The sequence below is a fragment of the Lepisma saccharinum genome, chromosome 12, assembly GCF_977018435.1.
Source record: "Lepisma saccharinum chromosome 12, izLepSacc3.1, whole genome shotgun sequence".
NCBI classification, from domain to species: Eukaryota; Metazoa; Arthropoda; class Insecta; order Zygentoma; family Lepismatidae; genus Lepisma; species Lepisma saccharinum.
The window spans coordinates 62,144,905-62,289,083 of record NC_139240.1 but is presented as its reverse complement, the minus strand read 5'-3'; the positions used below and the strand labels follow the sequence as shown (position 1 = coordinate 62,289,083).

The following is a 144,179-nucleotide window of genomic DNA, read 5'->3' as shown; positions in this document are numbered from 1 at the left end:
GAAATTACTGTATTTGAACAACTCAACATTTCAAATTACTGCGCTTGAACAAACGTTAAAGGGAAACACAGAAGATAATAGCTGAGTCTTGGAATTTTCAGATAATCTGTACTCAAGGTCGTCAATGACCACTTTCTCCCACCCCGAGAGGGAAACATAGGTTACTTACACAATGTAAATATTTCAAGCAGAATCCGAACTAATAAATACGAAAACAAACTGATTCCATGTAGGGTTCAAGTAAATAAACACAGGTGAACAGCAGAGGTGTCTCCTGAACGCATGCGGTGCATGATGCACATGCGTCAATTGTGGGGAAAGGACAGCTTGCTCTCTAATTTATTCATATAGGAGAAGTATTTATTTTACACGAGAGCGCTCAACTAAGATTATATTACATTTCTTGGATCTTAAGTGACGCATGCGTCAATTGTTGGAAAATAATTATTACTTTATTTCACTTCAGATCCAAGTAATGTAATATAATCTTAGTTGAGTGCTCTCGTGTAAAATAAATACTTCTACTATATGAAGAAATTAGAATGTAGAAATGCTCATTAATGTCGTCGCAGAGCAAGCTGTCCTTATCCCCACAATTGACGCATGCGCAGCATGAACCGCATGCGTTCAGGAGACGCCTCTGGGTGAACTAGAGTTGGCCTTTTCGTTGCCTTTTTATGCAATGTTACCGACATTTTACACAGTACCAACAACAATCGTGCGCTTGGTGCAGGTGTAACGAACGCTACGTAGTGGATATTTCCTTGCAAACGACAAACAAAATTGGCTGCAAACATGGCGGTTGTGCGCATACTGACGTCACATGAAACCCACCTATAGAACAGAAAAACAAGACACAATCAATAGGATCATAATAGCTTTCTGTATACAACAATACTTTTAAAATTATCTTTCTAGGCTCTGTCCATAAGGTGCAAAGTACATACTTGAAGTGTGGTTTTGACGGAAGTGACGTCACCTAGTACAGTTCGAAAGCGCCAAGAACAGAAGCACGCAAGTACGGAGCTCTCAGCACAGATGCTTGGTGACTAGGTCACGTGATATCCACACGCGTTGCTCATTTGTTTTGAATCGCGGAGATAGAAAGCTAGCAACACGGATAAAATATGCGTTATGGGTCAGCAAGTTGTTGGTTAAAGTTCTTCTAATGTGTGGAAATGTATGTGTACGAACATTTGATAATGCTATGTGATTTCTATGGTGAAAAACAAGTGTTTTAAACGCGGGGAAAAAAATGAGTACTCAGTTTTATCTACTGATCGTATTTGGCGCTGCAGTCAAAGTACAATTCGAAAGACTTTCACTTCCAGTCCACGGCACTCCAAGACCATACTCGGAGGATGCTCGCTTCAAATACGGTCTTGCACCTTTCGGACACGGCCTAAGTAGTAGAAATGGTCACCTCTTACGTACATCAAGCATATTCAAGAAACAGTCAAGAGAACAACGTAAAAGCAATATGAAAGCTTTGAAAGAACTTTCATGTTCAGAATAATAGATACCAATCAACAAGTATTTACGGCAATATGAATGAAGAATATTAATATGATGTGGTTTATATGAAATAAGACAAAAAAACATTTACGCGGCGATTGGGTGCCAAAACTACGGGGCAAGGAGTTTACTTTTCTTAGTGCGGGGCAACTGACCCCTTAATCGCCGCCACTGGACAAAACTAGGCACATATAGTTTACTCTTTTCGTTTTGGAAAATGCCTTTATAATAAAAATAATTTTAAAGGAAAATTGTCATGGAAAAATCACCATATAGACAAAACTGTGACAATTCGCGATTAAAATTAACCGATATGCCATCTGGTGGGATTTTCAGGAAGTACTCTAAGTAGAATACGTTGTGTTGAAGTCGTTTAAAGTGTGGGGAATATATGAGAGAGTAAGGTCTACTGTTCAGGTTTTTTTTGCTCTAAATCGTTTTATGGGTCAGAACAAATTAAAAGTTTTCATGTGTTTCCACCCCGTGGAATCAACAAAATGAAATTTGTTAATAAATCAGGGAAAACGTAATTGACAGAAGATTGGTATGGGGGATATAACACTGTAATTCGGCAAGGAAATTACGAAGAATGCACGAGTCTGCTTACTTTAGTTTTCGAGAGATAAATATATATTACCATAAAAGTAAAGTTTTAAATTGTACTTTATAAATAAAGCTTTTATTTTTCGAAAAATCATGAAGCGTCTTACCCAATGCGTCCATGTATTACCGGTATTACGTATGTGTGAAATTTGGAACAGGTGCAAGTCGATTAAGAGGGAAGATGAAAATAGTTTGAGAGTGAATTAATGTCAAATGTACCAAGAAAAAAGTGGACTTGCTAATGTTACTGTTTCATTCGGTACGATGTCCTTTTTAAGTGACTATAGCCTGGTCATGAAATCGTGAATATTATTATTATTAAACCAGCCTTTCTCTTTCGAGAAAGAACTGCAACGATATGTTCGCAATTTTCGCCTGTCCCAGCTTTTCAAGTACAGGTCAATTTTAATTCCTTTATTTTCAAATAATTTCCGAGAACCCCAGTTACAACATGACGTGCAGATGATACAGCACTGCTTTGGACAACCAGTGCGTATACATAGTTTCGTCTGCATTTTCCGTGTTATTTTTGCCTATCATAATTAAATGCTTCGTTCTCAGTACAGCTTCACGTTTGTTAGAGTACCTGGAATTCACATCGCATTCGCAATATTTAAAAATAATGCGTAATTTAAACGTTTTCTACCGTACCAGTTATGACAACACGCTGCTATTTTGTACTACTGCTGAATGTAAACAAAGATTTATCCTACTTAGAGCGGCCATATTGGAAGCGACACTAGCGCTCAGGTGGTAATTTTAATCGCGAATAGTTATTTTTGAGAGCATTTTAGCCAGAACTTCAAAATTTCGATATATAACACATTGTACAAACGTTTAATGTTCGGAATGTGTCCTAAAACCTGAAAATTTGGCGTTCCTCTTTATTTGTTCGAATGAATAGCAGGCCTAATGTTTGTGCTCCAAATACGAACAGAAAGTAAATTTTCGTTCTGTACCTCGATTCAATAACATGTGTTGAATACATGGGATATCATATTGAGCTTGAGACTTGAGGTTATTTCTTATAGGGTTCAGCAGGGTAGTTTTCAGGGACTTCAATAAGGAGGGCCGGGTGGACACTGGACACTGCCCCTCGAAATTTTCCCTTTCCCATCAAAAATTTTCTTTGGTTTGGAGGAGATTTTACTTAAACATTTTAAACAAACCTACAAATCATATTTTTTAATTCTTATTTTTGGGATATGGACTAAATTAAATAATAATAATAATAATTTAATGCATACATTTATTTTTAAAAAAAACTACTGTTATATATTAATGAGCACTTATACGCCACAGAAATTGTATGTGTGACGTTACATTGCTACTTAACGTAAGTCTGAATAATATAATACCCCTTCCCGCAGAACTTAAATTATGCGATGGCCCCGGAGACAAAAAAACTGAAGTAAATCTACGATGAACCATTGTTAATCGTTAACGAAATAATCGATATCTGACACTGAACGGTGCAAAATAATTAATATTCATTAAATTAACAAATGAATCAACACATGGATCCAATCCACTACAGACTAAATCCAACAACAACGTGATTGTGTATTAATCTTAAAAACGGAATGAAGAAGAAGATTCGATTGTCAGGGATTTGATTGATCATTATCACGCTCTTTTCAGACAACTCGTACATTGCACGTACAGAACAACATTATTTACATACCAGAAGGAAAATACCGTGCATGGTACAATCTTCCGTCACTTCGACGTGTGGTTACTGGTTAGTGATCACTCCTTAATTATAACCTTACGCGTATTGCATGGTATTGTTGTTAGTCTTAAATTGTTACCAGTCTTCGACATGATACCTTTCAGCCGCACCGCGGGGTGGGGGGATGAACCAAGGGGGGGCAGTTGCTCCCCTTAATCATGGACGTCCGCAGATTTTTTTCAACGGAGGGTCAAGCAAGATATTTTCCATGGGGTATAGCACCCCGATAATAGTGTTCCCCCTTCAAAAAACAACACTTGAATTTTAAATTATCGCATTAATGTAAATTACTATAACTGAAATCAAATTATACTCGTGAAATATATACTTTTACCTTGACATTCGATTTCTAAGGGGGAGTGTGGCCATCGTTGCTCCCCCTTCCACACGCCCATGTCCCTATATTAATGTACTTTCATCTAGAAATTTAGCGTAGAGGAATGTTATCGCTCTTACTAAACAATATCATACGTTATGCTCTTAAGAAAAATAAAGTATTTTCAAGATGATTAAACTTCAAAGCAACTACAGGGGAAGCAGGTGCAGCGACGCAACGACAGGGGATGGGGGGCAATGCCCAACCTTGGACGGAAATCAATTCTAGGGGGGAAAAGGGGGGCAAACATTGAGGTAAAAGAAAGCAAGACTAGTAGAATATAAGAATAGCAGGACAAAAGGATACTCAACTTGGAATTAGTTTTCACGTCTTTCTTGCATTATTTCTTCCAGACGGCCAAGAGCACCTCCAGGGTGGCACAAAAGGAAATTGCCCCCCTCGATATCAAATTTTATACAAATAAAAATACATTTCTTAAAATTTTCTTGCTCGCTTCGCTCGCAGTCCTTGCTTTCTTACAGTCTTGTCAAGTTCAGAGCTGTAGCTAGAAGACGGCGGGAGTTGGCCCTGGGCGCCGAACAATCTAACTGAAGAAAATTGTAATAAGAGAATGCCATGGCGCCCCATGATTTTTTTTTGTGCCATATTAAATCAATATTGTTTTCACTTTGCAAAACTTTGGATCTAAAAATGTTCTTGCTCGCTTCGCTCGTAAATTTTTGGGTTCTATAATGCATTGTAAATTACCAGAGAGAGAAGTTAGAACCATTAAGTACTTCAGACTATTGCTGCTAAACAGTTTGTCTTATATGCACGAACACAATTCGCGATTAAAATTAACCGATATGCCATCTGCCGGGATTTTCAGGAAGTACTCTAAGTAAGATACGTTGTGTTGAAGTCGTTTAAAGCATGGTGAATATGCGAGACAGTAAGGTCTACTGTTCAGGTTTTTTTGTTTTTTTTTTTGCTCTAAATCGTTTTATGGGTCAGAACAAATTAAAAGTTTTCATGTGTTTCCACCCCGTGGAATCAACAAAATGAAATTTGTTAATAAATCAGGGAAAACGTAATTGACAGAAGATTGGTATGGGGGATATAACACTGTAATTCGGCAAGGAAATTACGAAGAATGCACGAGTCTGCTTACTTTATTTATCGAGAGATAAATATATATTTCCATGAGAGTAAAGTTTTAAATTGTACTTTATAAATAAAGCTTTTTTTTTTCGAAAAATCATGAAGCGTCTTAACCAATGCGTCCATGTATTACCTGTGCTACTAATGTGTGAAATTTGGAACAGGTGCAAGTCGATTAAGAGGGAAGATGAAAGTAGTTTGAGAATGAATTAATGTCAAATGTAACCAGAAAAAAAGTGGATATGCTAATGTTACTGTTTCATTCAGTACGATGTCCTTTTTCAGTGAGTATAGCCTGGTCATGAAATCGTGAATATTATTATTAAACCAGCCTTTCTCTTTCGAGAAAGAACTGCAACGATATAATCGCAATTTTCTCCTGTCCCAGCTTTTCAAGTACAGGCTAATTTCAATTTCTTTATTTTCCAATAATTTCCGAGAACCCCAGATACAACATGACGTGCAGATGATACAGCACTGTTTTGGACAATCAGTGCGTATAATAATAATATAATAATAATAACATATCTTTATTGAGCGGGCGAGGTTCAGCGTACGTTGTTCTCCCACCTACATACTTCGTCTGCATTTTCCGTGTTATTTTTGCCTATCATAATTAAATGCTTCGTTCTCAGTACAGCTTCACGTTTGTTAGAGTACCTGGAATTCACATCGCATTCGCAATATTTAAAAATAATGCGTAATTTAAACGTTTTCTACCATACCAGTCATGACAACACGCTGCTCTTTTGTACTACTGCTGAATGTAAACAAAGATCTATCCTACTTAGAGCGGCCATATTGGAAGCGACACTAGCGCTCAGGTGGTAATTTTAATCGCGAATTGTTTGCAGGCAAAGAAGCGCGGCATATTTCATATATGGTGCCACTATGTTGCTGCATTATATTAGTACACGCACACGCGCATACACATCAATGCAATGAAACTAAAACAGTGAGATAAAATGAGGTTTTTCTTTCCCAACTGAACTTTCATCAAGGCTTTTTGGCCCCCATATTTAGAGAGTCTATAGCTGGGTTTCATGTGACGTCAGGATTTGCAGCGCCGCCATGGTTGCCGCAAAGCTGTTTGTCGTCTGCAAGGAAATATTTATTTATTAGTGGTTCAGATTCTGCTTGAAATATTTACATCCAGTTTCCCGCTCGGGGTAGGAGAAAGTGGGCATCGACGACCTTGAATGAGTGAAAATTCCAAGACTCAGCCATTATCTTTTGACGTTTGTTCAAGCGCAGTAACTTCAAATGTTGAGTTGTTCAAAAACAGTAATTTCACTCCTTGCTTTAACAAATTTTGATATGGAGGCCTCAGTGACGGAGTGCTTAGCACAACGCACTACGATGCTAGAGGTCCTGGATTCGAATCTTGGCCTGGGCATGACTGGTCTTAACAACTAGCCAAATGTAGCAGAAAAATGAAGTAAAATATACCAAATAAGTCAATCAATGGACATTTCCACTTTGACATGAAAAACGTTTTAAATCCATTCATTTTACGGATAATGACACAAACATGAGATGTGCAAAATATCTCGGCAATATTTGTTTCGGTTCTCGAGAAACACGCCTTCAAACACCGCTGAAATTCACCTCCTACGTCACGGATTTGAAAACGTCCTCTCCACAGACAGGAGGTCCTCTGACGTCATCACTTAGAAATGCAAGCAGGCGGGGCCTCTGCTCGTCCCGTCAACTTAGCATGAGCCGCGGAAGCGACAGAAAATTCACTTGTTACTGTGTAAAACAAGTATCTTACAACTTCTGGAACTTAAATAGTGGCAACTATTTATTCACAACCGATACACAAGAGTTACATGTTTGTACCTGTTACTGTCCTTCAAAGTAGTCACCAGCGTTGTGTAGAACCCGTTGCCAGCGATGTGGAAGGCGTAGTATACCGTTAGCAGAGCCTGTTCTGTTGATGGTGCGAATGGAGCGGTCTACTGCCTGTTGAATCTCTGGAACAGTTCTGAAGCGAATGCCACGAAGTGGTTCCTTCATCTTCGGAATCAAATCAAAGTCACAAGGACTTAAGTCCGGGGAGTATGGTGGATGGAACAGTACTTCTCAGTCCCATCGACCGAACAGAGCAGCTACAGCTTGCGCTGTATGCGCCCGTGCATTGTCGTGCAAAATGATGGGTGGGTTGCGCAGAAAGTGTCGCCGCGTCTTTCGCAAAGCTGGTCGCAGTTGATGCTCCAAAAATGAACAGTAATACTGGGCATTGACAGTCTGCCGTGGAGGAACGTAATGCGTTAGGATAACACCATCACAGTCGTACACCAGAATCACCATAACTTTCACCACACCGGGTCTCTGACGCACTTTCGACTTTCGCGGCGACCCATAATGACGCCATTCGTTGGATTGACGTTTCAGTGTTGGCTCGTAAGATCTGGCCCATGTCTCATCCAGTGTTACGATACGGCGTAAGAAAGCCTCACCTTCGCGCTCATAGCGCTCCAAGTGCGTCTGAGCAGCGTCGTAACGCATCCATTTCGGAATTTCCGTCAACTCATGCGGAACCCATCGTGATGCAATTTTGCGCATGCCCAGGCGTTCCTTCAGGATGCGAAGCACAGTCGTATCCGCTAATCCGGTTTTGTGGGCGAGCTCACGAATCGTCATGCTTCGATCACTGTCCACTAACGTGGCAACAGCTTGCACTTCTTCTTCAGAGACGCTAGGACGACCTGCCCGATGCATGTCTGCCACAGTTTGCCGACCTTCGTTGAAGGCTTTTACCCACCATGCCACTGTTCTGTCCGATTCCCCGTACGCCTCTTGAAGCCCTTGATGACACTGTCGTGCTGTACGACCTCTGGCACATTCAATCTTGATCCAACTCCGTTGTTCCTGTTTGGAAAACATAGTGACCTTCACGTTAGACCGCTCGCTCACAAGTGACTGTGTTTCCCTTAGTGTTGCCAACAGTACGAGAGAAAAACGGGCTACATCGCACCCAAAATGGAGCTAAAATTCACATCCAAGGGGCTAGATTTACAAAGGTGCGGCTGCGTACTGAAAAAAAATCTGGTTCTTAATTCTTGGGTGTTTTTTGGTGCAAAATTTCTGAAACCGAAGCACGCACGAACTAGTCTCTGGTCGAGCCTCACTGTTACGAACGATTCGTCGATTCCGCACCGCATTTCTGTGAACTTTCAACGACCAGATGCAATGCAACTGAACAAAGATTGGCATTTCCTGGAATCGATGCTATCCGTAATTCGCCTCGGGCTGCACAGCATGCCAAAACAAGGGGATGTGAGAATGTGCACTTGCTACCTGCTCCCCAGGAGGGGTCGCAGGACGAGCTTGCAGGTGCAGAGGAGGGTCGGTTATGTGAATTCTTCCTTGCGTGTTGCAATGGTTCTTATTAAGCTGAAAATATGAGTTTACTTTACTGAAAATACCAAAAAACATTTCATTACTGAAAGGGCTAGATTTGTAGCAAGATTTCTCTCTGTAGGGCTAAAAAGCCCCTTGGGGCTTTTGCTGAATTTTGGGTCTGAGTACGTACTCAAAAGGGCCAGTTCTGGCCCCAAAAGAGCCAAGTTGGCAACACTGGTTTCCCTCTCTTGTGCGCCTGCCTGTGACGTGGGACGGGCGAGTCCATTTGCTCGGAGGTAAGGTAGCTATGTGAACAACGTGTGCTACCAGCGCCACTACTACATTCCATTGCATAGTGTCTCCACAGCAGTGTTGCCACTATTTAAGTTCCTACCCTTGTATGTGCTCCATTTCTTGGAGATGAATTATGCCCTAGCAGCATAGTAGTATTTACTATAATTCAGCCACTCGGTAGAGGATTTTCCCATTAGGGTGACAAAGCAAACCTTGTAACAGTCAATGGCTGAACACGTGAACAGCCTTGCTCATTGCGAATACATAGGTTAGTTCTGACTGGCAAGAACTTAATATTATAGGAATGCCTTTTCTGGAATTACAGTTATTTTCGTCATAATATTTTCTTCACAAATTTCAAGATAATACTTTTAGAACACACTGGTTTACACGCCAATTTCTGCAATATAAGAGGTGATACGGTATAAAAAGGTACGGTGAGTTTTTCAATTTCCTGCAGTAAATGACAGTTTTCTTCAGTTAATATATATATTCCAAATTTTGGTATTTAGCCTACTTTTACGTCGCTTTTCCGTTCACTTTGTTTAACCGCAACGATGAGAACGCATGGTTAATTTATTATAATTTATTTATTAATTATCATCTCTAACATCACATTTCTTCTCAGTTTTGGCTAATCGCTACAATGAAGATGAATAACTATAACTACAAGCTGTATTCGAAGTCGGGGTGCAGGAGTACAACCCCCCCCCACACACACACTACCACCAACTGCACAATCTAAGTATCACCCAACCTGCCATGATAAGAGACGAACTTTTTCTTCTGTCCCATCTCATTTCGAAAACATTCACTTGTCCCATCTCCTTTTATGAGACGAGACGGAACATGCCTCGTCTCGTGAGCAACACTAACATTAACAATAGAAGCATCCCCCTAGCTGTCCCCAAAGTCTCGAGCAAACATCCTCCCATGTAACAATTTCCAGTTCAATGAAATGTCACTCACAAGGACAGTCATGCCCAGGTCGAGGGTCAAACCTGGAACATGCGACTTCCTCAGATAAATCATGAATTTTGTGTATAATAATTACAACGCCAGTTCATTCCTGGTAATTCTGAATCTGCAGTTTGGTTTGCATATATAAGCAGGATAATATTTAGTTTTCGAGGGCTGTACCGTCGAAACGAGGAGTCAAAATAATAATAATAATAATAATAAAAAAATATTAAGAAAGGTTTTCTTTGTATTTATAATGATAAGCCTCTGCATACGTTGTTAATTCTTTATTTTTCTAAACTTGAGACGAGAACGAGAATTGCCCTCCCAAACCGAGACGGATGTTTATAAATTGAGACGAGACTGTCAATGAGACATTTACAAATAAACACGAGACAGACATTTACAACTCTCAACGAGAACGAGACCAAGGCTACCATGTCTCGTCTCGATAGGATCCTTAGTGGTGAAGTTGTGAACCAACCAATTAATGCGTTCGGGGTAACGAGATGAGGCGGCTTTTTTCGCAGTACAAAATTAAAAATAATTATATCGTACCATTTCATTATGGGATATTGTTATACACATGGGCGTATATATAGTTCACGGGGGGGGGGGGATGGATCAACTTTTGGTATGATTAGGGTTGCTTTATTTCGTAAGTGAAAATCCAGGACACTGCTGGCCGGAAGCTTGTTGGGGAGCATGGGGGGAGGGGATGTTGGACCCGACAAAGTTGTGTGTTTGTAGTCACGAAGTATTGATACTTTTCTGTTCATCTTGTGTCACTACGTTTTTAAGAACCAAATTTCTTTAATATGATTCGAGGGGGGAAAAATAACTGATTTGATAGTCTCAATGCAGTTTCTTATCGCAGAAATTCCGAAACTATCAGGAAATTGCAGATATTGGTCTGCAGTCCCATCTGGTGAGTGGAATTACGAAATTTCCTTCCCATCCGTATCCCGTCCTATACGTCTCTAATTTAAGAGAATGAAATAAGTCCGAAGGAATTTTTTATGAACAAGCGGATAGAACAAGGAAACTGGTAATTTTAGTGAACCAAAAAAAGAGAGGGGTTGGAACCGTTGAATCCCCCTTAAATACGCCCATGGTTATACACATTATTTCCTTGTAATAATTATACACAAACTAAGTATAGATATGTACTGTGCAAATAATGTAATCTTCTCAGTGTATTTTCTCTTATCTGCACAAAAATGTTTGATCATAATTTGCGCAACAGAATGGGAACACAAACTGAAATTGCTTTATGGAAAAGAAAGTTAAATAGGCTTTATAAATAAAGTGAAGAATGTGAAAATTCCTATTTTGCACTACATAGGTTACGGTAAATATCGATAAATATAAGTTTAAAAAATATTTTTGAGTGTCTGGTCAGCAACCAATTTTATAAGCAATATTTTTCGCATGGCCTGAGAACACACGCAGCTGAACCCTTTCATTTACCTTGCACGTGAGCAGCACGGATATTTCATAGAAGAATGATCATTACAAAGCATAGCTTTCCTTTCTCCTATCGCTCCTTCTTCCATTATTTAAATCGGTACAGATTTGTAAAACTGCTGCACGTGTTCCTCACCGTGGGCTACCCATCCGGAACTGGACGCCCGAAGCAGACGACAAACGAGCTCTCCCTAAGGAGTGACGTAGTAACATGGCGGCAGCGTGTTTTCAGCTCAACGCTAGCCTCCCAACTTTGGAAGTCTCGTTTCTGCCTTAAACTGGACGCAGAGAAACGCGAGAACTTGCAGGGGTCATTTTTCCAGGGTGTAGTTTTTAAAATTGTTGTAAAAAATTGAGTGGAAATGTCCATTTGAGATACTTTGATATATATCATTAAAATGTTTTAACCAAGCAGTGTTTTTTTCTGACAGTACGCAAAACGTACTACCGGCACCTTTTCTCATGAATAGGATAACAATTAATAACATTTGTGTTAATGAATTAAATATAAATAATCAAGTACAAGAGTGCAATTATCAAGATGAATTTAACTTTGAACGTTATCATTTTTATCGTTAAACTTATCAACACCTTTCCACCAAATAAAACAATAACAAGGAAATGCTACTTGCAAGTTTGATAAAAAACACCAGTTCAATCTATTTGTAATAAAAGTTACAGAGAAATGCGATATATGAACTTACCTGAAAATAAATGTTCACCCCACCGCTCTGTACTGTTTATTTTGTTCATTAATGTTGGCACGATTTATTCTCGCCATGACGGCGTATTCTAATCAACAGAGTTAGGATTTTTAGGGGAAAATTTCATTGGGAAAAAGGAAGGGAAAAGGAGCTAAAATAAGACCCAAAAAGGGGCAAAAAAGGGGCTGATTGGGGCAAAAAAAAGGTGCTCATAATTATACTACTTATTAAAACTTTCCCTCATATTTTATTAGTCTAAGCTATTCACTCGAAGCTGTGTACACATCACACACATAGGTTGTGTTACAGTTATTCACCAGTCAGGGAAAAACACAAAGCTGTTTTACCTTACAACATTAAGCATTTCCAAATTTTTAAAAGTGAGTTTGTTTCTTTTCGGAGATAAAATATCTTTATATAAGCTGAAGCTTCTCTCTACATCCACAGAAACAAGTGGGGCAAACTTAGTATTCACTCGGAATGTCAACTCGGTGCAAGTGGCAAATTCAACAACATTTGGATTCTTGTCAAGACTAGCCTCAAGTTTGTCTCTGGCAAAACCATCTAACTGCCCCCTCACAGTAGTAAAGATATCCAATTGGTTTTCCTTTTGGACGCCTTGTTCTTCTAAGCTTTGATGGCTGTCGACAGGTACAAGTAGGAATGTACACAAAATAATTATTGTTGCAAATCATCTATCTTGTCTGTGCCTTGGAAATTGCACCTGCGTCGGTTGAATCCAGGGAAAGCACAAACTCCTTATTTTTTTCAAAATTTTCACACAGAAATGCAGCACACTCAATCCATGATCCCCAGCAAGTAATGATGGGGAAATGTGGCAGGGGCAGGCAGGTAGTTTCTCTGTAGGCAAGAATGTGACTCGGGTCCTTAAGGAGTATTTTCTTCAGATCAGATATGAACTCATTTACAATGTTGTATTCGTTCCTAATAGATTCAGAAATCCTGTGAAGGGCATGAGCCAAACAGGTTACATGCTTTAACTTAGGGAACAACGGCTTCAATTGGTTAAATGCCGAAAGCATGTAGGGAGCCTGGTCAGTAACTACAACAACAACTTTTTCGAACTGAATTCCACCAGGCCACAGTTTTTGACAGAAATCCATAAATGACTGCATCACTGTACTGGCATTGGTTTTCTGCATCTCTTACATGTTTTTCTGCATCTCTTACATGTTTAGTAACATGGGCTTAACATCCTCACCTGTCAGAGGAAAACCAAAATGTTCAAAACATTGATTGAGTCTGTCGTCTCATCCAGAATGACACCTAGGCTATATCGCAATCTGACACTTTCACCTTAATTTTACGAACAGTTTCTTCATACACAGGTTAAATATAGTTCTTCCTTAACGTACTCTCATCGGGCACTGACAACCGTGTGTACTTTTCAAGGAACCCTTTCAAAGCCGGATGGTTCACCTTGTTGAGTGGAATCCCTGCCTGTGTAAAAGATGCACGCAAGTCAACATTAAATTCCTTTAAATTTTGGTTCTTGGAAGAACACTGCTCAAATGCATTGCGTAAGAGAGGCTGCCGAGATTTACTTCCTTGCAGATTCTTGTTCTTTTGATGCTTAGAGCTGGAAATATGTTCCTGGATGCGATCTCTCTGGTGTTTTTCATCTAATGTGATTCCCGTATCACAAACCGTGCATCGAATAACAGTTCCATCACTTTCCTTCTATCTTAAAAAAATAACAGCGATCTGGTGCATATCAGTAGCGGTCTTTCCATTGTTGATTTCAAATAGGCAACAATCAAGCACAGTTTAAATACATTCAATTTTAGTTAACAATGTGAAAACATCTTAAAGAGAAGAGTGTCGCGAAAAAAGAAAATAAAAATTCAATGATATGCTGAGGAAATATATTTAACACCAGTAAAAGGACACAAAAAGGGGAGGAAAAGCGATTAAGAACACGAAAAAGGGGAAAAATAGATAATGTCCAAGAAAAGGGAGGGAAGGGGAAAGGTTATCAAAAAAGGGGAAAAAAGGTGCTGGAAAATTAGCTCCATTCTCACCTTGAGGCAACATTTCACACACTGAGACCATCCAGAGAGGTCTCACTTTCACTACGAAAAAAAGGTGCGCACCTAAAAATCCTAACTCTGCTAATCAACAATCGGAAAATTCTGTGCCGTGAATTGCACCTTCTGTTCTTTCTCGGAAAAAATGAATGCCTATTAAATCTAAACAACCTAATTACAGCGCCTTGAATAACGTAATGTGGAAAACGATACAGTTCTGCGCGCTCTGGCTGGTTCCACTCGAAAATGATCCGCTAGAGGCGCTGGTGTTGAACCCGGTGCTTGGTATTCGTCTGCTTATAATGGAAGTAAATGGAGTTTTCGCCGCAACGTCTGATTCTTTTACATGAAGCATTTCTATGAATGTGATAATTGCTATGATATTTGGTACAGTGGTCGCGAAGATATTAACGAACATTCTAGACAGTCGACCACGTCCTGTTATCGTCATACTTTCGTTAATAATACTGGAGAAAAAATACGCGTGGAATGCTCTTGGCAACTAAATTTTTGTGTATGAATTAGGTTCATTATTATTATCATCATCATCATCATTTCTTTTAAAGATATGCACACTGAAGCATTTGTATTTTTGATATTTACTGCCTCTTTTCTTCCGCTTTAAACTAATCGCGGCGATGATGATAATGATGATTGCATGAAACGACAAGGGGAACCCCACAAAACTTTCTTAGTGGCATCGACATGAGTGAAAGGAACTTTCAAACCAATGGGACAAGCGACACGGGATGTTCACACTGTCACACTAGTGACACACACTTCCAGTATGTAAAATAGCATACATTGCACATGAGGGTCCAAACAGCAAACGACACGTTCATATGGCGTATTCGCGTGCTACTTGTTGCTTCAGTCGGAAAGCTCCTTAAAGGAAGGGTGCTGAGACCGAAGCGACGCGCTACAGGGGGAGTTCCCAACTAAGTGACAAGCGACATGAGTAGTAGTTGAATTAGATAAGAACGGTCGCTGCATGGGTGGTCTTTAATTTGCACGTACTTATAACTAATTTGCACGTACTTAGAACGCATTCGCATGTACTTAGAACTAATTAGCGTATTATTAGATTACTTTACATTTATGTACTTGCATGTTTATAACTTTTATGAATATATAATTATTTATTTTATGAAAAATATGTATATAGAAAGTAATTAGAGGTACTAAACGGTATGCATATGGTTTTATATTCATTACTGCAAAGTATGTAATGTATAAAATGTTAATATTAATGTTTATAATATTGAAAATAAGTTTTCTATGGTTTATGAACCGCTATGAACGGTGGTAATGGGTGTAGGTACAGGTCCAATTACGATTTAGGACGGTCCCGGTACTCGAACCCGCGATATGTAATGTTATTAATTAGTACTATGTAATAATTTCATTACATTATGTTATGAAAGACGATGGTACGAGATGCCAGACAGGAGACTGTGAACTCCGCGCAGGTAGAGGAGAAAGGAATTTGGGGGAGTGTGCGTTCAAGGTCAAATGACGTCAGAACGTCAGAACAAAGAAGGAACCTGATTCACCAATCAGAGAACGCGTCGGTAGATTTTCAGAACCGGTTTTTCCAAGGTTAACTAGTACGCAATAACAGGGGAAAGCTATGCAATACTGTAGGGCAGGGGAGGGATTGAGCCAGACAACAAAGGATGTCTGGAATGCGCTGCAAGGGTCAAATCTCTGAAGCTATGCGTCGCTTGTAGAACCGGTTTCCGCCGCCAATTAATATTCCGCTCAGGGTTGCCCCAAGGCACAGGACGCTTTAGCGCAGGTTTTTTTTATCTGTACTATGAAGAAGGGAGAGCTATCAGGGACGGGGAGTAGTGTAAAAGTATATACAACCAGGACCGGAAAGTATGAGCCCTTCTCAAGCAGATTTGGCTACACTTAAAACTTGCTCACTTGTAAAAAATGCTCTCGGGAATTTTCCGGAAAGTATGACCCCCCTCAGATTGATTTGCCTACACTTACAAAAGGCACTTCTGTGAGATTGTTGTCCATAAATTTGTTAAAAATATGCCCCTCTTGATATTTTTTTTGCCCACACCTAAAACTAAGCCAAGATACACCCACACCCACACCCACCCATACAAACACCCACCCACATACACCCATACCCACCCACATACACCCACACCCACCCACACCCACACATATTTACTTCCGGTCCACTTCCGGTCCACTTCCGGTCCACTTCCGGTTCACTTCCGGTCCACTTCCGGTCCACTTCCGGTTTGCCTACTTCCGGTTCACTTGTGGCCTATTTCTGGTTTATTTATATTGCATCATGTTTTGCAACAAATTATTAGACATGTGTTGTTTTCTGATTGGTTGCTTATGACATAATGTAATGATGTGTTATATTCTGATTGGCTTATTGTTTCAGATGTTTTCAATGCGGTCTGTGCTTAGGCTATATAAAGAGATTTTGCATTGCATATCAGCCAGTATTGTGAGAGTTGTTGAAGAGTAAGGGTGTGTTGTTGCAGTGCTGCTCATATTTTTTTAAACACAAAAATATTGCAGATTTATATAAATTGAATTACAAATCTATTTGATTTAATAGACAGAATTTTTGACAACCTGTCATAGGTTTATTAAGTATAGAGTTTTGATTTGAACCCCAAGAAATTTTATATAAATACCAAAGCCAAAAATATTAACACACATACACACACACACTAGGTATACAAAACACACTGCTGAACCCAACTGATATTTTTTATTAAGCATAGAATTTTGATTTGGACCCCAGGAAATTGTATATAATAAACAACAACAAAAATGCCAAATCAAAAACATTTTAATCAATGCAATAAGAATATATCCAGCCCCAATTGGGCTAAGCATCAAAAGATTTATAATCCAGACAAATACAGAACTCCCACAAAAATATGCCCAAAATGCCATAGAGAATATAGCATGCAATACTTCACATATACACATAAAGGTACTTGTTCTGCACAGTCATCAATATTGCCCCCACAACCATCTACATCTGGTCTGAAAAGGAAGCATGAAACACCTGTTAATGCTTCACCGGCAAAGCAGCCACGCTATGAACCCATCCATAGCAGTTTTAATGGCCAATTAAGGGATTACCGGTTTGTATCAGAGCAAAAATGTGGTATTAAGAATTTTTTGAACAGTATAAATCCAGATGTGCAGGCAATTCTAAATGCACAAAATGGCTCTTATAAGCTGTCCCTCAAATTGTTTACACAATATAAGAAGCCAAATGGCACAAAATTTACACAGCCCCACATAACAGAAACTGTACCTGTATACTCAAATGCAAATTCAGACAAAATAATAAGCAGTTTGATAGATCAATTGAATATTAAACACTCTGAATTTGCAGCAAAAGAGTCAGGATGGAGCCTATGCGGATCTCCACACAAGTTATATGTTAATATTTCTGAATTCAGCCCATTACAAGGATCTACATATTTGCCATTACCTGCCAATATCAAAAACAAAACAGCCGTGGTTAATATAAAAAATAATGACCAGAAATGCTTTTTGTGGTGTATTTTAGCTGCTTTGTATCCAGTTTCAAGGCATCCTGAGCGAATAAGTTATTATAAACAACATGAAAATGATTTTGATGAGGCAATGGAGGGTTTAGAATATCCAATGTCTGTTCAGAATATTGATAAATTTGAAAAAAAAAGGCCCGGGATATCAATGGCAAACAATTATCTATTAATGTATTTACTTGTTCCACTGGCCGTGTCAATTGCTTGATAGATCCTCTCAGAATCAGTACATTTGATGATGAATCTGCTATTCCGATTGATCTGCTCTTAATTGAAGGGGATGGCACATATCATTACACTCTGATACATAATCTTGAAGCTTTAGTCAGAAAACAATTAGACAAATCTAAGACAATATTCAAGTTGTGCAGAAGATGTTTAAGTGTTTTTGATGGTAGAAAAATAATAAATGGGGTTCGGGAAAAAAATGCAGAAATTGCTAAAAACAAGTTACTTGAGCATCTGAAATACTGTGGGAACCATAAACCTGTTCATATGGTGATGCCAATGCCAAGTGAAAATGCAAAATTCAAAAAGTTTGAGGCCTTGTTGGAACACCCAGCATATATAGTGTGTGATTTTGAATCAAACCTCAAACCCCTTGCATTCTGCAGCCCAGACCCTAAGGAATCTTCAATTACACCATACCAGTTACATGAACCTTCCAGCTTTTATTATGTGGTTGTACAGGATGGGGTTGTTAGTAAAGAAGATTTATACATGGGAGCAGATGCCATCAAAGAATTTGCACATAGAATAGAAAATGAGTGCCATGACATAGCATCTAATATTTTATTAAAATCAAAACCTATGTTGCCTTTAACAGAGAAACAGATTGAAGATTTCAACAATGCAGAAAAATGCCCGGTATGTGATTCTGAATTTTCAGATAAAAATATCAAGGTGAAACACCATTCTCATACAGATGGTAAATTCTTAATGGCCCTGTGTAAAAGCTGTAATATTAAGATCCAGAGACCAAAATTTGTCCCCATATTTTGCCATGGAGCATCCAATTATGATTTTCATCATTTGATCAGGTACGAGGGGTTTGACAAGCAGAATTTAAATATTTTAGCTGAAAATGATGAGAAATATATTGCCATTAGCAAAATAATTAAAGTTAATGGTGTTCCTATTCACTTAAGATTTCTTGATTCATACAGAATTTTATCAGCTAGCCTGGCTACACTGGCCACTCAATTATCTGATGATCAATTCAAAATCACATGTGCTTTGTTTCCAAATCAGGACCTGAAATTAATTAGGCGGAAGGGTGTATATCCATATGACTATGTTACAGATTTTTCTAAATTTGATGAGTGTTCTCTGCCACCAAAACAACAGTTTTACAGCAAAATCAGAGGATGTGGAATCACTGATGATGATTTTCACCATGCCCAATTGGTGTGGAACAATTTAAAATGCCAGACATTTGGTGATTATCACAATGCATATTTAAAACTTGATGTCACTCTCTTAGCTGATATATTGCAGGCATTCAGAAAATCTTCCATGCAAAATTATAAGCTGGATCCAATGTATTTTTACAGTGCTCCGGGCCTAGCATGGTCTGCAATGTTTTTAAACACTAAAATGCAATTGGATCTGATCCAGGATCAAGATATGTATCTGTTTATGGAACAATGTATAAGAGGAGGCATGGTGCAATGTTCTCAGAGATATGCCAGAGCAAATAACAAATATATTCCTGATTATGATCCAGCACTGCCATCAAATTATATACTGTATGTAGATGCCAACAGCCTCTATGGTTATGCTATGATGAAAAAACTGCCATATGCAGGGCTTGAGTGGGTTGAAGATTTTAATATTGAAGATCTTCAGGATTTTGATGACAGTAACTATGGCCTCTTCTTAGAGGTTGATCTGACAATTCCAGATAATTTACACAATAACTTTTCTGATCTGCCCCCAATTCCTGAGGTTGAGTGCTCACCTGGCTCTAAACAGAAGAAATTGATGATGACTCTAGAGCCAAAACAGAATTATGTTATATATTACAAAAACCTTCAGTTCCTGATGCATCATGGTGTTCAAGTGACCATAGTTGGAAAAGTTTTGAGGTTCAGGCACTCAAGATGGTTGAAGCCATATATTGATACAAACACAAAGCTTCGAACATCTGCAATGAGCCAATTTGATAAATCTTTGTTTAAATTGATGGTCAATTCAGTGTATGGCAAAACAATTGAAAATGTCAGAAAACATATTGATGTTAAAATAATTACTGACCCCAGCCGGAGCAAAAAATTGATTGCAAAGCCTAATTTCAATTACAGAAGAATTTATGATGAAAATATGGCACTTTTCAACATGAAAAAAACAAAGATTAAGTTTGATAAACCTATTTATGTAGGGGCTGTGATATTGGAATTGGCCAAATTACACATGTTAAAATTGTATCATGATGTGTTGAAACCTTTTTATGGTGATTGTGTAAAATTGATGTACATGGACACTGATAGTTTTGTTCTTGATATTCAAACAGAAGATGTTTATCAAGATATGTCCCAGCCTGAATTGCTTGAATATTTTGATACCAGTGAACATACAAGGATTCAACCCCACAACAAAAAGGTGCCTGGCAAGTTAAAAGATGAGACACTTGGTGATGTTATTGTGGCATTTGCTGGGTTAAGAGCCAAGATGTACAGTTTTGAAACATGTAGTGGCGCTGTTGCCAAAAAAGCCAAGGGCATTGGCAGAGTGACTGTGGACAAAGAGCTTGAATTTGAGGATTACAAAAATTGTCTCAAATCATGAAGCACAATCAGAACATCAGAAAATAGAATTCAGAGTGTGGATCACTTGTTGACTACAAATATTGTAAGAAAAGTGGCTCTGGACCCACATGATGATAAGAGATGTATTTTATCATGTGGCATACATACTCTACCATGGGGGCATTGTGATTTGAAAAGTGGCAATCAATGCCCAATTACAGAGCATGATTTGAAATAAATAAACATGCCTATGAACTTATTTGGGTTCAAAAAACAGGCTATTATGGAGCTGCCAACAGCACAACCCTCTTCTGATATAATATCTAAACTAAGTGCTTTGTTAATTATTCATCTGAACAGCATACTTACAGATGTTGATGATAAAACAGGTAAAACATTGTACATATTTAACAATTATATTTAAATCATTACCAATTACCTGTAGGTGGTCAATTGCAATTTATTAAAACCCCTGAGGGTAATGTCAAGATTTCAGTAGGGAGAAATATTTATAGAATTAAGCACTCAAACATGATTTCTGGCACTGTTTATACTGTTTCTGCTGGTGACTGCTTATATATTGAGGTCCCTGGATCCTATGACAAGCTTATACCCTTTTTTATAGAATTAAGAATCAGATACTCTATAATAAATAACCACTAAAACAAAAATGCCTAATGATATATTTGGTCATACAAGACATGAAGATCACAGTGATGAGATTCTGATGCTTGATGTTAGAGTCAAGAAATTAAGAAGTGATTTACAAGCTTTACAAACCACACTCAATGCCAGTCTTCAATTAGAAATTACAAATTTACAATCACAATGCATGGACCCTCTTCTTAAAATTGATTCTGAACTCAAAGTGCTGCTTCAGAAATATACTGATTTGGCCACATTAGATAATTTTCAAAATTCAGAAGAAGCAGTAGCAGCTCTTCAAGCCAAATTTAAGAGCCAGGCTAACAACTCTGAGCATTTGAAACAACAATTGGAGGAACAGATTAATAATGTCCAGGCACAGCTCCAAACAATTGTCAAAAGCATAAAATCACAAGAAGATTTTGATCTAGTGATTTCCACTCTAAAAGAACAGATTCAATCACTCCAAATACCTAATCTGGACCCCTTGAACAATGGCATAGCCGAGGTTAAAGAAAAAATTGAGACACTTGAAAATTTTATGAACAACTTGCCATCTTCTGATGCTTTGAGTGCAATAACTCGGAGTGTTGCCAATATTAAGCTGCAACTTGAAACACATGAAGATTTTGGAAAAATTCAAAGTACCATAACCCATCTTGAGGGTACAATAGCAGCAGTGCAAAATGATTTGACAAATGTACAAGAATCTCTAGAATCCCACCTGCCCGGTATTGTAGATACCCTTGTTAGTGTCCAGCAACAGATCACAAAGCTTGAAAACCTCAACACTGAATCTGAGCTATCTCATTTTCATCACTTGATCGATGATATCCAAACAAAACTTGAAATTTTACAACAATCAACACCCACTCAGGCAGATATAGCCCTGCTCCAAAATGCTATGCAAAATGTGGCTGATGCTTCTGAATTAAACAATGTGAAATTGGCACTTGAATCTTTGCAGAATACTGTATCAAATCTGCCTACATCACAGGAACTTAAAAATATTAAGAGAGCTGTGAATAGGATATTGAAATCAGAAGATATCAAGAATATCCAGACAGAGATCAAACAACTTACTCAGACAGTGGCCACTCTACCAACCAATCAACATATTAATGAACTGCATGCCCTGTTTGAGGATATCAGAAGACAGGTACATGATCTTACTGCTCAAAATTCAAAATTGGCAGTTATTGAAAATTTGCAACAAATTGTAGCTAATATCAAGCAACAGCTAGGGACCATGGAATCCAATCAAGCAAATGCTCTGTCTGTTTTTGCCACCCAGCTACAAGAAATTATGCAACAATACAAGAAACTTGTTGTGGACATAAAAATCAAGCCAGGCCATGATGATGTTGTTAGGACCATCAATGAGCATCTTGAATCTGTAACAAGCAGATTGCTTACAGCAGAAAAAGAAATAACAGGCATAATCGAGAATCCAAAACATACAGTAATTCTTGAATTGTACAGCATCCCCAACAAAGAATATGATTCACCATTTACACCAGGAGGCAAAATATATATGATGTCCCCTGCACAATTTTATTACCAGTTTTTTGTTGGGGGCACATTGAGACCAATCAAGATCAAATATTGGCTTCAACCACAGGCACACCACTACCCCACCTTATCAATAACAAATGCTGACAACAAACCAAAAATCACCAGTGTAGAGTTAGAGGATTTTACAGATCCCAATACATTAGAAACAGCCTATGCTGAAGATGATGGCTCTCTGGAATTTAAAATACAAATAGGGGACAAATTATATTTAGAAAATCCTGTAGTATCAGCTGCTGAACACCCTATAGTTGCAATATTCTTGTTTTCATATTATGTCTAGACAAATTATTGTTGATGAATTACACAGACAAGCCAGACATAATTATAAGAGACTGCCAGTAGTCACAAAAGGCATAGATGATTTATGGCAGAGTGACTTGATTGAGATGGCAAGTGGACAGCTGAAAAACTTAGACAAAATCAACAAGGGCTACAAGTATCTACTCACTGTCATAGACACATTTTCAAAATTTGCCTGGGCTGTGCCACTCAAATCCAAGACTGGAAAATGTGTTACAGAAGCCTTCAGGACAATCATCAATCAGAGTGGAAGATCACCGCGGTTTTTGCAAACAGATAATGGCAAAGAATTTTATAATTCTGTGTTCCAACAATTTATTAAAAGCCAGTCAATACAACATTATTCCAGTTACAGTGATCTCAAAGCCTCAATTGTAGAGAGATTCAACAAAACTCTAAAAAATCTTATGTATAAACAATTCACTCTGCAAGGTAATTATAAATGGCTTAATATTCTTCCAGAACTTCTACATAAATATAACAACTCGGTCCATTCCACAATCAACATGAAACCCTCTGAAGTAACTTCATCTGATGAGCAAAAATTGATCAGGACTGTTTATTATCCTAGATACCAGCCAACAACAAGAAAGGCCAAATACAAGGTGGGTGATCAAGTAAGAATCAGCAAATATAAGCACTTATTCAAAAGAGGCTTTACAAGAAACTGGAGCACTGAATTATTTACAGTGGTTCAAATTAAACCTGGGACCCTTAACACATATATAATAAAAGACCACCGAGGAGAAATTCTCAAAGGCCGGTTCTATGAAGAAGAACTCAACAAAACTAAACAGCCTGACACATATCTCATAGAAAAAATCATCCGCAGAAAAGGCAAAAAATTACTTGTCAAATGGCTAGGACTTCCAGAACACAGCTGGATCGATGCAGACAAAGTGATACTATGAACACCTGGGATGTTATAAAAAGACTGCCAGAACCTGAACAGCAGATTAAGAGAAATGGCAAGTTGCTGCCTGATAATATTAGATGTCTTATTGTTGGGCCATCGGCTTGTGGTAAAACTACACTAATGATTGATAATTTTTTATTGGCACCCAACTGGTTAGACTGGAAAAACAGGCACTTGTATGTCTTCTCTAAGAGCTTGGAACAATTAAAATATCAGCAGCTGATGAAGCTATATGATGGATTGGATATAGCCACTTTTGAACCAGATGTTAAGCCACTCCATGAATGTTTCGATAATTCTGTTGTTGTGTTTGATGACATTATACTGGATAATCAAAACAAGGTTAGAAATTTCTTTACACAGGGCCGACACAAAAACATAGATTGTTTCTACCTGGCACAGACTTTTTCAAAAATACCGAAGCAGCTGATCCGAGACAACAGCAATTTTATATGTGTGTTTCATCAAGATCATACCAACCTCAAACACATACATGATGAATATGTAGGTGGGGACTTGAGCTACAATAAATTTTCCAAATTTTGCAGTGGGTGCTGGAACCAGGACAGTTATGGGTTTGTCACAATTGATATGACAAGAAAACCCAATAGTGGCAAATACAGAAATAAAATCAACAATTTTCTAGACATTGAAACATAAATAAATAACCATGAAAAGGCCAATCATTGATGATCTTAAATTAAGAGATTATCTTGTAAAAAGATTTAAGGGATGGAAATCACAGAACCGAGGAATTTATGAACAACAGAAACAAACAGAACAGCCTATTATTGATGCTATTAGTGAATTAGGTAAAAATATCAAAACTGTTACAGAGCAAAATCAAAATTTGATCACAGAGCTTGTACCTGTAGCTGCTAGGAACATATTAGATTATCCAATCACCCCACTTTCCAGTATTCATACACCTAGTCCTATTGCTCCTCGAAGAATTGAAGCTACTCTGGATCCTATTGAATTGGGTCTTCTTGCTCAAAAATGTTTAAGCACACCTAAAGACAACAAAGATGAGGTCTTTGGCTTATATGCTGACACAGAGCGTGATGGTAGCATCATACATAAAATTGGCAATTTCAGAGTAACATTTATGGGAGATGATCTCATTGTATATTCAGAATCTCATCTTGGACAAAGAGGTGGTTTTGTTAAATATCCCGGCACACCTGGATTGTGGGAACTGATGACTAGGAAAAGGCCTGGCAACTATACAGATCAAGATTATGAGCACTACAAAGAAATATTAATAAAATCAGATGCTCTATACCAGAACAATGATCCCACACAAAAAAGAGTCAAGTCTAGCAGTGGAGCAAAATACAACAATTTAATCAAGCCCATATGGTCACAGATCAAGACTGGCAGTGGAATCAAACAATACAACACCCTGCCTAAAGAATTTGTGTGGGTTGATGATGTCAGGAAACTTGTAGATAGGTTATTGGTGATAGCTGGGGAGGAAAATGCTGGCAACCACAATTTTTACAATGAAAAGGTTGGAATTATGGACATGATAAGCACAAAATTGTCTAATTTTATAGTGAATGACACTAAGGGGATTGGATATCTTATAAAAATTATTAATACTCTACCACCTAAATTTTGGAATATTTCTGAGGGCCGGGGGTTAGTTAATGACATTATAAACAAGCTGCCATTTGAACTACACATTCCAGGCTATCAGTATTGTGGTCCCGGTACAAAATTGGACCATAGATTAAACAAAGGGGATCCTGGTGTTAATCCCCTAGATGCTGCTTGTAGAGACCATGACATAGCATACAACACACATTCTGATCTTGACAAGAGACATGTTGCAGACAAAAAATTAGAAGAGGCTGCATTTGGTAGATTTGTAAGCAAAGATGCTTCTTTGAGTGAAAGAATAGCAGCATTGGGAACCACCATAGCTATGAACACCAAACAAAAACTGGGGTGGGGGCTGAGAATATGTATATAATAAACCTAGAATGAAGGCCAAGGGTATTATGTATCAAATACCTTATGCAGGTCTTAAATCTCTTAAAACTATTGATAGTCTTTTAACCAAAAAGCAGCGCAAGAAAAAAAGCTCTTGTATTGCCAAGGGCCATGGTATGAAATTGTTGCTTAGTACCCCCCAATTAAAAAAATTACAACAATCCAGGAAAAAATCACATGTGGGGGGTTTCATATTTACTATCCCGGCCATCTTAGCTGCTCTCGGGGCTGTTGGGAGCTTGGCTGGGGGATCAGCTGCCATAGCAAAAACAGTAATAGATGCCAAGAAAAATAGGGCAGAATTAGATGAATTGAAGCGCCATAACCTGGCCATGGAGAAACAAGGCAAAGGTGTTAAGAGAGCCATTAATAAGTTTAAAAAAAACAAGAGCCGCTTACAAACCAAGATATTGAAGCTTTAATCAAGCCACTGGGCATCAAACATTTTAGAGGTGTGTACATGTCTGATTCTTTACCAGAACAACCACTCAACAAAGAGTGTGGCATTGTTAATTTGGATAAGTACAAAAATCAGGGCACTCACTGGATCTGTTATCTTAAATATTTAAACAATGAGGCATTTGTGTTTGATTCATTTGGAGGTGTTCCACCTGAAAATTTAATAAAATATCTAAAATCAACTAATCTTTATTACAATAATGCCCGTGTTCAAAACTTCAAAGATGTTAATTGTGGACATTTGTGTTTATCTGTTCTTAGATATATGTCTCAAATAAATAAACCATCAATTGAAAATTTTCAAAAAGCCGTGTGGTATCTGAAACATCATGGGGGTATTCCATCTCACCAGCCAAAATTCAATATTGAAACTCAAATTACATGATGACATAGTGTATCCCAAAACAATAGCTCTCAGAGCATTTTATGGCATGTACTTGATCCCTAATATTACTCACCACAACAACACAATTGCAGTAGGGGATCAAAAAATTGTCATCACTCCAGGGCAGTATAATCTGTCCACTCTAAATGCTCAATTACCCAGAGGTGTAGTATTAACTCAAAATTCTGTCACTCACAGAGTAGAGATTGTATCTGCTACAGAAACAGTGGATCTGGGTACTATAGGAGAGCTGTTAGGCTTTGAGAACAACACAAAACTTGAACCAGCCATCAAACACACTGCTATTAATATACCTAAATTCTTAGCCATAGAGACTCTAAATATTCACTGTAATGTGGCTGAGGGTATGATCACCAAATCAAATGGCATAGGCACTCACAAACAAACTGGCATCATTGCAACATTTAAACCTAATTCTGAATTTATGGAGCCAATCATCTACACTCCATCCCCAACATTATATTTTCCTGTGTGCCATAATAGAATAGATAATATTGAATTGATGGTCACTAATGAAAAAGAAGAATTAGTTGATTTTGCTGGAGCCACAACAACTGCTATCATAGAGATTAATATTTAAATAAAAATACATACAAAAAAATGGAAAATATTGAGAGTTATGAGCTACAATCATTCCCCCCAAACAGGAGGACATTTGCAAATTTAAATCAACCCAACACTGAGATTGAGGTTGATCTTGATGTAGGGGATGGCTTTATACACCCCCACAGAGCAGATCTATACATCAAATTTGTTGTTGTAAAGCTCGATGGTGCAGATTATCCGGCAAATTCAAATATAAGATTGGTGGACAATTTTGTGCCGCATCTGTTCTCTGAAATTGAGATCAGAAAGCATGGTGTTGTTATAAACAGAGTGGATTATCCCGGCATTACCTCCACAGCTTTGGTAAAAAGGTAAAGTGTTCCCCTGTGCATAGCACCACGCCATGAAGGCGTATAGGGGGTGTGGGGGTAACGCCCCACACTTTCTTGATCCGGTCGTGAGTGGGGGTGATGTGATCAGCATCACGCCCCTGACCGCCTTTACCCCCCAGGGTTTCCCCCAGGTACCCATGTTATTCGACGCTGGGTGGGCGCCGGGGCCGCTTCCACCGTTAGAAAAGTTCCCGGATTTGAACCGGCCGGGGATCGAACCCGGGACCTTTAGCATGGTAGTCAGACGCGTTACCGACTGAGCCACTGCGGCCACACACACTAAAATTATCCAAAACCGAGGCTTCTTACTACAAAATAGGTGGATTTGAGGCTGGTGATAAAATTATATCTAAGAGCCACACAGTGCTGTTCCCAATGCGCCTGTTGCCAGGATTTTTCTCAGATTACAAAGATATTATGTGGAAGGGTGGTTTAAGAATCACATTTAGAAGAGCTGCCAATGATAATAATGCTTTGATGAGGTACAGCACATTAAACTCTACAGGGGAAGCTCTGCCCAATACCCTACCTGATGAAGGCAAATGCATTATTCAAACTATGGAGCTAAGAATCCCAGTTGTTGAATATGAGGCCAGTTATGCTCTTAAATACAAAGCAGATATAATAAAAAATCCACAGGTTCCTTTACAATTTTATACATATCAATGTGTACAGAAGCCCGCATCTGGTACTTATTATGAGTTTGATGCTACAAATTCATTCTCCAGTATACAATATGACATGCCGGATTTTGTGGTGGTATTGTTTCAGACTGGAAGACACAATAATCAGGAAAAAAATTCAAGTAGATTTGATAGCTGCAACATCAAGAACATATATCTTAAAAATGGCAGAAATGAGGTATTTCCTAGAGAAAATTATAATTTAGACATGTCCAAGGATGATTTCCTTAAATTATATGAAGCATTTACAGCATACAAAATGGTCACTACTGGCAATACTGACATGTATTACACACCAGATGAATTCAAAGCACAGAGACCCATGTTTGTCATCAACACTTCAAAAAGGAAACAAGTTGTGGTTAATGACAGGACAAACATTAAAATTATCTGTGAATTCCACGATACACTCCCTGATGACACCATATGTAGTGTTATTCTCATAGGGGAAAAAATCATATATTTATGATGTAAGAAATGAGAGAGTCACAGAACAATTCTAGAAAGTCTCTGCATATTACATTGTTTTAGTACTAGATATGCAAGTTGAACCTGGTATCCAATTGAACTTAAACCGGAAGTAAATATGTGTGGGTGTGGGTGGGTGTGGGTGAGGGGGGCTTAGTTTTAGGTGTGGGCAAAAAAAATATCAAGAGGGGCATATTTTTAACAAATTTATGGACAACAATCTCACAGAAGTGCCTTTTGTAAGTGTAGGCAAATCAATCTGAGGGGGGTCATACTTTCCGGAAAATTCCCGAGAGCATTTTTTACAAATATCTTGGATTAGGCAGGGTTCCACACTTGAGCAAATAGCTCATATGGGCATGTTGAGCAAGTTTTAAGTGTAGCCAAATCTGCTTGAGGGGGGCTCATACTTTCCGGTCCTGGTTGGATATACTTTTACACTACTACGGGGCCTACAGTTTTCACCATTTGCTTTTATCACGGGGTAACGAACCTAGGACCCTTTGATTATTGATTTAGGTAGTAAATGTATGTTACTGTGTGCTATTTAACTTAATTTTGAGTTTATTTTTTACCAAACTTTGACTTTATGTCAAATCTTTTACAAGTTTTTATGTATTTTTACAAAAATAACACTATTTATACTATTCAGGCAACATTTTTTATTAAATTTTGGACTCACAAAGACATTTCTTCAATTTTTAACTTAACTTTTACAACTTGATATTAATTTTTTACAAAAATAACACTATTTGTACTATTCAGGAAAGACTTTTAGTTACATTTTCGACACACTAAGTGTGTGTTCTCAACTTCTATCTGTTTATTAGGCTTATTATTACTCAAATAACACTATTTATACTATTCAGGCAACAATTTTTATTAAATCTTGGACTCGCAAAGACATTTTTTCAACTTTTAATTTATTATTTTACAATTTTATGTTAATTTTTTACCAAAATAACACTATTTATACTATTCAGGCAACATTTTTTATTAAATTTTGGACTCTCAAAGATATTTTTACAACTTTTTAACTTATTATTTTACAATTTTATACCTATTTTTAACCTAAATAACACTATTTATACTATTAAGGAAAGATTTTTAGTTATATTTTCGACACACAAAGTGTGTGTTCTCAACTTTTATCTGTTTATTTCACAAGTTTAGGCTTATTTTTACCAAAATAACACTATTTATACTATTCAGGCAATATTTTTTATTAAATTTTCGACTCACAAAGATATTTTTTTCAACTTTTAACTTATTATTTTACAACTTTATGTTAATTTTTACCAAAATAACACTATTTATACTATTCAGGCAACATTTTTTATTAAATTTTGGACTCAAAGATATTTTAACAACTTTTTAACTTATTATTTTAAAATTTTATACCTATTTTTACCTAAATAACACTATTTATACTATTCAGGAAAGAGTTTTAGGTATATTTTCGACACACAAAGTGTGTGTTCTCAACTTTTATCTGTTTATTTCACAAGTTTATTATAATATTTACTCAAATAACACGATTTGAACGTGTTTTTTATTACATTTTGGACACACACACACACACACATACACACACACATACACACACACACACACACTTACACATACACACACACATACACATACACACACACACACACACACACACACACACACACACAGTTTTGTCAAGTTTTACCCTCTTATTTTCAGGTTTAGGCTTAATATTACTCAAATAACACAATTTAATCCAGTCAGGAAGGATTTGTTATTATATTTTGGATGCACAAAGAGATGTTTTCAACTTTTTTACTGATTTTTTGCAGGGTATGTATTAATTTTTATTTATTTTGTTTTGTATCATATATACATTTACAAATTTTTAACTTAGAGTTTAGTATTTATTTAAATCTTTTCAAAAACACTAAAGAAAAAGTACTTTTAGCTAAAATGTAACCTACAGAATAGATTATTATTATTATTATTATTATTATTATGGTTTAGTGATTTCCACTATGCCTTCTTTGTTTTGTATTTCTATATTAATTTAGGGCAGGTTACGCCTGCTACGTAGGAAAGTTTGTTTATTTTAGAGTTTACTGAGTATTTTGTTACTTTTATACTAAGTAAAGTTTTCTAAATATATCAGGTAGGGCTCCATCCATATACTTTTGTTTTTGCTGTTTGGAGATGATGCGATCAGCATCACTCTCCATCTGCTTTTTATTTTATGTACCCAATATTATTTTGAGGCTTAGTGAATTCTAGAGCCTATTTATGCAGGAGAGAGGGCTTGAAAATTTTGATCTCAGATAACCCACAACTATTTGTCAGAGTATTTTAAAGGATATTTTATATTTATTATGTGCCACTAGAATATTAAAGCTTGCTTAATTTTTATGTCTGTAACGCTGTTATTGTATTTCTAGCTAAGGCTTACTGGATAAAGTACACGAAATGTTTATCATTTCGACTATTTACCTTTATACGAGGCCAAATTTTTAGTGTAACGAAAATTATTGTGTGTCTATAAAGACTGAAATTTCTTTACCGATGGGTCCATAACTGGACGCTTACCAACATTGTTCCTTTTTTTAAAAAAAAAATAAAATATAACCATTTATCAATATATTGACAATACACAGGACAAGACGAAGTTCACAGACAACTGACTATATAGACCATAGATCCACTTGCTAAACTTTTCTCTATGCTAGAAGAATAATTTAGCCTTATAGCGTTTTTCAAGGTATTTTTTAAGTATTACTGGATTTTTTGGGAGCATCAACACTTGGGTTATTTCCACTTGGTTTATTATACGAGGCTACAATCACTATTTGAACACTGAAATTCTCTGATTGAAACTAAAAGCTTAGGCTGTAACTAGGGACTTAGTATGTATATCGACAATTTATAGGACAACACGAACCTTACAAAGGATTATAGGTGACGTAGGATCACACGCCAGAGCTTTGTTAATCTGCAAGAAGCATTTACAGCTAATATTACGAGGAAATGAGGTTGATTTTTACTGTTTCACAAGAATGCTATCTTTTATACACCCAATATTTGCTTTTTCAAGTAACTACTTGTACCAGAAGCACTTACAGGCCAACTCTAACTAGACTTCTACTTATTCTATATCAGGTGCTAAATTTATAAAGAACTATGATTGTGTATATTTCTGAGGAAGTACGCAAAAGCAGATTACCCGATTAAAGTATCTGAAAAACAGATTTTTCTATGCAAGTATATTTTTATTGACTGGATTATTTAACAGACCAAACAGGAAGACTGCAAAATTCATTAAATGTAGTTCTATTGTATAGGTGGTTTCAGAGATATAAAAAGAACAAATATAAGATTTCGCTTTTTTTGCTTCTGAGGCTAATCGCGACGCTAAGGGTAAATGGCGAGGAAATGTAACGGATGAGAAACAGTCCCAAAAGTTATGGACTGCATGTAAGTTAATACCACAGAGATATTACAGTAGATGTAGGTTCTACCACCAGAACTTTTCTATTATAATAATACTGGTTATGCTGTACTGTTAGCTAAAGATACTGATATTTGAGAAACTTAAAAGCTTATTTGCAAAATTTTAGATAAATAATAATCTGTTAGACTGTAAACATATTTTATATCCATTCTGCAAAAGATCCGATGACAAAATTTAAAAATGGTAACCGCCCAGACAGGGACTCGAACCCTGGACAGATAGGTTAAAAGCCTAACGCTATACCAACTAAAGTAGATCACAAATGTGCTTCCCACAACAACCCTGATTTTTCGACCTCTAAGAAAATCGCACCAAAACCTCAAAAACTCACTTTCTCTCCACGTTCCGCGCCTCATTTATTGCGCTGACGATGTTTCACAGCGCAGAAAAGCAGTGATGAGTAAATGCACTTTCTCATGCACGTGTACTAACGACTCTAGTGTTATTTGATGTTGTATTTTTGATATAGAGTTTATTGTGAGATAGATAAAAAAATTATGTTTATTATAATATTTTCTTGATGAAGATGGAGAATGTGTGTGTGTGTTACAAATAAAGTTGCATGCTTTTTTCTAGTGTGTATGTATATGTGTTTTGATGTTCGACAGCATCTGAAACGATAAAAAAAAGAATTTTATTGTTAATTTTCTCATGTAAAAACAACAAAAATTTTGTGCAAATTCTGATTGTCTCGTGCTATAGTGCAAAAACTGATGAAAAAAAAAGATATTGTAACTGATAACTGATGAAATTGACATTGTAACCGATCTGAACTAGTGAAATTCGTATTGTGCCATTGTAACTGATTGTGCTAGTACAAAAATTTCTTATTGTAACTGATTGTGCAAGAAAAGATGTTAAACCTGTTAAAACTGCTCTGTGACTCTCTCATTCTTCACGTCGTGGACGAAGGACTTCTCTGCGACCAGGATGACGCTGCATAGAGTATCCTCGGGCAACGGACTGTTGAACTCGCAGACGACCTTGATGTTGGTGCGATCGTTGACCACCACCTGCTTCCTCTTCGTGGTGTTGTTGACGGACATGGGTCTGTGGGTTTTGAATTCGCTGGGCGTGTAGTACATGTCCACGCTTCCCTCGGTCACGCGTTTGTAAGAGGTGTAAGCTTCGTAAAGTTTGAGGTAATCGTCTTTGGTCATGTCGAGGTTGTAATTTTCGCGCGGGAAGACTTCGTTCCTACCGTTCTTCAGATAAACGTTCTTGATCTTGCAGTCGTCGAATTTGCTGGAATCTTTTTCCTGATTCTTATCGCGCCCGGTCTGAAAGAGCACAACGACGAAATCTGGCATGTCGAACTGTATGTTGTTGAACTGAGTCGTCACGTCGAATTCCATGTGACTTCCCGACGCCAACTTCTGCACGCACTGGTAACCGTGAAAGTGAATCGGCACCTGCGGACTCTTCAATATCTCCGCTTTGTACTTGAGGGCGTAGTTCGTCTCGTATTCCACCACCGGCATTCTCAACTCCATGCTCCGGATGACGCATTTGGCTGCTTCGGGTAAAGTGTTGGCTATCGGCGTGCCGTCTGCGTTCAAGTTGGTGTATCGCATCAGTGCGTCGTTGTCGTTGGCCGCTCTTCGAAATGTGATCCTCAGTCCTCCCTTCCACATGATCTCCTTGTAGTCCGAGAAGAATCCCGGAAGCAGACGCATGGGAAAGAGCACCGTGTGACTTGTCGTCGATATTTTCGTTCCCGCTTCGAATCCTCCCGCTTGATAGTATGCCGCGTCCGTTTTGGATAATTTCAATGTTCCCACTGCCGTCGACGTGATGCCTGGATAATCGATTCTGTCGATGACGGTACCGTGTTTCCTCACCTCCACCTGTGAGAACAGGTGAGGCACGAAGTTGTCCACGAGTATCAAATTTGCTGCTGCGGGAAACTCGTCTCCGCTTTCTTTCTTCACCACGTCGAATTGAAGGTAAAGGTCCGCTCTGAGAGGATGAACGAACCCGTCCCCTACGTCCACGTCGTATTCCATCTCCCGGTTCGCTTCGTTCAAATTTGCGAACGTGCGACGGTTGGGAGGGAAAGATTGCAATTCGTAACTTTCGATTTGCTCCATTTTTTTTCACTATGTGTGTTATTTATTATACGTTGATCTCCACGACTGCCGTCGTCGATGCACCTGCAAAATCCACCACGTCTCCTTTCTCGTTCGTCACCACCAACTCTATGTCGTCTATGCGGTTGCGACATACTGGAAAATAGATCGGCGAAGAGGGTGTGTAGATTATCGGTTCCATGAATTCGGAACTGGGTTGAACGTGGCTATGATTCCCGTCTGCTTGTGACTTCCCAGCAACCCCCCTTCGGATTTCGTGATCATGCCTTCCGCCACGTTGCAGTGAACATTCAAAGTCTCGATGGCTAGAAATTTAGGAATGTTTGTTGCCGTGTGCTTGATGCCAGCTTCGAGTTTTGTGTCGTTCTCGAAACCTAAAAGTTCTCCCATGGTGCCCAGGTCCACGGTCTCCGTCGCCGACACGATTTCCACTCTGTGCGTGACCGAATTTTGAGAAAGGTACGTGCCTTTGGGTAATTGAGCTTGCAAAGTAGAAAGATTGTATTGACCTGGCGTGACGACGATATGTTCGCTTCCGACGCTAATTTTGTTGTTGTGCTGCGTGACGTTAGGTATGAGGTACATGCTGTAGAATGCACGCAGAGCCACGGATTTAGGATAGACGATGTCGTCGTGCAGCGTGAGTTTCAAGATCGAAGATTCGCTCGTGAGATGGAACACGCCCATCGTGGTGCTGTTTGAGGTTCCACAATGCTTTCTGGAAATCTTTGATCGTAGGCTTATTTATTTTAGAGAGAAACGTGAGCATGGAGAGGCAGAGATGACCGCAGTTCACGTCTCCGAAATTTTGAATGCGTTCGTCGTTGTAGTATATAGGATTGTTCGTTTTCAGATAATGAACTAAATTTGTAGGTGGAACACCTCCGAAAGAATCGAAAACGAATGCTTTGTCATTTTTGTGGTAACATATCCAATGCGTGCCTGGATTTTCTTGACCGTCCAAGTTGACTACTCCGCATTCTCATTTTTTAACGGTTGAAGGTAACGAGTCGGACATGAAAACTCCTCTGAAGTTTTTGATTTTTAATGGTTCGATCAGAGATTCAATGTCTCGGTTGGTGAGTGCTGTTTCTTTTTTTTAAACTTTTTCATTACGCCCACCCCCTTCCCCCCTTTCTTCTCCATGGCCAGGTTGTGACGTTTCTGTTCTTCCAATTCCGCCTTGTTCTTTTTCGAGTCGATGACGGTTTTCGCGATGGCGGCGCTTCCGCCGGCCAAACTTCCAACGGCCCCCAATGTTGCCAGGATGGCCGGGATGCTGAATATGAAACCTCCGATCTTTTGCTGTTTCCGCGAACGCTGCAACCTTTTCAATTGAGGTGTGCTGGGAAGTAATTTCATTCCGTGTCCATTCGTCAAGCAAGAACGTTTCTTCTCGCGTTGTTTCTTGGTGAGTAACCCATCCAGGGCACCTAGATTTTTAAGATTCGAATATGGTATCTGGTACACGACACCCTTGGGCTTCATGTTGATGCTCTATATGTTATTTTTTTCACGGTATGTTATTTATATATATAAATGTTCTGAGATTTTTTTTTTCTCTCTCGTGTAATTTTTTTTTTCAAGGTATGTTATTTATATATATATATATGTTCAGAGATTTTTTTTGTTTCGTGTAATTTTTTTTTCAAGGGATGTTATTTTATATATACTCCGCGCAGCCCCGTTACACAAATTCTATTACGTGCTTCGTTTTCTTACCAAGAAGTTCCTTTGTTCCCTTGTACACGATTCGAGTTTTGTTCTCGATTATAATAGATAGCTTCTCGTCGGATAACATGTTAGCGTATCGATCTGGTAAAAATAGACTATTGTCCGTTGAGCAACAGACGCACCTTGGGACCATACTGGGTAGAAACGATTGAACCGGAAGTTATCGTGTAAGGTTTGTCCACTTCCAATTCCTGAATTTTTACATATTCGACTGACAAATTTAGCATTTGTTTTAATGCTTGGAGGTCACTCATTTTTTCAGTCATATCGAAGGAGAAATTTCAGAGGGTTAGAGAAATTTAATTTTTTTCACAATGTGTGTTATTTATATATCAAGTTTTGACACGTATATATATTATTATTTTTTTTTAACAGAGGAAGAAAGTTCGTGCTTCGGAAAACGCGATGATGTGCGTGATGATTTCTTCGGTCTCCTGTTTAGACTTGCGCCAATCATCCGTGTATCGTCTTCTCCCCTGCCTCGCCTCGTGCAATTCATCCAACCTATCGTTTAATTTTTCCCCTGCAGCCGAAAGAAGAGTGTCGAGATCACCGCACATCATTCCACTGATCTCCCGAAGATAATCCTTGACAGCCATTTCACAAGGGATGCGAAATTCCGGCGTTGATCTCGCTATGATTAAAAGTTTATTAACATCTCCGTTTACTGCGTGTTTGAATATTTTACATAGCAGTTCGTGCGGTAAGTCGGTTATACAAGACATGTTTTTTTTTTTTTACTGTATGTTATTTATATACCCCACCCAAATTTTTGTTTCGTGTTCATGGCGATGGTGGTGCCCAGTGCTGCAACTCTTTCACCCAAAGAAGCGTCTCTGCTGACGAATCTTTCGAAAGCTGCGTGCTCCAATTTCTTGTCTGCTTCGTGACGTGCATCCAGATCGGTGCGAGTGGTGTTGTAGGCGATGTCGTGATCTTTGCATGCAGCGTCCAACGGATTCACACCCTTGTCTCCTCTCTCCAATCTTTTCTCGAGTTTGGTACCCGGTCCGCAGTACTGGTAGCCAGGTAAATGCATCTCGAAAGGTAACTTGTTGATGATGTCGTTTACGAGTCCCTTTCCTTCGGCCACGTTCCAGAATCTCGGAGGCAGCGTGTTGATAATTTTCATGAGGTAACCTATGCCCTTGTCGTCGTTCACGATGAAGTTGGAAAGTTTCATGCTGATCATGTCCACGATGCCAACCTTCTCGTTGTAGAAATTACGATTGCCTGCATTCTCTTCGCCGGCTATCACCAACAATCGGTCCACGAGCTTCCTCACGTCGTCCACCCAAACGAATTCTTTGGGTAACGTGTTGTAGCGTTTGACGGCGCTTCCACTCTTCACCTCGTTCCAAATAGGTTTGATGAGATTCCTGTACTTCTCACCGCTGCTCGATTTCACCCTATTCTGCGAGGCATCGTTGTTCTGGTACATGGCATCCGTCATGATTAGAATTTCCCTGTAACTCTGGTAGTCTTCGTCGGTGTAATCTTTCGGCTGTTTTTTGGCAACGAGTTCCCACAGTCCCACCGTACCCGGATACCTGGTCCAACTATTCTTCTCGCCTAAATTAACTTTAATGTCGTTGCCTTCGAAGGTGACTTTCGATTTTCCAATCTTCCACACCACACCGCCTTCGTTGGTTTCCATGCTCGGATACAATCCGAACACTTCATCCTTGTCGAACTTCCCCGTGCTCAGGTAGTCTCGTGCCAAAGGTCCCATCTCGATCTTATCCGAAGAAGACGACGTGCTACCTATGGCTCGACGTCGTGGTACGTCCTTCAGTTCGAACGGCGTCGAAGGAATGCTCGAAATGGGCGTGGGTACGGTGTAACTTTTAGCTGCGAGCGGTACGAGTTCGTTGATCAAATTTTTATTTTGTTCCGTGACACTTTTAATTTCTTTACCTAGACCGCTGATGGCGTCGATCACAGGTTGATCTTGACGTTTCTTCTCTTCGTAGGATCCGCGATTCTCGGATTTCCAACCTTTGAATCGCTTCACGAGGTATTCCCGCAACTTGAGATTGTCCTCTTCTTGAAATTGACGTTTTGACATTTTTCTATATACGTTGAAACGTTTCTGAAACGTCGAATTCTCAGCCTATACGTTCGGTTCTCGTAGTTTTCTTGCTGTCACCCGCTTGAGACTATCCACTTTTTCTAACATTCACTTTTTGTTGTAATGGTTATTTTATATATGCTTGTCAGACGTTTGAAAAAAAAGAACGTTTTTTCAAATTTTATTTTTTAGATTCTCGACTTTTGATTTTTTTTGGATTTCTTTCTTCTTGTTACAAATCTGAAATTGTCCTCTTGTTAGCCTTTGAGACGTCTAGATAAACGTTTATTTTATTCCTATATTTTCCATGGTTTGCTTTTCGAGTCATGTCAATGGTCATGAATCCGAAATCACCACTGTTCCAACAGTGGGAGCAGAATATAGAAAATAGATTGTAATTTATGTCAGCCCCTACGTAATCATCGTGTGCGTGTTTTAAATTGGTGTGGTCTTGTCGAAACAAACATATGAAATTAGCGTTGTCGCGTAGCAGTTGTTTCGGAACCTTGGAAAAAGTTTGTGCCAGGTAGAAACAATCTAATCCTTTGTGACGAACTCGAGTGAAAAAATTACGAATCTCGTTTTGATTTTCCAAGATCATGTCGTCGAACACCACAACGGAATTCTCGAGACAATCGTCCAGTGGAATGATTTCAGTCGCGAAAGATGCAATGCCCAGTCCCTCGTACAGTTTCATAAGTTGCAAGTATTTCGCTTGTTCGAGACTTTTCGAAAATACGTAGAGGTGTCTGTTTTCCCATTCTAACCAATTGGGTGCGAGGATAAAATTATCAATGAGCAGTGTCGTCTTTCCGCACCCTCAAGGTCCTACGATCAGACATCGTATGCTATCGGGGAGCAATTCGCCGTTCCTTTTCTTCGTTCGATTTTCCGAATCAGGTAAACGTTTCACAACATTCCACGTACTCATAGAATCACTTCGTTTGAATCGATCCAACTCGTTCCCGGAAGTCCCAGCCATTTCACCAAAAGTTTGTCGCCTCTCTTACGCAAAACTTTTTCGATAAGGTACGTGTCGGGGTATTTAGTTTTAGAGAGTTCCTCCTCGTAGAAGCGCCCCAATAAAATTTCACCGCCACTGTCCTTTATTATATACGTGTGACGGTTCCCGGGTAAAACTCGAACCACGGTAAAAAGTTCCGTGCTCCAGTTTCGTGTGAAACTCCTGTCGAACGTTCGCTTCAATTTACTGATCCTCACCTGGTCTCCAATTTTGTATTTAGGTTTTTTGTCGTGGGTGTGTACTTTGGACAGTAAACGCTAGAAATTAATCGTTGCTCGTCGGACTTGGTAACGTCAGCTGGATTCATGCCTATCGTTCTGTGCACCGTGTGATTATAGTCGTTAACGAGTTCCGGAAGAATGGTGACCCACTTGTAGCTTCCCTGAAGCGTGAAGCGTTACCCGATGCGCGATTTCAGAGTGCGATTAAATCTTTCCACGATGCTGGCCTTGACGTCACTGAAGGTCGAGTAATGTTGAACGTTGTGTTTCCGAATAAACTTTTGGAATACGGCATTGTAAAATTCCTTCCCCTTGTCCGTGTGCAGAAACCGAGGTCGTCTGCCGCCGCTTTCGCGAAAAATGAATTTGAATGCTTCCGTGACGCATGTTCCTGTTTTCGCCTTCAAAGGTAGAGCCCATGCGAATTTGGAAAATGTGTCTATGACGGTGAGGAGGTACTTGTTGCCCTTACACAATTTATGTACATTTTTTAACTTGCCGCTACTCATCTCCACGAGGTCGCTTTCCCAGAGGTCGTCGATTCCCTTGGTTACCACAGCTAAACGTTCGTAGTTGCGGCGTGCAGGTTTATGCAATTCTTCGACGATGGCTTGCCTAGACATTTTCTTTTAGAGATTACGTTTGAAGAGAAGCACCAGCGTGATGGGATTCAAAGAGGGTGGCACCTCGCTCGTGTTTTGAATGATCAGCTTATCGCCGGCACTCACGTCGAAAACGGTAAGATCTTCGTCTTCGTGTATTTCATATATGTTGCGCGTTTCGTTCCAACGTGCCAGAGGAATGTTTCCTGCTTTCTGGACACCACGATTCGATATCAAGGTTATATTGGGAACGCTAGCTTTTCTGCCGTGAGACCAGTACGAAAATTCGTTTATCTGAATCGTGCCATCGAGGAGAAACTTGTAGTACGGATAATAAGGATGTAACATGTACAGTTTGTTACCTTCGACGAACGTGGAGATTCTCTGTTGATTGGGAACGCTGTTGATTTCGATGGCTTGCAAGGTGAACAATTTGGCGAATTTAGTGTCGACGCCGAGCAGATTACTGTGAACGTGTCCAAGTTTATTTTCGATGGGTAACAAATGCTCGACTATGGTATCCGTTATGGCAGAAAATGACGGTTTGATTTTCACTTCCACGTTCAACTGCTTGTAGTTTTCGTTGAGTTCTTGCAACTTGGCACCGAAAGAGGCCAGCGTCGATTCCTGCGTGGATTCCAGCACTCGAACTTGATCTCTGATGTTGACGACAATGTTCTGAAGGTTCTCGACTTGATTCAATTTCGAGCTTTTCTCGGTAACATCGTTCACGATGCTTCACACTCAGTTTACCGAGATGCGAAGCATCGTGAACGATCTTTACGATTTATATATATAAATAACATACCGTGAAAAAAATAACATATAGAGCATCAACATGAAGCCCAAGGGTGTCGTGTACCAGATACCATATTCGAATCTTAAAAATCTAGGTGCCCTGGATGGGTTACTCACCAAGAAACAACGCGAGAAGAAACGTTCTTGCTTGACGAATGGACACGGAATGAAATTACTTCCCAGCACACCTCAATTGAAAAGGTTGCAGCGTTCGCGGAAACAGCAAAAGATCGGAGGTTTCATATTCAGCATCCCGGCCATCCTGGCAGCATTGGGGGCCGTTGGAAGTTTGGCCGGCGGAAGCGCCGCCATCGCGAAAACCGTCATCGACTCGAAAAAGAACAAGGCGGAATTGGAAGAACAGAAACGTCACAACCTGGCCATGGAGAAGAAAGGGGGGAAGGGGGTAGGCGTAATGAAAAAGTTTAAAAAAAAGAAACAGCACTCACCAACCGAGACATTGAATCTCTGATCGAACCATTAAAAATCAAAAACTTCAGAGGAGTTTTCATGTCCGACTCGTTACCTTCAACCGTTAAAAAAAGAGAATGCGGAGTAGTCAACTTGGACGGTCAAGAAAATCCAGGCACGCATTGGATATGTTACCACAAAAATGACAAAGCATTCGTTTTCGATTCTTTCGGAGGTGTTCCACCTACAAATTTAGTTCATTATCTGAAAACGAACAATCCTATATACTACAACGACGAACGCATTCAAAATTTCGGAGACGTGAACTGCGGTCATCTCTGCCTCTCCATGCTCACGTTTCTCTCTAAAATAAATAAGCCTACGATCAAAGATTTCCAGAAAGCATTGTGGAACCTCAAACAGCACCACGATGGGCGTGTTCCATCTCACGAGCGAATCTTCGATCTTGAAACTCACGCTGCACGACGACATCGTCTATCCTAAATCCGTGGCTCTGCGTGCATTCTACAGCATGTACCTCATACCTAACGTCACGCAGCACAACAACAAAATTAGCGTCGGAAGCGAACATATCGTCGTCACGCCAGGTCAATACAATCTTTCTACTTTGCAAGCTCAATTACCCAAAGGCACGTACCTTTCTCAAAATTCGGTCACGCACAGAGTGGAAATCGTGTCGGCGACGGAGACCGTGGACCTGGGCACCATGGGAGAACTTTTAGGTTTCGAGAACGACACAAAACTCGAAGCTGGCATCAAGCACACGGCAACAAACATTCCTAAATTTCTAGCCATCGAGACTTTGAATGTTCACTGCAACGTGGCGGAAGGCATGATCACGAAATCCGAAGGGGGGTTGCTGGGAAGTCACAAGCAGACGGGAATCATAGCCACGTGGTGACGAACGAGAAAGGAGACGTGGTGGATTTCGCAGGTGCAACGACGACGGCAGTCGTGGAGATCAACGTATAATAAATAACACACATAGTGAAAAAAAATGGAGCAAATCGAAAGTTACGAATTGCAATCTTTCCCTCCCAACCGTCGCACGTTCGCAAATTTGAACGAAGCGAACCGGGAGATCGAATACGACGTGGACGTAGGGGACGGGTTCGTTCATCCTCACAGAGCGGACCTTTACCTTCAATTCGACGTGGTGAAGAAAGAAAGCGGAGACGAGTTTCCCGCAGCAGCAAATTTGATACTCGTGGACAACTTCGTGCCTCACCTGTTCTCACAGGTGGAGGTGAGGAAACACGGTACCGTCATCGACAGAATCGATTATCCAGGCATCACGTCGACGGCAGTGGGAACATTGAAATTATCCAAAACGGACGCGGCATACTATCAAGCGGGAGGATTCGAAGCGGGAACGAAAATATCGACGACAAGTCACACGGTGCTCTTTCCCATGCGTCTGCTTCCGGGATTCTTCTCGGACTACAAGGAGATCATGTGGAAGGGAGGACTGAGGATCACATTTCGAAGAGCGGCCAACGACAACGACGCACTGATGCGATACACCAACTTGAACGCAGACGGCACGCCGATAGCCAACACTTTACCCGAAGCAGCCAAATGCGTCATCCGGAGCATGGAGTTGAGAATGCCGGTGGTGGAATACGAGACGAACTACGCCCTCAAGTACAAAGCGGAGATATTGAAGAGTCCGCAGGTGCCGATTCACTTTCACGGTTACCAGTGCGTGCAGAAGTTGGCGTCGGGAAGTCACATGGAATTCGACGTGACGACTCAGTTCAACAACATACAGTTCGACATGCCAGATTTCGTCGTTGTGCTCTTTCAGACCGGGCGCGATAAGAATCAGGAAAAAGATTCCAGCAAATTCGACGACTGCAAGATCAAGAACGTTTATCTGAAGAACGGTAGGAACGAAGTCTTCCCGCGCGAAAATTACAACCTCGACATGACCAAAGACGATTACCTCAAACTTTACGAAGCTTACACCTCTTACAAACGCGTGACCGAGGGAAGCGTGGACATGTACTACACGCCCAGCGAATTCAAAACCCACAGACCCATGTCCGTCAACAACACCACGAAGAGGAAGCAGGTGGTGGTCAACGATCGCACCAACATCAAGGTCGTCTGCGAGTTCAACAGTCCGTTGCCCGAGGATACTCTATGCAGCGTCATCCTGGTCGCAGAGAAGTCCTTCGTCCACGACGTGAAGAATGAGAGAGTCACAGAGCAGTTTTAACAGGTTTAACATCTTTTCTTGCACAATCAGTTACAATAAGAAATTTTTGTACTAGCACAATCAGTTACAATGGCACAATACGAATTTCACTAGTTCAGATCGGTTACAATGTCAATTTCATCAGTTATCAGTTACAATATCTTTTTTTCATCAGTTTTTGCACTATAGCACGAGACAATCAGAATTTGCACAAAATTTTTGTTGTTTTTACATGAGAAAATTAACAATAATATTCTTTTTTTTATCGTTTCAGATGCTGTCGAATATCAAAACACATATACATACACACTAGAAAAAAGCATGCAACTTATTTGTAACACGCACACACATTCTCCATCTTCATCAAGAAAATATTATAATAAACATAATTTTTTTTATCTATCTCACAATAAACTCTATATCAAAAATACAACATCAAATAACACTAGAGTCGTTAGTACACGTTGCATGCATTACGGAGGTCCTCTGTAGAGTTTCATGGAAGTTTGAGAAAAAAAAACACGTGAAACTCTACAGAGGTGTGGTTATCTACAACCGCAGCCGTTAGAACCTTTTACTTTTTTGGTTGGGCACCACGCACCCTGGCGAGGTTATAGGGGCCAGGAATCCTAAAAAAAAACAATTATTATTTTGTTTGCTTGCGTCACAATACGGAAATAATGAGAGGCACGCACGCGCATATGTGTGTGTGGCACATCGTTCGCGAGAGGTTTACAAAGCTCGCGATATATAAACATTGGTCCTGGACTTAGAAAAAAATTACGATAAGGTGCATTCATCCTTCAAGGATGAGAAAGTGCATTTACTCATCACTGCTTTTCTGCGCTGTGAAACATCGTCAGCGCAATAAATGAGGCGCGGAACGTGGAGAGAAAGTGAGTTTTTGAGGTTTTGGTGCGATTTTCTTAGAGGTCGAAAAATCAGGGTTGTTGTGGGAAGCACATTTGTGATCTACTAACTAAGCTATCTGGGCACAAGGTATTCTTTTCTTGAAAAGTTAGTTATGTTAAGAAATATATTGAAACACCTGAGAACACTCTTGGTCTGGTTCGACAGAGAAGGAGACAACATTTCCAAATTTTTACAGACTGGGTATATTTTTCCACTATAGAGGCCTTAACTATATGTAATTCGAAACGCTAAAGTTCAGCTAGCTTCCAAAATTGAGGTAAAGATTGTGTTTGGCGAGATTAACAAGTTACAATTATATCCAGTTACGGACAAATAAAGCTAAAACTCTCAGATTTACTGTACTAGCCAAGTTTTAGTAACATTTTCTTCACTTTAGTACAAATACCAAAGAAATAGGTACATTTTATTTATAATTTGACAAAATGTACTAGTATTTAATTCACAAAGTTAGGTAAAAAACAGTATTTTTAAAAATATTGTTACTGCCTTCAAATTTTATGTTATTTAGCCACTAACAACTGGTTTACACTGTTTAGCATCCTTTAAATAGGAAAAGAAGGAATTATTTGTTTAGTATTTTTACTACTTTATATTTATTTAAGAAAACAATTCTACAGTTTAACTTAATTTTAACAAATTGTTACTAATTTATATATCAAAGTTATGTTATTTAGAGTGTATGAAGGCGTATAAAGTTAATATTTGTACTTATCAGTTCAACTAACAATTATATTTTACACACAAAAGATAATGTTTACAGTTAAATTACTTGAATCAGAGAATAATATTTTACAGTAATTGATTCATTCAGCACTAGTCAGTACTTTTATGCATCAGAAAGTTTTTTTAATTTTCTATTACGCACGCTATTTTGGGCTATTCTTAAAATGTATTTCTAGGGCAAACTGGTTTAATTTTCTCCTTACAATGCAAAGTTGACAGTTTTCGCAAAATGCATTGTACATTTATTATATTCTCTACTTACAATCCAAATATTATGCTTATTTAATGTATAACTAACTCTCTAGCCTTCTTAAACCCGAATGTTCATGGCTGAAGCAACACATGCCTTTCATCTGTCCTTGTCCTGAGCAAGATCTATATACTCCTTTCCTTCCCTACCAATTTCCTTTAGGTCCATCTCTACATTATCCCTCCATCTTTGTTTTGCTCTTCCTATTGGTCTTTTACCATCAGGTTTCCCAACAAGAATCCTGTATACTCTTCTTTCCTCTCCCATTCGTACCACATGATCTACACACCTAAGTCTTTTTGATTTAATCATTCTAATAATATCTGGACATGAATTCAAATTATGTACTTCTAAATTATGTAACCTTCTCCACTCATCTGTCTCCTCATCTGTTTTAGGCCCAAATATTTTCCTAAGGATTTTATTTTCAAATACTCTCAATTTATGTTCCTTTTCCAATGTAAGGGACCAGGTTTACTTACTGTATTTAACTTTTATTTTTTGTAATTAACAAAACTTAAAAGCTTATACTGTAGTTATTACATCTTTTTCTATCAGCTTATTTTGAAATTAATATTATTAGGTATAGTCTTTGATTTATAACTATATTGCTTTTTTCATCAATTTATCTAAGAGTACACGCAGACAAACACATGTGTACACACTTTTATGTAAATAGATATGCCTTTTTCTCAATATTTTAGTATGAAGATTGCATTTTAGCTATTTAAGCAAGGGTAGGAAAGGTAGGATTTCTGAGAATTTGTTGCTGGATTTTGTTGTTCAAGTATAGATGAGAACTGAACTGGGAGACTGTTTTGAACCTTTTCATGAGAGTTTGCATGTGAACTGTATGCAAATTGAGCACTATTGACTGTGCATGCTTCTAAGTTTTGCTGTTATTTCACATCAACTCTGTGAGACTGTAGACAGTTTTCCCATTTCAAGTAGTTTTTATTGATTGTATTTGTATATGTTTTGGGGACTTAGCAGTTTTATGTTATGAGGCAGTTTGTTGTAGAATATTTTTACCGGATTGTTTTGAGATATTGAGTGTCTGCTGTTTTACTTGTAATTATTTTCCTTTTTGTGTTGTGTATTTGACTATATTTTGTCCAAGTTCGTAGTATTTAGAATAATTGTTATTGACTTGCAGATGTAGGGAGTAATAATCCTTTGCAAGATGCCCTATACTTTAGTCTGAACATTATTCGTAGTGTTCACTTTTGAACCCTTAGTATTCTTGTAGTATTATTAATGTAGAGGTAAATTAGGCTGAAATGTAGGCATTTTTCTGATAAATTATACTCACTTAGTTGTTTCAGCAGGTAGAACTTGCATGATGGTTTACTGCTGATGATGTTAATTTGCTCTTCTTATGTACTACGTATGATGTAGCTTACTTGAGTAATTGGAATTTTCTACTGAAAAAAGGATTGCTTGTCTATTTTATTCCTATGTTGTTGAGTTTGTCCATAAGCAAGCCATGTTTTTACTCTATCCTATGCCTTGGAAGAATCTAGATATATTGTGTTTGCAGTTTTATGTTTCTCTAAGGTTTCAGCTATGTAGTTTTTTAAACTGTGCTATGGGTGTGACTATTGATTTCTCTTTCTGGATGCCATGTTGGTTTCTGTGTATTCCTCTTGCTGCTTGAATTTGACTTAGGTTGTTTGCTTTTTTTCTTAGATCTTTATTTGTTTATTTGTTCAGTATTTTTTATTTTTTAATATTCTTTTACATAAAAAATTCAAAGTACATTGTTAAAGTCAAAGTGTGTTAAAATTCAATTTTTCAAAGTTAAAGTTTTAAAAATACAATTTTCTAAAATTAAAAGTTATAATAGTACATTTTTGTTACTAGAAGTTTTTATACTAGGGCAAATTATTTTGTTGTTAATGTAAAATTTGTTAGTTAATGTAAAATTAAAGTAATTAAAAATCAATTTTTCAAAGTTAAAGTTTTAAAAATACAATTTTCTAAAATTAAAAGTTATAATAGTACATTTTTGTTAGAAGAAGTTTTTATACTAGAGTAAATTCATTTGTTGTTAAAGTAAAATATGTTAGTTAATGTAAAATTAAAGTAATTAAAAATCAATTTTTCAAAGTTAAAGTTTTAAAAATACAATTTTCTAAAATTAAAAGTTATAATAGTACATTTTTGTTAGTAGAAGTTTTTATACTAGGGCAAATTATTTTGTTGTTAAAGTAAAATATGTTAGTTAATGCAAAATTAAAGTAATTAAAATAAAAAAAATAAAAAAATACTGAACAAATAAACAAATAAAGATCTAAGAAAAAAGCAAACAACCTAAGTCAAATTCAAGCAGCAAGAGGAATACACAGAAACCAACATGGCATCCAGAAAGAGAAATCAATAGTCACACTCATAGCACAGTTTAAAAAACTACATAGCTGAAACCTTAGAGAAACATAAAACTGCAAACACAATATATCTAGATTCTTCCAAGGCATAGGATAGAGTAAAAACATGGCTTGCTTATGGACAAACTCAACAACATAGGAATAAAATAGACAAGCAATCCTTTTTTCAGTAGAAAATTCCAATTTCTCAAGTAAGCTACATCATACGTAGTACATAAGAAGAGCAAATTAACATCATCAGCAGTAAACCATCATGCAAGTTCTACCTGCTGAAACAACTAAGTGAGTATAATTTATCAGAAAAATGCCTACATTTCAGCCTAATTTACCTCTACATTAATAATACTACAAGAATACTAAGGGTTCAAAAGTGAACACTACGAATAATGTTCAGACTAAAGTATAGGGCATCTTGCAAAGGATTATTACTCCCTACATCTGCAAGTCAATAACAATTATTCTAAATACTACGAACTTGGACAAAATATAGTCAAATACACAACACAAAAAGGAAAATAATTACAAGTAAAACAGCAGACACTCAATATCTCAAAACAATCCGGTAAAAATATTCTACAACAAACTGCCTCATAACATAAAACTGCTAAGTCCCCAAAACATATACAAATACAATCAATAAAAACTACTTGAAATGGGAAAACTGTCTACAGTCTCACAGAGTTGATGTGAAATAACAGCAAAACTTAGAAGCATGCACAGTCAATAGTGCTCAATTTGCATACAGTTCACATGCAAACTCTCATGAAAAGGTTCAAAACAGTCTCCCAGTTCAGTTCTCATCTATACTTGAACAACAAAATCCAGCAACAAATTCTCAGAAATCCTACCTTTCCTACCCTTGCTTAAATAGCTAAAGTGCAATCTTCATACTAAAATATTGAGAAAAAGGCATATCTATTTACATAAAAGTGTGTACACATGTGTTTGTCTGCGTGTACTCTTAGATAAATTGATGAAAAAAGCAATATAGTTATAAATCAAAGACTATACCTAATAATATTAATTTCAAAATAAGCTGATAGAAAAAGATGTAATAACTACAGTATAAGCTTTTAAGTTTTGTTAATTACAAAAAATAAAAGTTAAATACAGTAAGTAAACCTGGTCCCTTACATTGAAAAAGGAACATAAATTAAGAGTATTTGAAAATAAAATCCTTAGGAAAATATTTGGGCCTAAAACAGATGAGGAGACAGATGAGTGGAGAAGGTTACATAATTTAGAAGTACATAATTTGAATTCATGTCCAGATATTATTAGAATGATTAAATCAAAAAGACTTAGGTGTGTAGATCATGTGGTACGAATGGGAGAGGAAAGAAGAGTATACAGGATTCTTGTTGGGAAACCTGATGGTAAAAGACCAATAGGAAGAGCAAAACAAAGATGGAGGGATAATGTAGAGATGGACCTAAAGGAAATTGGTAGGGAAGGAAAGGAGTATATAGATCTTGCTCAGGACAAGGACAGATGAAAGGCATGTGTTGCTTCAGCCATGAACATTCGGGTTTAAGAAGGCTAGAGAGTTAGTTAGTTATACATTAAATAAGCATAATATTTGGATTGTAAGTAGAGAATATAATAAATGTACAATGCATTTTGCGAAAACTTTCAACTTTGCATTGTAAGGAGAAAATTAAACCAGTTTGCCCTAGAAATACATTTTAAGAATAGCCCAAAATAGCGTGCGTAATAGAAAATTAAAAAACTTTCTGATGCATAAAAGTACTGACTAGTGCTGAATGAATCAATTACTGTAAAATATTATTCTCCGATTCAAGTAATTTAACTGTAAACATTATCTTTTGTGTGTAAAATATAATTGTTAGTTGAACTGATAAGTACAAATATTAACTTTATACGCCTTCATACACTCTAAATAACATAACTTTGATATATAAATTAGTAACAATTTGTTAAAATTAAGTTAAACTGTAGAATTGTTTTCTTAAATAAATATAAAGTAGTAAAAATACTAAACAAATAATTCCTTCTTTTCCTATTTAAAGGATGCTAAACAGTGTAAACCAGTTGTTAGTGGCTAAATAACATAAAATTTGAAGGCAGTAACAATATTTTTAAAAATACTGTTTTTTACCTAACTTTGTGAATTAAATACTAGTACATTTTGTCAAATTATAAATAAAATATACCTATTTCTTTGGTATTTGTACTAAAGTGAAGAAATTGTTACTAAAACTTGGCTAGTACAGTAAATCTGAGAGTTCTAGCTTTATTTGTCCGTAACTGGATATAATTGTAACTTGTTAATCTCGCCAAACACAATCTTTACCTCAATTTTGGAAGCTAGCTGAACTTTAGCGTTTCGAATTACATATAGTTAAGGCCTCTATAGTGGAAAAATATACCCAGTCTGTAAAAATTTGGAAATGTTGTCTCCTTCTCTGTCGAAACAGACAAAAAGTGTTCTCAAGTGTTTCAATATATTTCTTAACATAACTAACTTTTTAAGAAAAGAATACCTTGTGCCCAGATAGCTTAGTTGGTATAGCGTTAGGCTTTTAACCTATCTGTCCAGGGTTCGAGTCCCTGTCTGGGCGGTTACCATTTTTACATTTTGTCATCGGATCTTTTGCAGAATGGATATAAAATATGTTTACAGTCTAACAGATTATTATTTATCTAAAATTTTGCAAATAAGCTTTTAAGTTTCTCAAATATCAGTATCTTTAGCTAACAGTACAGCATAACCAGTATTACTATAATAGGAAAGTTCTGGTGGTAGAACCTACACCTACTGTAATATCTCTGTGGTATTAACTTACATGCAGTCCATAACTTTTGGGTCTGTTTCTCCTCCGTTACATTTCCTCGCCATTTACCCTTAGCGTCGCGATTAGCCTCAGAAGCAAAAAAAGCGAAATCTTATATTTGTTCTTTTTATATCTCTGAAACCACCTATACAATAGAACTACATTTAATGAATTTTGCAGTCTTCCTGTTTGGTCTGTTAAATAATCCAGTCAATAAAAATATACTTGCATAGAAAAATCTGTTTTTCAGATACTTTAATCGGGTAATCTGCTTTTGCGTACTTCCTCAGAAATATACACAATCATAGTTCTTTATAAATTTAGCACCTGATATAGAATAAGTAGAAGTCTAGTTAGAGTTGGCCTGTAAGTGCTTCTGGTACAAGTAGTTACTTGAAAAAGCAAATATTGGGTGTATAAAAGATAGCATTCTTGTGAAACAGTAAAAATCAACCTCATTTCCTCGTAATATTAGCTGTAAATGCTTCTTGCAGATTAACAAAGCTCTGGCGTGTGATCCTACGTCACCTATAATCCTTTGTAAGGTTCGTGTTGTCCTATAAATTGTCGATATACATACTAAGTCCCTAGTTACAGCCTAAGCTTTTAGTTTCAATCAGAGAATTTCAGTGTTCAAATAGTGATTGTAGCCTCGTATAATAAACCAAGTGGAAATAACCCAAGTGTTGATGCTCCCAAAAAATCCAGTAATACTTAAAAAATACCTTGAAAAACGCTATAAGGCTAAATTATTCTTCTAGCATAGAGAAAAGTTTAGCAAGTGGATCTATGGTCTATATAGTCAGTTGTCTGTGAACTTCGTCTTGTCCTGTGTATTGTCAATATATTGATAAATGGTTATATTTTATTTTTTTTTTAAAAAAAGGAACAATGTTGGTAAGCGTCCAGTTATGGACCCATCGGTAAAGAAATTTCAGTCTTTATAGACACACAATAATTTTCGTTACACTAAAAATTTGGCCTCGTATAAAGGTAAATAGTCGAAATGATAAACATTTCGTGTACTTTATCCAGTAAGCCTTAGCTAGAAATACAATAACAGCGTTACAGACATAAAAATTAAGCAAGCTTTAATATTCTAGTGGCACATAATAAATATAAAATATCCTTTAAAATACTCTGACAAATAGTTGTGGGTTATCTGAGATCAAAATTTTCAAGCCCTCTCTCCTGCATAAATAGGCTCTAGAATTCACTAAGCCTCAAAATAATATTGGGTACATAAAATAAAAAGCAGATGGAGAGTGATGCTGATCGCATCATCTCCAAACAGCAAAAACAAAAGTATATGGATGGAGCCCTACCTGATATATTTAGAAAACTTTACTTAGTATAAAAGTAACAAAATACTCAGTAAACTCTAAAATAAACAAACTTTCCTACGTAGCAGGCGTAACCTGCCCTAAATTAATATAGAAATACAAAACAAAGAAGGCATAGTGGAAATCACTAAACCATAATAATAATAATAATAATAATAATAATCTATTCTGTAGGTTACATTTTAGCTAAAAGTACTTTTTCTTTAGTGTTTTTGAAAAGATTTAAATAAATACTAAACTGTAAGTTAAAAATTTGTAAATGTATATATGATACAAAACAAAATAAATAAAAATTAATACATACCCTGCAAAAAATCAGTAAAAAAGTTGAAAACATCTCTTTGTGCATCCAAAATATAATAACAAATCCTTCCTGACTGGATTAAATTGTGTTATTTGAGTAATATTAAGCCTAAACTTGAAAATAAAAGGGTAAAACTTGACAAAACTGTGTGTGTGTGTGTGTGTGTGTGTGTGTGTGTGTGTGTGTGTGTGTATGTGTAACTGTGTGTGTGTATGTGTGTGTGTGTGTGTCCAAAATGTAATAAAAAACACGTTCAAATCGTGTTATTTGAGTAAATATTAGAATAAACTTGTGAAATAAACAGATAAAAGTTGAGAACACACACTTTGTGTGTCGAAAATATAACTAAAAATCTTTCCTTAATAGTATAAATAGTGTTATTTAGGTTAAAAATAGGTATAAAATTGTAAAATAATAAGTTAAAAAGTTGTAAAAATATCTTTGAGAGTCCAAAATTTAATAAAAAATGTTGCCTGAATAGTATAAATAGTGTTATTTTGGTAAAAAATTAACATAAAATTGTAAAATAATAAATTAAAAGTTGAAAAAATGTCTTTGCGAGTCCAAGATTTAATAAAAATTGTTGCCTGAATAGTATAAATAGTGTTATTTGAGTAATAATAAGCCTAATAAACAGATAGAAGTTGAGAACACACACTTAGTGTGTCGAAAATGTAACTAAAAGTCTTTCCTGAATAGTACAAATAGTGTTATTTTTGTAAAAAATTAATATCAAGTTGTAAAAGTTAAGTTAAAAATTGAAAAAATGTCTTTGTGAGTCCAAAATTTAATAAAAAATGTTGCCTGAATAGTACAAATAGTGTTATTTTGGTTAAAAATTAACATAAAGTTGTAAAATAATAAGTTAAAAGTTGAGAACACACACTTAGTGTGTCGAAAATTTAATAAAAAATGTTTCCTGAATAGTATAAATAGTGTTATTTTTGTAAAAATACATAAAAACTTGTAAAAGATTTGACATAAAGTCAAAGTTTGGTAAAAAATAAACTCAAAATTAAGTTAAATAGCACACAGTATCATACATTTACTACCTAAATCAATAATCAAAGGGTCCTAGGTTCGTTACCCCGTGATAAAAGCAAATGGTGAAAACTGTAGGCCCCGTCCCTGATAGCTCTCCCTTCTTCATAGTACAGATAAAAAAAACACACGCTAAAGCGTCCTGTGCCTTGGGGCAACCCTGAGCGGAATATTAATTGGCGGGGGAAACCGGTTCTTCAAGCGACGCATAGCTTCAGAGATTTGACCCTTGCAGCGCATTCCAGACATCCTTTGTTGTCTGGCTCAATCCCTCCCCTGCCCTACAGTATTGCATAGCTTTCCCCTGTTATTGCGTACTAGTTAACCTTGGAAAAACCGGTTCTGAAAATCTACCGACGAGTTCTCTGATTGGTGAATCACGTTCCTTCTTTGTTCTGACGTTCTGACGTCATTTGACCTTGAACGCACACTCCACCAAATTCCTTTCTCCTCTACCTGCGCGGAGTTCACAGTCTCCTGTCTGGCATCTCGTACCATCGTCTTTCATAACATAATGTAATGAAATTATTACATAGTACTAATTAATAACATTACATATCGCGGGTTCGAGTACCGGGACCGTCCTAAATCGTAATTGGACCTGTACCTACACCCATTACCACCGTTCATAGCGGTTCATAAACCATAGAAAACTTATTTTCAATATTATAAACATTAATATTAACATTTTATACATTACATACTTTGCAGTAATGAATATAAAACCATATGCATACCGTTTAGTACCTCTAATTACTTTCTATATACATATTTTTCATAAAATAAATAATTATATATTCATAAAAGTTATAAACATGCAAGTACATAAATGTAAAGTAATCTAATAATACGCTAATTAGTTCTAAGTACATGGGAATGCGTTCTAAGTACGTGCAAATTAGTTATAAGTACGTGCAAATTAAAGACCACCCATGCAGCGACCGTCCTTATCTAATTCAACTACTACTGACATGGTGCCTTCAGTCTATTAGCAAGTGTTGCTTGCGAACAACAGATAGGCCACACGATAAACCGCACATTACAACAACAGCTCTAGGCGACACGATAAGCCACACGTGTCGCTTTGTCGCTTGTGCGTCGCTCAAACTGGGCCATTTCCTCAATAGCTTGCAACATGTTGCCGTGGTTTGTTGTTCGCGCATACGCGATGCAATGAGTGTCTTGCTTTAGTGAAATTGCGCACCAAAGCGACAAGCGGCACGCGACACTTATCGCTTGAGGATTTCACCAACCGAACGCTGGCCTGTGCTTCCCGTCATGCCGCTACGATGTGAAATGTTGCTCTTGATTGGCTCCTTTCCAAGCAACATGTGTCGCTTCGGTATGAAAATTGCCTTGGACGGAATGACCCGTGTCGCTTTGGTGTAAAAACCTCGTATCGTTTGTCGCGTGTCGCTTTGGTCTAAAATCTCCTTGAGGAAAGGGTGCAGTCAGAGCTTGTGTCCCTACGCTTCGAAAGGCTGCATTGATTTCCGACTGCTCGCTTTCAAGCGACACTTGTGGTTTGTCGCCTCGGTATAAAATATATATCTCACGATATATTCTAATTATATTCTAATAACATAGAAAAATAAACTCTAATACACAGTCCAAGACCTGACGTCCGGAATCACATTGCGATGTTTCTTCTTGTGTTACGCACGCATGCTATTTATTTATTAATTTTATTTTACTTTTCTTTCCAAATTAATGCCATTTCGTGACTACAAATCACTCCACAAATATAACTGTTTCCATCAATTCACGTACCGCCTTTCAAGACAAACAAATCTACATAATATATTCCAAAAACTAACAAAGCCGCATTACTTTCATAAGAAAATTAGCACCGACATTGATCGCACTGCCATCTATGTTTCTCATCTGTCTGGGGAACCAGTTTCTCGGGTCGTTTTCCACACTACATTATTCAAGGCGCTGTAACCTAATATTGCACAAAGTATACCATCGTAGACAAGGTTCAAGTCTCCCGCCCGCCAGATTGAATTCCGAATGTTTACAAGAACCAGCCACAATCATGGCTGCTCGATCCCACAATGCAACAGTTTGTAGGATAGTTAACTCGTTAGTTAGCACAAAAAATCCATAACAGATCCAAGCAAATGTCTTTTTCCACATAGACTTTTCTTTTGATGTTATTAAATTTGTTATTATTTTCTAATCTTTCTGAAATGTTCAAACCCCCCACTTTCCACAGATATATAATACGTTGCATTTTATATGCATTTCTCATTGTGGCGAATGCTTTTCTGTAACAATATTGTTTTCAATAATGTGGAAATAATTAATAAAAAATAACCTACACACTTCTTCATTACAATTGAAATCGTCATTAACTTCGAAATCTAAACAGAATCCTAGTGAAGATCCCCACAATGTGTTGTCCATTTAAATTGTTCAATGCCAGGAGTGGCGGTGATTAGGGGGCGTGAGGGGACAGTTCCTCCCCAACTGGAACACTGCTTCTACTCAATTGATGAATATCTAAGCCTGCAATAATGTATGTATGTATTTTTCTTCACAACTGTCGCTAATTCATATCTTATTAAAATTAAATAGCCATCGTAAAACATAAACCACATTATGCTATACTGATAGTGAGGCATCTCAATGTGCATCAGAGGTTCCAAACATGGTGTGGTTCCTGGTAAAAGGTAACATTTTCATTGCAGAGTTTTATTACATTATGTTGTACTCAATGATATTTTATTATATTCCTCAGCTACCATGTATTGTATTGACATCATATTATTGTATTTTAATTTTACTATATTTTACTGTAACCATAAATTGTATTTCATTGTTCTATTACAGTGCCTTGCTTATGATATTGTAAACAAACTGACATGTCCGATATCACTGCCTGTATATGCAAATAAGTGATTCATGGATGAAATAAATTTTATCTTAAGTTATCTTGTTGCCACTTATGCCTCAGAATTATACCAAACATTACCTACCAACGGAAAATAAACTGTTCTTGTCTTCCCCCTTAGTTTTGGCACCTTGCCTCCTAGTTTTGGAACTCAATCGCCGCCACTGGATGCCATTCTCAAAACCACAGAGCAACGTGATTCAACACGAGTATCAGTAGCGGGAAAAACAATACATGCGCGTCATCTAGCGGTCGGAATTTGAAAGAATTGGTTGCAATACACGTGCACAAGACAAGCGATGCGTATGTAGTCCGTCGTTCATTTACAATGGTGCGTCTGGAATCTGATAAGAAAACTTTCATGAGGCATTTCCCATCTAGTCTAGGATAATTTGCACAAGTATCTCTCCATATGCTGTTTTGTTTCCAAGTTGGCCCATGCAAAGCCAATCTCCGTGGCGAAGTGGTTAGCACAGCGCGCTATGACACCAGGGGTCCTGGGTTCGAATCTCGGCCTCGGGATGGGTGTTCTTTGTGAGAGTCCCTTCATCAATTTCATATCATCACTCATCCTCATTCTTCATCGTCGCGATTAGCCAAATATGACAGAAAAGCGACGCTAAGTAACAACTCAAATGATATCAAATAAGTATTCCCAAACACAACTACTCCCTCCCCAGGTACTTCGGGCTACGGGGGTGCGAAATCATGTAAGACTGGTGGGGGAGCTGAAATTGCACACACAAATCACACACACTCACACACATACATACATAAATATATACATGTGTGTGTTTATCTATATATGGAGCGCTCTTGGCTATATATATATACAATATATATATATATATATTGTATATATATAATAGTGTGTATATATATACCATATATATATAAATGTTTGTGTGTGTGTGTGTGTGTGTGTGTGTGTGTGTGTGTGTGTGCCTAAACCCACATTGATATTCTCCTGTAATCTCCTCAATGTATACCTTCAATATTCCAGCCAGAACATTGTTAACATTTTGTTCCTTATACATTATACTCTCTCACCTCCTGTAACGTATTCCCGTACCTTTTAATCTCTTTCCTAGTTTTCCTTCACTTTTACTTACTTCTTTCTCTTCCTCTCTTTTTCTCCCTCCTATGTTTCTCATTCTATACTCCGTTTTTATCTTTCCTTTTTCTTTTCTCCATTTGTTTTTAGTTTATTCTCTCTCCCTCTCTCTCTCTCTCTATCTTTTTCTCTGTGTTTCTCTATCTTTCCTCTTCTGTTCTTCTATGTTCCTCTTTCACCCTTCCTCTATTGATCTGTTTCTTTCTTCCCCTTCTTTTTCTATCTTATTCTCCTCAATATATAAATCTGGGGTCTCCCTAATCGCAGCACACTTCTGCAACCTTGCATTCTGATGTCACTACAAGCAGATTTTATTTTTAGGCTAAGTAGCTAGGTTAAGTTCTCTTAGCATAACTAATCAATTTTCAGTGTATTTATGCTAATAGAACCAAACCTAACAACGTAGATATTCCTCGTCTGACGTCAGAACACAAGGTTGCAGAACTGTTGTACAATAAGGGAGACCCATAAATCTGGATACAGCGCCTTGAATAACGTGGAAAACGACCCATGAAACTGGTTCCCGCGACTGATGAGAACATAGATGGCAGTGCGATCAGAATCGGTGCTAATTTTCTTATGAAAGTAATGCGGCTTTGTTAGTTTTTGGAATATATTATGTAGATTTGTTTGTCTTGAAAGGCGGTACGTGAATTGATGGAAACAGTTATATTTGTGGAGTGATTTGTAGTCACGAAATGGCATTAATTTGGAAAGAAAAGTAAAATAAAATTAATAAATAAATAGCATGCGTGCGTAACACAAGAAGAAACATCGCAATGTGATTCCGGACGTCAGGTCTTGGACTGTGTATTAGAGTTTATTTTTCTATGTTATTAGAATATAATTAGAATATATCGTGAGATATATATTTTATACCGAGGCGACAAACCACAAGTGTCGCTTGAAAGCGAGCAGTCGGAAATCAATGCAGCCTTTCGAAGCGTAGGGACACAAGCTCTGACTGCACCCTTTCCTCAAGGAGATTTTAGACCAAAGCGACACGCGACAAACGATACGAGGTTTTTACACCAAAGCGACACGGGTCATTCCGTCCAAGGCAATTTTCATACCGAAGCGACACATGTTGCTTGGAAAGGAGCCAATCAAGAGCAACATTTCACATCGTAGCGGCATGACGGGAAGCACAGGCCAGCGTTCGGTTGGTGAAATCCTCAAGCGATAAGTGTCGCGTGCCGCTTGTCGCTTTGGTGCGCAATTTCACTAAAGCAAGACACTCATTGCATCGCGTATGCGCGAACAACAAACCACGGCAACATGTTGCAAGCTATTGAGGAAATGGCCCAGTTTGAGCGACGCACAAGCGACAAAGCGACACGTGTGGCTTATCGTGTCGCCTAGAGCTGTTGTTGTAATGTGCGGTTTATCGTGTGGCCTATCTGTTGTTCGCAAGCAACACTTGCTAATAGACTGAAGGCACCATGTCGCTTGTCACTTAGTTGGGAACTCCCCCTGTAGCGCGTCGCTTCGGTCTCAGCCCCCTTCCTTTAAGGAGCTTTCCGACCGAAATAACAAGTAGCACGCGAATACGCCATATGAACGTGTCGTTTGCTGTTTGGACCCTCATGTGCAATGAATGCTATTTTACATACTGGAAGTGTGTGTCACTAGTGTGACAGTGTGAACATCCCGTGTCGCTTGTCCCATTGGTTTGAAAGTTGCCTTACACTCATGTCGATGGCACTAAGAACGTTTTGTGGGGTTCCCCTTGTCGTTTCATGCAATCATCATTATCATCATCGCCGCGATTAGTTTAAAGCGGAAGAAAAGAGACAGTAAATATAAAAGATACAAATGTTTCAGTTTGTATATCTTTAAAAGAAATGATGATGATGATAATTAATAATAATGAACCTAATTCGTACACAAAAATTTAGTTGCCAAGAGCATTCCACGCGTATTTTTTCTCCAGTATTATTAACGAAAGTATGACGATAACAGGACGTGGTCGACTGTCTAGAATGTTCGTTAATATCTTCGCAACCACTGTACCAAATATCATAGCAATTATCACAGTCATAGAAATGCTTCATGTAAAAGAATCAGACGTTGCAGCGAAAACTCCATTTACTTCCATTATTAGCAGACGAATACCAAGCACCGGGTCCAACACCAGAGCCTCTAGCTGTATCATTTTCGAGTGGTACCAGCCAGAGAGCGCAGAACCGTGCCGTTTTCCACACTACGTTATTCAAGGCGCTGTAATCTGGACCTGCTTGTGACAATGAGCGCCACCTTTAGGGGGAACAAGGCATCTTAATGCCTTCATTTGGTTGCGTCGATCGAACGCGGCCTGCGAATCGGCTGCAAAAACGTCGCTCGCCGGCGAAATATTGTGTTCGAAGTCCCCCAACTCAAGCGCATAGCGCATTTGATAGCTTTGCAAGCCAGGTCAACTTTCTTTTCTGTAAGCACACTACGGAGCACTAGCATAGAGCTAATTCTGATCTACAGCACGTTAAAGAGAACAGATCAATGCCATCGAAACGTGACACCTCTCTGTCTGCCTGCCTGTCGTGAATGTATGTATTTGAATCGAATTGTTTGTTTTAAGTCCACTTTATGCACAGAAAGGCTAATGGGCACTGGACCTACAGTTTAAAGTGGAATCCCAAGCACTGCGTCGTCGTCGAATTCCGGAAAGAACTAACTGATCAAAAGAACCTGGATCTTTAAATGTGAAGCCAGCGATTCCAGCCATTCAAAAACAACTGGCAACTTTTTGTCAGAGTCCCGAAACGGGACTGACACTCACTAATGGACAAAACACTACAGGATAAGACTTTGATTTGAGCCATGTGCCTCCACCGGGTATCGATCCCGGGACCCTTTGATTACAAGGCGACGATGTTACCACTACGCCATCGGGGAGGCGAATGTCAGCATTTGCATTAATACGGGCGGATGTATTGTGTTGAGGAAGGATTTATATTCGCTTCAGTGTAGATTACTAAGGTGATAGGTGGTAAATCGATAATTGCTGAGTGTTGGTAGGTTTGATTAATTGATTGATTTGGTGTTTTAAGTCCACTTTATGCACAGTAAGGCTAATCGAGACTGGACCTACAGTTTAAAGTGGGATCCGAACCACTATGTGCCTCCACCGGGAATCGAACCCGGGAGTGTTGCTGGTGTTGTTTTAATGCTTTTTTTTCATGCGCGATTCTTATGTTAAAACAAGCTCGTGCAGAAGTGTAAGGCAACGATTTTTAAGGAACTTTCTCGAAAGGTGTAAAAAAAATATATATATATCTGCCATTACAAGGAAAACATGAACATGTTTCGTGACATGATTATTTCACAATTACAAGTCAAGTATTTTAATTGAAATAAATCTATGAGCTTGAATTGAAGGGTTACCCAGATTCGATTTAGCCGGCAAGCGGCATGATTCCGTCCGCTATACGGGCCGCGTTCGACCGAAACCGTAACCAAATTAAGGTCATTTTTAAGTAAGGCAATTTTTCGTCCTCTTCATTGAAAAGTGTCGGTTTGACATTGACCTCGTAGATGTTTCCAGGAGATGGCGTGACCACCGAAAAGATCTCTCAAGTGATCAAGATATCAAGAAAAGTAATTCATCGTTCATTGAAAGTTTATCGGTGATATAGGGGGACGAAATCCTGTATACGACCACATGGGGCTTCCTCGATGGCGTTCGATGCCCGGTGGAGGCACATTGTGATTCGGATCCCACTTTAAACTATAGACAGGGGCGTATACAGAAAGAAAATTTGGAGGGGGTCCAGTCAGGGGTACCTATCCCCCAAGGCCAATAGCGCATGCCCCCCTCCCCTCTATAATAGTAGGAGGAAAGTTACCTTATTTTTTGGTGGTTTGTTATTCTTGGAATCTAAATTTCAGAATAGAATGTCTGTTGACACTTTTCAGAAACAATTTGAAATATTTGGCTGACTCTTCATCTGAAATCTTCCGAAGTCTCTGAAGCAGATCTGGTTCCAGTGACGTGCACTGAGGAGTAGCTAGTCTAGCAGAGATAGATCAATCAATCTCACATCTCGAATTATATTCAAATCACATTATTTGTTGTCTTCTTAAAGCCACCACAGCTCATACGCAACACCTTTCTTTCCACGCGCTTCTCGTCCATCGGTGTTCTCCGCGGGCAAAGCTGGCTGGATACCCTAGCTCGCTCTTCTTCCGCCAGACCAGTTTCCAGGTAGAAACGGTCGGCCCAAGGAAAAGGAAGATTTCTACCTCTACCTCCCTTGCCCCCTCGCCCCCCGCTTCAATGGTTGAAAGCCCAGGCTTTCAGGTCCCCCACTCTATCTCCTATAGGACAGATAGGGGATTGGTTTTTCATATTTTTTTTGTAAATCCTCTAAAGAACACAGGGTAAAATTTTCTGCAGTACTTATGCTCTCTGTATTTACACAACCTTTTACACGTTGTACAATATGTGCGTATGTATAATATGGGATGTAGTTTTATTATTTATGAAATGGGAACGTGTTATGTGCAGACAATAATGTTATGCTTTCTTTTTTTTCTTTTTCAAATATGGAATATATAATGATTAGATTACAAATATGTGCTCAGGCTCTCTCTGACTCTCGTTTTAGTAGTGTTTTATTTAAATATACTACTCTTGGTCTCTAACAGTCATAAATACGGATGTATTTATTTGGGCTACTGGTCTAAGATCTCCACGCTATAACAGGTGACGGAGGAACAGTGTGGGAGGGAGACCATTAGTCGGTAGGTAAGCCAAGGCTCTCATAGGGCTGTCGCGCAGTGGTTATTATTATTTATTTGGGCAAGAGAACACGTGTTCATATTGTTGTTGGTTTGGTTTATTTTACTTCGCTTTTCTGCCACATTTCGTTATCGCGAAAATGAGGATTGAGTGATAATATGATGAAATTGGTTAAGGGTCCTCATATGAACAATCCAGGCCAGGATTCGAACCCGTGATGAGTGCGCATTCTTGTCGTATGTGTTGCAGTGAATAATGAAATAATTTGGAATGAAAAATGTATCTCAGAACTCAAAAAGTCAAATGAATATCATTGAAGAAACTACAAAAAAGTGTGTTGTGTTTTGTTACCTGTCACCAAATCAACCAAGCGTGGGGGAGTGGTTATCACAGCGCGCTACGACACCAGGAGTTCCGGGTTCGAACCCCGACCCGGGCATGGGCGTTCCCTGTGCTCGTCCCTTCATCAATTTCATCGTATCATCTTCGCAATTAACCAAATGTGACAAAAAAGCGACGCTAAGTAACAAAAATGAAATCAAATCATTGATTGATTGCTCAATTTTGTTTATTTTACTTCGCTTTTCCGCCACCTTTGGTACGACAAAATTGATGATGGGACACACACAAAGAACACAAATGGCCAATCTGAGATTCGAACCCAGGATCTCTGGCTTAGAGTCAAATCAAATAGTTTTTTATTTTCGAATGTGGGTGGGGGTTACGTGTACTTTTTTCTGGTACTCATTCATAATTTTGCAATCTTTTCCTGTTATTGACATTCTTCTTTTTTGTAGGAATACTGGCCCTAAAGGGAGGAATGGGTGTGACCCCCCCCTTGAGCACGCCACTGACTGCTACCCCAAGTGTCGACGTCACCGCACGTCACTGTCTGGTTCTGACGTCTCTTGGGTAAGAACGAGCAGAGGCTAAATTGTGATGAGTGCTCTAAATACTTTCACAACTGTACAGTAAAAACTGAAAACCTTTGCACATAGTACAATTAGGAAAGTCCTCTTTTCAACTGCGGCTAGAAGATCACTTGCTTGGGATGGTTCACTCGGACAGCTCCAGTTATTTGACAATGTTGAAGAAATTTAATAAAAAAAAAATTAAGTAAATCGTTTTTATTTCTTCTAGAAATCGAGTTTCACACACTGACAATAGTTTGTTTCTACTGTCTGGTACATAATGCAATATATTTGTTTTAGTATTACACCTCTGCGTATAATATTTCTAAAGAAAAACCACGCAAACTTCACTTACTGTACCAAAACACCTCACTGAAGTCAGGTTCTCAGCTCACATATATTTTACTCAGTGTGAAACTTAAAAATACTTCTAGTGGATGTTATTCTCAGAATCCACAAACTGTCCAACAGAGAGAATACCTGCCACGTCAAGTGTCTCATCGGTTGGCTGATTTTGGTTGATTTTGTGTTTTAAGTCCACTTAATGCACAGTAAGGATAATCGGGACTGGCCCTACAGTTTAAAGTGGGTTCGAACCCGGGACCCCTTGATTACAAGGCGAAGACGCTACCACTGCGCCATCGGGGAGGCCCTAAGTGTCTCATCGGAAACTATGCTGAATCCACCATATTCTTTTCAAAAAAGAATTGCCGGCCCTCGTGGCGGAGTGCTTAGCATGGCATGGGCATGGATGTTTGTGAGTGTCTATTCATCAAATTTCATCATGTCATCACGCATCCCCATCTTCGCAAATTAGCCAAAAGTGGCACAAAAAGCGAAGTAAAATAATGCAAATCAATCAATCAAAAAAGAATTAAGGAATTTGGAGGGGGTCCGGACCACCTGGACTCACCCCCTGGAAACGCCCTTGACTATAGATTCAGTCCCGATTAGTCTATCAGTGCATAAAGTGGACTTCGCAGTCCATTTGGGAAAGTATTTAATGGGTACACATCGCATGCATTCTGGTCTCAGTATTTCTGGAAAACTTTGCCAAATCATCTAGAAATATTGAGCAGTGAGAATGTTTGCAAACTTCAAAAAACTTTTTGAACTGAAAACTACCATTTTCAAGAAATTTTCGACACGTTTGCAGAAAACTTTCAGAATTAAATATGACCATTCAAAATTTACCGACTGTTCGGGATCCTGAGAATCGAACACTTTCCGAAGTCGGGATGATTCCCCCCCGATATTTCGGGATACCACATTACATTCTTCATGTTGCTGCCAACATGTGGTGTCGGCAGTGATGTGCGTCTACGCGTAAACAACGATAGTCTACATTCTACACGTAGACTATTTTATACACGTAGATTACGTAATCTATGTAAATAACATGGCGAAAACTGATAACTTAGAAAAGGGCGCCGTGGAATTAAAAGACAATGGACATTTCCACTTTGACATGAAAAACGTTTTAAATCCATTCATTTTACAGATAATGACACAAACATGAGATGTGCAAAATATCTCGGCGATATTTGTTTCGGTTCTCGAGAAACACGCCTTCAAACACCGCTGAAATTCACCTCCTACGTCACAGATTTGAAAACGTTCTCTCCACAGACAGGAGGTCCTCTGACGTCATCACTTAGAAATGCGTGGAGGCGGGGCTTCTGCTCGTCCCGTCAACTTAGCATGAGCCGCGGAAGCGACAGAAAGTGAACTTGTTACTGTGTAAAACAAGTATCTTACAACTTCCAGTGCAAAAATCTGTGGTCCATTTCTTGGAGATGAATTATGCCCTAGCAGTATAGTAGTATTTACTATAATTCAGCCACTCGGTAGAGGGTTATCCCATTAGGGTGACAAAACAAACCTTGTAACAGTCAGTGGCTGAACACGTGAACAGCCTTGTTCATTGCGAATACATAGGTTAGTTCTGACTGACAAGAACTTAATGTTATAGGAATGCCTTTTCTGGAATTACAATTATTTTCTTCATAATATTTTCTTCGCAAATTTTAAGATAATACTTTTAGAACACACTGGTTTACACGCCAATTTCTGCAATATAAGAGGTGATACGGTATAAAAAGGTACGTGAGTTTTTAAATTTCCTGCAGTAAATGACAGTTTTCTTCACTTAATGTATATTGCAAATGTTTGTATTTAGCCTACTTTTACGTCGCTTTTCCATTCACTTTGTTTAACCGCAACGATGAGAACGCATGGTTAATTTATTATGTATCATCTCTAACATCACATTTCTTCCCACTTTTGGCTAATCGCTACAATGAAGATGAATACATACAAGCAGTATTCGAAGTCGGAGTGCAGGAGTACACTCCCCAACACACACACACACTACCACCAACTGCACAATCTAAGTATCACCCAACCTGCCAGGATAAGAGACGAACCTTTTCTTCTGTCCCATCTCATTTCGAAATCATTCACTTGTCCCATCTCCTTTTATGAGACGAGACGGAACATGCCTCGTCTCGTGAGCAACACTAACATTAACAATAGAAGCATCCCCCTAGCTGTCCCCAAAGTCTCGAGCAAACATCCTCCCATGTAACAATTTCCAGTTCAATGAAATGTCACTCACAAGGAAACAGTCATGCCCAGGTCGAGGGTCAAACCTGGAACATGCGACTTCCTCAGATAAATCATGAATTTTGTGTATAATAATTACAACGCCAGTTCATTCCTGGTAATTCTGAATCTGCAGTTTGGTTTGCATATATAAGCAGGATAATATTTAGTTTTCGAGGGCTGTACCGTCGAAACGAGGAGTCAAAATAATAATAATAAAAATATTAAGAAAGGTTTTCTTTGTATTTATAATGATAAGCCTTTGCATACGTTGTTAATTCTATATCTTTTCTAGACTTGAGACGAGAACGAGAATTGCTTCCCAAACCGAGACGGATGTTTATAAATTGAGACGAGACTGTCAATGAGACATTTACAAATAAACACGAGACAGACATTTACAACTCTCAACAAGAACTAGACCAAGGCTGCCATGTCTCGTCTCGATAGGATCCTTAGTGGTGAAGTTGTGAACCAACCAATTAATGCGTTAGAGATAACGAGATGAGGCGGCTTTTTTCGCAGTACAAAATTCAAAATAATTATATCGTACCATTTCAGTATGGGATATTGTTATACACATGGGCGTATATATAGTTCACGGGGGGGGGGGGATGGATCAACTTTTGGTATGATTAGGGTTGCTTTATTTCGTAAGTGAAAATCTAGGACACTGCTGGCCGGAAGCTTGTTGGGGAGCATGGGGGGAGGGGATGTTGGACCCGACAAAGTTGTGTGTTTGTAGTCACGAAGTATTGATACTTTTCTGTTCATCTTGTGTCACTACGTTTTTAAGAACCAAATTTCTTTAATATGATTCGAGGGGGGAAAAATAACTGATTTGATAGTCTCAATGCAGTTTCTTATCGCAGAAATTCCGAAACTATCAGGAAATTGCAGATATTGGTCTGCAGTCCCATCTGGTGTGTGGAATTACGAAATTTCCTTCCCATCCGTATCCCGTCCTATACGTCTCTAATTTGAGAGAATGAAATAAGTCCGAAGGAATTTTTTATGAACAAGCGGATAGAACAAGGAAACTGGTAATTTTAGTGAACCAAAAAAAGAGAGGGGTTGGAACCGTTGAATCCCCCTTAAATACGCCCATGGTTATACACATCATTTCCTTGTAATAATTATACATAAACTAAGTATAGATATGTACTGTGCAAATAATGTAATCTTCTCAGTGTATTTTCTCTTATCTGCACAAAAATATTTGATCATAATTTGCGCAACAGAAATGGAACACAAACTGAAATTGCTTTATGGAAAAGAAAGTTAAATAGGCTTTATAAATAAAGTGAAGAATGTGAAAATTCCTATCTTGCACTACATAGATTACGGTAAGTATCGATAAATATAAGTTTAAAAATTATTTTTGAGTGTCTGGTCAGCAAACCAATTTTATAAGCAATATTTTTCGTATGGCCTGAGAACACACACGCAACTGAACCCTTCCATTTACCTTGCACGTGAGCAGCACGGATATTTCATAGAAGAATGATCATTACAAAGCATAGCTTTCCTTTCTCCTATCGCTCCTCCTTCCATTATTTAAATCGGGACAGATTTGTAAAACTGCTGCACGTGTTCGCTCACCGTGGGCTACCCATCCGGAACTGGACGCTCGAAGCAGACGACAAACGAGCTCTCCCTAAGGAGTGACGTAGTAACATGGCGGCGGCGTGTTTTCAGCTCAACGCTAGCCTCGCAACTTTGGAAGTCTCGTTTCTGCCTTAAACTGGACGCTGAGAAACGCGAGAACTTGCAGGGGTTATTTTTCCAGGGTGTAGTTTTTAAAACTGCTGTAAAAAAAATTGAGTGGAAATGTCCATTATACTGCGTATCAGTTGCTGATGTGTGAGGAGAACTTTTCATACTCTTTCTTCCAAATTCGAACAATTTCTCACCTAGGAAAAAAACTAACATAGGAAATATTATAATGTTTTATGGGGAAAAGACTAATGTTGCGTCATTACTGCCATCTGTTATTATTTTGCATACTATTTATCTTCTTCCATAGTTGATAATAGAAGAGAAGAGAAATTTTGTTGTAAATAGAATTATTTTCAGTTCGTTAGGAACCAATATAGTTGAAAATGTCACTTTCTTCTGATGAAACCATTGAACATTAATTTTAATGCACTTTAGATTGTCTACGTAGTCTATGTAAACTACAACCCAATGTAATCTACGCGTATATTACGTGTAGGCAATGCATGTAGACGTAAACTTATTCGCGATTAAAATTAACCGATGTGCCATCTGGTGGGATTTTCAGGAAGTACTCTAAGTAGGATACGTTGTGTTGAAGTCGTTTAAAGCATGGGGAATATGCGAGAGAGTAAGGTCTACTGTTCAGGTTTTTTTTTTGTTGCTCTAAATCGTTTTATGGGTCAGAACAAATTAAAAGGTTTCATGTGTTTCCACCCCGTGGAATCAACAAAATGAAATTTGTTAATAAATCAAGGAAAACGTACTTGACAGGATTGGTATGGGGGATATAACACAATTTCGGCAAGGAAATTACGAAGAATGCACGAGTCTGCTTACATTATTTTTTCGATATATATATATATATATATATATATATATATATATATATACATACATATATATATATATATATATATATATATATATATATATATACATATATATATTTTTTCATGAAAGTAAAATTTTAAATTGTACTTTATAAATAAAGCTTTTTTTCCCGAAAAATCATGAAGCGTCTTACCCAATGCGTCCATGTATTACCGGTATTACGTATGTGTGAAATTTGGAACATGTGCAAGTCGATTAAGAAAGAAGATGAAAATAGTTTGAGAACGAATTAATGTCAAATGTAACCAGAAAAAAAAGTGGACATGCTAATTTTCGTGTTTCATTCAGTACGATGTCCTTTTTCAGTGAGTATAGCCTGGTCATGAAATCGTGAATATTATTATTAAACCAGCCTTTCTCTTTCGAGAAAGAACTGCAACGATATGTTCGCAATTTTCTCCTGTCCCAGCTTTTCCAGTACAGGTCAATTTTAATTCCTTTATTTTCAAATAATTTCCGAGAACCCCAGTTACAACATGACGTGCAGATGATACAGCACTGCTTTGGACAACCAGTGCGTATACATAGTTTTGTCTGCATTTTCCGTGTTATTTTTGGCTATCATAATTAAATCCTTCGTTCTCAGTACAGCTTCACGTTTGTTAGAGTACCTGGAATTCACATCGCATTCGTAATATTTAAAAATAATGCGTAATTTAAACGTTTTCTACCGTACCATTCATGAAAACACGCTGCTATTTTGTACTACTGCTGAATGTAAACAAAGATTTGTCCTACTTAGAGCGGCCATATTGGAAGCGACACTAGCGCTCAGGTGGTAATTTTAATCGCGAATAGTCTACGGCACATCACTGGGTGTTGGTGAGCCCCTCTCATTGGGGTGTCGACTCAAAATTTCGCAAGGACGCCATTGCCGCCATGAAGGCTCTGCACATGCGCATTGCGCAGTCGTGGAGTGACGCAGCCCTGAGATTGCACAACAAGGGGCCCGTTCCGAAAGTCGCACGAGTTTAACGCGTTAAACGAGTTATGGTAACTGACCGTTCCATAAGTGCTTCCGTGCGTTTCGTGAGTTTCATTATGCTGTCCCAAAAGTCGCATTCCGTGCGTTTCGTGCAAGAACGAGATTCACCAAACGCACGGGCCAGGATGCTGGTTTGTTCCGTGAAAATCGTCTGCTCCTTGCAGACAAAGCGCGTGCTGATGGATTCAAACTGCACTAGTTCGGAAAATGTATTATAATTTTAACAGATAGCGATATGAAGCAACATGCACAAGATGAGTATGCCTTGACCGTTCTTAGAATGTGATTAAAATGAGTAACAGTGGCCATAATAGAGTTTATTTTTGCCATAAGGACATTCCTTCCGCTGACGCCATGCGGAAACTTTCTCTAAACAAAACGCTGCGCCTGCGCTTTCGCCTAGAGTGTCCCATAAGTCTGTAAAATAACTGGTTTCACCAGATTCACGAGTCCAGTTGTTTTCGTTGAATGCGTTCGTTTCGTTAAGACTTTCGGAACGCACCCAAGGAGAAATAAAAAATTATTATGAATAAATGTACCACCCCCCTTTGTTTGAAAGAACACCATTTAGTTTTCTGCATTTTGGTCGAGAGGCTCGAACGTTATCAGAGTAGACAGAATTCGTAGCGATTGGGTCAAAAGTTGAAGAAAAGAGCGACGTAAAACAACAAAGATAGAAATACAAACAAGCTTATGTAGAACAAATTCTGTGAAACAAACGCATCCTTAGTGTTACGCATAGACATACTACTGTGTTACGAAACGATTATTGTCTTCTGTCATTTGAATTATGGATCTTGACCCGGATTCTTTATTTTAGGAGAAAGAGAGGGTTGATTTCCAATGAAGAACGCTTTTGCAGGTCGTCTGTATCTAAATATTTGTTTAATGTAATATCGAAATGGCGATATATGTTTCAAAATTTGTGCGTAACTCGGATAGAACCCGTTAATTGGATTATTCACGTTTCTTAAGAAGTTATGTATGTTGCGCAACATCGTTTGGATATCCGCAATACGTTCGTCACATCGAAACTTGATTTTGAACGAGGGAATGGGCAGTGGAATGAAGGGAACGGAAATACTTACCTCCATGATGGTCTAGGAAGATGTTTTCAAATATGCATTCGCCAGCTTAAAAATGGTGGAAATTAATACGACAGTTGCGTCAATTTTCGTAATTTGTGTTTTGTTTTTGTCTTATGTGTCTTCATTTCTTGGCGTTTGTTTGATAATAGTGGGAATATTTATGTACTATGATGTTTATGTTTGGGGAGAAAGGCGCCTAACTTCTGAAGAGCTCTACAATTTTGTGTCTTCAGTTTGTGTGTGGACTCATTCTGGAATATCTTCTATAATGCAGAAATTTCAAGATATACAACGAACGAGTAGTGACTTTAGAAGTGAGAATTATGGATCGAACTCGTTTTATTCTCAAGATACAAGTACCGACGATCTACCCCATTCAGATCAAGAAAATAGAAGTGTGGTTCTAAATGACAGTGGTGTAAAGTCAGTTTGTAATTCAGTTTCTCCAATTGCAATGCACAATTCCTCACGTTTCTTACGTTCTTCGAGTAGTTGGAATGCAAGCGATAGGTCATTTGATAAGGAGAAAACAATTTGCACAAATGTTTCTTCCAGACATTCACAGTACAAGAGTTTAAACTATTCACCCAAGGGATCACCATGGGGAAATAGCATCAGTCCAAAGATTAGAGGAAGTACAAGTGGTGTAAGAATTGCTCACAGCAGTCCAAGTAATGTATTAGCATCCAAAGCAAGTAGCACTAATTCAGGGTAAGTGCAGTAATTAATATAAATTGAAGGGAAAAGTTACATGGTCTTTGTCTATAATAAATTGGAATTTTGATTTTTGCATGTGTAAACATCTTGATTACAGGAATTAAAAACCTAAATGCACTTTTCCCCCACTATTTATGGGTCTAGTACTACTTGCTATGTAACAATATATATTGTCTAATGACTATTTTCATGACGCATGAACGGCCAACTTCCAGTTGCTGGATGCTACTCTTGTAATTATGCAGGTCCCTACCCTACATCATATGAATTCAGTAAATGTATACTTACACATGCTACAGAGCCTTAAGGAATACTTAACCATGTTATTCTTGTAGAATGATTTTTCGGTGACAGTTCGTTATATCGGAGACACATTAAAATCGGATGTTTTGTTTTTATCATGGTTCATACTTACGAATTGTGTATTGCGGAACATAGTTCAAGGTGCCATTATGCTTTTTACACGAAAACTAATACAATTTTTCACATAGAGAGTAGGTTTTGTTATTCCTTTTTTCGCTTCCCTAACACACAATATGGCGGGCACACATTGACTACCGTTGTCAGTATGCAGTGTTTACAACCTTATTCACTGAAAATACCTACTATCATGTTCGTCACGTGTGCAAATTTAACATTAGCCCCACGAACAATTTCCGATAAGGTTAGGTTAAGCAAGCATAGTTAAAAAATTAAACACTGACAGGGGGTTATGTCATCAAACGTATGGAGCATCCGGTTCACGTAGGAAAGAAATGGCATTTGTGGGTCGGTGATATATTTCTCTTGCAAAATACCGGTCATATAGATTCCACGATGAAAGAAAATACCTCGACGAACGTTAGAAAACTTAGAGAAACTCATTTCCGTAAGTAGTTTCTTGTGTAAAAATGAAGAAATGTGTCTCCGATATAACGAACTGTTACCGATTTTTCTGTCCGATACTTCCAACTGGCTATTTGTTATCTCTTGTGCAGGTAATAGAATAGTGCTGCCATCTTCAAAACATTTAGTGGTAATGGTTCCGATTGTTTTATGATTTCTCCTAGCACAAAGACTAATCGTAGAACTTTGGAAATCATTGTCACACGAAATTTGAACCTTCCTTAAAGTAATGAGCACTGTTTGGACTCTGAAAAATAAGTTATTTATGTTGAAAGAAAACTTGAAAATTACATTACGCACTTCTCATGGACAAGATATTCTCCGTCGACAGGTGACAGTAAATATCGTAGAAGCGTGGGAATGAATGTAGAAGGAAATCGGAACCTTAGTAGAATGCATTTAGAGACTTTATTTTAATGCTAAGTGCACCAAACCTAACCTAACCACGAAAGCATGTATTGAACAAAACCTTAAGTAACAGGCGTACATCGAAATCAAACTATGTAAAAATTGCATTCGTAGCATGATGAAATAGCAATAATGGAACTTGGGCCGTAATGAGCCCAAAAAAGTTATTTATGCTAAAAAAAGACAACTTAAAAATTACCTTACGCAAGCATGCGTGCTTCCCATGGACAATATATTCTCAGTTGACAAACGACTGGAAGTATCGTAGACTAGTGGGAATGAATGTAGAAGTAAATCGGAACCTTAGTAGAATGCATTTAGGGACTTTATTGTAATGCTAAGAGAACTAAACCTGGCCTGCCTAACCTAACTACTACGAAGGCATGTATTGAACAATATCTAAATCGCTAAAACTCTGCAGTATGTGTTAACAGAGAAGTAAATCGAAAGCAAACTATGTTAAAATTTCATTCGTAGCATGATGAAATCACAAAAAAAGAAGAAAAAAAAGAAACTTGGGGCTCATTTGGTATTTTGGTTAGCTTTTTCTCTTGATGTAGAACATGTCTCTTGTAACAAGTAAAAATCAGATTACACAGTCCCTCCATTGTGGTCATATCCATGGTATTCTTGTGAAGATCAGAAGTATTTTTCACTTATGTCACAAAAGGTTTACAACTTAAATAACATAAGATGCGAATAAATTCTACATATTCTTTAGAATATTAGGCCAAAGTTCCTTTTGTTTTATTGCGGTTTTATCATCATGCTACGTATGTAATTTTTCCATGGCTCGATTTCAATTTACTTCTGTTAAAGCATACTGGGGATTTTCTTGACACTGGGTTTTCACTTCCATATAGCCTACTCCTATGTTATTCTGTACTTGGCCAACAGCCATTAGTTTACTATGGTCTTGGTTACGAACTGCCCCTTCTACCTAGGTCTTCTTCTTCACACATGTGAGGTATGAAGGGGTTTCTGGTATTGGTTCGCAGATTCTAGTCATTTACCATGCGTTGTTCAGACGTGTACTTTCTTCCTGCCACCAAAATATTTCAAGATTTCAATCTATGGAACTTATACAGGCTGCATGAAACTTTTTCTAACAACAAGACAGCTTTTAGTGATGTGTTGACAATGGTTTGCTGCACATATTTCGTGCTTGCCCACACCATATACCTATTTTTTTTTTTTTTTTTCACATAACTTACATACTTTGAAATATGCTTTCTTAGTTAGGTTAGCCTGGCCAGGTTTGGTTCCCTTAGCATTTCCTTAATAATCTATTATTTTTAGGTTAGGTTAGCCTGGTTACGTTAAAGAATAACATCCCTAAATGATTACTACTGCAGATGTTATTGTTGCTCTCAAACATGAAACCCCCTTCGAGCCTCCTGCGCACATTCAGGAAGAGGAAAATGGCTACTGAAAGCAGTTTGTGTAATGCATGAAGTTTGCCAAACTGAGAGTTTTGCGCAAGGTTGTTCTAACATCTAATTTTGCCCATACTTTGAAAACGGTGATGATTATTTTCAGTAAGGTTCTAAATTACGTTCGCATTCTTTCCCACTACTTTCCGATACTTACTGTCGCTTTTATAAACAGAAAATGATTTGTCTTTTGGGAGCACACATGCTCGCGTAAGGTATTTTGTTTTTTTCAACATTATTAGCTACTTTTTCGTAATCCGAACAGCCCTCATTACTTTAAGGAAGGTTCAAATTTCGTGTGAGAATGACTGCCAACATTCTACGATAATTAGTCTTTCTGCTATGAAATTTTGAAACAAATCATAAAACATTCGGAACCGTTACCGAATATTTTATTTATTCAAGTTTTATAATTCTTTGTAACATTGAAAAATATATCTGATGGCCACAAGAGTAACATGTACTTGTTTGTGTACAATAGTCAATAGTATTACCCCCATGAAAATGTATATATGAGTAGGTTAGGCAGGCTAAGTTGCATCCACACTTTCTTCTGCTTTGCATCCATATAACATTTTTTAATCAGAAAAAATAGCTTATGAGAATAGATTAGTCAGGCCCAATTTTATTGCATTAGTATTTCTACGTGTACTTTTTCTTCTTTATATATATAAAACCTCAAAATATAATTTCAGCAGCCAAATTTGAGATTGATAACTTCAAACGAACATATACACATTCTACAAACTTCAAATATTAACTTGCACTTCTATTAAAACTTCCAATTGTTTTCTTAATCAGCATACAAGCCTTGCGAATATCATTCAGCATGTGGAAGTTGGTCCACATGAAATCTTGAATGTATAATAATAAACTTATGTAATCAGTAAGTTCAGGCACGAGTTGTGATTTTAGTTTTGATATGTGGGTGTGTATTGGAATAGTTTTATTTAAATTTATTTCTGGAAACATGATACATCAGTCCATTGAAGGTTTGCATGAAATTTCACATTTTTTGTAATAAAGAGTTTCCGATTTATGAGAATTTAGGGGTGAGGCAGAAAATATTTCAGTACAGGTTGCTGTTGTTGAAAATATATTTATTACATCCCCACTATAGTGCAGGAGGCCTTAGAAAGAGCGTTTCGCGGGCTAACAGCAGACGTCGCTCGCACACTATTGCCGATACTCTCGTGTCGTCTGCTCCTCAGCCGAACAAACAGGCCGAGGTAGCAAGAGGCAGAGGTCACTCACCCTTCCAGAAGGGTGCAGCGAGCTAGCTGTGGCAACCGGGCTCGCTGGTTCGCGGACCTGATTGGTTCCTGCAGACACACACCTATATTGTCGTCTGCGGTAAGCCTGCGAAGCGATCTTTCGAAGGCCTTCTGCACTATAGAGTACTGCCGCGAGCCACTTTCAGTCGCTCATGCCGGACCCTGTGGCTGAGTGATTAGCACATTGCGCTGCGACGCCAGGGGTCCCGGGATCGAATCCCGCTTGGGCATGGTTGTTTGTGAATGTCCATTCATCAATTTCATCACTCATCCCCATCTCCGCAAATTAGCCAAGAGGCACAAAACGTGAAGTAAAATAAACTAAATCAATCAATCACTCGCTCATACTCGTTTCAGTCTCCCACGCTCGATCGAGCTACGCTTGAGCATTTACAATGAGATATCATTTTAATGTGACACGTAGATACATATATGTAAAATATCTATCCTGGCAATTTCAGCCCACAATTATCCGTTTCATTTTCATGTACCTTAATGGTAACATAGGCTAAACTACGTTTTAACATGGAGATGATGACTATGTTCACTTAAGGTTCAATTTCATTGCATCTTTCACTTCACAATCCATATTTGTGGACCTATTACCACAGACAAATTACGGTTATAAAGTTACGACTGGGCTTCAGACATATACTGCTTGTCTTGCCTGTTCGAACATTATTTGCTTGAGCGAAGGAGCTCTACATTCTGTACACTTTCTAGCATTGTCTGCACAGCATAAGCCTTCCAGTCTTCTCGGTAAATGTCTGTTATATCGGAGACACATTTCTTCATTTTTACAGAAGAAACTACTTACGGAAATGAGTTTCGGTAGCATTTTGAAAGATCGTGGAGGTATTTTCTCACCGTAGAATGCTGTACAACAAGAAATATAAGCACTTTTGATATAATAAACTTGCATTTTGTGCAAAGCGACAACATTATGCCATTGTTTCCATTATGTACCTGCAGATGGCATGAGCATCAAAAGTCACGCAGTCTCGCAAATGTTTCCAAACGTGCCTTTTTTTTTTTTTTACAAGAATTTCTTTTTTAATTATGCTTACCTAACGTAACCTTGCTGGAAATGGTCTGTGGGGCTATCGTGAATGGTTTTTGGGGCTATCATGAATGGTTTTTCGGGCTATCCGTCAATGGTTCGTGAGGCTATCGTGAATGGTTTTTGGGGCTATCCATCAATGGTTCGTGGGGCTATCATAAATGGTTTTTGGGGCTATCGTGAATGGTTTTTGGGGATATCCATCAATGGTTCGTGAGGCTATCGTGAATGGTTTTTGGGGCTATCTGTCAAAAGTTTGTGATGATATAATGAACACGAAAGTAGATATTTTTCGGTTGAGAAGGTTGAAACACTCCATACCCACTCCAAATCGACAAATCACAAGCACGACGCTCGATGATCCACAGCTTGTTGCGCCATATTGTATGTTCCGCAACGGAAGAAAGGAATTAAAAGAATTACTCGTAATGTGAAAAATTGAAGTTATTTCCGTGTAAAAAGCATAATGGCACCTTCAACTATGTTCCGCAATGCACAATTGGTAAGTACGAACCATCCGAAACACAAAATATCCGATTTTAATGTGTCTCTGATATAACAGACATTTACCGTCTTCTCAAAGTCAATTATTGGAGGCTGTTTGTAACAGTGTAACCTGTATAGCATAACACGCCATGACTGTATAGAGATTGTTGGTTTACACACTAGTAGGTATAATGTGTATGTGTGCAATAAGGTTCTGTATTGCTCAAAAATAGCCTTCATTATCTTCCCATTTTGTCACTGTTTTACAATATTCAGTGAGGGTAAAGCCACCCCCTGCACATTGAAACATTGAAGTGTTTCAGTAGCAGCGATTGGGTGCCAAGACTGCGGGAGGGACAAGGACAGTTTACTTGCTCTTGGTAGATAAGTATTTAGCATTAAGAGGTCATGGTGCAGGTACAAAAAGTGGGGGGAATTAATTAATTAATTCTTGCCCTGGAAAAGAAGGCTCTACTGGTAACAGCATGAGTAACTATACTATACATTCTAATGTGTGGTCAACTCAACCATAATGCTGTGGATTTAAAATTCACTTAGCAACAGTCCAAAATTTTATAATGGCATGTTTATTATTTTGATTTTATGATACACATGATATAGAAAATACATAAATATTAAAAAAAAAACAAAAAAACATGTGCTCGTGTTATTTTAAGAAAAGGTAATGGAAATTTCCACATGCAAACACGAAATATTAAAAAAATATAATAACAATAATTACATTAAGGTGCCATGTTGAGTGTCAGTATCCAGAAAGCCCCATACTACTTTTACTACCTGGCTGCACTCCACCCTGACCCGAATTATCCAAAATTTGTCTGTTTGTGCACGGTGTCTGGTTAAGAAACAGATACATAAAGACGATATATGCAGATTTAATGCTTATAATACAAATACACGATGGACTACACAATAAACACTTAAGTACTGTAAATTCGGCTGTAGAATTAGTATCTACAGCATTCTTGAAACCGTATGCGTGTGTCACGGTTCCCCTCGCAAAGACTTGCTTACGACAACTACCCATGCAGAGAATTTGGCTCAGCTCTCGGGACGTTCCCGAATTTCACATGTGGGTGTAAAAGTTCCCATTTTTAAAGTGTGGGGGAGGTTTGCAACTGTCCCCAGTGTGGAGCAGTTTGTTGCAATAATTAAATAAAATAACTTTTCAAATGTCACTTAACACATGAGTATATTAATCAATCTTTTACAGTCACCATAGTAATGAATAATAAACAAAATAACATCAACATTGAATAATAGTACAACAGAATTTTCTTCGTTCTTTTCAGATTAAATAACAAAATATAATTGCAAAAATTGTCTTTGAATTGAAGAACTGTTGCAGGTTCTGCACGTTTTTACCCCCACACATTCCATACATATAAATCACTGGACACTGAATGAATATACATAAAAAAGAGAAAGAAGATAAGAAACACTTAATTGTTCATTGTTCAATGAACATGCCAGGTGAAATTTTTCAGGCACCATGACAACCGAGCACCCTGTATTTTTCTATCCCTGAGTACATCTATGATTTTATGTGCATGGTTGTTGTTAATTATTGATTTTTAATGAGATATCACACTTCTCGACACAATTAGTAAACATGGTCCTTTGTTTTGCACATCAATTTTGAGAAGAAGAATAGTATTAAAAAACCTGCCATTTTTTGTTTCAGATTTCGTAACCTCTGGGACATTCATATGTACATGAAAATATTCTTTAGACAAGGTGTATACCAGTCTGGAAAACCTGGACAAGTCAGGAAATTTACATTATTTTTTCTGGAAAAATCAAGTTTCATAGTAGAACTCTGGCTTGGCATTTTTGTACTGGATTCAGAATACTTTGAAATCTTTCTTCTTAATTCCAATTGGTTTTGTTCAAATTCCAATCATTTATAAAAATTGATATTTTAAGGAGATACAATTTTCTAGAAATAGAGAATTTACATTTCAAGTGTGTTGTGGACAAACTATGCTTTACTTTCACTCTTTTGATATATTTTTGTACACAGATAGTTGGATTTGCGTTTTTGGGGAAAGATCGTGCTCCTTATATGAATGTGGGATATAAAAATTTTACGTCTTTTGTGAAAGTACTTTCAATTTTGCCCGGAATAGAACAACCATCAATGCTCTAATCAATTTTACTCAGGGTGGCTACTCACCGGAAATTTCTTGAATTCCGGGAATCATGCATGAATTCTGAATGAATTTTTCTCCATAGACATGAAAAATTGGAACTTCTATTAATCCAAACCACACTGAATTTATACATATTTATTGATGACCTGAGGCAAGTTTTTCGCAGTTTAGCATCTATTTTTATCGAGGGAGGAAGTAAGAAAGAGTTGCGTGGAAAATAGCTCCGAATTATCTCACTCCGTGAACTTTGTTAGTGTCCATTGCAGAACAATCTGTCTGACAGATGGAAGATTATTGAAATAAGATATCTTGAAGTTTATTAGATAAATTTGAGTTTGAAATTCTTATACAATTAACAATTTTTCATAGATTAATATATCCCATACCATTTGCGACTTGTGTTTGTAGATGTATTTCGAGTCTGAGTGTGTGAAATGGCAAATGTAAAATCTGTACCTTGAATTAGATATTTTAAATATATATACCGTTGAATTGAATTAGACTTTTTGAATACATTGGAATCGCACAAACCGTTTATATTGTTAATGTATGTGTGTGGGTGGTGAAGGGTGGGTAATACATAAAGTTGTAATAGAGAAAACAACTGTTTGTACCTTTGAATTTTTGGAAAGTTTGCCTTGAAAACCGTGAATTATACTTGAATTTTATCATGGTCCTAGAGTGGCCACCCTGTTATTGGTCCTGCAAATCACAATAGTGATCTACTTGACCGTGGCTCCCAATCTTCCTTCCTGGAACAGTCCAGCTACTATGTTTGTTCAGCCATTATTTGAAATTTATCTATTGCTAACAAGTTGTTAGAGCTCATATTTCAGTGAAACACGACCACTGCAGTGTTAGGGAAAAAAATCATTGAATTTGATTGATTGATTGAGTTGGTGTTTTAAGTCCACTTTATGTACAGTAAGGCTAATTGGGACTGGACCTACAGTTTAAAGTGGGATCCGAACCACTATGTGCCTCCACCGGGTATTGACCCGGGACCCCTTGATTAAAAGGCAACGACGCTACCACTTCACCATCGGGGAGACCTAAGACATCATTGAACGAACCTACAATACTTGAACGCAATGAAATTCAAGTATGTCATATCTCCATGTGTACATAAATGAAAAAAGGAAACAAATGAAATATCAAGAGTTGTTCCATAGAAATTATGATAAATCCAATGTTTAAAGGTAAATTTGGTAATAAACATTATGCTCGTTAGTTTAATATGTAGAGTGTAATGTTCCTTCTTCATGCGTGCAATTTCGAACAGTAACCGAAGACCATATTTGTGAATTGCCAGTCATATTATTTCTGCAACATGTCAACAATTTTTCTGAATTTATGATTCAGTGCTGATGTACCTTTTCCTTATTTTGCAGTTTGTTTATTGACTGCAATAGTCCAGGCTTCGCAAGCAGAATCGTCAAATACCAAAGCAGCTACTCTTCCCCAACCCACCAGGCTCAGTACTCTGGCCATGGGCAGTACCCACTCGTCAAATTAAACAAATCGAAGGTTCCTGTATTGAATCCACACAATACCCAAAAGCTGAGGACGCCTGTGAAAGTTCGTATTGCACCTCCCAATTCAACTCCTCCAGAAAGGTAATTTTCTATACACTTTGGAAAGTAGGTATTGTGTGTGTGTGCGTGTGCGTGTGTGTGTGTGTGTGTGTGTGTGTGTGTGTGTGTGTGTGTGTGTGTGTGTGTGTGTGTGTTTTTTTAGAGCTGAGCCGATACCGATGTATTGTCATCGGTGAGTATCTGTTGATTTTCTTTCACCGATACCATCCGCTACCAAAGATTTTCAGTGGCTAGAAGAGTAGGCAAAGGCAACAGCTCATCTCAACAGTTGTCCTTTTTAAAAATTCGTTCACCCTTCCTTGTGACAGATTGTGAGACCAGCACAGGAAGTTCCATAGATTTTCCTAGAAACATTGGAAGCAGATGACAAGATCAAAGGCATGGGCAAGTGAAAGCTGAACCCGAACGTGACCATGAGGGCATGTAACTGCTTAGTTAACGCTGTAGGAAATAAACCATTCATTGCCAATTCTTGCTTGAGGATCGTGGTCGTAAATAGGTGGATGTTTCTAAGCCCCCGCCACACTAATGTAGGGTCAGGTAGTCGTGGAGTTCTTGGAAAAGAGGGATGAATATCACTGTGAAATTAGCTTTGTTATATCTACGTTCAAGCAGGAAGTGGAATGATCAATTTATACTTATCCTCTTCACTTCTGTCTTTCGCATGACTGCCGGCATCAGCCAATGATAGCCATTTATTTCCGCCGAAAGCTGGTCCCTGTGGCCGAGTAATTAGCACATCTCGTTACGACGCCAGGGTTCTTATAATGGCCTGGGCATGGATGTTTGTGAGTGTCCATTCATCAATTTCATCACATCTTCACTCGTCCCCATTTTTACAAATTAGCCAAAAGTGGCACAAAAAGCAAAGTAAAATGTAGCAAATCAATGAATCAATCAATAATTTCCGCCAAGATTAGATTGGGAACATACTGCTTTGAATGACAGTACTAAGAAAGATAAGCTAACCGGGACTGGACCTACATTTTAAAGTGGGACACGAACCACTATGTGCCTCCATTGATTTTCGAACCCACGATTTATTGATTACAAGGTGAGACAGCAACACCATCGGAGAGGCCCCTCTAAATATTTATGTACATCACTACTTACAATAATGTACATAAAATATTTATGAGAAACTTTACTTTTCATCAAATGGACGTACCATCATTCTTTTTGTTATTCAATAAATATTCAATTTCTTTACTTCTTTCACATTAATTTCCTCGCCAGGACAGTTGTTTTTACACAAAGTTTAGTGGTCTTGACTAAACGTAAGCTACCAGGGTCGTTCAAGGTTGACCGGGACTTTTATTTCTGCAGAGGAAATAGGTAGCAGAAGAAACACCAAACTATGGCAGTTTTTCAAAGTATTCTCCATGCGCGCCGAGGCACCGTTGCCATCGTTCTGGCAGCTCCCGAATTCCTTTGGCGTAGAAAGAACTTGGTTGTTGTCGTAGCCACTGGAGGACATCGCTCCGCAGTGCTTCGTCTGTCGTGAATTTCTTCCCTCCCAGATGGTCTTTAAGGGGTGCAAATAAATTATAATAACTGGGGGCTAAATCCGGACTGTAGGGGGGATGGGGCAGAACTTCCCAGCGCATGTCAGCCAGAGTTGTTGTTGTCACATTGGCCGTGTGAGGGCAGGCATTGTCATGGAGAAGAATGACATTTCAAGACAACATCCCAGGTCTTTTCTTGCGAATGGACTTTCGTACAGTACCACTCAACAATGTGGAGTAATACTGGGCATTAATCGTGCTCCCTTTGTCCAGAAAATCCACATGGATAACGCCCTTCATGTCCCAGAAGACACTTGCCATGATCTTTCCAGCGGGCGGCTGCATTTTGCTTTTCTTGGGGGGCGGGGAACCTTTATGCCGACTCTCCATGCTGCATCTTTTGGTCTCTGGGGTTGAATTGTGCAACCATGTTTCATCACACGTGATGATGGATTGCAACAATTCATCACCTTCTGCTCGAAACCGATTCAGAAGCTGTTGACAGACCGTCCTGCGTGTCCACTTCTGATCGAATGTCAGCTGGCGGGGAACCCACCTGGCACAGATTTTGCGGAAGCGGAAGTGGTCGTGAATGATTGTCTCAACACTCCCGACACTGATATTCACCTCGGCAGCAATATCCCGCACTGTTACTCGCCGGTTCTCAAGAATCATTTGCTCAACATGTGCGATATTCACTGGTGTGACTGCAGTCGGGCGAATGTGTCCATGCGCTTCATTTGTCACCAGCTCCCGTCCTTCGCGAAACTGCTGACACCATTCGTACACTCTTGTCCGCGACATCGTTTGTTCACCATACTGTGCTTGCAATCGTCTGAAAATCTCATCTGGTTTCACTTTCTCCTTCACGAGAAATTTGATTACACACCGCTGCTCCACAGCCACAGACACACTGCTTGCCGCCATGTTCGCTGCAACTGCTGCGCATGCGCGAAATACGTCATGCCGGGCGCTAGTTACTCGCGAAGAAATACATCACGTCACCCGCACGTTTCATCATGATGCGGCTATTCATTAATTTTTTACGTACGAAAATCCCGGTCAACCTTGAACAACCCTTGTAGATGATGAATATTTGCTGTTTTATCTCTGATTTTATAGCGTCTTTTTACTATTTATGTAATAGCAATATTTTTTTAGTCAAGATAGAAAGAACAAAATAAGTATTAACGTTGTCTTTCCTCCATTTCTTAGTCTGTGGTTACATGAAACAATACTCCATACACATTCAGAGAAATGAAGTACTAATTAATTAATTTTCATATCATTACAAATAATTATATTAACATATTAAATAGAAACAATTTTATTATTATATTTTTGAGACACTTGGCTCGGACTGGCTCCTCAAATTATATATTTCTAAATGCGTGCCTAGTGATGTGACGAGTTAGCATGACTCTGTAACTAGCCTTTGTTATTTTGGACTGGAATTATACAAGTATCGGTATCGACTCAGCTCTAATATATATTTACAATTGAATTTGTTCTTGTGAGATTCGTCATACAGGGTGAGTCAAAAGTCACGTTACACAGGAAGTTTTCCTTGTCTTCTTAATTGTTTTTGAACTGTTGAATGTCCTGTGTCCTGGTGCATGGATCGGTCACCGTGGTCCTGTTGAGTGGCCAGCGCAGTCTCCAGAGCAACTGATTTTGTCCTTTGGGGTCATTTAAAGGTTCTCGTCTACTCAGTTAAGATTCAGAACTTCCAGCATCTGAAGGAACACACTGTGTAATGTGCCGACATGATTATGCCAGACGTTCTGCAAAAGGTTCTGGAGAACTGGAAACGTCGCGTACACAAATGCAGTGATTTTCAATGTGCACATTGAAGATGATACTATAAATCTCTACGTAACCTGACTTTTCACTCATCTTGTATATTAAACTAATGTTCTAGTGACACATGTGTCATAGTGCACTAGTTTCTGCATCAGATTCTTTTAAAAGCGAGCTTATCGTATGAAAAATATCACTTGAGCATGTATTCATTGACATTACAGTCATTGAAGAAATGTTGACTAGTATATGTGCAGAAACACCAAAGTATGGTCTGTACGGTGGGTGACATTGGCAGCACAAAAACAAAACAGGCACTCGCAAAGCATCCTATGAACCCTCAAAGTATTCCTCCAGTGCGTCCACAACAATATTATAGTTGCTATGACTTTTATTTTTGAGCTGCCAATGTAGTTTTGTGACTAATGTATGTAAATCAATACTTTTTAATCATTTTTTTGGTGTCTCCCTACCAACCCCTGATACACATGTACATAGTTTATACATAGTTCAGTTCCAGACAGTGTTCTCGTCCATTTGTATATTTTGAATTTTTGTGCCGGTTCTGTGTTCTTGTGAGAAACATGACTTAGCCCCAATCCTCATATGAGGCACGCCCAGAAAGTACATGTTGGTAATAATAAAATAGTGAAAGAAGTTCCTTAAAGAAAAAAAAAAACTTTTTTTTTCTGAAAGTACATGCCTTTAGCTATTTTTTTATGTAGGTACCAATGTTAATGAGGCACTTATTGTACCAGGAGACAAGTTTTTTGTACACCCTCGTCATACACTTATGCTTCCAGTCTATTAAATTTAATAATGCCTTATTTGAAATGGCGAGTTAAGACTGTACTTAGCTTTTTCTTCCACTCAATCATATACAAAAAAGATGCATTAACCCTTAAAGGACAGGCCGTGACACCAGTGTGACAAGCAGCTTTTTCTCATAGTATGCTACTTTTTTAACATACCGTAACTTGGTTCTACATGAGTCTAGAGGCATGTAATTAACAATTAGTAAAGTTTAATTTCATTGTTACTATTTGGGGGGTGGGGGGATGTCCGAAAAATTGTTTTTTTTTTCCTTTTCTTTGCAATTTATTTTCATTGGTTTTGAAAACATTGCTTCTTTCTCAATTTTGGTGTTTCAAAACACACTTTTCGCAATAGAATAGTATGACGGAAATTTTTCCACATCAACGCCAGGCATTAAGTGGGTACCTTTTGGAGATTCACGTCCTGGCGTGAATAGTTACTTTCCCTTTTTTCTTCTTCTAACTGAATACGGAATTAGTTAGTGCTAATACCTGGAAAATCAGCCTCGACATCTAAGGGTTAATGTTTTAAACACAAAGTACGTGTTCATTTTACATATCCTTAGACACATACATACACACATACTTGCACCCAAACACACATTACCCTTATACTTGTAAGTCATATCATACTGACTATAGTATGTAAATTCTAGAGTACAACATCTAGAATAGTGTACCACTGACTACAAGGTATTCTAAAATTAACTTCATGCTGGTATGAATTTACATTCAGTCTGCTTGACAGAGGAAGGTCTAACAAATACTCTAAAGAGAGTGGTGCATACTCATGCTGAAAGCTGAACTTACAGTTCTGGTGTTTTTTTGCAACTGATTCCACAGCCTTACAGCCGATACAGAGAAAGAGTTGGAGAAGAAGTTTGATCTGTGCATGGGGAGAGAGAGATGAAGAGCCTTGTGGTGTAGTATCACAATTGTTAGAGGAGATAGGAACGTGACTTGAGGTTGAGAACTTTGGACTGTAAAGTAAGAAGATCAGTATGTACAGGGTTCGTCTTTCTTGGATATGCTCACTGGTGGCTGAATTCTATGTTATTATTTGATGGCTGAAAGCAAATATGGAATCAAGGTTTACTTCACAAGCTTTTTAATGAACTCAGATATGTATGTTAATAAATGAGATTCGCAGAATTCATTCATAAAAAATATTTTGTTCAACTAAATATTTCCAACGTTTAATACATTGGTAGTAATAAGAATTTCACATCTGTAATGTACAAATCTCATAGTTTTGGATAAATTCCTAAATGAACATGAATGAACCTCATCCCTGTTTTTCTTTCATATAGCAGTGAACAGTAACAACCAATGTCCGGAAACCACAGAAAGAAAAAAACAGTTTTTCTTTGCCAAATTTGCAAATTATCTTCACATGACCAAACTTTTGCTCTGGCTGTTTCACAGAATCTAGCAGAGAAAACCAGTTCCAATTATGGTCTAACCTCTTGCATTGTGTTTTTATTACCAAATGGGTAATACTACTTTCTGGACATGCCTCGTATTTGTAAGGTTTTGACCTTGGAATTTACAACTTTGAATTGTTCCTGAATTTATCGTGTCACTGGACAAGACACATTTTGCTGTCTTACAGTGGAAAATTCGACCATGGCACCAGACTGTTTTTATCTTGTTACAGCACCAGTTGCTTGTCTTTTTCTTACAATGTGGAAATTCTATTATTGATTTTTATTTCATTTCAGGCATATTTTGCATACAGTGAGGGAACCACTTCCAAAAGATGAGCCTCAGATACCCACTGTGCTTAGTGTTCTTCAAGAAATCTCCAGGAAACGAATGCACGCAAAGGTATTTTTATTTTTACATAACTACCATATTACTACAGCATGTATAACTCACTCTTTGCCCCTGATTGTCCCCTATAACTAGAGCCCAGAAGTTAAGGCATCTATTTTGGTTAAAATATGAGGGACGTTCCGAATGTAAGTTTCATCATTTTTTTTCACAGGGAAGCTTTATTACAGACAGAAGAAAACAATGTCATAACAAAATACAATCTTTTGGCTATTTTTCCACATAGTCGCCACTGACATTGATTCATTTGTCGTACTGTGAAATCAATTTGAAGAAACTCTCCTGGTAAAAATCTGTGCCCAGCGATTTAAGGAAGTTCTTCACAGCCAGTTGCACCTCTTCGTTGCTTTCGAAGTGACATCCTGATAGCGCTGACTTCAACGCAGGAAAATGGTTGAAGTCTGATGGGGCAAGATCGGGGCTGTAGGCCGGGTGATTCAATCTCTTCCATCCCAGACGACAAATGTGTTCTGCAGTGACCCTTGCTGTGTGGGGTCTTGCATTGTTGTCCAAGAACAACCTCGACTCAAGAGCCGTGGTCTCTTGCGTCGAATGGCGGACTTTAGTTTGCTTAGAGTGTGGCAATAGCGTGCCGCACTTCCATTAGTGACCACGTTTCCAGCACATGTCTTTCTGCCATACTGGTTTGCACTCGAATGAGCTTTGGCACATCGGTCTGCTGCTTATCTGTATTCTTCGGCACTCTGCAAATGTGCCATCGCTCCTCTGCTCTCACTCCCCCCGTCGTTAATTCAGGAAAAATTGTCTTTTGTTATGGCAATGTTTTTCTCACTTTGTAATACAGCTTCCCTGTGAAAAGAAATTACGAAACTTACTTTCGGAATGTTCCTCGTATGGAGGGAAAAAGGCATGTATAATGTGGAAAATAGGTACAATAAACCGAAAAAGTGGCAAATTGCAAGTCACTTGTATAATAATGTTGCATGTTAAGGTTGTGTCCCAGGACTAATCCCCTGGAGACACGATGGAGACGTTAAAACGTTAGCTGTACCAGATTTCACCCTCGGTCTTGGAGGGTAGGACCCATTGACCAACGGGCGGCAAGTCAGAGGTAGAGTAGTTAAATTAAATGACTGAGTTTTTATTGTGTTAATAGCAGCACTCCAGTTGACTAAATGGGAGAAGTTAGGGGCGGAAGGAATAGCACCATAAAAGGGCAGGTATTTATCTCAATACCAACACAACACTTTCTGCAGTATGATTTATCTTGTGAGTTATGGAAATCACGTAAGATTGATTAATTCTGCTGTAAATATTTGAGAAGCAAAATTCATTTAAATATTTGACAAGCAAAATTAATTTACACTGCAACTACGTAAATGTACCATTAGAAGGGAAATCTTTAGTTTGTGTAAGAAGTGTAGTTTTTAAAATCAAAGACAAGTTATATTCACCATTTTAATACCGAAATGCAATTTCATGCACTGCTTTTGATGTCAGAATCACCGAAATGCCATTTCATGCACTGCTTTTGATGTCAGAATCACCGAAATGCCATTTCTTGCACCGCTTTTGATGTCACAATCATAGAAATGCCATTTCATGCACCGCTTTTGATGTCACAATCACCGAAATGCCATTTCATGCACCGCTTTTGATGTCACAATCATAGAAATGCCATTTCATGCACTGCTTTTGATGTCAGAATCACGGAAATGCCATTTCATGCACCGCTTTTGATGTCACAATCACCGAAATGCCATTTCATGCACCGCTTTTGGTGTCACAATCACCGAAATGCCATTTCATGCACCACTTTTGGTGTCAGAATCACCGAAATGCCATTTCATGCACCGCTTTTGGTGTCAGAATCACCGAAATGCCTTTTCATGCACCGCTTTCGATGTCAGAATCACCGAAATGCCATTTCATGCACCGCTTTCGATGTCAGAATCACCAAAATGCCATTTCATGCACCGCTTTGGATGTCAAAATCACCGAAATGCCATTTCATGCACTGCTTTCGATGTCAGAATCACCAAAATGCCATTTCATGCACCACTTTCAATGTCAGAATCACCAAAATGCCATTTCATGCACTGCTTTTGATGTCAAAATCACCGAAATGCCATTTCATGCACCGCTTTTAGTGTCAGAATCACCGAAATGCCATTTCATGCACCGCTTTCGATGTCAAAATCACCGAAATGCCATTTCATGCACTCCTTTTGATGTCAAAGTTAGTCCAATTTTTGTACCAAAATCTTGATCTTTTATTCAACATAAATATGTTATTCTTTAAATACTGTTCGAATTACATTGGGATATTTTGTTTACTTTTGCAGGAGGATGAAGAAGAAACCTCAGACAGCATTCCAAAGAGGCAATGCAATCAGTTGGCATATCAGAAGTTCAGCCCGGAGCCTATACTTGTACCCAATGGTGCCATTCTTGAAACAGTTACACAGTAAGTTGTTTAAATGTCTTTGCAGATTGTCAGTGTGTCATTCTGTAATCAAGTGAAGGGTAGTACTAGAAAGTAGATCAGGGTGTCTACCAGTCAGGAAAAGTCAGGGAATTTACTTTTTCTGGAAAAGTCAGGGAATTTACTTTTTCTGAAAAAGTCTGGGAATTTACTTTCTTCTGGAAAAGTCAGGGAATTTACTTTTTCTGGAAAAGTCAGGGAATTTACTTTTTTCTGGAAAAGTCAGGGAATTTACTTTTTTCTGGAAAAGTCAGGGAATTTACTTTTTTCTGGAAAAGTCAGGGAATTTACTTTTTTCTGGAAAAGTCTGGGAATTTACTTTTTTCTGGAAAAGTCAGGGAATTTACTTTTTTCTGAAAAAGTCTGGGAATTTACTTTTTTCTGGAAAAGTCAGGGAATTTACTTTTTTCTGGAAAAGTCAGGGAATTTACTTTTTTCTGGAAAAGTCAGGGAATTTACTTTTTTCTGGAAAAGTCAGGGAATTTTACTTTTTTCTGGAAAAGTCAGGGAATTTACTTTTTTCTGGAAAAGTCAGGGAATTTACTTTTTTCTGGAAAAGTCAGGGAATTTACTTTTTTCTGGAAAAGTCAGGGAATTTACTTTTTTCTGAAAAAGTCTGGGAATTTACTTTTTTCTGGAAAAGTCAGGGAATTTACTTTTTTCTGGAAAAGTCAGGGAATTTACTTTTTCTGGAAAAGTCAGGGAATTTACTTTTTTCTGGAAAAGTCAGGGAATTTACTTTTTTCTGGAAAAGTCAGGGAATTTACTTTTTTCTGGAAAAGTCTGGGAATTTACTTTTTTCTGGAAAAGTCAGGGAATTTACTTTTTTCTGAAAAAGTCTGGGAATTTACTTTTTTCTGGAAAAGTCAGGGAATTTACTTTTTTCTGAAAAAGTCTGGGAATTTACTTTTTTCTGGAAAAGTCAGGGAATTTACTTTTTTCTGGAAAAGTCAGGGAATTTACTTTTTCTGAAAAAGTCTGGGAATTTACTTTTTTCTGGAAAAGTCAGGGAATTTACTTTTTTCTGGAAAAGTCAGGGAATTTACTTTTTTCTGGAAAAGTCAGGGAATTTACTTTTTTCTGGAAAAGTCAGGGAATTTACTTTTTTCTGGAAAAGTCAGGGAATTTACTTTTTTCTGGAAAAGTCAGGGAATTTACTTTTTCTGGAAAAGTCAGGGAATTTACTTTTTTCTGGAAAAGTCTGGGAATTTACTTTTTTCTGGAAAAGTCAGGGAATTTACTTTTTTCTGGAAAAGTCAGGGAAATTTACTGTGTTTCTTGAGAAATCAGCATTTTTGTGGAAGTACACTGGAAGTAGTTGTCCGACGAAAGAAAAATGAATCGGCCTCCCTCGACATCCTGGCCTAACCAAGGAAATTCAAAAAGTTCTAACCAGGCACAATTTCAAGATAGCAGACCAATCCCCTCCTTCCATAGCCTCCCACCTAACCCATTTCAAATGATATTACACCGACCCCAATGTAAGAAGTGTCGTCTACATGATCACCTACACATGTGGAGGCAAGTACGTAGGTATGAGAAAGTGCAGGCTTGATGATAGGCTCAAGGAGCATGATGCTGACCACAGACATGGAAGGAGAACAGGCCTTTCCTGCCACCTCATAGACGAAAACCATAGCATAGACTCAGCCAAAATAGTCATGCAAGCAAAACCCACATTTGGAAAGGTTTTCAAAGGAAACTTATGCAATAGTGACCATGCCCGCCGACCTCAACACTAACCCCGGGGCCCTCAATAAAACCTGGGTTCCCGCTATCAGAAATATGCGCACCCACCCAACCTGCTCCTCCCCCACGACAAGAAACCAAGCACGGACCTCAAGCGTTTGCAAAAAAAACCTGCCTGCACATGCGAACAAGTGCCGCTCCACGAAAGCAGACAAGAGCGGGAACCGCCGCTCCATGAAAGCAGACAAGAGCGGGAACCGCCACTTACAGTGCCAAAACCCCGTTGCGTGGTAAAAGAAGGAAGCACTATGCCCGCACGGGAATAGCAGAAAGTGAAAGGACTATGTCAACTAGCGCTGCCACGAGCACAAGCGGAAGAAGAAGGAACCACGATGCCCGCAGCAAGACAGTACATGCCTAACGAAGCCACCAGATGGGTGGCGAAATCGATTGCGAAAGAAATTTACGTGGAAAAATGAAAAGTAAGTTTATCAGAGTTAGTTACCTATCTCCGCGTAACTGCCAAACAGATATCTTTAGATACAAAGAAAGAAGGTCAAATAGAACTAGAAGGATCATATTTTAAACTATTTTCATGGAGAAATGTACTGGAACTTTTGGCATTTACCACTTTCCTGTTGCAATTGTGTGCATTTTGTTTGGTTGATATCAGGATTAATACATATGAGGGCAAAATAATAAACATGCAGGGAAATCAAAATATAGGAATTGTTCTATGTACCTTGCACTATTTTTCTACATAGTCACCACAGCAGTTCAGGTATTTGTCCCATCGCATCACTAGTTTGAAGATGCCGCATCTGTAGAATTCGGCCGGTTGATCGTGGAACCACTGCGGTGTTCGCTTACTGGGGGCGATGTCTGGATTATACGGTGCATGCTCCAGAATCTCCCATTCGAATGACTGAAATCTGCAGATGGTCCAGTTTGCCACACGGACAATGTTTTCCGTTGTGAGCGAGGACGCCCTGACCGTTCATTGTCATGAAGGTCTTCTCGGCCATTTTCGAACTCTCAACACCACCACTGCACTCGTCTCAAAGCGAGATACATCAGCTGCATTTCCCTGTGGATCTCTATGGGCGTTTGTCCCTTGCTCCATAAATGAATAACACTTTGCTGTTCATACGTCGTGGACATGTTGAGTACTACAGCCATCTTTGTAAACTGACAGCAGTGCCATGCCGCGGAGCAGCTGGGACCGTTCCAAGAAAAACCTATTGCATTGAATGTATATCTTGGTTTTGCAATCACACTAATATTTTGGCTTAGAAAAAATAGGGGCATAGACTTTTCGATTTGCCCTCATATGTTATTAAGTTGTGTTATAATTATGTATTATTTATGCTATAGTTATGATTTTTACAAAAAAAAAATTCTTTGTTTACCATTAGTTACATAAAAGCTTGCCCCTGATCCAACAGTCATTTGCTGTTCAGTTTCCGTTTTGTTATTACTTTTAATGTGAAATAAATATTCTAAAAATTGATTAAGTGGGATTCTAAGTTCGATGTTTTGCTAAAATGTAATGATCTTGTTAGACACATGTTTAAGTACGGCGTACTGGGTGTGGAAAATTTTGGTTCTTTTTCTGGAAAACCTGGAAAAGTGAAGGAAGTTTGTTTTTACAAAATTGTTGACATCCTGTAGATTCAGTGAAGCTATTTTATTGTGTGTTTATTTACGCATTTTTTCCCTTGTCAGTTCTGTTTCTTTCTTGCATCCTGAGGATAGGGATAGAGTGTTGATAACTCTTTGAGGCTTTCTATTTGCTTCTATTCTGCTTGTGTTTCGGTGTGACTATAATCTTTTATTGAGCTGAGCCGATGCTTTGAACCAATTACAGTACTTTTCCACATTCTGACTGATAATTGTATACAATTGCCGAAAACTGTAACAATTAAAGATTGTTCAAAATATTGGCTATTATCAATATTAGGGAACAGCGCTCTACCGGTAAGGGGACCCCAGTCTGGTACTTTCACCTCCTCTGCATGGCTTTGATATGTAGGGACGTAAGTATATCTGGGACCTGTGAAAACGATGCCAAATTTCTCTGTGCATTACCAAAATACACAGAGCATTAACCTTTTGAGACCCAAGGCCTTTTTCACATGTAAGCCTCTCTGTCCCGAGCCGATTTTGAGCAAAATGCAGAGTTTCAATTAAATGAGTGTAGATCGGAGACTAATTGCCCTAGAGAGATGAGTGATATACCGTTGTACGCGGAATGAACCAGAGATTCAGACTATATGAAATTTATGCAAATTCGGCATATATGTGGCGGGGGGAGGGGGCTAACTCTCAAAATTCCAAAATTTCGGAAAAACAAATTAGGTTCCCCCACACTCCCCCCAAGAAAAAAGTACATGACAGTGTCGACATGCACATGGAAATGATCGCTGACATGTAAGGAACACAAAAATATTTGCATTATTATCATATGACCAATGTAACTTGAGTTGTACCCCCAAAAGGAATGGTCGGCATGCCACTGATTCAAGCTTCAAAATGCAACGGTACCTTCAAATGACTATAGCTCAGAAACTAAATGCCCTAGAGATATGAAAGATATACCGTTGTACGCAGAATGAATCACAGATTTAGATGATATATAATTTATGCACATTCGGCGTATATATGGAGGGGAAAGGGCGGAAATCCCCTGAAAATACTTTTTTTTTTAAAAAATGGGGTTTCGATCCCCCCCTGCCCCCCAGAAAAAAAGGATATGAAAAGTTCAAAATGCACATAGAAATTATCGCTGGCATGTAAGAAACAGAAAAATATTTGCATCATTGTCGTATGACCAATGTAACTTGAGTTGTACCCCCAAAAGGAATGGCCACTGATTCAAGCTTCAAAATGCAGCGGTACCTTGAAGTGACTATACCTCAGAAACTAAATGCCCTAGAGATATGAAAGATATACCGTTGTACGCAGAATGAATCACAGATTCAGAGGATATATAATTTATGCACATTCGGCGTACATATGGAGGGGGAAAAGGGGGAAATCCCCTCAAAAATACTTTTCTTAAAAAAATGGTATTTCCCCCTGCCCCCCGAAAAAAAAATGTCAAAATGCACAAATTTATGCAAATTTGGCGTATATATGGAGGGGGAAGGAAGAAACCCCCCAAAAATTATTTTAAAAAATTGTCACTTCACCCAAAAAATGTCCTCGCACTTGGGCACAAAACGACACCTACGCACAATATTCATGGACGACAAGCTAGAATGCAGTGAAAAATGAGCACCGATTCTTGCAGCTGCTTGAAATTCTATTTTTAGACAATGCAGGGTAACCCCTGTCGCAACTTGTGCTAAAAAAAACAAAGGTTTCCTTCAGCGTGCTTCGAAATTCCATTCTCGCAACGCAGATTCAGCAACCAGTCTTCCCCCTCCCCCCCACGGAAAACTTTCATTTTGACATCGGATACTGATAAACAAGCTTCCTTCGAAAGCAGTTCACAGGCGGGAGTGAAAAAGCATTGCTTTAGAACAAGAAAGCAGGTGTTCTTTTGTCGGCAAAAATTTGACCTTGAAAAGAGACGCAAAAAAGAAGACCCTTTTCCTGCCTTTCCCCCCTCCATTTTCATGAAGACAAAAAAAAAATATGCAAAAAAACATTTCTGTGAAATACATGTGTTAGGAACAATATATAAAAAAATCGAAATTCTAGCCAAAAATAGAAAAGTTATAACGTAAAAACTACGACCTTGACACAGCATCTCGATCGAGACGCTTGGGACAGTGAGGCTTACATTTGGGTATCTCGATCGAGACGCTTGGGATCCAAAAGGTTAAGAATAAGCTTGCTGACTGTGCTACATTTGCATGTGAACTCATGGCATATGGCTGTTTAATATTTACCGAGACGTGGCTAACGGAAAATGTTCGTGACAGTGATCTGCCATTTGCAAGTCATTTCACTATATATCGAAACGATCGTGCGACTCATGGTGGAGGTGTTATGATCTGTGATGCAAAATGGCCAAGCAAAATACGTCATGACCTGCAACGGAATTGTGAGATATTGTGGGTCGAGGTTTCAGTGACCGGTTCAAAAAAATCTTCTCTTTGTCTCTTTCTACAGACCGCATGGAAACAGTCCATTGTTCCTCCTGGAAGAATGTCGAAATTCTCTCCTTGTAGCAGTTGCCCTTTTCGGCGACTTCAACCGCTCTATTGACTGGCAAGACCCTGAGAATGGAACAGCAAATTGTGCGAACGATAAGTGGTTTATTGAAACTTTGATTTGTGGCTTGAACCTAAAACAGCACAATTTGTTCAACACCAGAAAGGACAGCAACCTGGACTACGTTCTGTCCACCCTGAACGAAATTAGTATTATGCCACGCAAGAACCTCCTGAGCTCTGACCACGATAGTCCGGACGTGTCTATTTCCATCCCCCCCCCACCCTCTAGAAGAGGACATCGACCCCAGATCCAGAAGAAGCGCTACCTGTGGAACCTAGCACCATGGGAGGAGATAAGACTTTCCCTCGACTCCTTCCCCTGGGGCTTTTTGGAAGATGGAACCCTCGACGACGCAGCTGACATATTTGCAGCTGTCATTCAAGCAGTGGTGACGGACCTCATGCCTACAGGGAAAGACACGAGCATGGCAACTTTGAAAGGATTTCCCGAGTGAACACATGCACAACACCTTCGCTGCTCTGCGACGGCACTCAAAGTATCTTCTTCGAAAAAAATACAAGGAACATATAGACAATATCACTGTAACAATCCCGGAAAACCCAAAAAGCTTTTTTAATGTACGTAATAAACTCAAGAAAAAATAATAGTAGGATTCCAGCTGAAATTACATATGATAGTGAAAGTGCGAAAGGTGGCCAAAGGGCAGAACTCTTCAACGCTTATTTTCTCAGTAACTTCCGCCCACCGTCCTCCCTTGCAGCATTGCCAAACGTAAGGCCAGTCTGTTCCTCCTACCTAACGATGCTTGCCACTACACCCGACAAGGTGAAAAATCTATTGTCTCCTTCAGTTCACCATGCCCTAGGTCCGGACAGTATCAACACAGTGTTCCTCAGGAAAACAGTGCAATCCTTGTGTTATCCCCTCTCCATTCTCTTGAACAGATGTTTCTCGGAAGGTGTCTTTCCTCAAGCTTGGAAACAAGCAAACATCACACCGATTTACAAAAGTGGCAACAAAAATATTGTTTCTTCGTACCAACCAATCTCCTTACTCTCTCCTCTGTCCATCATCTGTGAAAAAATAATCAAGGACAGACTGTATAAATTTGTTTCTCCTTACTTAAGCTCAAACCAACATGGTTTTCTTCCCGGTAGCTCCTGTCTTACAAACCTGTCTGATTTTATCTCGCATGCTATGAAATGTATTTCTAATAATTCACAATTAGATGTAATATACTTTGATCTGGCCAAAACCTTTTATACTGTTAGTCACCGTCTTCTGATTCACAAATTATGCAATAGATTCAACATTCATGTTAATTCTCGCAGATTACCTTAGCAATTGCCAACAACGTGTCGTTCTTCCAGGAACCATATCTAACTTTCTTCCTGCCCTCTCTGGAGTTCCATAGGGTAGTGTTCTAGGACCTCCCTTATTCATACTATTCGTCGACAACCATGCCGACCATCTCACAGCTCCCTCTAGCAATTACCTTCTTTTCGCAGATGACTGTAAAATTTTCAGAGAAATCTCCACTTCCGACAATACTCATCTTCTTCAGAATGACATAACAACATTTACTTTCTGGTGTCTAACATGGGACCTTAAATTACACCCTGAAAAGTGTACTACTCTCACCATCTCCCTCAATAAGAACCTGTTAAAGTCATCTTATTCCGTGTCTGGCAATAACATCCAAGCAGTATCCTTTCACAAAGACCTAGCCATTGTTTTTGACCAAAAACTCACATTTGAAGAACATATAACATCATCATATTACTGACATCTCAGCCCTTACCTTATATTTCAAATCATTCTTTTCCCCAATAATAGAATACTGCTCTCCTGTCTAGTCCATGGTGTGTTCCACTCAACTTTCTAGAATCGATTCAGTTTTTCACTTCTTCCTAGCTATAGTTCGATAGGGTTCCCTCATTACGCAATGTTTCATCTCCGCATCTCTTGTCTTTTCTAAACCTACAAACTTCTTATCAGTGACTTTTGCAGAATGATTTCAGTTATTTATACAAAATTGTGAATGGCAAAATCTGCTGCAACACAAGATTATTTTATACAAAGAAACCTAGACTACAAATTCAAAAAAAAGATCTCTCTTTTACAGACTTGCCACACAATACAATGACCTCCCATCAAGAATCGATATATTTTCCTCCGAGTTTTCTTTTCGGTCTTCTATTAGAAGAAATGTTTGTAAATAATATCAAATAGTGCCATCTATTGCTCATTTTTTGTCTATATGCTTTCTCTTTGTGTTAGTTACTTTTAATTATTATTTTTTAATATATTTTTGCTTATTATTATTATTGCATTTTCGTTGTTGACAATTTCAGTGTAAAATGGCCACCAGTGCTGTATCTGGAATTTTCTCAATAAATAAATAAATATGTTAGTATTCCACTGCAATCATATGCATCCATTTACGAGAATTTTGCTGTAATACATTCAGGAATTACATCAGAATATTAAAGTCCATTTTTTATTTAATACTGATGCAAAATAAATGAAAGCTTTGAATTTTGCATAGTCCCAGAATAATTAGACTATGAAAGTTCCAACCCATGAAATCCCAGAACTCTGGAAGATTTTGGTTTCCAATATTGATACATCGATATGAGCTCAGCTATATTCTTTTAACATCGTACAGGTAATAGTTAAGAAAATCCATGATAATTTTAAATATAAACAGCTACAGAAATTTTTGAAATGTGGCTCCTGGTAATTATTTTAGGCTTACTTATAGAAGCCATCTTGATGTAGTATCATGTTTTTGTTTTCAGAAAATAGATTCCTGTTGAGGTACATGCAATATCTACAAGGGCTGTTCAAAATGAAACCGAACTTCTACAAAATTGAGAAAATGGCAATATTCAGCAGCTATTTGGATCTGTCTCCTTCAACATACTTCCCTACACTGTGCACACACCACTCTCAGCATTTCTTTTAGTCCTGGAACGCCTGCTGGAACTCCAGTTTTTCAACTTGGGAAAGAGGAAGAAGTCTGGTGGTTGTGCGACAACAGTTGGCTGGTGCTTTGCCAAAAACTCAAAGAGTGAGGCATGAGCATGTGTATTATCATGTTGAACCATCCAGGACTTTTTCTGCCACATCTGTGGCCTATTTCTCGTAATCGTTGCACGACGTTAACGCAGAATGCTGCAACTTCATGTGCGGTGAGACGATGGTTGCATGCGTGATTTCCCACACACTGTCCACGTGATTGATGTCGGTAGAGGTGGATGGGCTACCAGATTTTGCATTGTCTGGGATGGAGGTTTGACCCGATGTGAACCCAGGGTGGGTACTCACTGGGATGTCCTTGAATTCTGGGAATTATACGTGAATTATTGGCACTGACAATTTTCGATGCATTCTGGAATGTTTCTCTGTAGACGTGAAAATTTGCAACTTCTATTATTCCAAGTCCCATTGAATTTATACATATAATTAAGAATGCCCTGAAGCAAGTTTTTCATAGTTGAGTTTCAATTTTTATCGGGGAAGGAAAAGAAACTGAAGCTGCATAGAATTCGCTCAATGCGTTTACTTTGTTAGTGCCCTTTGTAGAACAATCTATCTGACAGATGGAAGATTATTGCAAGATAAGATATCTTGAAGTTGATTTAAATTTGAATTTCTTATAGAATTAACAATTTTTAGTGTAACGAATATATCCCGTAGCAATTGTGACTTGTGTTCGTAGATATACGAATATGTGAAATGGAAAATTTAAACTTTACACGCACCTTAATTTCAATATTTTTAATATGAGGGTCGTACAAGGAAAAAGGTTTTTTTTTTTTTTCTTTTTGAAAGTACGAGTCCGATAAATGAAATGAAACTAACAATGTGTTCTTTCGTCTTTCCTCTATATTTACCACACAATGCAATGTTCGTGCGGGCTACTGCGCATGCGCGGCACGTGATTAGCGTGAGTCATGCAGTGAAAAACGTGCCCTGGCCATAAGGAGTAGCGAGTCATAGCGGAACAACTGTTTTGGCGGTTTGGAGTATTACTCACAGATTTTTTTGAAGAAAGGGGAAACAGTCAATGCTGCACGTTATTGACAAACACTGGAGAAAGTGAAGAAAGCAATTTGCCGCAAACGTCCTGGACTCCTTTCTGCTGGTGTCATTCTTTTGGATGACAATGCTCGTCCCCATTCGACATCACTAACACAGGATAAACTTCGAGAAATGAAATGGGAAAGGTTACCTCACCCCACACAAAAAGTGTTCTTCGTTCCCTGGACCCCGAATATTTTGGCAGATGGCTTTCAGAAACTTGTGCAATGATGGGATACATGCTTGTGCCGCCTTGGAAATTATGTTGAAAAGTGAGAAAGGACCATTCTACTTGGTGCAACTTGATTTTTGTCTGTAGCTTAAGAAATATTTTTTATTGCAACATAGGGAAATTTTTTCCTTGAACGACCCTCGTACATGTACACTGCTTAATTGAATTGAATTAGAATTTTTGGATACATTGGAATCACAGAGACCCTATATATTGTTAATACATTTGTGTTTGTATATGTGTGTGGGTTGAAAAGCAATATTGAAGTAGAGAAAACGTCTGCTTGTACCCTTGAATTTTTGGAAAATTCGCCTTGAAAACCGGGAATTATACTTGAATTTTATCATGGTCCTAGAGTGGCCACCCTATGAACCATTCATAACAATGTGTTTGACTGAAACATTCCTCGCCATAGGCTTCATGCAACATGTCATACATCTCTTTGAAAGTTTTCTGCAATATCACACAGAATTTCACACATACTCGCTGCTCTTCCAGTTCCTTCATGGTAGTGTAACTCAAAATCGCTGCGGGCACTCAACACGATCTATTGCATAACTGCAGTTAGCAACAGCTTTGAAACTGGGCAAAGTTAATAACTAAGGGGACCGCTAGGCATCACCTCTGTCAGTTGTCTTCAATGAATTTATACACAAACTTTACAAAAAGAGTTTGTTTTCTTTTTGAACAGGCATTGTATTTTCCACAAATAACCAAAGTATACATTTTCTCTTAGCTGACTTTACTCCATCAACACCTGGTAAATATGAAACAATATTTTTTTCTAATTTTCCAGAGGGAAGAGGTCATTGGAGGAATCACCTCAGTCTCCAGAGAAGCCAATAACAAAGCGTGTTCGAAATAATGAGATATTCAGTTCTCTCAGCTCAAGCAGGAAGATGCCCACCAAGAGAAAAGCTGGTAAGTTCCACCTTTGAATCTTAGTGCGTGTAACGTTTGCGATCATTACTGGATCCTTTTTATGTTATATGTTTATTAATTAATGTAATTAGACTGGCCAGTTTTTAGTTTCATGTGTTTTGGTGATGTTAGTGGCATTTATATTAATGTTGTGCAACTTTTGTGTATGTGTATGTATTCCTGTATGTTTGAAATGACTCCTTTTGAATTCTTGGATGTTGGGGTAGGCGAGTGTGTTGCTGGACAGCCTAACAGGTTAGGTCATTAGCGGGGCCTATAAATAGGAAGGGAACGGAGCAGATGTTTGGTGTAGTACGGCCAAGTGAAGAGGTGTCTGTTTCTAGGGGACAGATGGGAGAATTTTCTTGATACTATGAACCGTTGGGGACCCTAACTTCCTTTCTTTCTTTCTTGTAATACACACACTTGCTGTCTTTACATTATTTCAATAGTTCATTTCATGTGGAAAACCGTGTATATAAGCACATATACCGTATTTACTCATGTATAATGCGCACTTTTTTCCGAAATTTTTGCACCCAAAAACTGTGGTGCGTATTATGCACGGAATAATTTTTTCATGTATACGGAGCCCTATAATGTTATATATCGTTCCAAAGCTTGAATTCTGTAGTTTCTGAATATGGCAACAGTATTCCATTCAAGATGGCGGCACTAATGTGCAATGCAGTTGAAATAAGCTCATCACAGAATGAAGGAACGTTCTGATTTTTTTGTACTTTGGATGAAAGAAAAGATAAGGAGAAAGAAAATAATAATTAAAATGTATTACTGGCAAATAATATAACATATATGGAGTGTGTAAATGCCTAACTGCTAGTTTGAGGATCCTGTATGTGCCTCTTATAAATGTTTCGTCAGTCATGGAAAAAGTATATATTTTGAATGTTATTGTTTACAAAAAGTAAAGAGAAAATGAGGAAAAGCATGCATAAAAGTTTAAAGGCCATTTTCCACGATTTTTCACTTTGCTATGTAATGTTCTGCGACACCAAGAAAAGCAGTGTCATTCTGGCAGAATTTGAGGATGCACCTCTCATCACATGGGATGCGTATCAGCTCTATTTGTTGGGCGAGAAATAATAGAAAATAACTTCCTGAGCACTTGAAATCCATAATGTAATTTTGATCTCCCTTTCTACTATTACAGAATAAATAAGGTGGTTAAAGATTTGGGATGATAAACACAGTGGAGGGAGAGGGGGGGAGGTGGCTTGGGTTGGTGACTTACTGTTTACACAAGAGGATATTCTCCTCTTAGTCAACATAGCAACAGGTGACTCATTGAATAGGTATGATGTCACCAGCTCTCGATTGGCATAGCAACAGCTTTACGACCTACAACTAAGAAAGTCATTTCGTGAACCTGGATTATACTGCGCATTATACACGAGATATAATTTTTTTGTCGCTTTTCCCCATCAAAAACCAGGTTGCGCATTATACACGTACGCACATTATACACACGTAAATACGGTACCTTCGGCCACCTTTTTTGGTACTGAAGGGTTATTTTTTACTCTTGAAACCAGTGGTTACACAAGTCTGCACAGTCTCTTCGGGATGGGGGGACAGGGTACACAGAGATAGGGATTTTGTGAATAACGGCCAAGTTTTAACTTCTGTAAATAAGCTTATATGAATAAACCTGCATATATCAAAAGGGAAATGAACGTTATGTTATGATTTGAAGAAATACCTGACTATTGCCAATAGTAAGTGCTATATTTCCACAGAACTTCAGATACTGCATGTGCTTTGCACCTAGGGACAAAGTTTTAAAATGTATGGGTGTGTATGTAAAAGGTGCGAGGTGTAAATGGCTGTAAATACACAATATAAACACTTATATCCGTAAGATTTTGTTTTTGTTTCATGCAAAGTAAGATGTCATGCTGTAAATGCCAGATTGGAACAGTTAAGTTTTTTGTTTTGTTGTGAAGCTCACTTTATACACAGATAGGCTAATCGCTACTAGACCTACAGTTTAATGTGGGATCCGAACCACTGTGCAATGTACCTCGACTGAGTATTGAACCTGGGACCCCTTGATTAGTGGCAGTTGTGTATATATGACTTTGGAACAATACTGTGGTTCAATTAATGTTTGACGTTCACGTTTTTATTGATTCATGCATTTTGAGGTGTGTCAAAAGTAATTTCGTTTCGTTTTTAAATTTTATTTTAGATGAAAGAACAGGAGGTGACAGTTGCTATTCACCATTCCCTTAATGAATGATTTGTTATTACTTGGACAAATGTGTTAATTCAAGATTTCAAATTAGGAGAACAATCAGATATATCGCCAGCTGAATACATTAGAGTCTCACTTATCCGACATAAACGAACCGGCAGAACGTCGGATAATAGGGAGATGTTAAGAAAAAGCCTATTAAATGTCAAACTAATGTTATAATTTTACACATTACGAACCTAATACAGTAATCATGTTTTACAACAATACAAAAAAAATTAACTGGAAAAATGAACTTACAGTTACAGAGTTGTCTGATGTTAAACACAGTACGTACGTACAGTACTTCAAAAGTTCAGTCCTGTGATGATTGAAATAAATTTTTGATCGTAGTCTTGCTTTCCTGACGATTACAGTTTCTTCGCTGCGAAGTCTTGCCATCTTTACAGCATCATTATGTCGATTCCTGTAGCTTCTTGTTTCTCAATGTATTTAATTGCAGTTTCCAGAGCCTTAACTTCGTCGTTATGTAAAATTCTGCGAGGCTCAACAGTTTGTGCTTGATCTGGATCTTCAATTTCGTTGTCTTCGCAATTGACAAGAGCGGCAATTTCTTCATCAGTTATTTCATACTGATCATCATCCTTCATAAATAGACTACGCTCACACTCGCAACACAGTTCTTGTTGCCGATTGATGATTTTTTTTTTTCCGGTGGTATGTCAGATAAGGGAAGGTCTGATAAACGATACTCTACTGTACTATTTGTCGCATATCCATCTGCATGTACTTTTGAAGTTGGATTTGTATGGAATTTGAATACACTACACGGTTAGTGCAAACATTTTAGCACTTGACATCCAGATATGTTACTTCGGAACATGATAACATCATCAACTTATTTCCGATGAAAAGTGGAGATACGATAATACAGTATTCAGCTGGCAATATGTAGATTTACGTTCCAGGATTTCACATTTTCCCACATATATACTGTAGAGATATGGTGATTGAAAGTACGAGAAAACCTCGTCAAGAGATTATTTATGCTTGTTCATTAACTGGAATTGTCCGACCGCCGAGCAATCTCAAGAATGTGCACGCATTGTTATTTCCTCAGTGTTTTGACAAATACATGGATTTAACTTGATCCAGCATGTTCAAAAGGTGTAATAACCTTTCGAGGCAAAAGATTATTAAAGCAAGCTCACCCCAGAGCTTGCTCTCATTTCTCTCATTTTACTTATTTACTTTACGTCGAACTGAACTTTAACAATGGTGTACGAAGTTTACGGCTGCATAAGCCTTGCAGCCACTCGTGCGGGATTGCTCGGAAGAGTGAGCCGAGGGTCACGGTACTGAACCTTGGCATCAGTCACAATAATGTCAGCAAGAAGCATTTGGACAAGATACATCATTCGTTTACCAGATATGAACAAGCGTGAATAACCTAAATTCAATCATCCATATCTCCTTTCTCTCAGTCGGAGCAGGTTCAACTCTCAAGTATATTTAAGCTCTACCTAAATGTGTCATTGTTGCATCCCTGGGACCTCAGATCCCTGGTAAAAGGGGATAACAACAATACATTGAATCTTCATGACCCCAACATAGTAAAATGTTATAAAATTTTCCCACATTTTAAAGTTTTTTCAGTTTGGTTCCCTGAAAAACCTAAAATCGAGGTTCTGCTGTATATATATTTAGGAATACACTTGAGTTCAATAAATTTAATATACTTTGTTCCAGAATGTTGGTCACGTAGCAGTACACCAGATCTCATGGGAAAGTTGTGTAGAAAATCATCGGGAGTTTCACCTGAGCCATCCCCACCAGATGCAAGTTCTAGCTCAAAAGCAGACACACAAATAAGCACGGGTTCTGCTTCCAAGCGGGAGAGAGAGCCCGATACGTCTTCATCCTCCAAGAAGGAACGGATTGTGGAAGATAATCACAATATTTCTAGAGAAGAGGCCTCGCAGAATTCCAGGAGGGAGCCTATTCAAGACTCACGGAAAGAGAACCCTGTTATGACCAAGACTAATCATCCTGTTGAGAAAAAGAAGATGCCACAGGTATTTCTTTTACACTTAGTTCTTAGTTGATGTGTGTGTTCATGCTTATTTTTAGTTCTGAACTGATGCTCTTACAGATTCCAGCGAAATGTCAATTGCAATTTCCTCCTCCTCCTCCTCCTCCTCCTCCTTCTTCTTCTTTCTTTAACACTAATTATTGAAAGGCATAATGTATAAATTTTACCTCCGTTGAATGCCCTGTCTGTAAGAAAAAAAAACTAAATCAATTTCATCTCTCTACGACAGTTAGTTCTGAAATTTCGATTATTTTTTTGTACTTCATGGAAAGTTTTAAAAGCTGCACGCTTGAAAAGGCTCAGGCCATGTCCAGATTGGCAGACGCTCCGTCCCGTTCTCTCCCGTTGCTTTCGTCTCTGCCGTCGAAGTCGTCCGAATCTACATGTCCCCTTGCAGTACGGTTGTCAATTTTCCCGGCAGGTGTCGCCAATTTGGACAGTGTAGTTAGCATGAGTCCCCGGATGGAACGGTGCTCTAGGCGACATCTGCTGCCGATTCGGATGCAACCTCAGTCTTCAACAAGAATACACTCGCTTGAGGCTCAGTCTTATAAAAGTTCAAGGGTGGGCAGTGACATGTCGCAACAAATTGCACTTGCTCCATGTGCATTTGTAGCAACGAGCCAAAAAACAAGAGAATCGGTTGCCAAGATAAACACTTCTGTCTGTTGTTTTCAATTTGCACAATGTGACAAGATAAGATATTGAAATTTGATTTTATTTCTATGGTCATCATTTGGATGTGCATTGCATTGCCATTGGGCTGACAATCATTACCAAGATTGCAACATTGCAATTAAGAATTAATTATGGCTGTTCCATAAATGATAGCAACATTGGATATGATCAACATATATCCACATAAACAAGCTTCAATTACAAAAAAAAATGCATATTTTTATGACAGATTTGTGAGATGTTACACACAATTGAATTTGACTTCCATAAAAAAAAAACACAAAAGAATTACATTTTTGTCTGAATAGAAAACACACTGTTAAAATTGCTTTCTCTTTCTTTTGTATAAAAGCAGGCAACATCTACAGTCTACGGTAAATAATTTCCCTTTCCTTTTTATATCACTGTACATGTGCACATGCCGACCTTCATGGCCAAGTGGTTAGCACATTGTGCTACGGCGCCAGGGGTCCCGGGTTCGAATCCTTGCTTGGGCATTGATGTTTGTGAGTGTTCATTCATCACTTTCATCATATCATCACTCATCCCTATCTTCGCAAATTAGCCAAAAGTGGCACAAAAAGCGAAGCAAAATAAAGCAAATCAATCAATCAATCAACCAGTGTGGACATGGGTGTTCGTTGTGTAGCCCTGCATTAATTTTCATATTATCCTCATCGTTGAAATTAGCCAAAACTGAAAGAAAATTGACGTAAAATAACCAAATCCGTCAATCAAAAGTCATACAGCGGTAATGTTTCTTCAACATTGTATTGTCATTTACATAATCATAATTCTTCAATTGTTTCAGGAACAAGTAGATGACATAGATATGGACAAGAGAAGGAAGAGCACAGACAAGAGCTTCTCTTGGGAGCTACGTACAATAGAACGCATCATAAAGGACAAGCCCCCGTTTGCAACAGGAAAACCAGTTTACACAGCAGAGCAACTGTCAAATTACAACAGGAAACGGATGAAAAATGTGGACAGGTTTCTAGCAGTTCTAGGTCAAAAAGGTAAGGAAATCATTGTGTTTCAAGGTTTGAAGATATGTTTTAGACACCATGTACAGACTAGTGGATAACATTTTAGTTACCAAAGCTGACAACTTAAGTCACTAAATGTTATTCAGTAGAAAACTAGTGTGTTTGGGAAATCCCAATTTCAGTGCTTATTAGGGTCACACAACAATGAAAATTGGAAATCCTGGAAAAGTCACGGGAATTTACTTTTTTCTGAAAAAATCATGGAAATGTCAGGGAATTTTACTGTGTTTCTGAAAAAATCACCGTTTTTGTAGTTGTACACTAAAGGTAGGTTTTTGAACAAATAAGGAAAAGTAGAAGCAAGAAATTAAAAATTTGTTGTGGACAAACCATATTTCAATTTGATATACTGAATATTACCGGTAGTTACAGTAAAATTGAATATCAAATAATCTAGGGCCATGTTTAGGACTATTTTCATGTTTAAATCTACGAGGGATGATCGAAAATAAAATACAAAGCCTTTAAATTCCAGTAGCTATGTATTTAATAGATGGGTGGCTGCGGTGGCACAGTCGGTAACGCGTCTGACTACCATGCTAAAGGTCCCGGATTCGATCCCCGCCCGGTTCAAATCCGGGAACTTTTCTAACGGAAGCGGCCCTGGCGCCCACCCAGTGTCGAATAATATGGGTACCTGGGGGAAACCCTGGGGGGTAAAGGCAGTCAGGGGCATGATGCTGATCACATCATCCCAACCACGACCGGATCAAGAAAGTGTGGGGCGTTACCCCCACACCCCCTATATGCCTTCATGGCATGGTGCTATGCACAGAGGAGCACTTGACTTTTTTTCTATGTATTTAATAGATGAATACAAACGGACTCACGTGAAAGAATACTTCATACACTATTTCTCAACATAGTCTCCTCCCTGGTTCAGGCCTTTATCCCAGCGCTTCAGGAGGTTCATGATGCCTGTCTCATAGAACTCGGGGGTTGGGGGTGTCCTGTTATCGGAGCCCAACCCTTACGTATTGGCCTGGCAGGTTATGGGTGGCATGTGCTCCATCATCCAGCATACTTCCCAGAGCTTGCTACGAGGGATTACCATCTTTTTGCTCCTTTGAAGAAGCATCTCGGAGGACTCCAGTTTCACTCTGATGATAATGTCAAGCACGAAGTAAGGGTTTGGCTCCGACAACAGCACCCCGATTTCTATGAGACATGCATCATGAACCTCATATAGCGCTGGGATAAATGCCTGATCCAGGGAGGAGACTATGTTGAGAAATAGTATGTATGTATGAAGTATTCTTTTACGTGAGTCTGTTTGTATTCTTCTATTAAATACATACTGGAATTTACGGGCTTTGTATATTTTTTTCCTGATCATCCCTTGTACTACAGTAAGTGACTATTGGAATTTCCCACTTTTTTTTCAATTTGTTGGTTGTATGCATTTGTTAGATATTAGGATTAATACAGATACTACACAAAATTTTATTATGATTATGTATTATTTATTAAAAAAAATCTTTGTGAACCATATGACAGTAAGTGCTAAGTATTACCTAAAAACTCTTCCCTGATACCCCTTTTCAACAGTAAATTTCTATTCATTTTCCCTTATTATACCTTTTACATCTGAAGTGAACATTCAAAAAACTTATAAGTGGTATTGTAAGTGTGGTGTTAGCTAAAATATAGTAGGGATGGGACCGATTAATCGGTACTCTATCGGTGTCGGCCGATACAGGCATATCGGTGTATCGGTAAAATTACCGATTATTTTACTGATCCGATATATCGATAAATATCTGATAATTTAGTGCAAACTTCTGCCATTTTGTTGTAATTTTTATGGATAATCTCCATGCCCTACTTTCTAAAAACGTAAATGTCTAAATATGCAATTTCTTTTTCACTGCAGTCACCTCGAAACACACATTTATTAAGGAGGTCAATGAAACTTTCTGGTTCTTCAAGGACCATTTCTAATTTTATATCGAATCGGTAGAATTTCGGTTATCGGTATCGGTAAATTTTATATCGTTACTTTATCGGTATCAGCCAAAATTTCATATCGGCCCATCCCTAAAATATAGTTCTAATTGCTTTAGTCTGGAAGATCTGGGAAAATCATGGAATTTTGTTTTCATGAAATTGTAGACACCCGGAATAGATTTACATTGCAACTGCCAATTTTTACCGCTGTTGTGTGAACACAGTGGAATCCTTGGGTGTAAGGGGTTTGGAAGACACCGAAATGTCAATCTCACTTTCATGTAGTACACCTTGGACTGCACTTAGTAAACTAATGAGGTTCTGGCATGTGGACCCATGGCCAGTATCATCCTCCGTGGGACTTGTGTTGTAGCCATTCACGTGTTTGTGATTGTCCTTTCATCCATCTTATCTCATCGCCATTCATCCTCATCTTTGCAATTAGCCGAAAGTGGCAGAAACGTGAAGTAAAATAACCCAAATCAATCACTCAACAGGGTGTCTACAAAGGCTGTCGCAGAGAAGGTGAGACTAATTCCTGTATAAGAAAACAGCTACCTCCATTGGCTAGCAAATGTATTAGGGTGAAAATTTGGTTCATTAGCTGCCGATTGAGACCAAAATGAGTGCAATAGGTCAAAAAGTCATGATTGCGTAGCAGTTAAGAGACAAGCATATACATGGACCCCTCCAAGAATCATTAAAATGAAACAAAAAACTTACAAACCACAAAATTTTTATTCAGAATCAGCCATATTGAGTAGACATACATCCTTTTCAAAATAGGCACCATTGACAGTTAAGCAAGCATCCATACGCTCCTTCCACTTTGTGAATGTCTTTGAAACTTCGTCGTCAGGTAGCGAACTGATGAAAACTTGCGCTGCAGTGATCACTTCTTTGTTCGTCATGAAATGACGACCACGTAAAGCGGTCTTTAAAAGTGGAAATAGCCAAAAATCGCAGGGTGCAAGGTCCAGGCTGTATGCTGGATGCAGGAAAATTTCTATTTTTCTCTTCGTCGCGTAATCCTGAAAATTCTGCGCGGTATACGGGTGTGAACTATCATGGTGCAATATGAAGGAGTTCTTCAAATGCAGCCTCTTTTTTGCTATGTGCTGGCGCAGAGTCTCAATGACTCTTTGTTAATACTGTGGCTCTACTCAGTTTGTCTTGATCGGCATACACCTGTTGAAACATTGCATATGTTTCCGCAGTACTTTTCCCTAAACGCCAACAAAATTTTATGGCATGTCGCCCTTCATCTTGAACACTCATCGCGGAAAGCAATGTTATACACAAAAACCTGGAGGGGTAAACGAAACACGTTCCACGTAAATCAACACAGCTGCTCACTAACGTGGTTTCGCAACATGTGACAACTTGCTACGGAAACAGAATGAGTCATCCTACACGACGCGACTATTGTCGAAACCATAGGCAGTGTTGCCAAGCTAGGAAAAAATATGTCTCCTTCTCTGCGACAGCGTTTGTACGAGTCATCAAAGTCAAGAAAAATGAAGAAATCAACAAGTAGGTCAGGAGGTCAATAAAAAGTCAAGTCAACTTGCTATCACAGTGACTGATTGATTTAGTTTATTTTACTTCACTTCTCTGCCCCTTTGGCTAATCGCATAGATGAGGTTGGTTGATTTGGTGTTTTAACCTTTAAACAGCCGAGCCGGTTTTCGAAAGTAACCCCACGCGATTTTTAAATTTTTACACTTATTTCAGAAAAACGTTATATCTCTGAGACAATTTGAGCAATCTACTTCGGATAACTTTTGTTTGATAGCAAAAACATCAGAGCACGGGACCGTGTACAATTCAAAAAGCCCAAGTGAGAAAGACGGAGTTGGGAGGGGCCAAGTCCCCAAATTTCAATGAGAAAAAAAATCTGGCGTTCGCTCCCTCTTCTCCCGTTATTTTGGAAAAAGGGTGGAAACTTTTGCATTGTTTTCAAAGAATAGACCTTTTGCAACAAAGTGAAACTTGTTTCAAGTCCCTAGTCCTCATACAGGCTGAAATATGACGCTATATGTACAATCCTGCATTTTGGCTAAAAATGGCTAATTTGCATATTAGAGACTAAATTAGTTCTTTCACATGACATTTCAAAGTCTTATCTCAACATCTGTCAGCGTTTACAACCTCACATACAAGTATGAAGGTCCTAAAAGCACGTGAATGTTGTAATCGGCACAATGGGTCATATATGACCCATTGGCTGTTTTCGCCTATACTTTCTATGGATCATATATGACCCATTGGCTGTTTAAAGGTTAAGTCCACTATATGCACAGTAAGGCTAATTGGGACTGGACCTACATTTTAAAGTGGGATCTGAACCACTATGTGCCCCCACCGGGTATCAGCATAGATGAGGATGAAGAGACAATCACACAAATATGCAGGGATGACAACTCGAGCCCACATAAGATATACTGGCTGAAAGTGCAGATGCCAGAACCTTGCTTGTCTGCCACATGCAGTCCAGGATGCATTAATACGAGGCGCATCCAGAAAGTAAGTTTCCGTATTTTTTTTAAAAAAACAAACACAGTTTCAGGAAACCATTTATTGGCAACAGGTACAGCAAAGGTTCAGCTATTTTTCAACATAGCAACCACCAGAATTGAGACACTTGTCATATCATGGTATCAACTTTTGGATCCCACTGTCGTAGAACTCTGCCGCCTGTGAATGGAACCAGCGTGTGACGGACGTCTTCAGCTCTTCGTCGTTGCCAAAATGCTCACCGGAGGACAGGAATTTCTTGAGGTGCAAGAAAACGTGAAAATCGCTGGGAGCGAGATCAGGACTGTGTGGATGATCAAACAACTCCCAGCCAAATTCCGTCAAAACAGCTGCTGTGCACCGAGCCGTATGTGGACAAGCATTGTCATGGAGGAGCACAACACCTGCAGTAAGCATGCCACGCCTCTTGTTTTGAATGGCACGTCGCAATTTCCTTAGTGTTTCACAGTAATGGTCAGCGTTCACCGTTTCACGTCTGGGGAGGAAGTCAATGAGCAAAATGCCCTTCCTGTCCCAAAACACAGTGCACATCACTTTCTGTACCGACAGCGTCTGTTTGAATTTCTTCTTGACCGGAGATCCACTATGCCGCCAATGTATTGACTGCTGCTTGGTTTCCGGGGTGAAGTGCGAAATCCACGTCTCATCGCCTGTGACGATCCTGTCGAGGAAATCATCGCCGTCATCATGGTACCGTTGCAGGAATGTCAGTGCTGCTCCTGAACGTTTCATTTTGTGTTCGGGTGTCAGGTTTTTCGGCACCCACCTGGCACACAATTTTTTGAACAGCAGGCGCTGCGTGACAATCTCATGCAACACATATTGCGATATCTGCGGAAAAAGGCTACTCAACTCCGTAATCGAGAAGCGACGGTTCTCTACGATGCCCTGCCGCACCAGCTCAACCAGATCATCAGTGATGAGGGACGGATGCCCACTGTGCTCTTCATCATGGACACTTTGACGACCTTCCGAAAACTGCCGACACCGGCGACGCACCATCTGCTTACTCATAATTTTCGGCCCATAGACCTCACAGAGCTGACGATGAATGTCAATTGGCGCAATGCTTTGTGCATTCAGGAACTTTATCACCGACCGAACCTCGCATGCGGCGGGAGAAGGAATACGAGCTTCCAGTTCGGACCACTGCTGCCTCGCTGCTGGCATGCGGTGGGAGAAGGAATACGAGCTTCCACTTCAGACCACTGCTGCCTCGCTACTGGCACCGGGCGGGATCTGTCCGCCTGGAATATGATTGATACGTCTTAGCTCTGCTGCGCATGTGCAATTTACACGGCTCATTATGTTTACTTTCACGGGAAAAAAATAGGGAAACTTACTTTCTGGATGCGCCTCATAGATAAAGTATGTCTAATTCTCTTGTTAAATACAGCTTCCTCTTTTCATCTTAAGGGGAAGAGTGACAATTTCCCCAAGGTCCTTCTTTCTGAGGCATCTGGGGAGCACTGTTGCCAACTTAGCTCTTTTTCGGAGCCAGATTTGTCTCTTTCGTGCACTTGTTTGGCTGTGAACTGTGGCACCCACTATGATGCCATCACTAGCCCTGGCCCACATAGACAAACTTTTGCCATGAGTATACATTTGCACGTGACTTGATATTATTATATTGGCTGCAACGCCCCACCCCCCTCATACCTCACCAGCTACTTTTATGTAGCACCGTGGCTGAGATGAAGATCACAATATTGTTATCCGGTAATCCCCTATTTTGGATTTCATACGACCATCGGTGGATTATTGAGATGGGTGATGCAGTCAGAGCTTCAAGGTGAAAACTAAGAATAGATTGTCATCATTTCAAAGTTACTGGTAATAGCAGCACCCACCACCCCCTTGACAACTAAAATTACCATGGGAGGCCTTCCTAAATCTAGCTCCTTGAAAGTCAACTTTAGCTCAATTTTAGCTGAAATTTAGCTCTTTTACGTGCATCAGGTTTTTCAACAGTGCCCGAATGGCCGTAAGAGTCAAGGGGGAATTATTTTATTCATTTTGTTGAGAATATCAACCTTCTGATGGCAGGAAAGAACTTGGGCTGAGCCGATACCGATGTATCGGTAAGTATCGGTTGGAATTTTTCCACTGATACCAGCCGATACCATTGTTTTTGAGTCGCTACAAGCATGGCCTAAACCAATATTTGTTTCTTTTCAAAGGTTCGTTCACTTTTTCCAACTTACATTTGGCTTTGAAGAAAAATGACAAATACGTATTTGTGCCTTTGCTAATTGAACGTGGACTCACTCACGGTCTAGTATCTTGCAAATCAAGGGTAACAAGAAATTATCCCCATAGGAGTTGCTTTGAAGTCTACCAGGCTTTGTTCCTACAGATGTAGTCTCGTGTCACAATAATCCCAATGAGGTCCTGGTAGCTACGAGGCATCCGGTGTATCGTGGACATTTCTCTGTTTAGAGACCTTCCGCAGTCAAAACAATCATTGCCCACGTGAGTGGTGCACGTGTCTCAGACATAGTACATAGCATATCCCTAGAAATTCAAATACCTGGCCTAATCCCCCCTTTTCCTTTCAAACTTTAGACTTTTGTTGTCCCGACCTGCATAACTGAGTTTCAACAAGCGTGTTTCTGCACGGAACGCGGCGAGGGAATAATTTTATTTGAACAACAGTTGATGGCACTTACTTTCTGGAAAGTATAGTAGTGGGTTTGAATTTCCTTCCACGCCAAGGGATAGTACTAAGCATTTAATACTTTTTTAGTAATCATTTGCCGAAAGTATATATGTCGAAGGCAGAGTCAAGTCGTATTATCACTGTACTAAAATCAATCACCTGATATATAAGCAAGAGACTGGCAAGTTATCATTCTCTACTTACATTTCGTTTATTATTTATTATTCTCTTTGTTAAAGGACAAAAAAGAGACGAGGTAGGGTTTACATTACAGTTTTACTATTAGTTTTTTACATGTCTTCTCCGGGGCTGGTAAATCACCAATTATAAATGCATGATCCCTTAGTATAAAGGAGGTTGAAGAGGCATGATCTCGTTTTTCAACATGGTGGGGTGGGGGGGGGGGGGGCGATTGCCTTGCTCTTAGCTTCTCATAATATTTTTTCTCATATTTGAAACACCTGATCGATTCTCACTGATCTATAAAAAATCTGTAAAGTTGTGATGCATCGTTGCAAGAGAGCATCGTTTGGTGGGTTAATTTATTCATCACCCCTTGTCAAAAATATGTACATATCTACAAAATGTAACAATGCAAAACACACACACACACAAACATATATGTAATAACTAGCCTTTGTTATTTTAAATTGGAATTATACAAGTATAGGCATCGGTATCGGTTCAAAGTGGTATCGGTTCAGCCCTAGAAAAAACATATGATTGGGAGAAGGATCCATTTAAGATGATATTTGTGCTAGAAAGAATCGAAACTCTCATTGGTTTACCTCAACTTTAATTTGAATTTTTTTCTTCGTAAATACATGGGATTCTGTAAATACTTATTAATAATATTTTTCAAACACTGTGTCTAGCTTAATAATCAACTTAAAAATCCGCTTCCACTTGTAAGATGGAGAGAAATTCATACTCTCAAATTGTGTGTTTGTTATCTTTAGTAGCAGTGCTCATTCCGACCATATTGAAAGAAATGTATACCTGGTGCAAAATTGTCACACCTCACCTTAACTTGCCTTTTGGTAGGTTTTTTTTTTATTAAATAACTATTGATTTTCTTAATTTCCAACTTTACCTAAGTATGCCTCGTATAAATAAAGGTTAAGAAAAAAGTAGAAAAAAAAGGCCAAGAGTGAAGAATTTGGATTTGTTATTTTAGTAGATGCCCTGAAATTGTTTATGCTTATCTTGTTTTTTAAAGATTCTTTGTTGTAAAATGTGAATTCTGTTGTTCAAGTACACCTTTACAATAGACCTTAATTGTTGTTTTCTTTACAGGCCCAAGTAAGGCAGAAGAAGAAGAACCTGATCCTTCTGCTGAAACGACGACCAATCAGCAAACAAAACCAGATCAGTTTTCATTGAATACTGTAACTAACGTTGTGCAGGTTAATTCATCTCCTGTTGTTTCTACGTCTGTGTTAACGAGTCCACTTAATTCTAACGTGGCACTGGTTAATCCTCAGACAGGAACACAACCAAGTACAGTGTTGCCAACTGTGCCTGAAAATAGGACAGCTGCATTGGGAGGCACGCAACCACCGATCTCTGCACCTGCCGTAACCGTACCGAGCAGTCAGAATCTGCAACCGCCTCGTAGCGTTAGTGGTCTGGCTTCTGGTGAACAAAGTACAAAAGTGACATCTACAACTACCAGTTCGTTACTTTCTACTGCTTTGACAACAAACAGTGCATTCGGAAGCTCCACTCAAGCATTTACTGCTATCAAGAGTCCGCCAATTCCTTCTTTTGGTTCACCGCAAACGGCAACTACTCAAAACGGACAGCAGAAATATAGTTTTGGTGCCCCAACTCAACCTGCTCCATCTGCGACTTTCACTGCTCCTAGTTTTGGATTTCCCATCGCGACAAGCAGCCTGGTTACTAGTAGCGTGCTGGCGTCGAATACCAGCTCAAATGCTTCCGTTGCTGCAGTAGCGCCATCTCCACAAGTAACGCCTGCTGCCAGTACAACTCAGTCCAAGCCTGGTGGATTTACCTTTGGCAACATTACAAGCCCACCCAACTCCGCCAGCAGGAATGTCAGTTTCACAGTACCTTCGACTACAACTTCCAAACAGGGAGTTTCACAGTCGCAAACACAGAGTACCTTTGCACAGCCAAGCATGTTGGGTGCTTCAAGCAACACAGCATTTGCATTGCCTTCAGCTGCAATGGCGACAACAGCAGCAGCAAGCACAGGATTCCCTTCTATCGTAACCGCCGCACCGTCAATCTTTGGGTCACCGGCAGCTACAACTGCAAGTCAGAGTGGTTTTGGATCATCGGTGTCTACCACAACCAAGATTGATGCATCAAAATTTAGCTTCATCTCTCCAAATACTACTACTGCACAGAGCACTGGCTTCAACTTCTCCTCATCGTTACCAGCTAGCAAAAGTGGAGGCTTTAGTTTTGGTTCTTCGCCGGTGGTTACCCAAAGCAGTGGTTTTGGTTTCGGTTCTCCCGCAATTACCACATCGGCATCTGCTACCAGCAGTCAAGGTCTCTTTACCATGCCGCAGTCCACTAGTGCAAATTCTAGCCTATTTGGCGACAAGAAGTCATTTTCTTTTGGTTCCTCTGCTGGAAATACTGCACCAATGTCGCAGTTTGGTACCAGTGCTGGAAATGCTGCACCAACATCGCAGTTCAGTGCTACTGCTGGAAATGCCGCATCAGCACCACAGTTCGGTACCACTGCTGGAAATACTGGTTCAGCACCACAGTTCGGCACCACTGCTGGAAATACTCCATCAGCACCACAGTTTGGTACTGGATCAACACCACAGTTTGGTACTGGATCAGCACCACAGTTTGGTACTGGATCAGCACCACAGTTTGGTACAACTGCTGTAAATTCTGCTGCAGCACCACAGTTTGGTACTGGATCAGCACCACAGTTTGGTACAGCTGCTGGAAATTCTGCCCCAGCACCGCAGTTTGGTACTGGATCAGAACCACAGTTTGGTACAACTGCTGGAAATTCTGCAGCAGCACCACAGTTTGGTACAACTGCTGGAAATTCTGCACCAGCACCACAGTTTGGTACAAATGCTGGAAATACTCCATCAGCACCACAGTTTGGTACAACTGCTGGAAATACCACCGCAGCATCACCGTTTGGTACCATGGACACGGGAAGCAACAGTGCCACCACAACAGCGACAAGCAGTGCATCGTCTGGAGGGTTTAAATTTGATTTGAAACCAAGTACTGGAGCTGCAGCTACAACAACCACATCAATTGGGTTTGGAAAGTTTAATTTTGGGGGAACCACGACTACAGCCACCCCATTTGGATCCACACAGAAGCCAACTTTCAGCCTTGGTGCAACGACGACAGCGCCACAGACTGCCACCACCAGCGTGTTCGGCTTTGGAGCTGCAAATGCTCAACCAGCCAGCTCGTCCTCTTCCTCGTCTGGACAAGGCTTGTTCCAGTTTGGTTCTAGCACGTCGTCGCAGCAGCCCCAGAGCAGTGGTGCATTTGCCTTTGGTGCAAGCAACAACAATACTAGCAGCACGGGTGCCACTACTCAGCAACAGCAAGGTAGTGGATTTTCATTTGCAACCGCCCAACAGAGCACAGGGCAAAGTGGTGCTTTTAGTTTTGGTGCTGCATCTACAAGTGCACCTCCGTTCTCCTTTGGACAGTCTCAGCCACAGCAAGCCTCTAGTAACCAGATGCAGACGCAAGTGTATGAGTTCGGAGGTTCACAACCAGCTGCTCAGAGCCCAGGTAAGCATTCCCTTCATTCTAATACCAGGTCATCCAAAAAATATTGGTAGGGACGTGAAGTTCTAGTTTCCCCCCCCCCCTGAATTTTGATGTTATTGTTTCACCGTCTTTACTTTTCTTCTCTTTGTACCTCTCTCACTTCCATTGTACTTCATTGCGAAATCCTCCCCCCCCCCCCTATGCTATTTTTCTATTATAGTGTGCTGGCCTCCATGGCAGAGTGATCAGCACATCAGGCTATGGCACTAGAAGTCCTGGGTTTGAATCTTGGCCTGGGCGTGGGTGTTTGTGAGTGTCCATTCATCAATTTCATCATATCACTCATCGCCATCTTCGCAATTAGCCAAAAGTGGCAGAAAAGCAAAGTAAAATAAACTAAATCAATCAAAAAGCAACTGTAATATGTACATTGACCTACAGTTTAAAGTGGGTTCCAAACTACTATGTGCTTCCACCGGGTATCGAACCCGGGACCCCTTGATTATAAGGCTACGATGCTACCACTGCGCCATCTGGGAGGCCCTGTAGTGTGTACAAAAGGTCTATCTGAAGCATAAAGTCCTTTAGAAGCATACTAATGCATTAACTCCTGGCTCTTGCATACTGTTCCATACACCACCAGAAAGAAAAATTACATATGTATTTGTGGAGAACATTTAGTCATCTTTTGTGTATTCAACATTCTTTGAGTCATTAAAGTGTAAGTTATTCAACATGTTTCATTTAAGCCTGAGTGTAATTGAAAGACACAGTACCACGCACCTAGAAACTAGGAGCAGCAGGGAGTTCATGCTCAAAACTATGCTATGCTGTAAACCGTTAACATAGAGGTTAGACAAGAATAGAAAATTTATGTATTGAAATTCTGAATTTTCCGAACTACTTTGAATTGTAACAATTTACAATGTAAGCCTTGTTTGTCTCATTTGTAAATACTAAAAGCATTCATTATAATGAGACAAGCCTAATAGTGCATACACTCATGACTAGGGAAGGTATTTTAAGGTGCAAAATTATGGTCGGAAAGGGTAAAAAAAGGTTCTGAAAATGTTTTAGAAAAGGTGCGAAAAAAGTTTCTGATAAAATGCCTTTATTCAATGCTCTCTTTTTCCGCACCTTCTGTATATAATGCGTGCAGACCGCATAGAGAACTATTCCGAATAGGTTTTGTTAAAGTTTGTGTTTTCTCTCGTGGATTTTGCTGCATTATCTTGGAAACTATTGGGGCTGCAAGGATTACATTCTATAATTTTATAGCTCTCGTTCTGCTCTACAAAATGAAACTATAGAAGTTTATGTAGCTGCTCAAGAGGAATGAAAATCATCTATTTTTCTGTCCCAATTGTTTAACAAAACATGATAGAAAAGGAAGGAAAAAGTTCTGATGCATCAGAGAGCCTAAAAAGGGGATAAATGTGCTAATTTCGTGAAAAGGTACAACAAAGTGTGTCCATTTTACTTGATTTCATGTCCTAAAATACATATCTCAAATGATTGGTATGACAACAGCTATATTTTTGGAAAGCTGCTGCACCTTAAAATCCCTTCCCTACTCATGACTAATGGTAGTTACTCACGGCAACAAATTTGAAATTTGCTCAGACAACCACAATTACTCTGTGTTTTAAGTTCACTTTATGCACAGATAGGCTGTAGTTTAAAAGTGTGATCTGAACCACATCCGCATGGTGATGTTTATTGTATTGTTACATGTACTGTATCACTATATATTGAGTCGTAGTCATCAAAATGAGTAGGTTTCTTGAATATAGCCCCTTCTTGCATAGTTTTCCAATCAAAAATACAAATACAAAATGGCGTAGTAACCAGTAAACACTTACCACAATTGAAGAAAAGTCTTATATTTCGAGGCTATTACCTTATTGTCACATTAGGTAGAAAGAACGAATTAAATAAAAGCGTAGAGGCACAGAATTCTGATGCTGGCATCCGTCCAGTGTTGCCAGAGAAAAGTGATGGAACACGGGTTCAGACGAACAGATCCTTTCACCAGTGTTTACTGCAGGGCGGGTGGTGGGTAGGTTGCGGTTCGGGAGGGAATGGAGAAATGCTTATTGGGTGATTAGGTTGAGGCTGGGGGGTATGGTGGCATGCATGCCTGATATGTAGGCCCTTTCCCATCACCTGCTGGTGGAGGTGTCAGTGTGCTGGGGTAATAGATGTATTATGGCTACACGGAAACAGTTTTTGAAGGTGGTGTTGTGGCTGTTGGTGTGGGTGGTGACGGTGAAGTCGGAGTTTTGGGTAGAGGCTCTGTGGTTATTGGTGCGGAGGTTCAGGTGGGTAGAGGTTTCACCCAGGTAGAAGTAACTACAGATTTGAAGATGAGGGTGTATATGAGGTTGGAGGAGTGGCAGGTGCCCTTTGGGTGAAGGGTGAATTCACCTGCTGTGGTAGGGATCTGGAGGGTGAGGGAGGTGCAGCCCACAAGTGCAACAAACGCAGGTGCAAGACCTGCCCCATACTCATCACCTCCCCCACCCTCCAGATCCCTACCACAGCAGGTGAATTCACCCTTCACCCAAAGGGCACCTGCCACTCCTCCAACCTCATATACACCCTCATCTTCAAATCTGTAGTTACTTCTACCTGGGTGAAACCTCTACCCACCTGAACCTCCGCACCAATAACCACAGAGCCTCTACCCAAAACTCCGACTTCACCGTCACCACCCACACCAACAGCCACAACACCACCTTCAACAACTGTTTCCGTGTAGCCATAATACATCTATTACCCCAGCACACTGACACCTCCACCAGCAGGTGATGGGAAAGGGCCTACATATCAGGCATGCATGCCACCATACCCCTGGCCTCAACCTAACCACCCAATAAGCATTTCTTCATTCCCTCCCGAACCGCAACCTACCCACCACCCACCCTGCAGTAAACACTGGTGAAAGGATCTGCTCGTCTGAACCCGTGTTCTATTACTTTTCTCTGACAACACTGTATGGATGCCAGCATCAGTATTCTGTGCCTCTACGCTTTTGTTGACTTTGTTCTTTCTACCTAACATGACAATGAGGTACTTTATACCTAACATGACAATGAGGTAATAGCCTCAAAATATAAGACTTTTCTTCAATTGGGGTAAGTGTTTACTGTCTCCTACGCTATTTTTGTTTATCCGCCCTTCTGGCACTCTTTCTCATTCTATCCGTTACATATATACCGTGCGTCCATTTCGATCTGCAGCCGAGAGATCGGGAGAAGCATGGTGGGCGGCGCTGGCGGAGATGCCGACATTTGCGGCCTGTAATGCTCGCTTATTTTTACGGACATATCCAGACATTTATATAAATATTGCAAAACGAGCACTAACCTGGGTTATAATTCATCATCTGTAATTCATCCAAGTTCTGCAATTATATACACAAAAAAATACGCTTTAGAAGTGACGATAAGAGTCACAGATAATAAAACATTTTAATCATAGTATTGACCAGCAACGTCCTGCTTAAGTTTATATCCTTGAAAGAGTTTTGTGTCGATGGGGATCGTTTGGAGGTTTCGAATGTGCAACACTGTATCAAGATTACGCTGCCGACGAAACCATTAAAAGTCAATGGTTTTCGTGAGCTTCCTCGATGAACTCGATGAAATTGGGGCAGCGTTAGAAAGTTATCCAAACAAACCTCTACGCCGTGTTTCACAGGAGATGGGAGTGTCAAAATCATCAGCACATACAGCCACTAAGCTACTAAAATTAAAACCATACTCTTATAACACAGGTTAGTGCTCGTTTTGCAATATTTATATAAATGTCTGCATATGTCCATAAAAATAAGCGGGCATTTCAGGCTGCAAATGTCGGCATCTCCGCCAGCACCGCCCGCCACGCTTCTCCCGATCTCTCGGCTGCAGATCGAAATGGACGCACGGTATTAGGGATGGGCCAATATGAAATTTTGGCCGATACCGATAAAGTAACAATATAAAATTGACCGATACCAATAACCGATATTCTACCGATCCGATATAAAATTAGAAATGGTCCTTGAAGAACCTGAAAGGTTCATTGGCCTCCTTAATAAATGTGTGTTTCAAGGTGACTGTAGTCAAAAAGAAATTGCATATGTAGTATTTACTTTTTTAGAAATACGGGCATGGAGATTATCCATAAAAATTACAACAAAATGGCAGAATTTTGCACTAAATTATCAGATATTTATCGATATATCGGATTGGTGAAATAATCGGTAATTAAACCGATACACCAATATGCCTATATCGTCCGATACCGATAGAGTACCGATTAATCGGTCCCATCCTTAATATTTATATATATATATATCACCATTTTTGTGACCTGGTGATCTACATACATATCTCCTTGCATGTTTGCTTGCTTGTGCATGTGTGTGTGTATACAGAGTGATTCATAATTCACTCTGGGGTTTCGAATGTTTATAGTACAAGAACTATAACAGATACAGCAGTCCCATGGTGGTAAAACTGTTGCCTTGTAACCAAGGGGTCCTGTGTTCAATTACCAGTAGACACAAACAGTGATTTGAATCACACTTTAAACTGTAAGCCCAGTCCTGATTATCCTACCTGACTAGTTGACGTAAAGCAAGCTGTGTGAATGAGAACTAAGATATCACGGATTTCAGTAAAACACTTAAACCTTTAAATTCGTATTTTTTTGAATTTTTACAAACAAATAAAACTGTTGTTCTGTATTGTTTCTTTAATTGCTCTTCACGTTTCAGCTGCAGGATTTTCCTCCGGACAGCCCTCAATGTTTAACATTGGTTCGGGATCTACAGCCCCAAGGACGAGGGTCACCAGGAGTCGCCGACCAAGATGAAATTCAAGCGAAAACAGCGAACAAGACTGTTTTGATTGAGTGTATGCGTACTACAAGAAAACTCAAATGCTTTGAGATCGAAAATTACATGAGTGTTGTGCTTTTTTTGTTCATTTCAATACCTTCAGTGTTCAAGTAAATTTGCAGGAAGTGTCACAATACTGTGCATAAATCTGTGTGTGTGTGTGTGTGTACATGTCAACATACAGGCATTTTTTTTTCTTTCACAGTGTAAATTGAAAACTGATTATTACTAGTAAAAGGTGTACAGGTTGTGAAGAATATAAATGTAGCGTGTACTCTTGAGGTTATTTGTCTGCTTATTATGGCATTAATCAGGGAATATGTATACATATTTACTTATTTTGGCAGGAATAAATATGAAAGATTACTATGAAAATTCATTTTGGACAGTTTTTCATAGTGATAATTTTTTAAATTGAATGCAAATTGTATACAAAGGAAAAAGAGTATTAGTGGAGTGTGTGATGGTAATTTTGTAACTGTTGTGTATGAAAAATTGTTTTTTAAGGGATTAAAATTCAAATTTATTCTTGCCAAGCATTTTTTAAAAGCAAAGGTTATTTAGTGATAAATATATAGTAAAAGTAGCGTGTTCCTTTTTTATGTATACGTAATAATCTTTTAGGTGGAATGGTTCAAGCATTTGTAGTGTTAGCCATGTATGCATAAAAAAAAGTGGATGATAACTTTGTGTTGAGTGTGAATTCTGTGTATGGAAAAAGGATAGCTGTACTGGGTATCGATATTGAGTATTTAATGTATAATATGTGGCACCTTTTATAGACTGAGCTAATGTTGAAATTGTCGCATTATCACAATATGAACTTGTTCTTTGGCCCTTTTTTGTAGGGTAGGTAATAAGACAGCAATATGACTGATGAGGAGGAAAGTACGAGGGTCATCCAGAAAAAAAGGGAACGTTTTGGTGTAAAAGACAAACAACAAGTGATGTGTGCAGGAAACTTATGGTGCAGAAACTACATACATTACTCTATCTTTCCACATATTCACCATACCCATGCAAGCACTTATCATTACGTGATACCAGTTTGTTTAAACTGTCATTGTACTTGGTTTGCCGCCAATGTATTCCACCGTGTAGTGACAGTGACAGTGCACTCCTCAGTCAGCAGTCAAGGGAACCATCTGGCACAGATTTTCTTGTACCGAAGCTCTACTGTAACGATTTCGTGAAAAATAGATCGTGAAATTACAGGAAACGATTCATGCAGAATGCCTTAACGTGAAACACCAGTCAGCCTGAATTTCCTTCATCAATCTTTGTCTTTTTCTTTTAAAAAAATGATTTAAATAAAAAAATGATTTAAGATGCTGCAGTGGCTCAGTTGGTAACGCGTCTGACTACTAAAGGTACCGGGTTCAATCCCCGGCCGGTTCAAATCTGGGAACTTTTCTAATGGAAGCGGCCCCAGCGCCCACCCAGCGTCGAATGACATGGGTACCTGGAAGAAGCCCTGGGGGGTAAAGGCAGTCAGGGGCGTGATGCTGATCACATCACCTCCACTCACGACCGGATCAAGAAAGTGTGGGGCGTTACCCCCACACCCCCTATACGCCTTCATGGCGTGGTGCTAAGCACAGGGGAGCACTTTACCTTTACCTTTATTAAAATGATTTTTTAAATAGGTAACGAGGGGGAGAAAGAATTTTTCAAATTTCCCGAAAATTACACTCCCATTTTAACAATCTCTGGAATTTAAAAAATATATATCATCAAACGACGCTCAATCAAGGCCTCTGTAGGTGCTGTGTGCAACAGTAAAATGTTCCTTCTTTCCAGAGAGCACTTTGCCACGGCTGATGTACTCAAATACTACATGGTTGAATACATTGGTGGCAACTGAGTACGTTTTCGGTATAAACAAACTGGTATCACACTGTGATAAGTGCTTGAATGGTTTTGTTTGTGTTTTACACCAAACCGTTCCTTTCTTTCTGGATGACCCTCGTAATTATTTAAATATAAGTGTTACCACATACAAAGTGCAAGTACCTAATCATGAATTAGTTTTGTGAATTGGTAACTATAATGTAAATGATAAGCAACTTGTTATAAACTCATCACTAGTCAATTTACAATCATCTGTCAATTGTATACTATATTTAATTGCACAACTAACTTGAAATGTAAATATAAGCGTTAAGGATTATGGCAACATATTGCCAATAACTACCATTAAGCCCAATCATGTTTACATTTACATCAGCATGCCACACCCAATCTTATATACATATATAGAATAGTGTAGAATGGTCTAAGGCCCTAATGTAAACAGAACAGATGCCTATTACCTTGAGTTTATGCGTATTCTTAAAAATTCATGTTGTGTTTTAATTACTAGCTCGAGTTTTGTGCTGTCTGTATTATTTTATAAGTTTGTTTATTTGAGAGCAATGAGCACATTCATATCAATTTTCATAGATGTATTTCATACAAATGTTTAATAGCATTACCAACAGTGCAGTGTTCAGAAAGAACTTTAGGAACTTAACATCAGAAGACAACAGGATCATATTGAAGTGATACGTGTGTAGTTTAGAAAGTAAATATTTTTATCTAGAATACAGTGGGATATTTTGAGGAAGAAAGCGAACTAAGAAAATTAAATTTATCTTTACTTTTTACATATTTTTGATTATTTTTATTGACATTTTGGTTCCATAAGCAGTATTCTTGTTTTCAAGGTGTTCACTTTTTGTTACAAATGTCTGTCAATGTCCTTGTTTCATCAATTGTTCATGTTTCCATGTCTTAAGTTTTATTTTCCTCTTTGTTGCTACATTTATGTAACTACTTGTTTCATTTCACATATTTTATTCGTTATAGATTCTCCAGTTATCTTAATAAGTATTGTAGCATTTTTTTTATGATGTACCTTTTTTTTTAAACTGAGGCTACATGTAGAAAAATTCTATTTGCATTTCAGCATTTTTACTCTGAACAATAGATTTACATACAAATGTTTGTGTTCATGTGCTATATTCTGCTAGTTGTGACATGAATATATGTGGCAAAAGTTAATAAAAATTATAAATAAGAATTGAAGTGATGATATCAAGTCTTAATAAATATGTTCTGCTGTTTGTTATGTGAAGGTTTACCATAACATTAAATATCTTAACATGATGTAAAGCCGAGGTAAAGATTTCTTAATTTTCCGTAAGAGAGTTAGCATACATTTCTTGTAAATTTTACCCAGTCCAAATTACATGTGCTAATTTAGATCTGTTAGTCAGCTGGAGTAAGTTTTAACATCGAGTTTTGCATACTGTGTGCTTCAAAATTCGCATGTCCTAACATTGATTGTTTATAACATGAAAACTGTAAGGGAGATTTACATCGGATTTTCTATAGTATGAAGCTTATCCATATGAAAAATTCTAGAAATAAATTAATTGGCCTGAGGCTGTGAAATTTTTCGTAGAATGTCAGGAAAAGTTATCAAATGTTGTGACGGGGTCTTAATTCGAAGTATTGTGGCTGGTGCCATGTTATTCTTTGGTTTGTGACCAAACTGGGTCATGACCCTTTGTTGGGGGGAGGGTAGCAGCATAATGATAAGCTCAATCACAAAAAACTGGAAAGGGATGGATGGAAAATATGGTGGATTGTCTATTTTATGTTTTTCAGGGGAAAATACTTAAAATGCAGAAAAATGTCAAATCCGGGAAAATTGTAAAATACAAGGGCTGATTTTTTAGTAGTGGCAACTATTTATTTTCTTGACACAGCATGCATACATGGTTCTACGTTTTACAAACCTTCGATGTAGTCTTCAACGTTGCGTGCAACGTGTTGCCAGCAATGTGGAAGCCGTTGGCACTGCCTAATCTGTTGATAGTGAAGAGAGCGATCTACTGGCAGAAGAATGTCTCAAACTTTTCGGAAGCGAATTTCACGAAGTGATCCCTTCATCTTAGGGATTAGGTCAAAGTTGCGGTTGTAGAGCACTTCCCATCCCCAGTGATTGAACAAATCAGCCACAGCTCCTGCATTGTCATGCAGAATGATGGGTGGGTTATGCATAAAGTGTCGCCATTTTCTTCTCCGAGCTGCTTGCAGGTTGTTTTGCACTGTTTGTGACACTGTCGTGCTGTGCGACCTCTAATTTTTAACCAACCTGCTGTTCCTGCTTCGTAAACATCGTGACTGCACTCCGCGACTGCTCGCTTACAACTGCTCTGTTCTTGTTGTCACTGCGCATGGGCATGGAGTGGGAAGAGTGAGTTCATTTGATTTGAGGGAGGGTACCCATGTAACTAATTTTTGGTATAAACGACATAGCCTGGCTCCGTTGTACGGTGTCGCTATAGCATAGTTGCCACTACTAAAAAATCAGCCCTTGTAATTTGTTCTGTTGGGACCATGAAGATTGAACATATAATTAGGGAAAAGCTGAAATTGGAGTTCCACTGTGTTTCCTGAAGGTGCAAAACATTTTATTGAATACCATATTTCACTTCATCACCACATACTGTTTTTTCAGTCCGGAAATTGTTTATAACCTTTCATTGTCAAATCGTCAGATAACAGAACTAATGATAGCGGTGCAGAATCTTCAGACACAGAAGATTAAATTTTATAAGTCCATACCTTTCAATACTAGTAAATTTTCTGAAGTGTAATATTTCGACTGTAATACACAAATCAATAACTAATGTGTGAACTTTTTTCAGACCTGAAAAGTTGTGTGTCTATTTGGACTATATTTAATTTTAACGTACATTTATGAGAGTTCCATGCATCGTAATCTTCCAGCAAAGACAGTTGATTAGTTACAAATGATTTTTAAGTACCGGTAATAATGTACATTTTTTTAAAAAAAGCTTCACATAATGGTGACACCCCACTTTTTTGCAAGAAAAACCACAACAAAATCTGTGACGATTATGCAGTGAAATGTGGTAGTTGTGAATTTTTTATACATGCTTGGAACTACTTGTGTGTCAGTTTTTCTTTTAAATTACAAAACTAATTTGCAGTGTTAATTTTGCCATATTCTACTCCACCATGCAAGCATCAAGGCACAATGCTATGAATTAGCACAAAATTTGCCATTATTCACTGGCAACACTGCACAAAACTGGAATACCTGTTCCTCAGTTTCCCCTTTTAATGTTATTACACTTCCTAGTAGCAAACTTGGAGCCAATATCCCAACTCCTCTTTTCCATTTCTCTTGCACACAAGCAAAAAAACTATAGGGTGTTACAAAAATACATGGTGAAACCTCGGAAACGGATTCCTCGCATGTTGCGAAGAAATGTGTAACTATAGCATTGATGTGGTAGCTTCCTGCAAGAATGGTTTTGAGATGTTTCCCCAATGCCAACATTATTAACAGCTCACATTGGTATACAATGTAGCATTACATTTTTGCACTTTTTACAACAAGCTATCTGGTACATTTTTCTGTCTATTTCTGCTTTTCAACATTACACTACCTAATTTTGTACGCAAAATTGATACATTTCTGTGTACACACATTCTTTAATTTACAAGGAAGTTCAGGTAATATACCAGGTGGTTATAATTAAAGTGACGGTGTTCAGAGTGGTACAGCACGGGCTGTAATGAGAGTAGCAGTCTGAAACTTCGTAGATATGCTAATGAAGCAATGCGCTCTCGAATTATGAAAAAAAAAATAGTTCCAATTCTCGCCACCAGGGTAAAAAACAGCGCTGTAAGCAGTCAAAACGTGGAATTTTCCATAACACTGACGTCAAAGTCGGTGAAATTGCCTAACCATTGTGTGAGCTCCCTGGTTGTTGTTGGTGACGCTTGTTGCTTTTTCCTTTAGTAATGTTCTAGTAATTCGAATAGTGAAATTGTAGCGATATTTTATTACAAAGAGTATTGTTTTCTGTGATTTATAGTGTTTTTCCTGTAACTATACCAAGTTTTGACTGCTTACAGTGCCATTTTTTACCCTGGTGGCGAGAATTGGAACTATTTTTTTTTTTTTTTTTTCATAATTCGCGAGCGCATTGCTTCATTAGCATATCTACGAAGTTTCAGACTGCTACTCTCATTACAGCCCGTGCTGTACCACTCTGAACACCGTCACTTTAATTATAACCACCTGATACTTTTACGTGTTCATTATTCAAGAAAAATCAGAATGCTATACCTTGATTAATACAATGAAAGATTTCAAATTCCAGTGAGAATTGTGTGATATCCAGCTTTCACATCAAAGCATAGATATTTTTTTTTCAACTAAGTTAGAAATATTCGTCCGTTTCTTCAATGATTAACTTGCCACAAGTCTGAAACTCTTGTTGATATAAGATTGAATATCTTCTACATTTTATGAATGTGTCAGTGAAATACAAAAATGTTTTAAGGGTTGTGTATCATTACCATTTAACTTTGATAATAGGAGTAATACTAGTAATAAAACCAAATTAATTGTGATACTTAATATTAAGATTTCTTTCTGGTGTTGATTTTTATCAGGCACCTTTGGGAGTGCATTGTAATGGATATTAAAATAGTTTTTAGTGGACGAAAAAAATTGGCTGTGAGGTCATATGGACCAAAATGTGAATTGTTATTTGTAACAGCTGGTCTATTCAAGGTGCCATATTTACATATGTATGTATATATTAGTGCATTTCATTTGGTATGTGTTCATGATTAGTGCTTGTAGTAAGTATTGCATATAATGCATGTATGAACATTGACCTGAAAACTCGTAAAATGATAACCTAGAGTCAAAATCGGAGATTAACACCTAATTTAGTATAAAGTTTGTTATTTGGTTGGCAAGTTATTGTCAGAAAACGTCAATATGCTCACGTTACAACAAGCAAGTCATTTGTACTTTTTTGTTGTTGACCTTAAGTTGTTTTTTTGGTATTTTGTCACAATGTGACTCATAATAGACATTAATGTTTGTTAATCTCTATTTTTGCAATGCAACATTTCGTTCCATCACCTAGCACTGTCGCTACATGGATAAATAAGGCAAAAACAGTAAATGCATTTCAGAACTGAAAATTCTGCATTGTAATATTTGCAAAGATATTTTTTGTCATAATGCAATTTTTGTTTTGTAGGTGATACTGGATTAATTAGTATCTCTGTTGTAGCCATATACAGTACTTAATGATATATTAATTTGTTACATATTGTTATAAACAAACAGTTGGGTTAGAACATGTTACAAACAGTTTCATTATTCATCTATTTTTTTACATCATGCATATGTTTAAAAGAAATATAATGCATTTACATGTTCCTTAGTTTTAGAATTTCTTTTGTACTTGTTATTCCAATGAGAAATAAGCTCTTTCAATATATGAACTCAAAAAGTAAATAAAAAGAAGCAAGACTTGCCAGAGAAAATGAAAATTGATTTGATATTTTTCCCGAAACACATATTTCAATGTCCCTGATTTGGTGACAGCATATATTGAGAGGTTAACTTGTAATCTTGTTACTGAAGGTTTCAGGTTTGAGTAGTAGCCTGTTCCTTTATGAACGGTCATAGAAGCTCTAGTACATGCAAATGAATCGTCAAATTTGTTGAACGCTTGGGCTTAGAAAGTGTGTTTTGTCTCCTAAGAAATAGAAGTCACTGGCTTCAATGAATAGGATTTGAAAATTTATGAAGAAACTTGTCTGAATGGGTGAATTTTTATAGTAAATACTACAGGAGTACATAGGATGGATGGTTATCATTTTTTGGTTCGTGAACCGCATTTATTGCTGCTGATAAAAGCGTGTAGAATGATGCTGCGGTAAAAATAACTCTTCCTTTCGGAACCTGAAAACAACAGAGGCTTTCCGAATGGCGCAGTGGTAATGTAATTTCTTTGTAATCAAGAGGACCCATGTTTGATACCCGATGGAAGCACATAGTGGTTTGAATCCCACTTTAAACTGTAGGTCCAGTCCTCAATACCCCTAAAAAAAATAATCCACAAATAGAGGTTAGTTTTCAATGAAATTTTGGATGATTTGATTGATTTAGTTTATTTAATGTCGCATTTCTGCCACTTTTGGCTGATTGCGATGATGCGGATGCATGTTGATAAGATGAAGTGCGTCCGTGCGGTTAACAAGGCTCAAGAGTATGGATTATTTTTTTGCCCAATGTGGATATGGGCACAGAAACCTACAGGATGAGGGAGATGGGAAGGGGGAATCTGCTGAATCTGGCAAAGGCTCGAGAAAGTAAATGACTCCCAATTCTTTCTCTGAATTTTATAACACTGATTTTACAACTTTGCATCTCCAACGTGGGTGCTATTGTTAAGCTTCCCCAAGTATGGTCAAAATAATAATGTCATAATAATCACGTTTACATGTAAAATAGAAATGCTTCGAGGTAAGCTGGTTGGGTTCAAGTGACCCTGTGAATGCCCTAGAATTTCAACCTATGTCGTGTGACAATTCCAAAACTCCCAAGAAATTTTCCAACCCATGCAGTCTCGCATGTGTAACTTTGACCTTTGTAACAGGTTCGTAGGCATCCACAGGACTTTTTTCCAGTGTTAGTGCACAAGCAAGCTTTCCCCCAAAATACTGATTCAGATTTAAGTTATGTTCTTGCAACAATCTGTACCAATCTTAGTTGTAATGATCAGCCTCTTATAATAATTAATTCAAGAAGTTATTGCGACAAATATGTGTGAAATACATGATTTAAGCTGATATTCACTTAATGTCACACCCTACCCTTCCAGATGCCATGCTGTCTTTTTTAAGGTAAACTAACACCTTGTAAAATATTCTAAAACTAATTGTTTCTAACTATTTCTAATACTAAACTGCTGCAGTGTGCAACAGCTCCCCGAGGGCCAGCACAGGGTGACGCCTCGTCAGCTCCAGTCTCATCGCTTCTGATTTCTGGCTTTCGAGACGGGAGCCCACTTTTTTTTTCAAGTAGCTCTCCAATGGATGATATTCAGCGAACAACTTCCCGCACATTTCAATCCGCGAAATCACGCCCGTCGCCATATTTCCGGCAAGCAGATCAGATCATGCGTTGAAAACATGCAGGGTAAGCACACTGCCAAAGTAATTCAAGGCATGATTATCATGATCACTGGTGTTTGCAGGATTTTTCCGGAGGGAGCTGGAATTATAGAATAGCTGCATTCTTGTTCGGGCAGCATGCACTTAACATATTTCGTAATTTCCATTTTAAAACCTTAAGTTGTTAAAAGACAGAACCGGTGATTCGGGGTTATTTTAAGGTAGGTTTGTATTTACCATTTTTTTTCCATTCGTAAATTTTGATATGCTCAAAATTTCGAGATGGGCTGTAGTCCCATCAGCTCTTTCCCCCTGCGTACACCAGTGATCATGATCAAATGAGGAATGTGTACCACGTGTAAAATATTGTAAAGTGTGTCGCTGTAAGAAGGCTTCTCACACGCTTTTCTTAAAACCCGTGAATCTGTTTGCTGGACTTGAACTACTAGCATGGGTATATACCGTGCGTTCATTTCGATCTTCAGCCGAGAGATTGGGAGAAGCGTGCCGGGCTGTGCTGACGGAGATGCCGACATTTGCGGCCTGTAATGCCCGCTTATTTTTATGGACATATGCAGACATTTATATAAATATTGCAAAACGAGCACTAACCTGTGTTATAACACGCAAAAGTTCTTCTGTAATTCATCCAAGCTCTGCCCTTATATAGACAATTAAATACGCTTTAGAAACGATGTTAAGCGCCACAGATAATAAACATTTTAATCATAGTTTTGACCAGTAACGTCCTGCTTAAGTTTATATCCTTGAAAGAGTTTTGTGTCGATGGGGATCGTTTGGAGGTTTCGAATGTGCAACACTGTATCAAGATTACGCTGCAGACGAAACCGTTAAATGTCAAAGGTTTTCGTGAGCTTCCTTGCAATCCAAAATCTCCGAGCTCGAGTTCTTTGTTTCTTCGCGACTAGTTGAAGACAAGAGCTGTGAATATAGTGGCGAGCAGATGTAAACCAAGAGCACGTTAATTTCGTACTGTGCGCAAGAGTGTTATTCTTGGTTACTTGCCGTTACTTGTTTGTGTTATCGCAGTGTGTGTGTGTGTGTGTTGTGTCAGTGAGACGATTGGAATGCCAGCCGCAAGGTTCACGAACAAAGAATTTTTATGTATGACACTTACGTGAAAACAGACTCGTGTCGAGACATGTGTAGGCAATTTGTACAGAAATTCCCAGGCGTTTCAACTCCACATAGAGATACGGTTAGACATCTTGTCCTTAAATTACGAGAAACTGGATCGTTAAATTTTAAAACACCTAAGCAAAAACGACTGATTCTAACCGAAGCAAAACTCGATGAAATTGGTGCAGCGTTAGAACGTTCTCCAAACAAACCTCTACGCCGTGTTTCACAGGAGATGAGCATGTCAAAATCATCAGCACATACAGCCACTAAGCTACTAAAATTAAAACCGTACTCTTATAACACAGGTTAGTGCTTGTTTTGCAATATTTATATAAATGTCTGCATATGTCCATAAAAATAAGCGGGCATTACAGGCCCCAAATGTCGGCATCTCCGTCAGCGCCGCCCGCCATGCTTCTCCCGATCTCTCGGCTGAAGATCGAAATGGACGCACGGTATATATATATATATATATATATATATAGTTCACATAAGGGGGTGGGACAACGTTTTGTATAATTAGGGTTGCTATATTTCATAAGTAAAAATCCGGGACACAGCTGGCCTGAAGTTTGTTGGGAGTGAAGGGGGTGGGGGAGGTGCTGTATCCGACAGAGTTGTGTGTATGTACATACCCATTATCATATTTTTTACACTTCTTAAAAAGAAAGAGAAATCTATTTTGAAGTTCATTGACATAGGCGTGTGCAGACCCTCTGATTAGGGGTACAATAGCCTTGATGAAAGTTCAGTCTGGAAAGAAAAACATCATTTTATCTCACTGTTTTAGTTTTATTGTATTGAGATTGTGTGTGCGTGTGTGTATAATATTATTTAAATACATTACATAATCAATTCATCCTCCCCATAACAAATCAACAGCAAAATCGAAAAAAATAGTCTCTAAATTGTGCGTGCACCTTTACCTCCGAACAATTGATTGATTGATTTGTTATATTTTACTTCGGTTTTTGTGCCACTTTTGGCTAATTTGCGAAGATGGGAATGAGTGATGATCTGATGAGATTGATGAATGGACACTCACAAAACATCCATGCCCAGACTAGGATTCGAACCCGGGACCCCTGGCATCGTAGCGTGATGTGCTAACCACTCCACCACGGGGGCCGGCCTCCAAACAATTGTTCCTTCATTTAAGACAAAACTGTTTAGCAGAAACAGTCTGACCTTCTTAGTAATTATTTCTCTCTCTCTCTAACTATCTAACTAACTCTCTCGCCTTCTTAAACCCGAAAGTTCATGGCTGCAGCCACACAGGCCTACCATCTGTCCCTATCTTGAGCAAGATCTATATACTCTTTTCCATTCCTACCGATTTCCTTTAGGTCCATCTCAACGTTGTCCCTCCATCTTCGTCTTGGCCTTCCTACAGGTCTCTTACCATCAGGTTTCCCAACAAGAATCCTGTAAACTCCTCTTTCCTCTCCCATTGGTGCCACATGGCCTGCCCACCTAAGTCGTCTTGATTTAATTATTCTAATAATATCTGGACATGAATACAAATTATGTAGTTCTAAATTATGTAACCTTCTTCACTCACCTGTCTCCTCATCCCTTTTAGGTCCAAACATTTTCCTAAGGATCTTATTTTCAAATATTATACTATCAATTTATGTTCCTCTTTCAATGTAAGGGACCAAGTTTCACACCCATATAATACTACAGGCAAAATTACTGTTTTGTATATTTAACTTTTAGTTTCTTAGATATTAAACGATAAGACAAAAGTTAAGACAAATGTTTATGAAGAGAGAAGTAACATGCATTTCCTGAATTAAGTCTACTTTTTATTTCCTCTTTAATATAATTTTCATTTGTTAATATTACTCCTAAGTATTTGAATTTGGAAACTGGTTCAAATGAGTTGTTATCAATAATTAGATTTAGGTTATTACCTAACACTTGGTTTCGGCTTATACGCATATATCTAGTTTTCTCCTTGTTAACTTCCAAACCTATCTCTTTAGCAGTTTTTTTAAAAAAAATTAGCATTATTCTTAATTGTATTTATACCATCCCCTAATAAGTCTACTTCATCTGCATATTCTAACAACTGAGTCATACCATCATGGACGTCCGCAGGATTTTTTCCAGGGAGGGGCAAGCAAGGTAATTTTCTTCCAGGGGGGGGGGCAAAGAACTCATATTTTCCTCCAAAATAGTGATGGCCTCTCAAAAAACATTATTTCAGTCTGAAATTATCATGTTTCTTCAACGAATTTATAATAATTAACATAAATTACTGTGATTGAAATGAAATTATATGTGTGAAATATATAATTTTAGGTATACATTCATTTTCCAGGGGGGGCCGTGGCCCCCCCCTTCCGGACGCCCATGCATACCATGATAGTTCACGAAAATTGAAGCCACTTTGAGATTACTTCCTCCTGGTCACGGGGGAATAAAAAAGATAGTTCTGATACAGTGTACTGTTTCACCCTTTCGTATTGCTGTAACACAAAAACAAATACGATTTAGTCTTATTTGTGCATTCATAGTTGTAAATGGATGAATTGGAGGGTAAGGGGAATGAACAAGGAATGTCACAAAACCAGTTCTTGGAGAAAACGACATTTTAATACTAATCTTTCCTATGTTCTTTCCCAGTACCTCAAATATTCGATCGTCTCTTACACGTACATTTCTCATTTCATTCCAGGTGGGTAGTGTACACTTGTTTAGTACAAGTTCCAACCAACAGAATGAGCTGTAAACCTCAAAATCGAAAAAAATGGATATTTCTCGTTTTCCCCCCCTCACCCTTCAATTGTTAAGTAGCTGTCCTGTCAGATTATTCGAAGCAAAAGTACTTAACTTACCACGGCACGGTCATACTCGGCTTTTGGCTGTACTGTGGGTGGACGAGCGAGCGCTAAGCCCAGAATTACATCGAATTAGCAAGAGAGAACATTTTTGAAAAGAGTCAACGATGCTACGCTCAGTGTAAGTATTGATGTCTGTTAATTTAAATTTAATATTAAATAGAATGTTTCCAACGCAGTTATTATATAATGTTAATGATGATGCGGTTTTTAACATGGCTGATAGTATGTACAGGGAAGCTTAGAAAACTTACGAAAGCTTTTATCAGACAAAAATTATCACAATATAATACTTCGTCGTGGAGCCAGATATCTGATTATCACCTTTTCCCAGCGTGTTCATGGGAGTAGTGTAATTGATACTATTACTGGGGCGAGAAAGTATGAACCCCCCTCAGGCAGATTTGGCTACACTTAAAACTTGCTCAACATGCCCATATGAGCTTTTTGCTCAAGTGGGGAGCCCTGTCTAATCCAAGATTTTTGTAAAAATGCCCTCGGGAATTTCCTGTGAAAGTATGACCCCCCTCAGATTGATTTGCCTACACTTATAAAAGGCACTTCTGTGAGATTGTTGTCCATAATCCTGTCAAAAATATGCCCCTCTTCATATTTTTTTTGCCCACACCTAAAACTACGCCAAACGTATTAAAAAAAACAACACACACACACACACACACACACACACACACACACACACACACACACACACATATACATACATACATACATACATACATACATACATATATTTACTTCTGGTTTAAGTTCAATTGGGCACCAGGCTCAACTTGTATATCTAGTAGGGATGGGACCGATTAATCGGTACTCTATCGGTATCGGCCGATATAGGCATATCAGTGTATCGGTAAAATTACCGATTATTTTACCGATCCGATATATCGATAAATATCTTATAATTTAGTGCAAAATTCTGCCATTTTGTTGTAATTTCTATGGACAATCTCGATGCCCTACTTTCTAAAAAAGTAATTGTCTAAATATTCAACTTCTTTTGCACTGCAGTCACCTCGAAACACACTTTTGTTAAGCAGATCAATGAACATTTCAGGTTCTTCAAGGACCATTTCTAACTTTATATCGGATCGGTAGAATATCGGTATCGGTAAATTTTATATCGGTACTTTATCGGTATCGGCCAAAATTTCATATCGGCCCATCCCTAATATCTAGTATTAAGATAATGTAATTCTTCTAGAATTGCTCTGTGACTCTCTCATTTCTTACATCATAAACATATGATTTTTCACCTATGAGAATAACACTACATATAGTGTCATCAGGGAGTGTATCGTGGAATTCACAGATAATTTTAATGTTTGTCCTGTCATTAACCACAACTTGTTTTCTTTTTGAAGTGTTGATTACAAACATGGGTCTCTGTGCTTTGAATTCATCTGGTGTGTAATACATGTCAGTATTGCCAGTAGTGACCCTTTTGTATGCTGTAAATGATTCATATAATTTAAGGAAATCATCCTTGGACATGTCTAAATTATAATTTTCTCTAGGAAATACCTCATTTCTGCCATTTTTAAGATATATGTTCTTGATGTTGCAGTTATCAAATCTACTTGAATTTTTTTCCTGATTATTGTGTCTTCCAGTCTGAAACAGTACCACCACAAAATCTGGCATGTCATATTGTATACTGGAGAATGAATTTGTAGCATCAAACTCATAATAAGTACCAGCGGCAGGCTTCTGTACACATTGATATGTATAAAATTGTAAAGGAATCTGTGGATTTTTTATTATATCTGCTTTGTATTTAAGAGCATAACTGGCCTCATATTCAACAACTGGCATTCTTAGCTCCATAGTCTGAATAATGCATTTGCCCTCATCAGGAAGGGTATTAGGCAGAGCTTCCCCTGTAGAGTTTAATATACTGTACCTCATCAAAGCATTATTATCATTGGCAGCTCTTCTAAATGTGATTCTTAAACCACCCTTCCACATAATATCTTTGTAATAATTTTAGTGTGGCCAAAGCTGTGGAGGTAATGCCGGGATAATCCACTCTGTTTATAACAACACCATGTTTTCTGATCTCAATTTCAGAGAACAGATGTGGCACAAAATTGTCCACCAATCTTATATTTGAATTTGCCGGATAATCTGCACCATCGAGCTTTACAACATCAAATTTGATGTATAGATCTGCTCTGTGGGGGTGTATAAAGCCATCCCCTACATCAAGATCAACCTCAATCTCCTGTGTTGGGTTGATTTAAATTTGCAAATGTCCTCCTGTTTGGGGGGAATGATTGTAGCTCATAACTCTCAATATTTTCCATTTTTTTTGTATGTATTTTTATTTAAATATTAATCTCCATGATTGCAGTTGTTGTGGCTCCAGCAAAATCAACTAATTCTTCTTTTTCATTAGTGACCATCAACTCAATATAATCTATTCTATTATGGCACACAGGAAAATATAATGTTGGGGATGGAGTGTAGATGATTGGCTCCATAAATTCAGAATTAGGTTTGAATGTTGCAATGATGCCAGTTTGTTTGTGAGTGCCTATGCCATTTGATTTGGTGATCATACCCTCGGCCACATTACAGTGAATATTCCGAGTCTCTATGGCTAAGAATTTAGGTATATTAATAGCAGTGTGTTTGATGGCTGGTTCAAGTTTTGTGTTGTTCTCAAAGCCTAACAGCTCTCCTATAGTACCCAGATCCACTGTTTCTGTAGCAGATACAATCTCTACTCTGTGAGTGACAGAATTTTCAGTTAATACTATACCTCTGGGTAATTGAGCATTTAGAGTGGACAGATTATATTGCCCTGGAGTGATGACAATTTTGTTGTTGTGGTGTGTAATATTAGGGATCAAGTACATGCCATAAAATGCTCTGAGAGCTATTGTTTTGGGAAACACTATATCATCATGTAATTTGAGTTTCAATATTGAATTTTGGCTGGTGAGATGGAATACCCTCATGATGTTTTAAATACCACAGGGCCTTTTGAAAATTTTCAATTGATGGTTTATTTATTTGAGACATATATCTAAGAACAGATAAACACAAATGTCCACAATTAACATCTTTGAAGTTTTGAACACGGGCATTATTGTAATAAAGATTAGCTGATTTTAGATATTTTACTAAATTTTCAGGTGGAACACCTCCAAATGAATCAAACACAAATGCCTCATTTTTTAAATATTTAAGATAACAAATCCAGTGAGTGCCCTGATTTTTGTACTTATCCAAATTAACAATGCCACACTCTTTGTTGAGTGGTTGCTCTGGCAAAGAATCAGACATGTACACACCTCTAAAATTTTTGATGCCCAGTGGCTTGATTAAAGCTTCAATATCTTGGTTTGTAAGCAGCTCTTGTTTTTTTTAAACTTATTTATGGCTCTCCTAACACCTTTGCCTTGTTTCTCCATGGCCAGGTTATGGCGCTTCAATTCATCTAATTCTGCCCTATTTTTCTTGGCATCTATTACTGTTTTTGCTATGGCAGCTGATCCCCCAGCCAAGCTCCCCACAGCCCCAAGTGCTGCTAAGATGGCCGGGATAGTAAATATGAAACCCCCCACATGTGATTTTTTTCTAGATTGCTGTAATTTTTTTAATTGGGGGGTACTAAGCAACAATTTCATACCATGGCCCTTGGCAATACAAGAGCTTTTTTTCTTGCGCTGCTTTTTGGTTAAAAGACTATCAATAGTTTTAAGAGATTTAAGACCTGCATAAGGTATTTGATACATAACACCCTTGGCCTTCATTGTAGGTTTATTATATACATATTCACAGCCCCCACCCCAGTTTTTGTTTGGTGTTCATAGCTATGGTGGTCCCCAATGCTGCTATTCTCTCACTCAAAGAAGCATCTTTGCTTACAAATCTACCAAATGCAGCCTCTTCTAATTTCTTGTCTGCAACATGTCTCTTGTCAAGATCAGAATGTGTGTTGTATGCTATGTCATGGTCTCTACAAGCAGCATCTAGGGGATTAACACCAGGGTCCCCTCTGTTTAATCTATGGTCCAATTTTGTACCGGGACCACAATACTGATAGCCTGGAATGTGTAGTTCAAATGGCAGCTTGTTTATAATGTCATTAACCAACCCCCGACCCTCAGAATTATTCCAAAATTTAGGTGGTAGAGTATTAATAATTTTTATAAGATATCCAATCCCCTTAGTGTCATTCACTATAAAATTAGACAATTTTGTGCTTATCATGTCCATAATTCCAACCTTTTCATTGTAAAAATTGTGGTTGCCAGCATTTTCCTCCCCAGCTATCACCAATAACCTATCTACAAGTTTCCTGACATCATCAACCCAGACAAATTCTTTAGGCAGGGTGTTGTATTGTTTGATTCCACTGCCTGTCTTAATTTGTGACCATATGGGCTTGATTAAATTGTTGTATTTTGCTCCACTGCTAGACTTGACTCTTTTTTGTGTGGGATCATTGTTCTGGTATAGAGCATCTGATTTTATCAATATTTCTTTGTAATGCTCATAATCTTGATCTGTATAGCTGCCAGGCCTTTTCCTAGTCATCAGTTCCCACAATCCAGGTGTGCTGGGATATTTAACAAAACCACCTCTTTCTCCAAGATGAGATTCTGAATATACAATTAGATCATCTCCCATAAATGTTACTCTAATTGCCAATTCTATGTATGATGCTACCATCACGCTCTGTGTCAGCATATAAGCCAAAGACCTCATCTTTGTTGTCTTTAGGTGTGCTTAAATATTTTTGAGCAAGAAGACCCAATTCAATAGGATCCAGAGTAGCTTCAATTCTTCGAGGAGCAACAGGACTAGGTGTATGAATACTGGAAAGTGGGGTGATTGGATAATCTAATATGTTCCTTGCAGCTACAGGTACAAGCTCTGTGATCAAATTTTGATTTTGCTCTGTAACAGTTTTGATATTTTTACCTAATTCACTAATAGCATCAATAATAGGCTGTTCTGTTTGTTTGTGTTGTTCATAAATTCCTCGGTTCTCTGATTTCCATCCCTTAAATCTTTTTACAAGATAATCTCTTAATTTAAGATCATCAATAATTGGCCTTTTCATGGTTATTTATATATGTTTCAATGTCTAGAAAATTGTTGATTTTATTTCTGTATTTGCCACTATTGGGTTTTCTTGTCATATCAATTGTGACAAACCCATAACTGTTTTGATTCCAGCACCTACTGCAAAACTTGGAAAAATCATTGTAGCTCAAGTCCCCACCTACATATTCATCATGTATGTGTTTGAGGTTGGTATGATCTTGATGAAACACACATATAAAATTGCTGTTGTCTCGGATCAGCTGCTTCGGTATTTTAGAAAAAGTCTGTGCCAGGTAGAAACAATCTATGTTTTTGTGTCGGCCCTGTGTAAAAAAATTTCTAACCTTGTTTTGATTATCCAGTATAATGTCATCAAACACAAAAACAGAATTATCGAGACATTCATGGAGTGGCTTAACATCTGATTCAAAAGTGGCAATATCCAATCCATCATATAGCTTCATCAGCTGCTGATATTTTAATTGTTCCAAGCTCTTAGAGAAAACATACAAGTGCCTGTTTTTCCAGTCTAACCAGTTGGGTGCCAATAAAAAATTATCAATCATTAGTGTAGTTTTACCACAAGCTGATGGCCCAACAATAAGACATCTAATATTTTCAGGCAGCAACTTGCCATTTCTCTTAATCTGCTGTTCAGGTTCTGGCAGCCTCTTTATAACATCCCAGGTGCTCATATTATCACTTTGTCTGCATCGATCCAGCTGTGTTCTGGAAGTCCTAGCCATTTGACAAATAACTTGTTGCCTTTTCTGCGGATGATTTTTTCTATGAGATATGTGTCAGGCTGTTTAGTTTTGTTGAGTTCTTCTTCATAGAACCGGCCTTTGGGAATTTCTCCTCGGTGGTCTTTTATTATATATGTGTTAAGGGTCCCAGGTTTAATTTGAACCACTGTAAATAATTCAGTGCTCCAGTTTCTTGTAAAGCCTCTTTTGAATAAGTGCTTATATTTGCTGATTCTTACTTGATCACCCACCCTGTATTTGGCCTTTCTTGTTGTTGGCTGGTATCTAGGATAATAAACAGTCCTGATCAATTTTTGCTCATCAGATGAAGTTACTTCAGAGGGTTTCATGTTGATTGTGGAATGAACCGAGTTGTTATATTTATGTAGAAGTTCTGGAAGAATATTAAGCCATTTATAATTACCTTGAAGTGTAAATTGTTTATACATAAGATTTTTTAGGGTTTTGTTGAATCTCTCTACAATTGAGGCTTTGAGATCACTGTAACACGAGTAATGTTTTATTGACTGGCTTTTAATAAATTGTTGGAACACAGAATTATAAAATTCTTTGCCATTATCTGTTTGCAAATAGCGCGGTGATCTTCCACTCTGATTGATGATTGTCCTGAAGGCTTCTGTAACACATTTTCCAGTCTTGGATTTGAGTGGCACAGCCCAGGCAAATTTTGAAAATATGTCTATTACAGTGAGTAGATACTTGTAGCCCTTGTTGATTTTGTCTAAGTTTTTCAGCTGTCCACTTGCCATCTCAATCAAGTCGCTCTGCCATAAATCATCTATGCTTTTTGTGACTACTGGCAGTCTCTTATAATTATGTCTGGCTTGTCTGTGTAATTCATCAACAATAATTTGTCTAGACATAATATGAAAACAAGAATATTGCAACTATTGGGTGTTCAGCAGCTGATACTACAGGATTTTCTAAATACAGTTTGTCTCCTATTTGTATATGAAATTCCAGAGAGCCATCATCTTCAGCATAAGATGTTTCTAATGTATTGGGATCTGTAAAATCCTCTAACTCTACACTGGTGATTTTTTGTTTGTTGTCAGCATTTGTTATTGATAAGGTGGGGTAGTGGTGTGCCTGTGGTTGAAGCCAATATTTGATCTTGATTGGTCTCAGTGTGCCTCCAACAAAAAATTGGTAATAAAATTGAGCAGGGGACAGCATATATATTTTGCCACCTGGTGTAAATGGTGAATCATATTCTTTGTTGGGGATGCTGTACAATTCAAGAATTACTGTATGTTTTGGATTCTCGATTATGCCGGTTATTTCTTTTTCTGCTGTAAGCAATCTGCTTGTTACAGATTCAAGGTGCTCATTGATGGTCCTCACAACATCATCATGGCCTGGCTTGATCTTTATGTCCACAACAAGTTTCTTGTATTGTTGCACAATCTCTTGTAGCTGGGTGGCAAAAACAGACAGAGCATTTGCTTGATTGGATTCCATGGTCCCTAGCTGTTGCTTGATATTAGCTACAATTTGTTGCAAATTTTCAATAACTGCCAATTTTGAATTTTGAGCAGTAAGATCATGGACCTGTCTTCTGATATCCTCAAACAGGGCATGCAGTTCATTAATATGTTGATTAGTTGGTAGAGTGGCCACTGTCTGAGTAAGTTGTTTGATCTCTGTCTGGATATTCTTGATATCTTCTGATTTCAATATGCGATTCACTGCTCTCTTAATATTTTTAAGTTCCTGTGATGTCGGGAGATTTGATACAGTATTTTGCAAAGATTCAAGTGCCAATTTCACATTATTTAATTCAGAAGCATCAGCCACATTTTGCATAGCATTTTGGAGCAGGGCTATATCTGCCTGAGTGGGTGTTGATTGTTGTAAAATTTCAAGTTTTGTTTGGATATCATCGATCAAGTGATGAAAATGAGATAGCTCAGATTCAGTGTTGAGGTTTTCAAGCTTTGTGATCTGTTGCTGGACACTGACAAGTGTGTCTACAATACCAGGCAGGCGGGATTCTAGAGATTCTTGTACATTTGTCAAATCACTTTGCACTGCTGCTATTGTACCCTCAAGATGGGTTATGGTACTTTGAATTTTTCCAAAATCTTCATATGTTTCAAGTTGCAGCTTAATGTTGGCAACACTCCGAGTTATTGCACTCAAAGCATCAGAAGATGGCAAGTTGTTCATAAAATTTTCAAGTGTCTCAATTTTTTCTTTAACCTCGGCTATGGCATTGTTCAAGGGGTCCAGATTAGGTATTTCCAGTGATTGAATCTGTTCCTTTAGAGTGGAAATCACTAGATCAAAATCTTCTTGTGATTTTATGCTTTTGACAATTGTTTGGAGCTGTGTCTGGACATTATTTATCTGCTCTTCCAATTGCTGTTTCAATTGCTCAGAGTTGGTGGCCTGGGTCTTAAATTTGGCTTGAAGAGCTACTACAGCTTCTTCTAAACTTTGAAAATTATCCAATGTGGCCAAGTCAGTATATTTTTGAAGCAGCAATTTGAGTTCAGAATCAATTTTAAGAAGAGGGTCCATGCATTGTGATTGTAAATTTGTAATTTCTAGTTGAAGACTGGCATTGAGTGTGGTTTGTAAAGCTTGTAAATCACTTCTTAATTTCTTTACTCTGACATCAAGCATCAGAATCTCATCACTGTGATCTTCATGCCTTGTATGGCCAAATATATCATTAGGCATTTTGTTTTAGTGGTTATTTATTATTGAATATCTGATTCTTAATTCTATAAAAAAAGGTATAAGCTTGTCATATGATCCAGGGACCTCAATATATAAGCAGTCACCAGCAGAAACAGTATATACAGTGCCAGAAACCATGTTTGAGTGCTTAATTCTATAAATATTTCTTCCTACTGAAATCTTGACATTACCCTCAGGGATTGTAATAAATTGCAATTGACCACCTACAGGTAATAGGTAATGATTTAAATTATTGTTAAATATGTACAATGTTTTACCTGTTTCATCATCAACATCTGTAAGTATGCTGTTCAGATGAATAATTAACAAAGCACTTAGTTTAGATATTATATCAGAAGAAGGTTGTGGTGTTGGCAGGTCCATAATAGCCTGTTTTTTGAACCCAAATAAGTTCATAGGCATGTTTATTTATTTCAAATCATGCTCTGTAATTGGGCATTGATTACCACTTTTCAAATCACAATGACCCCATGGTAGAGTATGTATGCCACATGATAAAATGCATCTCTTATCATCATGTGGGTCCAGAGCCACTTTTCTTACAATATTTGTAGTCAACAAGTGATCCACACTCTGAATTCTGGATTCTGATGTTCTGATTGTGCTACATGATTTGAGGCAATTTTTGTAATCTTCAAATTCAAGCTCTTTGTCTACAGTCACTCTGCCAATGCCCTTGGCCTTTTTGGCAACAGCGCCACTACATGTTTCAAAACTATACATCTTGGCCCTTAACCCAGCAAATGCCACAATAACATCACCAAGTGTCTCATCTTTTAACTTGCCAGGCACCTTTTTGTTGTGGGGTTTAATTTTTGAATGTTCAGTGGTATCAAAATATTTAAACAATTCAGGCTGTGCTATATCTTGATAAACATCTTCTGTTTGAATATCAAGAACAAAACTATCTCTGTCCATGTACATCAGTTTTACACGATCCTTATAAAAAGGCTTCAACACATTATAAAACAATTTTAACATGTGTAATTTGGCCAATTCCAATATCACAGCCCCTACATAAATAGGCTTATCAAACTTAATCTTTGTTTTT

At 38.4% G+C, this 144,179-nt stretch overlaps 2 protein-coding genes across 2 annotated transcripts; one reads left to right on the top strand and one right to left on the bottom strand.

The window, feature by feature from the left end:
* Nucleotides 1-7,412: 7,412 nt before the first annotated feature.
* On the bottom strand, nt 7,413-8,216 carry LOC145996357 (histone-lysine N-methyltransferase SETMAR-like). Its single transcript, XM_083132788.1, has one exon. The coding sequence runs from the start codon at nt 8,214-8,216 to the stop codon at nt 7,413-7,415; it is 804 nt and encodes a 267-aa protein (XP_082988914.1).
* A 62,011-nt stretch (nt 8,217-70,227) lies between these two features.
* On the top strand, nt 70,228-127,119 carry LOC145996144 (uncharacterized). Its single transcript, XM_083132480.1, has 9 exons — nt 70,228-70,950; nt 80,068-80,292; nt 86,113-86,218; nt 88,531-88,652; nt 99,659-99,783; nt 103,748-104,073; nt 105,580-105,787; nt 114,258-116,720; nt 121,462-127,119. Exons 1-9 carry the CDS (start codon nt 70,292-70,294, stop codon nt 121,557-121,559), a joined length of 4,332 nt encoding a protein of 1,443 aa, XP_082988606.1. The 5' UTR covers nt 70,228-70,291; the 3' UTR covers nt 121,560-127,119.
* The last annotated feature ends 17,060 nt before the right edge of the window (nt 127,120-144,179 follow it).

Excerpts from the sequence above, each read along its gene's own strand:
- LOC145996357 (XM_083132788.1), bottom strand. The coding sequence starts at position 8,216 with ATGTTTTCCAAACAGGAACAACGGAGTTGGATCAAGATTGAATGTGCC.
- LOC145996144 (XM_083132480.1), top strand. The coding sequence starts at position 70,292 with ATGGTGGAAATTAATACGACAGTTGCGTCAATTTTCGTAATTTGTGTT. Across the intron at positions 70,951-80,067 it reads GCAAGTAGCACTAATTCAGG|TTTGTTTATTGACTGCAATA; the intron begins GTAAGTGCAGTA and ends CTTATTTTGCAG. Across the intron at positions 104,074-105,579 it reads AGAAAAAGAAGATGCCACAG|GAACAAGTAGATGACATAGA; the intron begins GTATTTCTTTTA and ends CAATTGTTTCAG.